The sequence below is a fragment of the Pristis pectinata genome, chromosome 7, assembly GCF_009764475.1.
Source record: "Pristis pectinata isolate sPriPec2 chromosome 7, sPriPec2.1.pri, whole genome shotgun sequence".
In the NCBI taxonomy this organism is placed as follows: domain Eukaryota; kingdom Metazoa; phylum Chordata; class Chondrichthyes; order Rhinopristiformes; family Pristidae; genus Pristis; species Pristis pectinata.
In genome coordinates this window covers 87,219,846-87,364,024 of record NC_067411.1, presented here as the reverse complement: position 1 = coordinate 87,364,024, position 144,179 = coordinate 87,219,846, and the positions used below count along the sequence as shown (strand labels likewise).

The 144,179-nt window shown below is 39.8% G+C and overlaps 1 protein-coding gene across 1 annotated transcript; it reads left to right on the top strand.

Moving 5' to 3' along the window:
- The first annotated feature begins 35,581 nt into the window (after positions 1–35,581).
- Positions 35,582–139,929, top strand: apc (APC regulator of WNT signaling pathway). Its single transcript, XM_052019227.1, is given in 18 exon segments — positions 35,582–35,630; positions 52,895–53,053; positions 81,429–81,519; positions 96,872–97,073; positions 101,785–101,893; positions 107,227–107,340; positions 109,479–109,562; positions 115,205–115,312; positions 119,926–120,048; positions 124,196–124,574; positions 125,612–125,707; positions 128,312–128,451; positions 128,877–128,954; positions 130,005–130,121; positions 131,694–131,908; positions 132,370–137,266; positions 137,269–137,889; positions 137,892–139,929. Coding segments are annotated over 17 exon segments (8,643 nt in total). The 5' UTR covers positions 35,582–35,630; positions 52,895–52,912; the 3' UTR covers positions 139,020–139,929.
- The last annotated feature ends 4,250 nt before the right edge of the window (positions 139,930–144,179 follow it).

Here is a 144,179-nt window from a genome sequence, read left to right as displayed (position 1 = left end):
ATTTCAGGTAATTTGTTTTCCCTGTTTGCATCAGAACTGGCCAGTTCTGTTGTAAGGTTATTCACATGTAATAGTAACTTGATTTCTCTCCCTCCACTGATGCTTTCTACCTGACGTGCTAGCCATTTCCGATATTGTCCTTTTGATTTTAGTTCTCTGCAATAGCTCTGACCTGCATTTCACAGCTTTTATATGCCCCTTTATTTTTGTTTCTCTGACTATCCTCATTAAATCATTGATCAGATGGCTTTGAAAACAGCATATCATCATAGCAATTCTGGCCTTGCCTGATCACAGATCTATCCTTTGTCCTATCCACCCCTTCCCCATTCTCTCTGCAATTGAAAAAGAACTTGTTCTCTTAATTTGCTGGTCTTGTTGAAGGGTCTTTGACCTGAGACATTAACTCTTTCACTTTCCATAGAGCTGGCTAACCCCACCAGTGCTTCAGCACTTCTTGTTTATTCCAGCAGCTGCAGTTCTCTTCTGCTTTTCAATTCCTCCAGCAGCTCAGTTTCTTTTCCTCAAGAGTGTTTGCATGGAAATTATTCATTAGGTTCTCACTCCATTGCTTTGAGAGCAGATGTGTGAATTGTTGACCTGGTGCCATTATTTATATTGTAGGAATCTGTATCTATATTTGACAACATATATGCACAGTTAGTTGCACTCCCATTATTTATATTGTATGAATCTGTATCTATATTTGACAACATATATGCACAGTTAGTTGCACTCCTACCGCACCAGCTTTGTCAGCCTCCTCAGCTGTTGCAGTGACGCCCACTCTACGCCAGGACGTCCGCATCCCGGCGGCGGGGCACTACCACGCATGCGTAGTGTGCGCCCCCTGCCCGTGACTGGGAGAAACAGTTTGAAGCAACATGGCGCAGGAGGGCAGGGAATGAGAGCAACAGAGAAGAAAGGGAAGGCGGGAGAGACAGAGAGGCGGCGGGGGATGGTCTGTCGCATGGAGAACGGACGCTCACCGCTTGAGGAACTTCTGAGAGGCAGTCGGTGCGATAGCAGGAGGTATGTCGGGGTGTGAAAGCGGGGCCGGGCCTTGCACGGTGGGGTTCCCGGTGAGGGCAGCTGCTCGGTGGGCATTGTGGAGCGGCAGCGGGGAGGGAGCGGGCTGGCAGCGGGGTTGGGGGGGAGAGTGGCCGGGGGTGGGGGTGGCTCTTCCACAAACTGCCGACTCTGTGAACATTTCCCCGAAAACAATGGGCTGTGTGATCCCGAGGTTCGGTCTCAATCAAGTCGAGGATTACTTTAGCGTGGATTTATTTTCAAGTGGCCATTTAAATCGAATTCAGTGATTGCGTTAAACTTATTTTTTGAAAAATGCAATCTCTCACCCCCCCCCCCTTCGACGAGCGTGCCGTGAATTTTAAAATCGCAGAGAAAATGGGCAAGAGGTCGTAGGATTATGTGATGCGGTTCTTTTTGAGTTTAGGAAACTGATGTCACTTGGTGAGGGTGAGTAAGATTACACATCGGGTTCACAGGTAATAAAGTTAATACTTCCCGATCCTTTTGTTGAAAGGTCAGGTGAAATGTATTTTGAAATTCAGTTGAATTTGGCACCCATGATAACGTCGTTAATGATTCCCTATTGTCAGGTATTATTTTCAAATCCACTGTCAACTTAAAAACTTTATCCCTCCGACTAACTATCGACCTATCGCAAATCCCTTATTCGAGCACTTGAATGTGATGTAGCATTCAAATTCATACTTGTCTTTTGAGGAGCTCCTCAGTTGAATTCTGACAACGTTTTCCTTCCCGTCACAGAACCAAAGTGGCACTTTTTTCCATCACTAATAACTTTCTGTACAAAAATAATCTATCTAATTGGTCTGTGGTTGGAAATCTCATCTCATTAGATTATTACTTACCCAGTTATTTACAATCAGAGAATTATCTGCAGTGAAGAAATTTGTTTCCCTGCATCTGCACTGATCTCTTCCAACATATGCCCGTGATGGTGCCTTGTTTCTTATTTATCTTGTGCCCCTTGACAGCAACGTCAGGAAACAACACTTTTTACATGTACACTGATCAACTTGCACCACCTCACAACAGCACTGGCTAAGCAGAGAATTCCCCCAACAAAACACTGGGAAGGCTGCTGCTCTTTCTGTAAAGGTTTGAATGCATTTTGTATCTGACTGCTTAGCTTATATCAGCTGAATTTCATGAACCTAGTGCAGCCCTATTCAATTGGAGAAATAAGTTTAGGTAAGATTTTTGGATTTTTTTGGGTCACTGTAGTTATGATTTTAATTAATTAGTTTCATGTGTTTTTACATAAACTTTGCCAAATGTTTAGTTTTGTTAATTTTTTTCAAGTGTTTCCATGTATCTCTGATCATCATCAGATAGTGATAAGGCCTGATAACATGAGCTGACAGAAAGCCATCAGGACAGTCTATGAACATGGCCTTAGTTACCCCTTGCCATGGCCAAGTACTGCCTACAGCCCACTGTGCTTTACAGATTCTTTTCAGCCCGATATCAGGAGTAGGGAAGTTACTGGAGGGAATTCTGAGGGACAGGATCTACCAGCATTTGGATAGACAAAGTCTGATTAGGAGGATTCAGCATGGCTTTGTACATGGAAAGTTGTGCTTGATGAACCTTTTTTCTGAAGAGGTAACCAAAAGGGTGGATAAGGGTAGTGTAGTGGATGTTGTCTATTTAGTCTTTAGCAAGGCCTTCGACAAGGTCCTACATGGCAGGCTGGTCTGGAGGAAGCTTGGGTCTGATGGAATCCAGGGACAGCTAGTTCAATGGATTCAAAATTGGCTTGGAAGTGGAAGCAGAGGGTGGTGGTTGAAGGTTGTTTCTCAGAAAGGAGGCTGGTGACTAGTAGTGTGCTGGAGGGGTCAGAGTTGGGATCCTTGTTATTCATTTATATAAGAGATTTGGATGCAGATGCACAAGGCTTGATCAGTAACTCGGCAGATTACACAAAATGAGGTGTTGTTGATAGTGAAGAAGGTTATCTTAGATTACAGGGGGATCTTGGTCAGTTAGGGAAGTGAGTCAAGGAGTGGCAAATGGATTTCAATATAGCTAAGTGTGAGGTTATGCATTTTGGAAAGTCAAACCAGTGTAGGACTTCTACTATGAATGGCAGGGCACCAGGGAGTGTAATGGAACAGAAGGACCTAGGAGTACAAGTGCATAGAACTGCACAGGAGCAGGCCCTTTGGCCCACGTTGTGCCGAACTAATTAAGCTAATGACCCCTAACTAAACTAGAATCAGAATCAGATTTATTGTCACTGACACACGTCGTGAAATTTGTTGTTTTGCGGCAGCAGTACAGTGCACGAAATAAAAACAAAAAAAAATGATGTAAGTTACAAAAATAAATAAATAGTACAAAAGAGCAATAATGAGGTAGTGTTCAAGGGTTCATGGACCGTTCAGAAATCTGATGGTGGAGGGGAAGAAGCTGTTCCTGAAATATTGAATGTGGGTCTTCAGGCTCCTGTATCACCACCTCGATTGTAGTAACATGAAGAGGGCATGTCCCGGCTGGTGAGGGTCCTTAATGATGGATGCTGCCTTCTTGAGGCACTGCCTCTTGAAGATATCCTCGATGGTGGGGAGGGTTGTGCCCACGATAGAGTTGGCTGAGTCTACAATCCTCTGCAGCCTCTTTCAATCCTGCACATTGGAGCTTCCATACCAGGTGGTGATACAACCAGTCAGAATGCTCTCCACTGTACATCTATAGAAATTTGCAAGAGTCTTTGGTGACATACCAAATCTCTTCAAACTCCAAATAAAGTATAGCCGCTGGTGTGCAGCCTTCGTGATTGCATCAACGTGTTAGGCCCAAGATAGATCCTTTGAAGCTGCTCACCCTTTCGGCTGACTCCTCAATGAGGACTGGTGTGTGTTTTCCCGACTTCCCCTTCCAGAAGTCCACAATCAATTCCTTGGTTTTGCTGATGTTGAGGGCAGGGTTGTTGTTGTGAAACTACTCAATCAGCTGATCTGTCTCACTCCTGTACGTCTCCTTGTCGCCATCTGAGATTTTGCCAACAGTGGTGTCGTCAGCAAATTTATAGATAGTGTTTGAGCTGTGCCTAGCCATACAGTCATGAGTGTAGAAAAGGTAGAGCAGTGGGCTAAGCATGCATCCTTGAGGTGCGCGGGTGTTGATTGTCAGAGAGGAGGAGATGTTACTACTGATCTATACTGACTGGTCTCCTGATAAGGAAGTCGTGAATTCAGTTGCAGAGGGAGTTACAGAGGCCCAAATTTTGAAGCTTGTTGATTAGCACTGAGGGGATGATAGTGTTGAACGCCGAACTGTACTCAATAAACAGCAGCCTGATGTATGTTTTGCTGTTGTCTAGGTGCTCTAAAGCCAAGTGGAGAACCAGTGGGATTGCGTCTGCTGTACACCTGTTGTGGCGGTAGGCAAATTGCTGCAGGTCCAGGTCCTTGCTCAGACAGGAGTTAATTCCAGCCATGACCAACCTCTCAAAGACTTCATCACAGTAGATATGAGTGTTACCGGGTGATAGTCGTTGAAGCAGCTCACACTGCTCTTGCAGTTGTTAAAGATGTTGGTGAGGCTGCACTTGGGGTTCTGTGTACAGTTTTGATCTCCCTGTTATTGGAAAGACGTGGTTAAATTGGAAAGAGTGCAGAAAAGACTTATGAGAATGTTGCCAGGAGAAAAGGGCCTGAATTACAGGGAGAGGTTGGCTAGGTTAGGTCTTTATGCCTTAGGATGTAGGAGAATGAGGGGCGATCTTATAGAAGTATTTAAAAAATTATGGGAGGCATAGATAAGGTGGAAGGTAACAGTCTTTTCCCGAGGGTAGGGGAGTCCAAAACTAGGGGGCATAGGTTCAGGGTGAGAGGAAAAAGATTTAAAAGGGACCTGAGGGGCAACTTTTTCATGCAGAGGGTGGTGAGTATATGGAATGAGCTGACAGAGGAAGTGGTTGAGGTAGGTACAATAATATCATCTAAGAAGCACTTGGATAGGTACATGAAGGGGCAGGGCTTAGAGGGATATGGGCTGATCGCAGGAAATTGGGAATAGGTGGGTGGGCACCATGGTTGGGCTGAAGGGCCTGTATCTGTGCGTATTGCTCCATGAATCTATAAGCCATATTGGTGACACCAGCATTGTCGGAGCCCAAAGAATTCAAAGATTTTGTGCGGCTGTGGAGGACTGTCCTGAGAGGGGCTGGGAGCAGTGTGATCTGGCCCAGTGTTTTCGTCACCATTTCAAGCTCCATTTTATCGTCATCAGCAGTTTTGAAGCCTTGTATTGTACTTGACCGTGTGACCTTTGAACGCATTTGTAGGATCATGAAAGCAACCATTTTCCTCCCAGGACATTGCTCAACCTCACCTTGCCAGTTCAGATGGAGGATTTCAACCCAAAATGTCGACAGTCCATTTCCCTCCACAAATGTTGCCTCACTGAGTTCCTCCAGCTTTTTGTTTGTTGCTCCAGATTCCAGCATCTGCAGTCTCTTATGTCTTAGTTCTTTTGTGACTGAAATTCTCATGTATGGGTGTATTACATTTAGACTTGACTATTTGGGCACACTCCCGATGGCCCTCGTGTAAACTTGAGGCCCTCCAAATGTTCTACTGGTGTCCTAACTTGCACAAACTAATTGTATTTTCCTTTTTATTGTTTTTCTATTGTTGGATTTCGTGCCACCTAACATTTCTAACAAAAACAATTGGCTATTCCTGTAAAATTACATATTTAGTAATGATTCATAGTTTTGCACAATTGTGCATTTACCCTTCACACCTTAGGTCCCAGCTAAGCAACATATTTTTTTTTAAATGTCTACCATCATTTTTGAATCCCTCCGTGGCCTGTTTCCTTTCAATAACCCTGCCAAATATCTGCACTCCTCCATTTCTAGTTTCTTGATCATTCCCAAATTTAACTATTAGTGGCTGCCTTAAGCTACCAAGACCCAATCTGTGAGATACACTTCAAAATCTTGAATATGCTTTTGTTCATCTCTTCTAGTATCTGATTTTTGTGATGGTGTCAAATTTTATTTGGTAATGATCCTGTGACGGATCTGGGGGTGTTTGGGTAACGATATTGTGTAGAGATTCTGTTATTGTCTGTGGTGCTAAAATTTAACAGACTTAAACCAATTATCCTTAACAGGGGTATTGCAAAATGCATGTTTATGTACAGTCATTCATGTTTATGAGGTCTCACTCTTATGAAATTACTGCTGAACATATTTTATAAGAGTAGCTGCTTTATTATGGGATCATATATGGACAACGAGATAACAGGAACAAGAAAATATTTGCCATGAGAAACAGTTTGGTGAATTTGTAAATACTGATTCAACAACTGATGTTTAAATTTTACTTCTTGTGTGCAAAGAATAGAATTACACATAATGCTGCAATTCAGTGAAAGCTTAAAGTTATCCATGGAACTTTAAGTTGGATTTGCAAAACCTCCTCTTTCGTCAGTAAGCTGTGCTTGAATCTAGGTCAAATGGTCTTATGAAACTAAAATTGAATATTTTTGAGTGAAAAGTTTACATCTTTGTGATGCCTTAATGAGTGTAAACTGATTTGAGTTTTGACAAATCCCCCAAGAACTCATTTGTAGTTTGTACTTTTCATTGTCAATTACTGGTTTGCCTTTTTTAAATTTGTGGGCCTGATCCTTTGGGAGGCTTATTCTTAGCTTTTTTGCTGAATTGGTGAATGAATTCTAAATATGATCTCAGCTATTGAGATTTGAATTAGGAGTACATTTTTAACCTTTTAAATGTGTCCAAAGCATCAACAGAATGCAAAGAAAAAGAACTGGATGTACCCAAGAGATTCTGCAGATGCTGGAATCTGGAGCAATACACACAAAATGCTGGAGGAACTCAGCAGGTCAAGCAGCATCTATGGAGGGAAATAAACAGTCAACATTTGGGGTCAAGACCCTTCATCAGGACTGTATGAAGGGTACTTTTCAGTCCTGATGAAGGGTCTTGACCCAAAATGTTGTCTGTTTATTTCCCTCCATACATGCTGCCTGACCTGCTACTTCCTCCAGCATTTTGTGTGTGTTGAACTGAATGTACAGTTTTGATTTACAAGCCATGTTCACAAATTGTTAAGGATTAGCAAGCCAATTCAGCCCATCCTGATTTAACCATTCAAGAGGATTCTTGTTTCCAAATTTTAGTGTCTAATTGTTTCCTAAGTTCCAGGACTTCCAATTTATTTTTTTGCATCAAAACTTAGTCCATATGTTGGTGTCTACAAGAGGGATTTTATGATTGAAGTCCCAAATCTGCTGTGTTTTCTTGACCAACAGTGAGTTGAATTGAATGCATTTTTTAAAACTTTTTTAATTCTCCTAATTATCTTGTATGCTTGATCTTCCTTAAGAATGGAAGGCCAAACTTTCTTGCTGTCATTCATAACCTTTGAGATAAGTGGTCTGTCTTATGGTTTTCTTTACTACTTCTAGCCAGTGACTTGCTTCCTTACGTCTCAGTAACCAGAGCTTAAATAGTTAAAATGTGGTTTGAGCAAAGTATTGTATAATTTGATAGCAATTCCTAGGACTAAATAGGAGCAGTGGCAGGCCATCTGGGCTTTCTAAATTAATCTGCTGCATTAAGATCATGTCTGATCTATAAGTTCATGTCCACATTCTTGCTGAATTTGTATATTCCCTTTGAATTCAAAAATCTATTGGTTTCCGTTTTAAATATGCTTGACTCAGCATTCAGGGATAGAGAATTCCAAAGATTCACAGTGCTCTGAGTGAAGACATTTAAGTTGGTAGAACCTGGTTGTTCCCAAATTCAAATTTCTTGTTGGTATCCTGTCAGTCCCTTTTGGAATTGTGCTTCATGACAGATCAAACTAAAGAGATACAAGAAACTATAGATGCTGGAATCTCAAGCAATAAACAAGATGCTGGAGGAATTCTGCAGGTCAGGCAGCATCTGTGGAGGAAAATGGACAGATTTGTAGCAGCAGCACAATACATTACAGGCATGACAAGCATAAGTTAACAGATTCAAATGAAGATAAATTATAAATACACAAAAATAAACTAAAATAACATAATGCCGTAGTGAAAGTTAAGAGGAAAAAGTATAGTCCAAGGTAGTGTTAGGGTTTTTCAGGTTGGTTCAAGAACCTGATGGCAGCAGGGAAGAAGCTTCTGTATCTCCTGCCTGATGGCAGCATCAAGAAGAGGGAATAGCCCGGATGGTGGGGGTCCTTAATGATGGATGTCGCCTTCCTGAGACATCGCCACTTGATGGTGAGAAGACCTGTACACCATTCTCTGTAGCCCCTTGTGTTCCTGTGCATTGGAGTTTCCATACCAGGTGATGCGATCAGTCTTACTGCTTTCCACCATACATTTGTAGAAGCTTGTCAAAGTCTTCAGTGACATGCCAAATCTTCTCAAACTTCCAGAAAGTAGAAACTCCTGAGTGCCCCCTTCATTGTTGCATCTATGTACTGGGCCCAGGATAAATAGTCTGAGATGTTAACATCCAGGAACTTGAAGCTGCTCACCCTTTCCACTGCCAACCCTTCAATGAGGACTGGTGCCTGTTCACCTGACTTCCCCTTCCTAAAGTCCTCACTCAGTTTCTTGGTTTTGATGACATTGAGCACAAGGTTGTTGTTATGACACCATTCAACCAGCTGACCTATCTCACTCCTGTACACCACCTCGTCACTGTCCATGATTTTGCCAACAACAGTGGTATCATCAGTGAATTTGTCGATGGCTTTGGAGCTATGCTTAGCCACACAGTTGCAAATATAGAGGGAGTATAGCAAGGGACTAAGCATGCAGCCCTGAGGTGCTCCTGTGTTGATGGTCAGTGAGGAGGATGCTTTCCAGCAATCAATCCAGTCTGCCTATGCAGCACTGTCTTCTATGGGCAAGGAAGCCAGACATCCAGGTGGTGTCCCCTGAAATTCCTGTACATTTGCAGCAAAGCTTTCTTGCACTTGTACTTCAATCTCCAGCACTAAAAGATAACATTATTTGCTCTTAGTTAAAAATATAAAGTTGTAGACGATGTCAGAACTTGTGGAGAGAGGGTCAGAATTAAGATTTCAGTTTGCTACTCTTTCATGAGAATCAGGAAAAGTTGGAGAAAGACGCATTTTTAAGACGCAGAGAAAATGGAGAGAAAGGGAAGAAAGAATGGGAGGGTCCGTGTTAAAACAAGATTGCAGGAAAGATATAATAACTAAAGGGGTGATGGTGTAAAATAAGTGAGGATTGTGTTGGGTAACAAAAGTTCTGTCCAGATATGAAAATGAGGGTAGCAGGATTTTTGACTTGAATATGCTGCAGTCATTCAGTAAGTCTGTGGACAAGGAAGTGGATAACATTTTGGGTTGATGTATTTTTTATTGGAACTGGAAAAGTGAGAAAAGAAGCAACTTGTAAGATGCAGAGAAGGGAAGAGTGAAGAGTGCTCAGTATGCTATTTCACAGGTGCATTTCAAATTGCATCCAGTTTCTGAAAGAACCATCATTAGACTGCATTGTTTAGGACGAATGACTTTCTTATAAAATGTTTATGTTGCTCTATTCTAACTTCATATGACAGGAAAAAAAACTCAGTATTTAGAGCTGTGGATGATAGGAGAAGAGGTAAATCTTGGATGTTGCATTCTTTGTCATGAAATGAAGTTTCAGGTGTTGATGGTGATGGAAGAGTTAACTCTTATGTCCTGGAGGAAGCAAACTTTTTGAAATGAAGGAAGGGGTGGGAAAGATGTGCATGGTGGCAACATCATGCCTGAGATGTTAGCAGTGGAAGAATATAATCTTTCAGATAGCTGTGAAGAGTGGGAACTCTATCATAGTTTTAAGGAGGAGGAAAGGGAGCAGGAGCAAAAGTGAGGGAAATAGAAAAAATGTGCCATTTGCTTTTGTAGTCACTTGTTTTACCTGCATGTTAAATTTTTCATTTTGTATCAAGGACATGTAAACCCACACAGCTTCTCACAACAGCAACAGCTTTTTACAATCGAGTAACCAACATTTTGGAGCTGCCGGGCAGACAGAGGCGGCACCAAGCGAATACCCAGGCTGACTCTTAAATAACATGCGAATTTGATTAATCCAAACCTATCAAATTTGATGTGCCTGATTACTGAGCTTTTCCTGTATTTGGAAAGCATTTTGACTTTTTCGTCGTAATGTATAACCTTCCCTATATAATTCAATAATCTGTTGGCATTGTACATTGCTGGTTTGAGTTGATTGGATATTCTGAAACTCTGGGATCACTTTTCCTCTATCCCTAGATATTTTAGCACCTTTGGAGAGTGCACTTGTCACTTATTTCTTGCAATCTGCAAAACTTGAATTTCCTACAAATGTTAAATTAAGTGTCATCTGATCTTTTTTTGGGGGGAGTGGTGGCTCTTTATTGCTCAGTCCTTTCTAGTTTAGTTCAGACTGATGCTGATGAATATTTCAAAACTGGATGTGTTAATTAGGTCTTTGAACCCTGATTACTGGGATAAATTGGATGCAATTATGGTGCCAGAACTCATCTCAAGGACAAGCATTTGGTATGTTTATGTCCATCTTGGCAACCACTGAATTTAATGCCTAGATTATTTATTCTTCAGCCAATTTCCAGGTACCCTGAAGCATTAAGATTTTCATTCAAAAGTTTAGGTATATCACATCATTGTGTTTTCCACAGTATAGTGGTTTATTATTTCCTGAAAAATTAGATTGGTCAAAAAAGATCTTCATCTCCTTGGTCATCCAAGTTGATTGTTTTTGAGCCCTTTTTAGTTCACTTAAGGCCTTTTCATTTTACTTAGATCAAGGTAATTGGCTTTATTTTAGATTATTTGCATGGATAGAGCATATTGCTCTTAAATTTTCCAGCTATTGACCTTATTTTCATGTCCTCACCATTATAAAGGTTGAAGCCGACCTTTTGTAACCTCAGTCATAATTGACTCTGAACTGAGCTTCTGACTCCATATCTTCCCCATCAACAAGATCACCAACTTCCATTTCCACAATGTTGTCCATTTACTAGGTATTTTCTAAATGCTTCTTAAATGTTGCTATCGTGTCTACCTCTGTCACCCTCCCTGGCAGCTCATTCTAGGCACCTACAACTCTTTTTTTTAGAAAAAGCCTTAAATCTCCTTTAAACTTTCCCTCTCTCACCTTAAACCTATACTCTCTACTATCCTGGGGAAAAAGACTGACCATCCTGACTATCTACCCTATCTATGCCTCTCATAATTTTACCACCTTCTATCAGGTTGCCCCTCAACCTCCCATGCTTCAGAGAAAACAACCCAACTTTGTCCAACCTCTCCATATAGCTTACACACTCCAATTCAGGCAACATCCTTATGAACCTCTTCTGCACCCTCCACATTGTTTCCTATAACGTGGTGAACAGAACTGCACACAGTACTCCAAATGTCGCCTTACCAAAGTTTTATACAGTTGTAACATGACTTCACAACTTTTATACTCAATGCCCTGATCAATGAAGGCATGCGTGCCGTAGACTTCCTTTACTACCTATCCAGTTGTGTTGCCACTTTCAGGGAACTGTGGTCCTGCATCCTAAGATTCCTCTGTACTTCAGAGCTCCGAAGGGTCCTGCCACTTTGCTCTTGCATTTGACCTCCCAAAATACAGCACTTCACACTTGTCCAGATTAAACTCCATATGCCACTTTCTTTGCCCAAATTTCAATCTGAACTATGTCCTACCCTATCCTTTGACAACCTTCCTCACATCCACAACTCCACCAATTTTCTTGTCATCTGCAAACTTACCAATCAGGTCACCTACATTTTCATCCAAATTCTTAATATATATTACAAAATCAGAGGTCCAAGCACTGATCCTTGTGGAACAGCACTGGTCACAGACCTCCAGTCAGAAAAGCACCCCTCTGCCACTGTCCTCTGCCTTCTTTGACCAAGCCGATTTTGGATCCAATTTACCAAGTCACTGTGAATCCCATGTGATTTTAATTTTCTGACCATTGTCACGAACCAGCAACAAAAGAAACACACTGAGCATGATTCAGTGTTTAAAAACTATTTTATTAATTACTACTTATGATAATACGTAAAATAAAAATGTTAGTATGTTAGAATTCGAAATTGTTAAACCTTGAACGTTAACCCCAAAACTAAACTCTTCGTGTGTGTGTGTGTGTGTGTGTGTGTGTGTGTGTGTGTGTGGCAAAGTCCAAAACTCCCAGTTCCGGAATGGTTCTTAAAGTTCAGTTCCGCAAGCCATAAGGTGAAACATGAGCAAGGGCTTCTTCAACAACCACCGTTGTCTGAAGATAAGACGTAGACGTAGAGAAACAGAGAGAGAGTACATACGAAATCCAAATGTTCCACGATGGAACCCAAACGACACTTCAGTGTTTACTCGGTAGTGACTTCCTCACCCCGAAAAGCATCTGAATCGTGGTCGTCCACACAAATACCTGTTTCCTTCTACAGGTCAGCAACAAAGTGAACTCCACCGGATTACTTCCAACTTCCATACATGGATTTCAGTGGCAAACACAGTTATTGTTTCTCATCCATCGATAGAGAAAACAAGCAGGCTGTTGTCTCTCTCCCTTCTCTCTCTCTCTCTCTTCTTCTTCTTCTACTACTTCTTCTTCAACGTCATTACGTCCTTTATCTTCTATTGACGTAAGCACGCCCCACACACACATACACACACACACACACACTCTATCTTAAAGGGACTTTCACTGAGTCCGTAACACCATGAAGACCTTGTTAAATGATTTACTGTGGTCTATGTTTCTCGTCCATGTCTGGTGGTTGGATTCACTAATGTGCAATGAAAATTTGTCTGTTCTCTTTCCATATCCAAACCACCCCCTCCAACCTTGTCCCACCTTGGAGATACTTCAACCACTGGGAAGTCTTTCCATCCACACTGCCCTATCCTTCATATTTAAATAGTTTTCCAATGAAACCAGTCTCAATTTTTGTCTTCATACACATATTTCACCACTGCAGATAGTAGCCCATGACAAATCTTAAGCCAATTTTACTTTGCTAACTTTCTGTTTGGAACACTAAAGAAGTGCCTTGTCCACTGTGATGTGAACATCATTTTAAGTGTTGAAACATCTTAAAAACTAGAATTGCAGATCCACTCTGGGTAGAGTGAGAACAGGAGCAAAAAGGTGGATAGTGGTCTTCATCATTGATTGTAACCTATTCCATGATGCCATTTGTTGAAATCCATTTGAAGTCACAGCAGTGAAATATTGTAATAATTCCTGAATGCAGCTGACCATCCATTTCTGTTTAATTAGGTTGTGCCACATTCATGTTCAAGTATATTTTTGTTTAAAAATGTTTGATATTTTTGTCAAATGAACTCAGTACCTCTAGTCTCAACATTCACTAATTGACAGGGAGTCTCCTCCACTTATAACAAAAACCTTTGAACAGAAAAGCAATAGTTTATTTGTGATTAAATCTAAATGAATGCATGAAATTGCTTCCTGCAAACTAGATATTTGACAATTTACAAAATGAATAAAAACAACTGAAAATTACTCAAAGCTTAAATGAACATTCCTTCCAATCCTAATGTTTCATCAAATTAACCCAATGTAATGCTTGTTGATTAGTACCTACTGTCCCCTCTCAGCTGATGAGTTGATGTTCCTCTGCATTGAACGATACTCTTTAACCATGAAGCAACAATTCACCTGCACTTTTTCCAAATTAATGTGCTACATTCAGGGCTCATGATGTGGTCTTCTCTATAAGCACAGATTGCACTAGACTTGTGTTCAATTTGCAAGGATAACCAAAGTTGACTATCACCTCTAATTCTCTGACACACTCCCATCTCTCTGTTTCTGACCTCCCTGAGTTGCTCCAATGATATGGGACTTAATGGTGGATGAAACAATATTGGGTATTTTTTCCACTTCATAGATGTGGCTGTATCTTTGTTTCAATTTGTGTTTCAAATTGTTTCTATATTATTTTATCTCAAGACTTTTGCTTAAGTAACAGTTACCTTGACAACTTTGGTCTGCACCCTTTTAAAGACATTCCCTCTGTTCTCTCCAGCTTCCCCTTGCTCCAATTTAACAGACTTGTCTTCTCACTTTTCTGGCTCCGATGAAGGGTTCTTCACCCAAAGTGCCATGAACATTTCTTTCCTCACTGATGTTGCTTGATTTTTGTTCTTGCGTACTTCCAGCATTGTGTTTTTGTGTAAAAAAAAAACCTAGAGTTCTGTTTCTGCTTAAATATTTTCAGGAAGGACAAGGTAGCTTCAGAGGTAGCATAGGTGAGCAGAAAAGTTCCAGCAGTGAGGGATTACAGTTAAGTAAATAGATTGGAGAAGCTAAAATTGGCCTCAGGGTAGAGAAGGTCAAGGGAGATTTAACACATTCATTTAAATGATGTAGTAAGTAAAAAAACTGTTGCCAATGGCTCAGCATAAATTAAGGTAATTGGAGAAAGAATGACAGTAAATAAGCTTTTTTTCTTGTGAAGCACAGTGAGTATTTGGGATTTGGAATCCATTGCCTGATAGTGTATTGGTACAAATTTCATGACTTTAAAAGGACAAATTCAGGGATCTTCACAAACAGCAAAGGAAGTGACTAACTGGGTTCCACTTCGAGAGCTAACACAGACTGGATGGGCCAATTGGCCGCCACCTGTGGTCTGTGATAAACCTTTCAATAATTCCTTCACTTTTTACTCTTCCCACTTTTTCTTCATCCATTTATGTATAACTGAAGTCTTCAGTTATCACAGTTGTGTTTGCATCTTTTCTCATTGACTTGTTTCACCTTTTATATCCTATTTATTATTCGGTGATCATTAGTAAACACCCATCAGTTTAGCAGATTCTAAGAAATGCCATGTTTTACGTCCCATTAATCTTCCATAATTCAGCCAGTTTCTTAGTTTGCTAATCTAGGCCTTCATCTTTGTCTGATGGTTGACAACGAATAAGTTGATATTTGGAGGATTTTCTTTTGTTAGCCCCTTATTCCCCACACTGATCCCTTTATTTCTCACGTACTGTCCCAGCATTGTCCCTTTTTTCTACTGCTTTTCTCACCAAAGGCACAAGTTATTTCACAGTCAAAGATTTTCTCTGTTCCTCTGCATTCTTCCTTCAAAATATCTGGTCCAGCATGAAAGAAATTAAACACATCAAGGAAACAAACTGACTACTAGTTGTGGCAGTAACTGGCATAACAAAGGAAAATGTGACAAAATAGGAAAAATTAAAAAAAAATTCAAAAGTCTATGGATCAATCCTAACTTGAAAGATACATTGAGTTTAATCTGCGAAAGTATGAGGTGCTGCACTTTTGGAGATCCAACATAAAGGGAGAGTACACTGTTACTGGCAGGATTCTTAACAGCATTGATGAACAGGGGAACCTTGGGGTCCAGGTACATGGCTGCTTAAATGTAGCTGCATCGGTTGATAGGGTGGTAAGGAAGGTGTATGGCATGCATGCCTTCATTAGTTGAGGCGTTGAATTCAAGAGCTTGGAAGTTTTATTACAACTTTATAAAGGTCCAGTTAGGCCACATTAAGAGCGTTATGTTCAGTTCTGGTCACCTCATTATAGGAAGGATGTAGAGACTTTGGAGAAGGTGCAGAGGAAGTTTACCAGGATGCTGCCTGGTTTGGAGTATATGTGCTATGAGGAGAGGTTGGACAAGCTGGGGCTGTTTTCTCTAGACCAATGGAGGCTGAGGGGAGATTTGATAGAAGTTTATAAAGTTATGCAAGGTATAGATAGAGTAGACAGCCAGTATATTTTTCCCAGGATTGACATGTCTGGTACTAGAGGGCATGTATTTAAGATGAGGGGGAAAGTACAAAGGAGATGTGTGTGGCAGGTTTTTTTTTACACAGAGTTGTGGGGACCTGGAATGAGCTGCCAGGGCTGGTGGTTGAGGCAGGTAGCATAGGAGCGTTTAAGAGACTCTTAGATAGACACATGAATATGCAGAGAAGGGAGGGATATGGTCAGGGGGAAGAGTGATGAGATCAACTAGGAGTCATTAGTTTAATTAGTTCAGCACAATGTTGTGGCACGAAGGGCCTGTGCTGTACTGTTTTATGTTCTACACATTGATGACAAAATTTAAAGATTAACATTTTCTTGTTATGACCCTTAACTGCATAGCTGGAGCTTGCATTTTCAAATCCTCCTGCCCCAGACTATGACCCTGCACACAATCAATGTCTAGAAATTTGTAGGGTAAAAAAAACACCAACCTAAAGCATTATAAAGGTCCAAGAACATTCTTGCCATTGTGAAGACCAATCATGAAGCGAGACAAATAAACAGGCAATGTCCAAAGAGCAAGGGAAAGGTTTGGCTTTGAAAGAGCAACACAGTGTGGATGGGCCACATGGTTGTTTCCTGTGGTGTACTGGTGTTTGATGTATATTACAGCAATTCCTCTTCTTGTTACCGTGTTTCTTCTTCCTGATCCATGCTGTTTTTCTTTTTATCAAAATATACTTGATTTATAAAAAATAGAATAATAGTGGTGATGCTATTTCTTCATTCACTGTATGAAGCAGTTTGGTAAATTGGTTTTTATTTGTCACATGTACTGAGGTGCAGTGAAAAACTTGTCTTGCATACCATCCATACAGTTCATTACACAGTGCATTGAGGTAGTACAAGGTAAATCAATAAGCGAATGTAGAATAAAGTGTTACAGTTACAGAGAAACTGCAGTGCAGGGAGACAATAAGGTCCAAGGCCATAATGAGGTAGGTTGTGAGGTCAAGAGTCTGTCTTATCGTACTAGGGAACCATTCAATAGCCTTATAACAGGAGGATAGAAGCTGTCCTTGAGCCTGCTGGTACAGGCTTTTGTATCTTCTGCCTTATGGGAGGGGGGGAAAGAGAGAATGTCTTGGGGGGGGGCGGCGGGGGCGGTGTTTTTGATTATGCTGGTTGCTTTATCAAGGCAGTGAGAAGTATAGATATAGTCCATGGAAGGGAGGCTGGTGTCCATGATGTGCTGGACTGTGTCCACAACTCTCTGCAGTTTCTTGCGGTCCCGGGCAGAGCAGTTGCCGTACCAAGCTGTGATACATCCAGATAGGATGCTTTCTGTGGTGCATCGATAAAAGTTGGTGAGAGTCAAAGGGGACAAACCGAATTTCTTTAGCCTCCTGAGGAAGTAGAGGTGCTGGTGAGCTTTCTTGGCTGTGGCATCTATGTGATTTGACCAGGACAGGCTGTTGGTGATGTTCACTCCCAGGAACTTGAAGCTCTCAACCTCAACACCATTGATGTAGACAGGTGCATGTACACAGCCCCCTTTCCTGAAGTCAATGACCAGCTCTTCTGTTTTGTTGACATTGAGGGAAAGGTTGTTGTCATGACACCATTCCACTAAGCTCTATCTCCTTCCTGTACTCCGACCCGACTCATCGCTGTTTGAGATACGGCCTATCAATGGTGGTATCATCTGCAAACTTGGAGTTGGATCAGAATCTGGCCACACAGTCGTGGGTGTATAGGGAGTAGAGTAGAGGGCTGAGGACGCAGCCTTGTGGGGCACCAGTGTTGAGAATAATACCCATTCAGTTTATTCAAGGCCCCTCAAGTTTTTACACCTCTATTTTTAAATCTTCCTCCAGAGTCAATATTCCAAAAAAAGTAATCCCTTACAAGCCAATGTTAACTAAACCTATCGATCCCTCTTGATATACTCACAAATCTCATCACCCTCTCCAATACAAAATGTTAACCACTTTCCTGTAGTGTGATCAGAAATGTATACAGTTCTCTAGCTGTGCTTTAACTGATGCTTTGTGCAGTGCCATTACAGCCTTTCTCATTGATTTGATGGACCAAATGGTCACGTATGTCTTGAGGGGGAAAGAAATGAGAAAGTTTGTGCTTCAGGCACTAAAGGAAAGTGTTTCACATTTCTTCTTAACCACCTTGTGTACAGTGGCATGCAAAAGTTTGGGCACCCCTGGTCAAAATTTCTGTTACTGTGAATAGTTAAGTGAGTAGAAGATGAACTGATCTCCAAAAGTCATAGAGTTAAAGATGAAACATTCTTTTCAACATTTTAAGCAAGATTAGTATTATTTTTGTTTTGTACAATTTTAGAGTGAAAATAGGAAAGGAGCACCATGCAAAAGTTTGGGCACTCCAAGAGATTTGAGCTCTCAGACAACTTTTACCAAGGTCTCAGACCTTCATTAGCTTGTTAGGGCTATGGCTTGTTCACAGTCATCGTTAGGAAAGGCCAGGTGATGCAAATTTCAAAGCTATATAAATACCCTGACTCCTTAAACCTTGTCCCAACAATCAGCAGCATGGGCTCCTCTAAGCAGCAGCCTAGCACTCTGAAAATTAAAATAAATGATGCCCACAAAGCAGGAGAAGGTTATAAGAAGATAGCAAAGCGTTTTCAGGTAGCCCTTTCCTCAGTTCGTAATGTAATTAAGAAATGGCAGTTAACGGGAGCGGTGGAGGTCAAGTTGAGGTCTGGAAGACCAAGAAAACTTTCCGAGAGAACTGCTCATAGGATTGCTAGAAAGGCAAATCAAAACCCCCGTTTGACTGCAAAAGACCTTCAGGAAGATTTAGCAGACTCTGGAGTGGTGGTGTACTGTTCTACTGTGCAGCGACACCTGCACAAGTATGACCTTCATGGAAGAGTCATCAGAAGAAAACCTTTCCTGCGTCCTCACCACAAAATTCAGCATCGGAAGTTTGCAAAAGAACATCTAAACAAGCCTGATGCATTTTGGAAATGGATGATGAAGTTAAAATAGAACTTTTTGGCCGCAATGAGCAGAGGTATGTTTGGAGAAAAAAGGGTGCAGGATTTCATGAAAAGAACACCTCTCCGACTGTTAAGCATGGGGGTGGATCGATCACGCTTTGGGCTTGTGTTGCAGCCAGTGGCACGGGGAACATTTCACTGGTAGAGGGAAGAATGAATTCCATTAAATACCAGCAAATTCTGGAAGCAAACATCACACCGTCTGTTTAAAAAAAAGCTGAAGATGAAAAGAGGATGGCTTCTACAACAGGATAACGATCCTAACCACGCCTCAAAATCCACAATGGACTACCTCAAGAGGCACAAGCTGAAGGTTTTGCCATGGCCGTCACAGCCCCCTGACCTAAACATCATCAAAAATCTGTGGATAGAACTCAAAAGAGCAGTGCATGCAAGATGGCCCAAGAATCTCACAGAACTAGAAGCCTTTTGCAAGGAAGAATAGGCGAAAATCCCCCAAACAAGAATTGAAAGACTCTTAGCTGGCTACAGAAAGTGTTTACAAGCTGTGATACTTGCCAAAGGGGGTGTTACTAAGTACTGACCATGCAGGGTGCCCAAACTTTTGCTTTGGGCCCTTTTCCTTTTATGTTATTTTGAAACTGTAAAAGATGCAAATAAAAAAAGTAATCTTAAAATATTAAAGAAATGTGTCGTCTTTAACTTTATGCCTTTTGGAAATCAGGTCATCTTTTACTTGCTTAGCTATTCACAGTAACAGAAATTTTGACCAGGGGTGCCCAAACTTTTGCATGCCACTGTACCTGTCCTGCTGCAATCTGGAATCTTTAGACAGCTTCCTCTGTATTTCACAATATTCTACCATTTAACGTGTATGTTCATTCTTTGTTGCTATTCGCAAGTGTATTTCCTTGCACTTCTCTGGAATGAAATTGACCAGCTTTCTGCATTACTAACCAGACCATGAAGCTTCATGAAGTTTGCAGTTTGTTTTTCATTAGCAAATGTATGAACAAATTTTTCAGCGGATGCTGACTTCATATTTATTTCCTCAAACATGCATTCTAAATCTTTGGAATATCTTAACCTTGCTGATTTGTCTCTAATTTACTTGCACCTTTCTAAATGATTTAAACTGTCAGAATTCTTCCAATAAGGATGATTGGTGACCATGTTAGCAATCTCCTCATGATCTGGCGGTGTACTTGTAGCTGAAGCGGCTGGAAAATGATGCTCACACCCTCCACTTTATTGCCTTAAAGGAGTGCTTCAAGATGAAGCCTCTTACTCTCTTGAACTATGAAGTATATTTCTCTGCTGCTTTTGGATCTTGTGGTGATGTCCAACTTACCCTCTTTCTTCCTTCCTCCTCCCATTTCCCCCCCCCCATTTATTTTTTGTTACACAATTGATTCTGCACACTTCCCGGAACTTCAGTCCCAGAGGAAATATCTCCAATGGTGCATCCTCCTATATAGTATCCTAAAAATAGTTTCTGGATTTCACATCGCTGCTGAATCTATCTTTGCCAGTCCTTTGAATGAAAGCATTTGTTTCTTTCTCTTCCAGATCTTTTGCCAATAAATTTAAATCTATGAACTCTGCTCCTGCTCAGCAAAGGGACCAGCCTTTTTCAATCTGTATCAAACCATCTTGACAAACTCTTGGGTTACCTTTCCTCTTGTTATGTGGCATTTTGTCAAATTTTGCTTGAGAAATCTACTGCAAAGTACCTTTTGGGATGTTTCCCTACATTAAAAATAATATATAAATATCTCCATTAATGCTGCATTTAACTCTGTCTGCCATGATCCTATACATTTCGTCATCCTGAAGGATTCCAAGTAATCTCATTGCTAAATTTTGAATCATCAGCAAACTTCATAATGCTCCTCTCTATGCCTGAGATGAGATCACTTATTTAAAAAGTAAAAAGTATGATGGACCCAAAACTGACTGGGGAATGCAACTGAAAACCACTTCCTCGTCGGAAAAATATCCATCCAAATTACCTTAATTGAGACAATTTCAGATCCTTAGCACTACTTTCCCTTTAATTCTGTAGACTTCCATTTTTTCTTTAACAAGCCTCCTTTATTGTTCTTGTCAAATGCTTTCCTAATTGCATACATACCACATTACTGTGCCATCAAATATCCTTTTCACGTCACTGCTTTATCCACAAATTGCCTTTTCATGCAAGGTCCTTTCTTAAATCACTGCAATTAAGTCTTATCTAATCGAACACATTTACCTTCACCATTTTTGGTTTCTTTCCATAATTGTAGTAAACAAATTTTATGTTGTGGTCTCTTTTGGTTTTCTACTGTAATACCCACCACTTTTTTTCATAACTAAATAAAACGATACTCCCTTCCTTGGAATGGAGATATTTCTTGACAAAATTATTTGCAAACAGAAATTCTTCTCTGAACTTTAATACTTCCCCCAGTTTTTATTAGGATAACTTATTAGGAATTTATGTTTATATGGCACATCAGCTTTTTTTTTGTTGCACATCTTTGAAATTTGGTTTCCAAGATCTGCATGAAACTTGCTCATAATTCTCTTCAGAGAAGGACTATTTAAATGTCCCATTCATGTTATTTCCATTGTTTCTTAAGCCAAATAAATGCTTTTCTGTAGCTTTTCTTGCTTACCTTCTCTTTAGAATTGTAGTATCATCCTTCAGTGCCGCTGTGTCCCTTTTACTTTTCTATTGTTACTGAAAACTTGTCAGACAGCAGTATTAAGAACCCATTCCTGATCCTGCTTGAGGCATGCATTTGATGGTCATAATCATAGGTAGCAACTTGTGACTGCAGAACAGTAATCTTATTATTTGAATTGCAGACAATTTGTTATTTCTGCTCATTGTCAAGTAGGGACCTGTACTCTTTTTGGCTCTTTCTATTGTCTTTATCTCTGTATCAGATCTCATTGCTACTCCTTTCTGATTTCCCTCTTCTTGCCAAATTAGTTTGTTGCCCTCATTGTAAAGAATGGTGTTAAATAGATCATCCTTTATTTATTGCAGTGTTAAGCAGTATCATAGTAGTTTAAGACAGTTTTTGGTTATGGATTCTAATTTTAGCTTGCTCTGCTTCAGTACTTCGGTATTAGCATTCACTACTACCTTTCTCACCTAACATGTCAATTTTTCAGATTATTTCTATTTCCTTCCATTTTTACATGGGTGATGAAATTCGTCAGCATTTCCTCCTGGTGCTGTATTTTTCTTTTCAAAACTTATTTTTATCACTATTTGCTTGTGAGCTGTAATGTCCTTTTATCAATTGTTGCAGGAACATTTTTGGCTGTGTTTGAGGGTAAAGTGCCACTAAGCTTTAATCCAAGAGTTGCCCAAATCAATAGCAGAAAATTTCACAGTATGAAAAGCTCGGTTTTTGGTAGTCTTCTAACGTGTCTTGAGATTCAGACAGAACAACTTTGTTAACAGAGGCCTGCATATTTGTTTCCTCTAATTTTTCTTTGTTTTAATTTTTTTAATAACCTAGAATATAGCCTTTTTATTCAAAGAATCAGCTGATCAAATGCGCCAGGTTCAGTCTTTTTTTATTGCTACAACTTATCCACTAAGAAAAGGGAAACTGGTTATGTTTGTTAAATTTTAAAATTAAACTTGGCAAACTTGCAATTCTCGTGTCCTGTCCTCCCCTTTTAATGTCAATTAAGTTCAACAGTATTGTTCAGAATATTTTGTGAATTTGGTCTAACTGTGCTGTGCTTTACCTTATTCACTCCTAATCTGTAGTTAAACTGTCATCATTTGGTTTTCATGTTTTTTTTATTTCATGGATCGCTTTCTGCCCGGGTTAGGAAGTTGTGGGCATGTTATGTTGGCGCTGGAACCGTGGCGACACATGCGGGCTGCCCCAGAACACTCTATGCAAAAGATGCATTTCACTGTGTGTTTCAATGTACACGTGACTAATAAAGATATCTTAAAAAAAATCTAATCCTGACTTTATACTTCACTGTTCAGTTTTATCCTTGCCCATTTTACCAATATTCCTAGCTTTGATACTGCCTTCCGGATTGGGCTTCGTTTATCAAGGCTCTCATTGTGGTTCCTTTCAAATGAAGGGGTACGTACCCTTTGCACCACCTCGGATCTTCCAAAGAATTCTCCAAAGTTGCAACAAAAGTGTAAGATATCCTCAAGTTTGCATATTCAAACTGAACTCAATGATGAGTCCAATGTAAGAGTGCTGTCCAGCAGCAAATCTCTGACAACTTTTTCTTTTGTTAGAAGTGGATGCCTTTGCATTCTCCCAAATTGAGCTAAATTTCTGATAACCATGACTGTTAAATTAATCCATCAGTATCTTGGTTACTTAAGGCTATCAGCTGTGGGGGAAAAAAAAATTACAGCTTGCTATTCCTTTACTCGGGTTGTTGAAAAGTATGTTACAAATGGAGGCCAGTACTAATTCCTAGGAAGTACTGCCAACCAGGATATAGAAGAACATAGTGTAGCGGTTAGCGCAACGCTATTACAGTGCCAGTGATCAGGGTTTGATTCCCGTTGCTGTCTGTAAGGAGTTTGTACGTTCTCCCTGTGTCTGCGTGGGTTTCCTCCAGGTGCTCCAGTTTCGTCCCACATTCTAAAGACGTACGGGTAGGTTAACATGAGTTTAAAATGGGCGGCGTGGACTCGTTGGGCTGGCAGGGCCTGTTGCTGTGCTGTATAAATAGTTTTAAAAATCAGGAATTGAGTCTGCTGCACCATTCAGTGAGACCATTGTTTTCACTTTGGCCTCAACTTCCCTTTCCTGTCTATTGCTCATAACCTTTGATTTCCTTAAATTCTAAAAATCTATTTATTCTGATTCTTAGCTCTCAAATTTCAACTGCTTCAAGCTTGCCTTTAACTCCACATCCTTTAATCTTTGCTGATTATCAGTCAGCACTTACTTACATTGGAAAAGGATTGGCAACTTGAAATGTATATTTCATTGTTTGTAGTTTTCTTTAGATTTGTGTGTGTTCATATTTGCAAAGGAAGTTGCTTTTCAAATGAGGCAGTTGTAAAGTTAATTTTTTTTCACTTTCTCAGATTTATTGGACATGTTCCTGTTCTTGGTGAATTAAGTCTTGGGTAAAAGAAGGAACTACATCTGTTTGTTGCATCTTTAGTGACCATTTTTCTGTAAGTGCATTATTCAGATTTTCATTAATCAGTTTTTTTTAAATACATGTGCAGTATTTTGAGAGATCTTTTGTTGTAATGTTAAACTTGATGACTGATGTTTAACAAGGTAATATGCTTGTTTGGTGAGATACAAGTTACTTCTGACAAGCTCACTGTTTTTGTTCAAGCATTTTAATCTATAAGCACAATAAAAATCTAAAGGCAAGGAAATTAAGATGATTTGGGTGGAATACCAGAATTTGTTTAAAAAAATTTCTTGGATTCTTAGTAATAACAAAAATGATGAACGTGGATGTTTAGCTTTGGCATGTTGCTGCCAATAATTGAACTGAAAATCCAAAATAAACTTGGTTTATGCCAGAAGTTTTGTTAGCTTTTCCTGTTGTATAGAATCAGTAAGTACAATACTGATTGGGTTTACATGTGTTTTGTTTTAAAATATCAGCTCATAGATAATATTGTTTTATAATAATACTTCTTTTGTTAGAGGATGCAAATTATTATCTAAAGTTTTGAATGGAATTCACCCCCATAAGAAATTTATCTTTTACTCAGACACTCAATTTTGAAAACTGTTTGTAGGTATGGTTTTAATATACACCGCAGGAAATAATTGGTCCCAGTATTTAGTGTTGCAGACCTACTCTGGAAATTTCTCCTGGGATGTATTGCAAAGCATTTTCTCCCCCCTGACTGATGTAATTGGAACTGTTCTGAGGTCCTAGTAAATTCAAATTTGTTAAAGTTTGCTGATAAATTCAGGGAGGGAAAATGAGGTAAATTTACAGCATTAAATTTCTTCCTTGAAATTTTGTCTTGATGTGCTGAAATAAAGTTTTGTAGTTTAAGTTATTGCTTCACTGTAATAAAATTTCCAAATTAAATGAAGTCTTTCCACCTTGTGACTTTTCAATAAACCATATGATTTTAAAGTTATCTCTTTAGGTTTATTCCCAAAATAAGTATGTTACAGTTGGACAGATGCCAGTAAAATTAGAATGCAGAATGGTGTTAAGCAGCTAGTAATGTTGGTTAATTAAGTGCAAAATTATATTTGATATTAGTAAATGTGATGTATTATGCATTTGCTGCTGACATTGAGATGGTGTAATATGATTAAACTCAAGCACAGAAACTGGAAAGAACTTTGGAATAATAGATCTGCCACTTTTGTGTCCGGATAAAGAGGCAATGCATTTGGAGGGAAAAAAAAGTTAGTTGAATACCCTGAACTGAGAGACTACAGTTCTGAATGTCTACAGTTGAGTAGCAAATTTACAAAGGCATTTAAAAGGTTTTGTAATTAAAAGTTGTGTGAACCAGCACATTTTAATGGAAGGGATGAGGAGCCAAGTAGTCGAGAAAATAGGAATCTAAAGGATTGGATGGTTAGGGATTTGTGTTGCTCATTAAACATATCAACACGTGTTAACAAGGACATTAAATTTCCTTGTATTCTTTGTATATTTTTTAATAGAAACAAAAGCATGAGGTTATATTAAACTTCTATGAAGCCATGTATCTATGCAATATCCTATTCTCTACATTATTGAAAGAATGTAGAGACACAGAAAATGATGTAAAAATATTTACAGATACATAAATGATGTTCTAATTGAGGAATAAAAGCAGACTGGCTCTCCTGTAGAAAAAAAAAACTGAGGGGTCATCTACCAGAGCCTTTTTAGGTTGAAAAGATATGAAAGTGTAGATATCATGAGATCTTTCACTTGTGAGTCATTAAAACTAGAATTATTATTATAAGGTAGTTACTTAAAAACTCAGGAAAAACTTGCTGAGAATGTGGTAGCTGTCACAAGGATCAATTCAGGAGAACAGCATACAAGTGGATACTGGGTAACTCTATAATGGAGAAAGCAAATGAAGAACAAGATGATAAGATTATTTATCTGGAAATGAACCTGGCCGAGTGATCGGAGTTTCACTGATCATTAAGTTTTCTGATAGTTATGGATAAGGATCAGATTGGACCTTGGGAGTGGGGGAGGATAGTGCTAAATTGGGGGAAGGCTAATTACAACTGTATTAGGCAGGACTTGATGAGAGTAGATTGGGAGAGGTTGTTATTGGGTGAGACCACATCTGATGTGGGGAGTCATTTAAATGCTAACTGGTCAGAATTAAGGACCAACCTCATCCTGTGAGGAAGTAAGGCAAGGGTGGCAAGATTTGGGAACCTTGGATGATGAGAGATGTAAATTTAGTCAAAAAATTGAAGCGTATGTAAGGTTTAGGAAGCTGAAATCAGACAGGATATTTGAGGAATATAAAGGAAGCAGGAAAGAATGCAAACAGGAAATCAGGAGGGCTATAAAAGGCTGTGAAGTGTCCTTGGTGAGTAGGATTAAGCAGAATGCCAAGGCATTTTATACATACATTAAAAACAAGAGGGTAGTTAGGACCACTGAAGGACAAAGAAATTTATGCCTGGAGCCAGGGAAAGTGGGTAAGATACTAAACGAGTATCTCACATTAGTATTCACCAAGTAGAAGGACATAAAGCATAGTGAGATCAGGAAAGGGTATGTTCATATTCCAGGGCATCTTTATCAAGAAGGAAGACCTCTTCCTCGTCTCCCTCCCTCCTCTCCTTCTCCCTTGTCTCCTTCCCTCCCCCACCCCCACTTTTGTCTCATTTCTCAGCCCACCACTCGTTTCTGTTCCACCTACCGGTTCCATCCACCAATGACCCACATACACTTCACCCACCAGCTCTCCTCCCCTCTCCCACGTGGTCCTTGTTTCATCTGCCTTTCAACTCTCCCTTAATGGTTCCCATAATCACCTTCTTTATTTATCAGATTCCAGCACTGGTAGCCTTTGTGTTCCTGTTTATCATCCTCCCCACACCCCTCCTGGCTCTATCTTCCTCTTTCTTTTCATCTGCCTCCATCTATCGTGGCTCCCAACACCACCCATTCCCCCCAACCCACCTGGCTCAATTTGCCTATCATCCTTCAAATCCCCCCCCCCCCCCCCCCCCCACTCAGTCTTCCAATCACATCTTGCCTCTGTTCCACCACTCCTCCTTTCCTCTTTATACTGGCTATCTCCCCTCTCCACTCTCAGTCCTGATGCAGTTTTGACCTGAAACAATTAATTTCCCCCCCCCCCCCCACACATGCTGCTCGACTGCCAAGTTCCTTCAGCAGATTGTTTGTTTGTTTGTTGCTCTACCATTGCCCTCTGTCTCCTCGTTCCATGCCAATTTTGAATCCCATTTGCCAACTCGCTCTGGATCCCATGTATTAGACGAGCCTCCCATTTGGAACCATGTCAAAGGCCTTAGTGAGGTAAGTCCATGTATACTGCATCTTTTGCATTGCCCTTATCAAAATGTTTTGTTACCTCAACAAATTCAATTAGATTGGTCAAACAATATCTGCCCCTGGCCATGCTGACCGTCTCTGATCAGTCCCTGCCTTTCCAAGTTTTCATTAATACTGTCCAATAATTTCCCTATCGGAGTCAGGTTTATTATCACTGACATATGTTGTGAAATCTGTTGTTTTGCAGCAGCAGTACAGAGCAAGGTCATAAGGGCATAAAAAATTACTATAAGTTACAAAAATAAATAGTGCAAGAGAGGAATAATGAGTCAGTGTTCATGGACTGTTCAGAAATCTGCTGGCGGAGGTGAAGAAGCTGTTCCTGAAACGTTGAGTGTGGGTTTTCAAGCTCCTGTACCTTCTCCCCAATGGTGGTAGTGTGAAGAGGGCATGTCCTGGGTGGTGAGGGTCCTTAATGGTGGATGCTGTCTTCTTGAGGCGCCACCTCTTGAAGATGTCCTCGATGGCAGGGAGGGTTGTTCCTGTGATGGAGCAGGCTGAGTCAACAACCCTCTGCAGCCTCTTCCGATCCTACACATTGGAACCTCCATACCAGGCAGTGATGCAGTCAGTCAGAATGCTCTCCACTGTACATTGTAGAAATTTGCAAGAGTCTTTGGTGACATACCAAATCTTCTCAAACTCCAAATGAAGTAGAGCCACTGGCTTGCCTTCTTCGTGATTGCATCAGTGTGTTGGGCCCAAGGTAGATCCTCTGAGATGTTGATACCCAGGAACTTGAAGCTGCTCACCCCTTCCACTGCTGACCTCTCAATGAAGACTTGTGTGTGTTCTCCTGACTTCCCTTCCTAAAGTCCACAATCAATTTCTTGGTTGGTCTTGCTGACACTGAGTGCGAGGTTGTTGTTGTTGCGACACCACTCAACCAGCCAATCTCTCTCACTCCTGTACGCTGCCTCATTGCAATCTGAGATTCTGCCAACAACAGTAGTATCATCGGTGAATTTATAGATGGCTTTTGAACTGTGCCTAGCCACACAGTCATAAGTATAGTGAGAGTAGAGCAGTGGGCTAAGCATGCATCGTTGAAGTGTTCCTGTGTTGATTGTCAGCGAGAAGGAGATCTTACTACCGGTCTGCACTGACTGTGGTTTCCTGATAAGGAAGTTGAGGATCCAGTTGCAGGGGGAGGTACAGAGGCCCAGGTTTTGAAGCTACTACTAATGTTGGGCTCATGGGTCTGTAATTGCCAGACTTTTTCCTGGTGCCCTTCAAAAGGGGCACCAGGTTTGCCATCCTCTGATCATCTGATATCTCACATGTCCAGCCTCCTAGCAGCTGGAATAAATGTCATCCAGCCTTGGGGATTGATCCACCTTTAAGTCTGCTGAGGCATTGAGTAACTCCTTTTCATTTATGGTAACTTGCAGTAGAATTTTGCCTTCCCTTTTGCTGACTTCTCCAACTATAAAGTGCATTACATTTGTGAATCCCAATGAATTTAGGACTGCCTGATTCTTCCTCCTGATTCTACACTAATCAGTGAAGTCTAATGGGGCCTACTCTTTCCCTAGTTATTCTTTTGTCCTTAACATATTTATAAAAAAAACCTTTTGGATTTACCTTAATTTTGTCTGTGATATTTCGTGACCCCTCTTATTTGCCTTATTTTCTTTTTAAATGCCACCCTAGACTTGTAATATTCTTGATGGGCCTCTCTATACCTGCTATATGCTTCCTTTTCTCTATTTATTCAACATTTTGATATCTCTCGACATCCAGGGTTCCCTCTACTCGTTGCCTTTAGCTTTCTCTCACTATTTTTTTTCTTTGAATGCTTCCCAGTATGATTTATAATCATTGGAATTACCTGCAAATAGATGCTCCCAGTCTATTATTTTCATGAAATTGGCCTTCACCCCATTTAGGACCTTTATTCCTGGTCTGGTACTATCTTTTTCCATAACCACTTTGAAACTCATGGAGATATGTTTACCATCTCCAAAATGCTTCCTATTGACACTCCCTCCACCTGACTGGCTGCATTCCCCAAGAGAAGGTCCATTTACATACTATGTCAAAAAGCTCTCCTGGCCATACCTCAAAAATTTTGCCCCCTCTGCAATCCCAGCTAATATTTTGGAAATTGAAGTCCCCCTGGTACTAGAACCCTATTTTTGTTTTGTTATTTCCCTACATATCTGTTCATGTCTCCTGTTGACTGTTAAGTGGTCTGTAAATACATCCCCAGCAAAGTGATGATGCCCTTTTTGTTCCTAATCTCCACCCATACGGGCTAATTTCAGGAGCCTTCTAGAATATTCTCCCTCCATACTGAAGTAAGGCATTCTCTGCCAAAAATGTATAAGATTTGTTTCGCATATTGATGATCATCATCTGATTCAGAGAAAATAACAATGGGGAGAGTTTGAGAGGCTTTTAATCTGTTGAGCCAGAGTTTAGCTGAATCCTCAGTAAAGCAATAAGGTAGTTGCTTAGTTCATCAGGAACATGGAACCTGAAAATTAGATAAATTCTTTAAACTGTGACCATAAGAAGTTGGAACAAGAGTCGGCCATTGTTCTGCAGCTAGCTGTGCAGGAGATGGAGTTGTGTTATTTCTGATGGTGATGTGCCTCTCTTTGATGAATGTAGAACACTTCTGACAATCTCTTGCACTCTTTTCCCCCACATTAGAATAATTACATTTAGGTGATTAAATGTGCTTTCCTTATGAAAAGTTAGTTGGGTTCAATAAACAGCAAGGTGATAAAATTGATTAATTTTAAATCTGAATGCTCAATAATGGCATCAATAATAATGTTTAATATCTGTTTAAGAAAACAGCTTCTGAAAGTGGATGATTTATAATTATTGGACTTACTGACAAATAGGTGTTCGGCATTTTTATTGTCACTGGAGATGACTAATTACATTTTCTTAAGCCTATGAAGAAAAAAATGTATTTCCTATACTACCAGCTATTGTCAAATTAATGAAGTGTTGTTTAAGCAGTTGCAAAATGGAGACAATGTAATTGTTCACTCATTAATTCCTGTGGAATATACCTTGTGTTTTTCTTTCCAAAGCTTGTACTTGCATGATAATGTGGGAATTTTGTTACTGAGTGCGACTTCTAAAAATTTGGTTATTGGAAGCATTCCAGAAAGTGTTTCCCAGCAGTTTCTGTTAAATGCACTGCAGGATAATACTTAGAAGAATTCAAGTGTTTCAAATGAAGCAATTTTAAAGAAATCCAGTTTGAGAAAGCTTCCTTACTTTCATAAAAATATTTTTAATCTGAGTGCTTTCGTATGCAACTTTTTAAAAAAAATCCAAACTGAGCAAAAAAAACTTCAATTTTGAACTGTGAATTTCTACCCAGTAAATTGAAACTTTGACATTGAGCTCCCAAAGCCCATTAAATATCCTTAAGTTTTAAGAAGGATTTAGTGGACTCTGTCATAGCAAAACCTAAAAGTGCAGTTTATCTGAAAAGGTCTTATATCAATTTTGTGAAGGTTTTGTGAATGCTTTCAAGGTTAGTATTAAAATTGTAAAAGATAAAATTAACTTCTTTAGATATCAATTTCTAGCAATTTTTTGTGAATATTTTCTGTGTCTGGTATCCCATTTTCTGCTACTGAATGACGAAGCAATACAGTATTCTGACATTGGCAACCCCCGCTTTTGTATCCTATGAAAAAGCCATTGTGCTCCTAAAGTCCTGAGCTAATTTTTCTTCCACAGTACTTACTTGGGTTAATTGCTGTTCCTGCTTGTTCAGAGTTAGCTTTTAAATTTTTTTTCAGTCATCAATTTAATTAAGTGCTTTGTTTGTATGTTCTCCCCGTGTCTGCGTGGGTTTCCTCCGGGTGCTTCGGTTTCCTCCCACATTCCAAAGACGTACAGGTTAGGAAGTTGTGGGCATTCTATGTTGGTGCCGGAAGTGTGGCGACACTTGCGGGCTGCCCCCAGAACACTCTGTGCAAAAGGATGCATTTCACTGTGTGTTTCAATGTACATGTGACTAATAAAGATATCTGGCCTTATAACTGTAGTACCAGTATGCAGGACAATGCCTTTCCAATTGTGGTTATGTTGGACATGTTGCTAGTTATTGCTGGGAATTAGATTTATGGTAAATATAATTTGGAGAAGGTTTTTTGAGGAGTTGATATTAACAACTGAGCCCCTGGGGTCTGATAGATTGTGGGGAGGGGGGGGGGGGGGGGGAGGGAGTGTATTTGCACTTTGTGATGGAGATGCTCCATATTAGTACAATAAGATCAACCTGACTCGTCGGATTTCAATTAAGGTAAAATCATGACCATTAAATGTGATAAATTTACTTTACTAAACATCATGCAGTACTTGCAACACTTTTAAGATGGGTGGATGTACATGGCTGGATTGAAGTGATAATGTTCAGTGGTCCACTGCACAATACAGTATTTCTGCACAATTACTTTTATTTATCTAGCATGCTTAATTTTAGTACCAGACCATTTGAGATATTAGGTATGATAAACAAGAATTTGGTCAGAGAAGTTTTCAGGGGCATTTTAAAGGAATAGCTAGAGAAATGGGAAGGCTTAGCAAAGGAATTCAGAGTTGCAGTGCTAAGTTCGGGAATGATCAAGAGGTCAGAATTTGAGGTGTGCAAATATCATGGAGGGTTATAGGAACTAGAGTGGAACTAGAAATTGCGACTGCAATTTCCATCTTTGCTTCCCTCATTAACCTAGGGTATATTTGGGTGATTTTTTGTTTACTTTTGAAAGCTACAAGTCTTTTAAGTACTTAATTTTACTTAATCCTATTTAGCTTTTCTACTGAAATCTTTTTTACATCAGTTGCATCTTCTTTCAGGAAGGTTGATGGAAACCATGACTTTCCACTTTCGTAAGATTATTTTGCAGTCCCTCATTGTTCCTCCTGTAAAGTTAATGCATTTTTCCTGATATGTGCTCCTTTATCTCCCAAAAAATGGGAAAAAAAACCTTGCAGATTTTGTAAATCTCAAATTTAAATAGAAAAATCCCTGCAATTAGCAACACAACACAGACAAAGAAGCAAATACTTCTGGCTGTCACATTTACTCGATTGGTCTCACCCTATCAGAGGTATTCACTTTATTCTGCTCCTCCCTCACCTCTGCAGCTCAAACGAACATATTTTCCCTTTACTTGTTCTGACAAAAGGTTTTCAGACCTTAAACATTAATTCTGTTTCTCTTTCCACAGATACTGCGTGACCTGCTGAGTGTTTCTAGCATTTCTCCTGTATATCTTTCTGGCATAGTAATCCTACAATAGCATCATTGATGAATACTGCTATCCACAAGTAATTTTCCCATCCCTATCTTTCCTTAATACATTGTAACCATTAATATTAAGTGTACGTTTCTCCCCTTCTTTAATCCAAGCCTCTATCAATCCCACTATATCATCATGTCATATAGCTACTTGTGCTCACTAGTTACCAGTCATGCCATGCTTTTATCTTTATGTCCATGCACTCCAAGTCCATCTTGGATTGTCTTATATTTGTTTCTCTGTTTTGAACTGAGCTTTGTTTTTGTTTCTTCAGCGAGAGTAAAAATGCTGCATTGATGGGAGGGAAGAAAATTATAGTTTCTTATTACTGATTACTTTCTTATTGAAATCACATACTGGAAATAATCTTGCTTGTCTTGAATAATTTGAGTTCCCTACCAGTGTGCATGATTGAGAACTAGGAGTATGTTGGTCAGCTGTCCACGTTGAAAATATCTGGACTGAGATCGCTAGATTTTTGGACACAAGGGATACAGGAAATTATTTGGGAGGCTATAGGCATAATTTCTTAAAGGTAGAATAGGCCTGAGGGGCATGCTTGTCTTCTGTCTGATTCAGTTCTGCTTTAATGTTTGTTTTGTGGAGAAAATTAGGAAACTGAAGTAATAGTACAGAGCAGCCTCAAATTTTTGTCTTCTCTGCACTCATCACCACCACCCTCCTCCGCACAATTTTCCTTCTTTTAATGGAAACTGAATTGTATCTGTTCCAAATATGAACAACTTCATGGTGAGCATTACAGTAAATCAAACCTGCATTAAAGTCTTGACCCAAGAGATTGACTGAACCTATGCCTCCACAGATGCTGCATGACATGCTGATTTCCTCGAGCAGTTTGGTTTTTGATCCATTAAAAATGAGTTGAAATAAATGTGATGAATGTAAAATTTGTAGGTGAATTATCAAGCAATGCAATATAGCCTTGTGTTAAGTTAACCCTATAAACTATCGTAGCCGTGGTTGTGGAAGCCATCTGTTTGACTTGGGTTGGCATCGTTATGCATGTAACTTTCTGCCAAGGTTAAAATTATAGAAGTCACTTGAACAAGCTAACTGTGGTAAATGGTACTTGAACTGAAGTGGATTTTATTCCATCAAATTTAAGCTTTTGCACTTTTTTCTAAGCTGTATTTGCTTTGAAAATTTAAGTTATAAAAATTATTCTATCATACCTCTGTTCAGTGAAAAGTAATATCCTAGCCAGTGTTCATCAGAGAAACAATGTTACTGAAATTTATCTAGCTATTGTTGCCCCTTTTGTACAACTTTGGTGTTATTAATTTAACTACTATGTTTTGCATCTTTTTATATTACAATAGTAACTGGCCCAGTTTTTTTTAAACATTAATGTGGTGAAAATTGTTAAAGTTCCTTCCATTTTTTTTGCTCCTAGTTCAGCCTCTGTTCTGAGACTGAGAATGCATTCAGCATAATTACATTGGCTGTAATGTGGCTTTAGAAACTGATTTTCTAGGCAATATGAAACCCAGACTCAGAAGATTGATTTGAAATGACAACTTGCATTTGTGTTGTGCCTTTAATGTTGCCTGACATGGTCAGTTTCAGTTATATGGTGAGACTGTATAGGCTGAGTTTGTTGTTTTTTGGGTGGTGAAGATTGAGGGCAAAGGGGAGGGAGGGAGGAACTGATTGAATTATACAGAATTATGAGGAGCATAGAGCAGAAAATGAGAAACTTTAGCCTTTCAGAGATATCTGTAACCAGAGGCCATAGGTTTAAGACAAGGGGTAGGACATTTAGAGGGGATTTGAGGAAGAATGTATTTTGCTCAGACGATGGTTGAAATCTGGAATGCATTGCCTGAGGGGTGATGGAGCAGGTACTCTCACAACATTTAAGTATTTAGATGAGCACTTGAAGCACAAGGAAAACTGCAGGCAGAGTGTTGGAAAATGGGATTAGTATAGACAGGTACTTGATGGCTGGCGCAGACACAATGGGCTGAAGGTAATAAATGATCCCAAGGCATTTGATAGGAGTGTAATCAGATATAATTTGACACCGATCCATGTAAACAGGTAGAAGGATGAGTGACGGATGTAGGTTTTAAATGTCATTTTATGACAGTGGGGGCTACTGGAGAGAAAGTCCACATATGTTAGGGATATATAGCCTTAAATGGTGTATTGTTTATTTATGACAATTGAAGAATTAAATTCACATTTTTACAATATTTTTATTATTATTGAAAATATTTGAACGTGTGGATATGCATAAGTTGCTTCTTTGTACTGCCTTTTAACAGAGATTATGGGAATCCAATTTATCTTGTGCATTTGTGGAGAATTTTCCTTCAGGACATTTAGCTCTGAAGCATTTCAATGCATTAACTCAAGGGTTTTCTCATTCGGACTTAATGCTTTTGTCGAGGTACTGATTTGCTCTTGACTTGATTTATCAGAATTGTTCAGATTGTTTCTAATCTGCTTCCTGCTGTGAAATTCTGGATGTCCTGAGAGGGTTGCTTTTTAAGCTAATATACCTTCTGAAACCTCGTTGTAAACCCAAGTTTTTATTTTGTTATATTAGACATTGAACCACATGGAATACTATCTTAGTGGCCTGGTTTGTGTGTGTTATCATGGTGAGAGAAGGCTGCTTATAGCTGATTTAAACTATGCTCACTGTGATTTTTGTTTTGTAAATTGCTGCCATTTCCGAGCCTTGGTGACAGCTGGTGTGACCTTCTAGCTGACTGGACCTATTGGCCTTGTGCCAGTCATCTGCTACAGCATGCAACCTCTACCACTCACACAGACAGGAATTTAATTGACTATGGGAAGCAGCTGTGTAATCTTCTGGATGAAGGCCACCAAATATCCTCCAGAACTAAAGGAGGTTGTCTGCAAAATGATTGGATGACTAAGTGAACATGTGACTGGAATGGCTGTATTGTGATTTAACACGGGAAAGGGTGGAAAAAATGGAGGTATATGCTGCTTCAGAAATGGGGTAGGTGAAAATTATTTAAAAATAAAATAGAATTATTGTGTTTCGTTGTCAGTCGGTTATGTAACTGTATGGTGTACTGGTACTTACTGTTGAATGGATTTGTTGTGGCACTAGGTCAGAAAAGGCTTTATTTTGTGCGTATCAGCTTTTCCTGCTCTGAAAGGGAGGGTTTGGAATGAAGGAGGCATTGTAGTCTAACAGGATTGATGTTGGTGCTTAAGCAGAAGACAGTGACTGAGGAAACTAGAATGGAATCGAAAAAATTGTAAGGACAGAGAATAAATGAAATCTTGGTGTATATTTTAGGTACAAAGGGATAAACAAATTGCTTAATTTTAGAATAAGCATGAGAGTATGATGCGGTTTTTTTCATGTTGGATCTTGATGCTGCAATTGGTTAAATTGCAAATGCCTATTCTTTCATGTTTGGTATTTCTGTTTATAATTGATTTTTTTAATATTTTATATATTATTGTGTTTTTAGTATGTCATAGCTGCTGAGTGGTGCTTTTTTTTTATTGACTGCATCCTGTGCTCTGAAAGCTGCGTAAGAGCTAAATTGCTGCATTGCTGACTTAAAAATATCTGGGAACCTCTGGTTCAGTGTATTATAATGGAAAAAGTCTTTCGTGCCATGTTATTTGAAATGAAATGAAGCTTTGCCAGTAAACTAAATGGCATCATGAAGTTAATTTTAGGGAAGAAAAAAGCAAATGTTGTAATTTCTTTTGTATCAGAAGCACAATAGCTCAGCTGACATCTGCGATTTCAACTGCATGCTCAGAGAAATCTTGTTAAATTATTTATGAACTGTCATTTAAAACAAATGGGATTTTCCTCACTGCATGTTAGCAACAACACAGAACACTATAATCTGGTTGCCGTGTGCACACATGCATGAATGCCATAAACCTTTTTCCCCCCAGACATTTTAGGATTGCAATTATATTTTAAAATGGAGAATGTTTATGTGCACCTACAAAGGAATGTAAAGATATTATATGGCTTGTTTCAGTACATAATTTTAAAATTTTGCTACAGTTTTTGCTGAAGCCTTTTTAAGTCAAGGTTAAATTTTGCATATTTATAACCTTTTGAGAGTACATAATTTCATTCAATTTTTGTTCAAGAAATCAACCAAAATGATTCTGCAGTTACTCAGTATGTTTGCTATTCATAAAAATCCCAGTTTACTTTGTTTGGATTTGTGACATGGAAATGCAAATAATGACCAGCATTATTTTTAGGAAAAGGTCTGCAGCAGACATTAACGAGTTGCAGATTATGCCTGAATGTATGAATTTGTTAAGTCAATGAAGATGTTATTGACTACAGCCCTAAACTATTTGGAGATATGTCTCCTTCATAATCTTGCAGTAATATTCACCATGGAGAGAGTGCAGAAAAGATTTACGAGGATGTTGCTGGGACTCGAGGGCCTGACTTAAAGGGAGAGGTTGGGCAGGCTGGGACTTCATTCCTTGGAGCATAGGAAATTGTGGGGTGACCTTATAGAGGTGTATGCAATCATGAGGAGCATACATTGGGTGAACACACAAGGTCATTTTTTCAGGGAAGGGGAACTGTAAACTAGAGGGCACAGGTTTAAGGTGAGAGATGAAAGATTCTTCACGCGGAGGGTGGTCCATCTATGGAATGAGCAGCCAGAGAAAGTGACTGAGGCAGGTACAATAACAACATTTAAAAGACACTTGGACAGGTACATGGATAGGAAAGGCTTAGCAGGATATGGGCCAAACGTGGGCAAATGGGTCTAGCTTAGATGGGCATCTTGGTTGGCATGTATAAGTTGGGCTGAAGGGCCTGTTTCCATGCTGTATTACTCTATGACTCTATGTTCCCTTAGGGCATTCTTGGGTAGAAAATAGAACAGTACAGCACAGGAACAGGCCTTTCGGCCCATGTCTGTGCTGAGCATGATGCCAAATTAAACTAATCCCTTTTGCCTGCACATGATCCATATCCCTCCATTCCCTGCATATTCATGTGCCTAGCTAAAAGCCTCTTGAACGCCACTATCATGTCTGTTTCTGCTACCATCCCTGGAAACGTGTTCCAGTCATTTACTGTGTGTAACAAAAAAAACTTCAAATCTGCTTTAAATTTCTGCCTCTCCTTAAAGCTATGTCCTCGTAATATTTGACATTTCCACCCTGGGAAAAAAACTGTCTGTTTACCCTATCTATGCCTCTCATAATTTTTGTAAACTTCTGTTAGGTCTCACCCCAGCCTCCAATGCTCCAGAAAAAAAATCCAAGTTTGTTCAACCTCTTCTTACAGTCAATACCCTCTAACCCAGGCTGCATCCTGGTAAACCTCTTCTGAACCCTCTCCAAAGCCTCCACATCATTCCTGTAATGGGGCGACCAGAACTACGTGCAATACTCAAAGCAGCCTTACCAAAGTTTTACACAACTTCAACATGACCATAGAACACTACAGCACAGAAAACAGGCCATTTAGCCCTTCTACTCTGTGCCGAAACTTTATTCTGCTAGTCCCATTGACCTGCACCCAGTCCATAACCCTCCAGACCCCTCCCATCCATGTATCTATCCAATTTATTCTTAAAATTTAAGATTGAGCCCACATTTACCATGTCAGATGGCAGCTCGTTTCACACTCCCAGCACTCTGAGTGAAGAAGTTCCCCTGAATGTTCCCCCAAACCTTTCCCCTTTCACCCTAAGGCCATGTCCTCTCGTACTTCTCTCTCCTAATCTAGGTGGAAAGACCCTACTCACATTTACTCTGTCTATACCCCTCATAATTTTGTAAACCTCTATCAAATCTCTCCTCATTCTTCTGCGCTCCAAGGAATAAAGTCCTAACCTGCTCAATCCTTCCCGGTAACTCAACTCCTGAAGACCTGGCAACATTCTAGTAAATCTTCTCTACACCCTTTCAATCTTACTGATATCCTTCCTATAGTTAGGTGACCAGAAATGCACACAGTACTCTAAATTTGGCCTCACCAATGACTTGTACAACCTCACCATAACATCCCAACTCCTATACTCAATACTTTGATTTATGAATGCCAGGATGCCAAAAGCCTTCTTTACAACCCTGTCTGCCTGTGACTCAACTTTCAGGGAATTATGTATCTGAACTCCCAGATCCCTTTGTTCTTCTGCACTCCTCAGTGCCCTACCATTTACTGTGTACGTCCTTCCTTGATTTGTCTTTCCAAAATGCAACACTTCACACCTGTCTGCATTAAATTCCATCTGCCATTTTCTGGCCCATTTTTTCAGTTGGTCCAGATCCCTCAGCAAGCTTTGAAAGCCTTCCTCACTGTCCACAACGCCTCCAATCTTAGTGTCATCAGCAAACTTGCTGATCCAATTTACCACATTATCATCTAGATCATTGATATAGACAACAAACAAACAACAATGGTCCCAGCACAGAATTTCTGACTCTTATACTCTGTATCCCTGGTGGTGAAGGCAAGCATGCCATGTGTACAGAGCGATCTTGGGGCGCCACGTCCAGACTCCCCTGAAAGTGGCCACAAAGTAGATAGGGAGGTCTGGACTTGGGGCCCCAAGATCGCTCTATACATCAATGCTGCTAAGGGTCCTGCCAATAACTGTATACTTTCCTCTTGCATTTGATTTCCCAAAATGCAATACCTCACACTTGCTCGGATTGAACTCCATCTGCCATTTCTTCACCTATAACAGTAACTAATCTATACTTGCTGTATTTTTGACAACATTCTTCACTGTCCAGAGATGATACAATTTTGAGAGATTTGCCCCATAGCAAGATACTATAAACAACAGAATGATAATTGCTAGATATTCTTCAATGGTATGTTGACCAGAGTTCCAGGGAGAATTCCTGTGCTCCTCCACCTCCCCCTCCATCTGAAAGAGCAGATGTATCCTTAATTTGTTTCACCCAAAAGACTGGGCACTTACTGGAGTTGGACTTCAAACCTATGTTTCTCTACTTGATGGAACTGGGCTTTTGGTAGTCCATGGTGTCCAAGGGAGAAGGATACTTTAGGAAAACCTTTTTGATGACTCATACTTTTTTGATTTGGAATTATGCTTTATAATGTAAATTTCTTGCCTACTAGTAAATCACATGCTTTGCTACAGTTAAGATTAGATCCCTTCAATCTTCATTATAATTTCAGTGCTGTTTATTGTCGATGGTGTTGTTATTCATGTCATTGCATATATTGTGTGATATACAAATGAGGTGGTAAAGCTATTAAAGCCATAGATTTGGCATGAGAGAAAATAGTGTTCTAACTGAATATGCTATTAGAACAATCTGCAGCCAGATGACTACATTCTTTTCTAACAATGGATCATAAGGGGATTGCTCCAAATTCATGGTTTTTGTTTTGTTTTATTTCAGTTTTTAGAATTCGCAGATTTTTTCCTTTTTGTATCTATTTTGATGTTGAATAATTTTGATGTTTAGAAGACCCGGCCAAATCATCTGATCATGAGTTACGATGGTGTCCAAATCTTTCATTTGTTAATATCAACTACAGGTAATTCTCCAAAGAAAAATCTATCAAGTGTTAATGTCTTGAATGATATTAGAGAACACTATTAGAAGATAGTTTCTAGGTACTTAGGTGTTTCCTCCAGAAGCTTATCAGAATCATTGTTAACTTAACACATTGACATGGTTGTCCAAATAGCATGAATTGCACATGTTGACTATGGAAAGTAGTGTTGGAAACAAATCTTGAAGGACTATTGTGCAAGCCTATCAAGCATTGGTATTGTTAGCTTTTGTAAGCTTAACATGACAGGCTACATTATTGAATTTCTTGATGCCAGTCTGCATTAGGTATCATTGGACACAATGTTTTCTTGTAGTTATTGCTTTGCATGTTACCATACCAGTTAAATTTTCATCTCTTTAATTGAGAATCCTTAGAGAACAACCATTTCTGAAAGTTACATGAAGATGGTGACTTATCCTTTTAGCATCTAAAAATTAATACTTGAAAATTATTTCATTCTTTAAACCTAAACATTGATCAAATAATGTCCTGTTCTTGGAGACACTGCACATGCTGCAATCTTGAGCAAAAAAGCAAATTGCTGGAGGAACTTAGTGGGTCAGGTAGCATATGTGGAGGGAAATGGACAGCTGACATTTCAGGTTGAGTTCCTTCATCTTCGTCCATTTCATTGTACTGCAGAACAGCGACAATATAATCTAGTTGTAATGGATGCATTTCCAACTGACATTTTATTGTACCCTTTCGTTTGGTGCATGAGAATGTTTGATACGTAGAAATATTTCCTAATACTGTGTGAATACTGCAGTTTGATTTAAGCAAGATTTAGATCTTTAGTGCAATAAGTTCAGAATCTTGGAAGTTTTATGGATTTTGGGTTGATCACAAAGTGTTTTACAATGACAGAAAATTGGTAAGCTGCATTTGCATATTTAATCAGCACAATGATTTCTGATTTCTGTTTAAATTGTAATACTCGTACAGTGGTTTGAGTGATTCACTTTGAGGGGTCTCGTCATGTGTATGATTCACGGTACAGTCATTTACTAAAACACAGCTTTTTTTTTTAAGAGTGATAAACTGTTAAAAAGAGGCTTCAATTCAGAATTCCAGTAAGAGTCTAAAATGTCTATGACTAATGTCTGTAACATTGAGGTTTCATGACATTTTGGTAAAAGTACAATAAGTCACAATTTTATGATCATTAGGTTTCTATTTTCAGCTAACAATTGTTTGATTGTCAGTGTATATTGAGTTTTTTTTTACTGAATTTTGGGATTACTTAAGACTAATTTGAAATATTGCATATGGTCCACCAGATGAAGTATATTTACAAAGGTGCATAAACTCTTGTAAATTTGTAGATTACACCTGGGTACAAGGGGTAGAGGGATTTAATAATGAGGGGGATTGAGTGAATAAGTTAAACTTTGAATCTATTTTGTGCTCAAACTTATGTCTGTTAATAATATTTTATGGCTCCAGTTGAGAACCACGTGCTGTTTTATCTTGTGAGGACTTGAGTGAGCAGGATACCAGTCATCACTGATAGCCTGGAAATGGAGGTGTGTTGCTACAGACCTCTTGCACCCAGTCAGAAGGAGGTACTGTCCCAACACTTGGTTTGATTCAGCTCCAGGATTAGCCCACTGGACCAGCAACTGCTCCTCACCAGTGAAGCTAGCTGACTCCCAAAAGCCTCTACAGACTGTCCGCACAACCACCTTTTTTCCAGCTTTGATGGCCTTTGATTCCTAACCTGGGCCCTCGCAATCCAATCTCTCTGCATGTTTGCCCCTCACTGCCATTGCTGCCTCCCTTCTTCCAATCCAACTACACGTTGGAGGGAGAGTGCTATATTTTAATTTAGGTAGGGTCTTCCACATTAAATATTACTCAGATCAGCATTAAATTTTCAAATAAAATAACTGGGCATGTGTTACATGAACAATTTGAATCAAAATGGGGTGAAGAAGCAAAGACATCTCCATGTACAAATACATAAACTATTGAATACAAGTTAATACAATGCTTATTTCTGAAGTGATAGACTTGAAAGATATAAGCTTTCGCTAAGCCTGTGAACTTTGTCTTAAATATACCCAGCAACTGGGTATTCACAGCCATCTGGGTTAGTGAATTCCCCTTGGTGAGGATACTTTTTTCTGACCTGAATGGTCAACATCTTATTTTGGGACTATTACTGCAGGTTGCAGACATACCAGCCAGGGAAACATCAACTCTGTATCTATGCTGTCAAACACCATAAGAATGTCTCTATCAATGAGATTAGCTCTCACTCCTTAACCTCCAGAAGTATTAACCTAGTTTGCTTTATCTTTCCTCATTTGTCAAACTTGCCTATCCCAGGGATCAGTTTGGTGAACCTTTGCTGTACTCTCTGTCGCCAGAATGCAGTGTTCCATATGTGATCTCATCAGGTCTCCATATGATTGTAGATGTGCATTTCTACTTTTGTACTCAAATAATTTTGTAATAAAGATCAAATATCCTGTTGAACCTGCACATTAACTTTCAGTGAGTCTTGTACAAATACATCTTGGTGCCTCTGAACACCATGACCTATCAATCTTTTACCTTTTGAAAAAATACTCCTCTCTATATTTTTCTACCAAATTGGATGATTTTAGATTTTACATTTTTCCACATTGTATTCTACTTGCCCCATCCTTGCCAATTTATTTAGTCGAGAAAAAAAGGACTGCAGATGCTGGAATCTAGATGAAAAACACAATGATGCTGGAGAAACTCAGCAGGCCAGGCAGCATCCATGGAGAATAGCAGGCGGTCAACATTTCGGGTCAGGACCATTCTTTAGGACTGAAGATAGGAAAAGGGGAAGCCCAGTATTTAGGAGGGAAAAGCAGAGCAGTGATAGGTGGAGAAAAGAGGGGAGGCAGGGTGGGCACAAGGTGGTGATAGGTAGATGCAGGTAAGAGATAGTGATAGGGAGGTGCGGAGGAGGTAGGGAGAGGAGATCCACCAGGGGATGGGTCTCCATGACTCCCTAGTTCACTCCTCCTCCCTCCTCCCTCCACCCCAATCCTGCTCCCACCCTGGGAACTTTCCACTGCCCCCACCATAGGTGCAACATCTGCCCCTACATCACCTCCACCGAGGGACCCAAACAGTCCTTTCAGGTGAGATAGAGATTCACCTGCACCCCCCTTAATATCATCGACTGCATTCAGTGCTCCAAGTGTCGTGGCCTCCTCTACATTGGTGAGACCAAACACAGATCAGGTGACCGGTTTGCAGAACACCTATGCTTTGTCCGTAACCATGATCTGCATCTCTCCATTGCCAGTCACTTCAACTCCCCCTCCCACACTATCACAGATATGTCAGTCGTCAGCCTCCTCCACTGCTAGGAGAATTCCAAGTGCAAACTGGAGGAACAGCACCTCATTTTCAGTCTTGGAACCTTACAGCCTAATGGCATGAACGTTGAATTCTCCCACTTTAGGTAACCCTCACACCCCTTCCCCACACCGTTTTTTTTTCCTCCCTCCTTCCCCCCAGCCCCCCCCCCCCCCCCAAACCATGCTGCTTCTTTTCTTCCCTTTGCTAGCCTATCTCTCTTCCTACCACTTTCTTCTCTTCTTACCTTTGACCCATCCCCCGGTGGATCTGCTATCCCCACCTCCCCCGCACCTGCCTATCACTATCTCTTACCTGCATCTACCAATCACCACCTTGTGCCCACCCCACCTCCCCTCTTTTCTCCACCTATCACTGCTCTGCTTTTCCCTCCTATTATTCCCCTTTTCCTATCTTCAGTCCTGAAGAAGGGTCCTGACCCGAAACATTGACCGCCTGCTTTTCTCCATAGATGCTGCCTGGCCTGCTGAGTTCCTCCAGCATATAGTGTTTTCCAATTTATTTAGTCTATCTGTATTCCCTTAAAGCCTTCTTGCGGTCCATGCGGCCCCTAGCTGTATATCATCAGCAAACTTCGATATATTATACTTGATCACGATTCCAGCACCATTCTACATGGCACCCCACTGGCCCAACCCATTTATTTCTATTCTCTGTTTGCTGTGCTTTGAGTTTGTTTAATAATCTCTTGTGGCACATTTTTTTTGAAGATCTTCTGAAAGTTCAAATATACCACACTAAATGGTTCTCCTTTATTTGTTTTGCTTGCAACAACCTCAAAATTCCAAGGGTTGTGCCAAACTTGGTTTCCCTTTCATAAATCCATATTGATTTTACACAGTAGTTTTGCTGTTTACCAAGTGCATCTTACCAATTCCTCAATAATAAATTCCATCATTTCCTCTCCGATTGATATGAGGCTATCCAGTATATAGTTCCTTGTGATCCCCTTCCCCCTTTCTTAATTAGTGAGGTTATATTTCCTACCTTCCAATTTGTTGGAACAGTTCTTGAATTGATGGAAATTTGGAAGATGACAAACAGTGCATTCAATTATCTCCATAGCCGCCACCTTCAAAAGTTTAGGATGCAGGTAATCCTAAGTGAATATTGTTTTTCGGTCATCTTTTGAAACTAGTGCTACTTTCCTTGAGTTCTTCATTTACTTTAGACCAGCAGTCCAATTTCCAGGATGTATTCTGAGTCTTCTATGAAGATAGACAAAAAGTAGTTAATTTCTTTGTCACTTCCTTATTTCCTAATTTAATTTCACCTGTCACAGTCTGTAAGAGCCCCACATTAACTTTTGCCAACCATTCCCTTTTTTCTATATCTATAGAAGTTCTTGGAAACACTTTGTTTCTTGCTAGTCTAGTATAGTACTCTTCTTTCCCCTTCCTTATCAATGCCTTGTTCCTCCTTTGCTGAAAAATGAAATGCTCACAATCCTTAGGTTTATAACTTTTTTTGGCAATGTCAGAGCTTTTTACTTTGATATTTCTGGAAAGCATCAATATGCTGGGACTCTTCACTCTTGAAAAGAGAAAGTAGAAGGGTGACCCAATTGATGTCTTTTAAAATTATGAGCAACGTTTCCCATGTGGAGAAAATCAAAATTAGAGGCCAGTGTGAAAAGATGGTGATCAAGTGGGAAAGAAAGGAAAAAATGGTTGACATGGTCTTTCAGATACTTCTGTCCCTTAGAAGTTTGACTTTGCAATTTCTAAGGTGGACAGCTAGGATCCTGTAAACAAATTTATTCTGTTGTAAATTAAACCTTTTTTCTAAAACCAGTATTATTACGGATCACTTAAACTGTTTTATTTGGATATCCCAACATAACCAATAGTTGATATGTATGATCATTCATCAGGTATTGAGTCAGCCATGAACACACTTAAGTCTGACTGACTAGGTTGACTCTTCCCACTGCAGTGTCAGTATTCATATTTGCCATGCTTTATTTCCATTTTACAGTGCTGCAAGTGAATGATCAGCTCCTGACTGGCTAACTAGGCTGTACTCTCATTGGCATCGTGTTCCTTCATTGTTAATTTGTTACATTGACCAAACGGCTAGGCTTCATTTGCCATTAGTGAATTGTAAAGCATGCTTCTACTTCATTGTTTTCTGTGGTCTATATGGAACAGCTCATTTCAAGATCTTTGTCGAGGAGTTTACCTTGGGAATTTCTTTTTTTTTCTTTTTAACAATATTGGGATTGGATGAATAATTCTACAAAACTTCATCAGATAGTGATGTGAATGTAGAGCTTGCTGTCGCAGGAATTGGTTGAGTTGAATGGTGTAGCTGCTTTTAAGGGAAGGGTAGAGAGGCTTGTGAGTGAAAGGCATTGAGGAAGGAAGTATTAATATAGCATTAACATCTGCATAGACAGGGTGGTTCATGAAATGCTTCAGTGCTGTTTACTCCATGCAACTCAAATATTTCGTGCCATCAATTTATAGAGTTCATAGCATTGTGGATATATTAGCAAAGGCAACTTTGCTACTTGGGCAACTAATAGAAAATATTTTCAGGTTGGCAAGTTATAATGACTGGTTTGCTGCAGTACTGGACCCTTAACTATTTATAATCAATATTTAAGACAGATGAAGGACTGAATTTTTTTTTTGAAGCCAAATTATCTGCTGATACAGGAAAGCAAGTTATGGGGCAAACAAAGTCTGCAAAGGGTTACAGATAAGTTAAGCAAGTGGGCAAAAATTTGGCCAATAGACCATAACATGGGGAAAACCGTCTATCATTGTTTACATGAAGACTGACTACAGAATTCTGCTGTACAGAGGGATCTGGGTGTTCTTGTACATAAAGTTAGCATGTTGATGTTGCAACTAATTAGGAAAATCAATGGGTTATTATCCTTTATCAGAATCAGGTTTATTATCACTGACATATGTCGTGAAATTTGCTGTTTTGCGGTAGCAGTACAGTGCAAGACATAAAAATTACTGTAAGTTACAAAAAAAATAACTAGTGAAAAAGAGGAATAACGAGGTAGTGTTCATGGATTCATGGACAGTTCAGAAATCTGGAGGAGGGGAAGAAGCTGTTCCTGGAACATTGAGTGTGGGTCTTCAGGCTACTGTACCTCCTCCCTAATAGTAGTAATGTGAAGGGGGCATGTCCTGGATGGTGAGGGTCCTTAATGATGCATGCTGCCTTCTTGAGGCACCACCTCTTGAAGATGTCCTCGATGGTGGGGAGGGTTGTGCCCACAATAGAGCTGGCTGAATCTACAACCCTCTGCAGCCTCTTGTCAATCCTGCACATTGGAGCCTCCATACCAGGCAGTGGTATTGCAAAGGTGATGGAATGTAAAAGTGGGGATGTCTTGCTACAGCTGTAGATGGTGTTGCTAAGATCACACCTAGGTTACCGCAAGCAGTTTTGTCTCATTTCAGGAGTAGTATACCTTATTTTGGAGGCAGTTCAGAAAAAGTTCACTAGGTTAATTCCTGACAATAAGGGTTGATTTATAAGAGGTAAGGCTGGACCTATATTCATTATAGTTTAGAAAAATGAGATTAGTATTACTGAAGCATGATTGAAGGAATTTGAAAGATGGATGTTGCAAAGATTTACTTTCTTGTGGGAGAAATCTAGAACTAGGGTATAGTTTCAGAAAAATGGAATCCCTTATGGATGTGAACCTTCGGAATTCTCTATCCCAAGGGGCTATGGAGTCTGGGTTATTGAATATGTTGAAGACCAAGATAGAGTTTTGTTTTGTGGGGAAGCCAATAGTAGACAGGGTGAACAGGCAGGAAAGCAGAATTCGCCCTTGCACAAAACTCACTGGCAGGTCAGTAATCCCTGCCTTCCAATGCGCTTTTAAGACCTGAACTACGTACAGCCGTAATGTGAATTATGGAGCCATACAGCATAGAAACTAACCCTTTGGCTCACTGAATTCACACTAACCATCAAGCACCCATTTACAGTAATCCTACATGAATCCCATTGGATAAGACCACCAATATGGTCTTTGCAAAATCCTCAATTCACTAGTAGAAACACATCAACAGAAGCATCTCCAGCATTGCGGTCGCAATCACTCTCATTTGGCTACTTTGGGCAGTCTATCACTGCATGTTCAACTGCAGACATCTGAAATAGATACTGTATCTGAGCTCTGTTGTTGGAGGTAAACAGAAGAACGTTCAAATATGTGGTCAAAGCCAATTTCAAAAAAACAAGATCTCTGGCCTATGACCTGCTCAAAGTGTAGAGGAGTATTCAGGATGGTTTTGAGAAACTCAATGCCATGTGTCACAAGCACTTAAAAGCCCTGTGGAAGTAGTGGAAGGAGCACACCATCTCACAAGTTACCCATCCATCTGCGCTGTCAGCCACCAACTGCCTCATCTGTGAAGGAGTCTGCAGTTCCTGCAATGATCTTGTTAGCCATGTCAGAACTCAGAAAACTGAAGTGAAAGCAAGTTGTCCTCAATCCCGGCCACAATCTAAGATGGAGAAGGTAATGTGTACTCTCGATAGGTAGAAAATCAACTTGAAGTTTATGGATGTGAGACAGTACAAAGAAAAAGAGTTAAGTGATAATGGCTCATGGGGCTTAAAGATCAAGGCCAGAAGCTGAGAATTACAGCCTTATACAACTAATGAGGACAAAGATCTTGACCTGTCATTAGATTTTAGCAGAAACACGTGATCTGGGCATGAAAGACTGTTCATTTCATTAGGGGTACACCTAATAAGTTTCACTGCAGAGAGGTGGTGTACTGTTGCAGGAGATGGTCACATCTCACCTTGGAGCACAAGGCAATTCCAGAACCATTGCAGGTACCTACCTCCCTTGATGGCCCCATATGCCATATTAAAGCTCATGGGTTGTAATTGCCAGAAATCTGATTCCTGCTATTTACACTCCACAGACTTTAATGTTGCATTTCCATCAGATATCGTTAGGAGAGGCTGATTAGGAGGGACTTCAGTGTAAGTGTTTCTGCAATTTATTATTCCATGCACTGGCATGGTACTGTTCTGTATCTGCAAATTTAGCCTGATGGTGCTGAATCAGGCTTGCTGCCTGTGGTTCTTTCCTGTCCATCTAGCCTGGTCTGAATTCAGAAGGCTAATCTTGCTGGATATTAGCTTCCTGGTATTGGGTACCAAAGAATAGATTGACCAGGGTGTGGGTGGCATACTGCTGTGGTCCTGCCTTGGGAGTGTCCTTGGTGCTTCCCTTTGGAACTACTGTCCACAGCCAGGAAGATTCACCATATTTACCTTTTCAGTTTGTGTATGCTTTTCTATTATATGTAGCATCACAAAAGGGCTACTGTGCACACTAGATTTTAGGTGAACTTTGAGAAATGCAAATATTTAGCAAAACTCCTGGGCTTTTGAAAAGTTCATTTTTCAAGATATGGCAGCTGCCGATAAGACTGGTGTTTATTACCCTCCCAAATTGCCCTGAAGAAAATGGTGAGTCATGCTCTTGAGCCATTGGAATCCCGGTGGAGAACATAATTCTACCATGTTGTTGGGTAGGGAATTGCAGGATTTAGACCCGGTAATGCTGAAGGAACTGTCATATATTGTCAAACTGATGTGTAACTTCAGGAATCTGAAAGAGCTGGTGTCTGTAATGTGCGTTCTGCCCTCATCCTCCTCGAAGGTGGAGGTTGTAAGTTTTGGAGATCCTTTAGGAGTAGCCTAGGGAATTGATAGCAGAACATTTTGTGGACACAATGCACTAGAGATAGAGGGAATGCAAGTTTAAGATGGGGATTGGGCACCAATTAAAGGGATTGCTATATCTGGGATGGTAGCAGGTTTAAGTGCTGTTGAAGCTGTATTCCTCCAGGCGTACCGTGTGTATTCAGTCACACTTCTGCCACGTGTTTTGTAGATGGCAGAAGGCCTTACAAATAATAGGTGGTGAGTCATTGGTCACAGGATAACAGGATAGCCAACCTCTCGCTGCTCCTGTAGCACATTATTCATGTGGCTGGTCCACTGAGTTTCATGTCAATGGTAACCCCTCTCTTTTCCTCACCACCCACACTCCCCCCCCCCCCCCCCCCCCCCCCACAACCCCAGCTTATCCCCAGGATGTTGATAAAGGTGGACTTAGCAATTGTAATGTATTAAATGCTCAGATGCTCAGGGTAGTTGTTTTGACACTGAGCAGGTGGTCATTTCCTCGTGCTGGTGTGGCACAAATTTAACTTGCTATCTATCAGTGTAAAGTGATCCGTTATAAGAACTTGGTAGATCAAGTAGCATCTGTTAAGGCAAAGGGATGGGTTGGCATTTTGGGTCGAGACCTTGGAGTTTATCTCCAGAAGAACTGTGAAATTGTCACTCAGACCAATACTGCGATGACATACGCATCTGCAGAAAGTAAATTGATGAGAACAAGGTTAAGGTGGTTTACCTCTCTTGTTGGTTTGCTCACCATCCACTGCAGACTCAGTGGCAGCTCTTTTGCTCTGGACACGGTGGTAGTGATGGACCATGAAGCTGCTTACACACAGTGCAGACTGTACCCTTGCTACACTCAGTGTTTGTTCCAGGTTTCATTCAGTATAGCAGAAGACTATTCGTAGCAATCGAGGGGAGATTTCCTTGTCTATGTTTGACATGATTCCTTGAGATTTCCTGGGGTCAGGAGTTAATGTTTGGAATTCCGAATGCAACCCTCCTTTCTGTGTACCGTTCAAGAAGGAGGGTTGCATCTGGAAGTTCCAAACAGGGCAAGTGAGGATGGTGTTAAGCAAATTCATCCCCAGCACACACCTGGTCAGACTGCTGTGTCCTTCAGGACTAGGGGATTGTGTTGAATAAGTATGGGCACATGGAGTGTAACGTGTCATTCTTTGATCTTGATCATGTCAGATACTTTCATTTTCTGTGGGGTAGCTCTTCCCCATTTAGTCACAGATTTAATGTTCATGAGGAAAGTTAACAGGGCTAGGAGCAACTTTGCTTGTTTGTTGCTATGAATGCCACATAGTTTTTATTCTTCTGTTTAACATAGTGGTTTTGATATAACAAAATGGCTTGTGGCCATGTCAAAGACAATCATGTTTTGTACTCTCGAGCCATATTGCTAAAGGATGGTGACTTTCCTTCCCTGAAGGACCTCACGAGCCAGATGTTTTTTTTGGCAATTATTCAGGTGGTTTCATGATCACTATTACAGAGACTAGCTTTTTTTTTGCTGAATACCTGAGGGGAAATGTTAAAGTTGCTTACTCAGTGAAGTTTAATAGCAGTCATCTGCTTAACACATCTGTGAACTTCCTATTCTGCTGTGTGTTCTGTATGCTGCTGGAAGATGTTGAAGACAAAATTTCAGAACTGACAGCACCAATCTTTAGGAGAGATCATCATAAATTATGTAGCATAGTATAGCTGCTGTTGCCTGATTGAATCAACATCTTTACAATGCATTGGCCCTCAGTCAAGTTGAGATAAATTTTTATATGATTGTTAAGGAAATGGAGTTAGTCATTCTGTTTCCAATTCTTTCGTGCAGTGGTCCTTTGCTATTTTCTAGTAATGCGAAAAGCTTTTCTATTGGAAAACTAGATAAAGTAATGAAGAACCAGAAAGCTACCTGTGCTGTTGAGCAGAAACAAAGTAATGAATGAAGTCACCTTGGCGGAGGGAAGGGTGGAAATAGCAACAGAGGCTGGAATGTGAGGTGCTCTTTCTCTAGTTTGCTTTTGGGGCGAGGTCAAATGTGAACCAGAGGAACAGCATCTCGTATTCCACCTGGATAGTCTGCAACCTGACAGATCGATCATTGAATTCTCCAGTTTCAGGTAACCTGGTCCCCCCTTTGTCTCTTTCTGTCCCCTCCTGGTCTATTCAGTTCCTCCTACACACACCCAACCACCTCATCACAGTCCCCTATCCCTCCTCCACCTAATCCATCTACCCATCACTCACACTGGTGTTGCTGTTGCCAGCACTGTAATTTTCCATCTCACTTCCATCCTGACCATCTGTCTGTGGTCTCCTGTACTATTACAATAAGGCCCAATGTAAGCCTGAGGTTAGTATCTCATCCAACGTCTGTGTCAGAACTGACCATTTCTGCTAAGAGTCATTCACCTGTGATATTAAATGTTTTGCTTTTCCTTGGTAAAGGCTGATATGCTTGGCCTGTCCAACTGCAGTTCACAACATTTTATACTTCATCCGCCTTATCATTCTCCAACTAGTGCCATTAACCCATTGACCACTGCTTATTCCAATACTCCCTTCTTTGAGCCAGGTTTCTGTCCTTGCCATAATATGAAAATCCTGCAGGAGGACTTATTTTCACTTTTATTACATTATGTACATGCACTCTGAACTCCTCTTGAATGCTTCATATTTGCACACTTCTGGATCACTCTATTTCTAAACTATAAAGCTATAGAATTCTGTTTGTCCTCATACAACTTGATTTTTTGGGCAAATATTTTAATGGTGTGCCCATCCTCTTGCTGAGTTAGTTTAAACCTTTCCCGAACATTGGTTTACTTCCCTTGAAGGCATTGGTTCCAGCTCTGTTGAAGTGCAGTCCATTCATCTTGCACTGGCCCCTCTGGCTTAAGAGCTCATCCAAGTCCACCAAGAACCTGAGGTACACTCTCTGACTGCATTTCTGTAGCCTTTTGTTAACCTGTTTCTTAAACTGATCCATACATTAGGAATATCTGGAGCACTCTGTACCATCTTTGAGGCTCTGCTTTATAACTTTCCCCTCGGCTTCACAAATTTTGAATGTTGAATCTCAGTTTTCTTCCTATGTTGTTGGTTACCCTGTGATTTACAACTTCTGTTTATTCCCCTCCACCAGTATTCTACATATCTTCTGGAGGAAATTAAATCAACAGGGCAAAATCTCTCATGAGATTGTGCATGTTCTGTGGTAAGGATGGGGAATGATGGCCAAAAGTGACCTTGTTCATTCTTTGGTTTGCTCTCAGAGGCAGCATACAATACGCATGAAGAGACCAAATTAAGATCTAGAAGTATTGGGCAGCATTGTTATCATTGTAAATAAACACATTCTAATCTTGTCTAAGTGCCATTATATTGGATGTGATTTAAATATTTAGGTAAAAATCCCCATATGTTTGCAAGGAGGATTTTGCAGGTTCAGCTTGACAGGGTGTGTCTTTGTTGTGTTGAAGTTCTTAAAAACAAAGGTACAATTTATAGTTTTGAGAAGATTGCAAATGGATTACAACTGTAAAAGTTGAAATGTGCAGTTTGTAAAGAGGCACAATGCAGATTCATTGATAGTTTTAAGAAGCCATGTTCTAATGCTGGAATCTACTGTTTTTTTTTCCAAACAGGTCACCATTTCATTCAGGATGGCTGCATCATCAGCTTCATATGATCAGCTCCTGAAGCAAGTTGAGGCACTTAAAATGGAGAATTCAAATTTGCGACAGGAATTAGAAGACAACTCAAACCATTTGACGCAACTAGAGACGGAGGCATCCAACATGAAGGTACATTTCAAGTTTTGTACAAGACTGGATATCACTTTGCATCTTGCTCAGATGTTTTTTTTGGTGTTTGGCATTTGGTCCTAAAACTTGTTGGACAAAACATTGTGCAGTTTAATGTCATTGGTTTCCCTTGTATGCAGGTTAGTAGTTATTAAGAGCTGCCTTCATTGCAGCAAATTTAGATTCTGCTTAATTTCTGATGTACAAAATATTGTAATGTTGATAAAGTTCATGTTGCAAGATGAACCAGAGTTGAAAGTAGACACAAGGTAAGTGAGAAGTTAGCATGAAATTATCTTGTCAAAAAAAAATCAGTGACTCACCTGGATAATATGTAACTCCTGATAACAACATGGCTGACTCATAATTTTTTGAAATGGCCTATCCAGTCACCAAGTTTTATAAAATCACTGTGTATAAAAATACAAAATATAAGACAAAAATGATAAGGATGAAACCTAATGGACCATTAAACATCCTTCTAAGCAAGGATTTGAACATATTAAAGGCACACCCAACTCAGTTGAACCAACAGACTCTTCCTTAAATACATCTTGGAATTCTTGCTGAGGTTGTGATTTCCACCTACCACCCTCCTTCAGCTGATGCATCGGTACTCTTCCATGCTGAGCATCATTACTTAATCAATGAGAGTAATGAGGGCAGTGTATTTACTCTGGGTCCAGGACTGCAGTATCCATCACAGAGTGGCTTGGTGGCAACACTTCTGACTGAGCTGTCGAAGTCAAGATGGAAATAGCTGTTGATATTGATTTTATGGTGGAAGATGAGATGACCAACACAAAGGACGAATCAATTCAATATCTTAATTCTGAGGATGCATTTGTCCTTTATGTTGTTAATGAAAGTGAACATAATCCTTGAATCACTGCTCTGTCTTCAAATTGAATTCAGTCCTCACCATGCTGGATGAGATGGAATTCAGAAAAGATCTAACAGCTCAAAACTACATATCCACAAGATATAGTGGGACCTCAGAGGCAGCAACATATTCCACTGCTGTCCACAATCTCATAGCTGGTCCTATTCCTCACAGTATCTTTATCATCAAGCCATAGGACCAATCTGGCTCAGGTAGGAGTGCAGAATAGCATGTCAAGAGCAATGCCAGGTGCGGTACCTGGCATACCTGAAAATGAGATGTCAATAGGAAGCTATCCCACAGAACCACATCCATAGTAAGTAAAGCTGAGCAATCACAGCCAATGGGTCATGTCAAAGCTCTCTCAAGTGGTGACAAACAGGTCACGGAACGGAGGCTCAAAAAAATCCTCTTCCTCATCCTCTGAGTGAAAACCATCTTATAATAGCAAATGACGGTGAAAAGTCATATTTTCTTCATGGTAGGTAAATGGGTATCAGTGGATGGAGTATATTTGGATTTTTAAAGAAATTTCGTAAGGTATCATGTCAAAAGATAGGGCTCACAGAATAAGTGATAATATAGATAAAGGAGGGAAAACAGCTAGTACAAATGAAATAAAAACAGAAAATGTTGGAAACACTCAGCGGGTCAGGTAGCATCCATGGAAAGAGAAACAGAGTTAATGATTCAAGTCGACAACCCTTCAGAACTGGGAAAGTGGGGAAAATAACAAGTTAGTTTGCTAATATGCAAACTAACTTGTTTTCTTTCCCGATTCTGATGAAGCCTTTTCAGCCTGAAACACAAACTGTTTCTTTTTCACAGTTGCTGCCTAATCTGCTGAGTGTTTCCAGTACTTAATTTAATCTGCAGATATTTTAAATATACAGTTGTTGTTATTTTCAAGTTATACCATACTAGGGTTGTGCCACAGTGATCAGTGGCAAGAAAAGAGCCCAAGAAAGATTGGCTTATTTTTACATGAGTTTAGACAAATGAGAGGTAATTAAATTGAGAGAGATCATTCTGAGAGCATTAAGGGGTAGATGTTCATTGGTTACTTCCTATAGCTGGAGAATGGCTAGAAAGGAGGGGGGGTGGGGGGGAGGTGGGTGGCTTTGCTGATCATGGACAGTGTCACAGCTGTAGAAAGGGAGGATGTCCTGGAGGGATCGTCTACCGAGTCAGTGTGAGTGGAAGTCAGAAACAGGAACAGCAATCACTCTATTGGGAGCATTCTACAGGACCACCACCCTCCCCACCCTCTTTTCCCCCCCCCCCCCCCCCCCCCCCCAATAGCAGCAGAGACACCAAGAAGCAGATTGGGAGGCCGATTTTCGAGAGCTGCAAAAATAACAGGATTGTTGTCGTGGGTGATTTCAACTTCCCTAATGTTGATTGGCACCTCCTTAGTGTAAAGGGGATAGATGGGGCAGAGTTTGTTAGGTGTGTCTGGGAAGGATTCCTGACACAGTATGTGGACAGGCCGACTAGAGGAATTACCATTCTGGACCTGGTACTAGGCAATGAGCCTGATGAGGTTTCAGATCTCTCAGTGGCAGAGCATTTTGGAGATAGTGACCATAACTCCTTGACCTTTATCATTGCCTTGGAGAGGGATAGGAGCAGACGATATGGGAAAGTATTTAATTGGGGGAGGAGGAATTATGATGCTATTAGGCAGGAACTTGGGAGCATAAATTGGGAACAGATGTCCTTGGAGAAGTGCATAGCGGAAATGTGGAGGTTGTTTAGGGAATACTTGCATGGGGTTCTGGATAGGTTTGTCCCATTTGAGGCAGGGTAAGGATGGTAGAGTGAAGGAACAGTGGTTGACCAGAGATGTAGAATATCTTGTCAAGAAGAAGAAAGAAGCTTGCCTAAGGTTTACAAAGCATTGATCAGACAGGGCTCTGGAGAGTTACGAGGTAGCCAGGAGGGAGCTTAAGAATGGGCTTGGGGGAGCTAGAAGGGGGCATGAGAAGGCCTTGGCGAGTAGGATTAAGGAAAACCCCAAGGTGTTCTATACATACTGTATGTGAAGAGTAGGAGGATGACTAGAGTTGAGGGTAGGACCGATCAGGGATAAAAGAGGAAACGTGCTGGGAGTCGGAAGAGGTAGGGGAGATCCTTAATGAATACTTTGCTTCAGTATTCACCAGTGAGAGAGACCTTGATGTTTGTGAGGGTGGCGTACAACAGGCTGATACACTAGGGCATGTTGACGTGAGGAAAGAGGATGTGCTGGAACTTATGAAAAACATTAGGATAGATAAGTCACCGGGCTGGATGGGATATATCCAAGGTTATTACAAGAAGTGAGGGAAGAGATTGCTGTGCCTTTGGCGATGTTCTTTGCATCCTCACTGGCCACCGGAGCAGTGCCAGATGATTGGAGGGTGGCAAATGTTGTTCTTTTGTTTAAGAAAGAGAGTAGGGATAACCCTGGAAATTACAGACCAGTGAGTCTTAGGTTCAGTGGTGGGCAAATTACTGGAGAAGATTCTTATAGACCGGATTTATGGGCATTTGGAGAAGCTTAGGCTGATGAGGGACAGTCAGCATGGCTTTGTGAGGGGCAGGTCGTGCCTCACGAGCCTGATTGAATTCTTTGAGGATGTGACAAAGCACATTGATGAAGGTAGAGCAGTGGATGTGGTGTACATGGATTTTATTAAGGCGTTTGATAAGGTTCCACATGGAATGCTCATTCAGAATGTCAGGAGGCATGGGATCCAGGGAAGCTTGGCTGTGTGGATTAAGAATTGGCTTGCCCATAGAAGACAGAGGGTGATGGTAGATGCAGTATATTCTGCCTGGAGGTCGGTGACCAGTGGTGTTCCACAGGGATCTGTTCTGGGACCCCATTGTGATTTTTATAAATGACTTGGATGAGGATGTGGAAGGGTGGGTTAGTAAGTTTGCAGATGACACAAAGGTTGGTGATGTTGTGGATAATGCAGGAGGTTGCTGCAGACCACAGCAGGGCATTGATAGGATGCAGAGCTGGGCTGAGAAGTGGCAGATGGAGTTCAACCTGGAAAAGTGTGAAGTGATACACTTTGGAAGATCAAGTTTGAAGGCAGAATACAAGGTTAATGGCAGGACTCTTAGCAGTGTGGAGGAACAGAGGGATCTTGGGGTCCACTTCCGTCAATCCCTCAAGGTTGCCGCGCAGGTTGATAGGGTTGTTAAGAAGGCGCATGGTGTGTTGGCCTTCATTAGTCAGGGTATTGAGTTCAGGAGCCGTGAGGTAATGCTGCAGCTCTATAGAACTCTGGTTAGACCACACTTGGAATATTGTGTTCAGTTCTGGTCGCCTCATTACAGGAAGGATGTGGAAGCTTCAGAGAGGGTGCAGAGGAAATTTACTAGGATACTGCCTGGATTGGAGAGCATGTCTTATGAGGATAGGTTGAATGAGCTAGGACTCTTCTCTTTGGAGAGAAGGATGATGAGAGGTGACTTGATAGAGGTGTACAAGATGATAAGAGGCATAGGTCGAGTAGACAGTCAGAGACTTTTTCCCAGGTGAAAATGGCTAACAAGAGGGGCATTTTAAGGTGATTGGAGGAAGGTGTAAGGGGGATGTCAGAGGTATAGAATTTTGGGATCCGAGCCTCAGGATAAAATGTTGGAGGTTAGAAGAAATTTTTTTATGAAGAATCTTGGAAATCCTTTACCTAATTGTAGATGGCTTGTCATTGAATATATTTAAGGCTGATATCAATAATGGTTGTAGTAATCAACTATCTCAGTTCTAAGATTTCACAGGAATTCCATGGTGCAGTGCCCTAAGTACAAACGTCAATAACAACATCATCATCATCATCTGCTTCATCATGAACATTTTCCTCTTTGTAAGAGCTGGAAGAGGGACAATGGCTGATGCTTGCACGATGTTGAATTTCATTCTTATATTTTTGAATAACAGCAGCCTTTTTCCACAAGCAGCAAGACCCAGAATAGTGTGGACCCAGCAAGAGAAAAAGTAGTCATCTTCCATTGGCTTTCAGTAGCATTGCCTTCTGTGAGTTTGCCACCATCAATATCTTGAGCATCACCACTAATAAGAAATCTAACTGGACCAGCCATGTGACTGTTGTGGCTGCAGGAGCAGATCATAGGATAGGTATCCTGCAACAAGAGGAGTATCCCCTGACTCCCTAGACTTTACACTACATGCAAGGCATAATTCATGAATAAAATTCTGGTTCAGTGATATCTAAGACACAGTAGCTCGATAAATTTGCCCTCGGATCCATTGTACATTGTGAGTGCAGTATGTAAGATTTATAAAATGCACTGAAACAATTTAAGGCTCCTTCGACTGAACCTCCCAAATCCACCAGTTCTACGATCTAGTAGCACAAGAACATTAGTTACATGCCACCACTTGTGAATTCCCACCTGAGTTACACATTATCCTCCTTTGTGCCTGGGTCAGCATTTTGGAACACCCAATCCAGTGCCACTGTGATGTAATTTAGAGATAAGATATCTTTATTAGTCACATATACATCGAAACACACAGTGAAATGTATCTCTTGTGTAGTGTTCTGGAGGCAGCCTGCAAATGTCACCATGCTTCCAGTGCCAACATAGCATGCCTACAACTTCCTCACCCATAGGTCTTTGGAATGTGGGAGGAAACAGGAGCATCCAGAGGAAACCCATGCAGACACAGGGAGAATGTACAAACTCCGTACAGACAGTGGCTGGAATTGAACCCAAGCTGTTGGCGCTGCAGTAGTGTTGCACTAACTGTTACACTACCGTGCCTGCGTCAAGACTGCAGCAGTTCGAGCGCAAATTGGCATCACCTTCTCAGAGGCAATTAGACATGATATTAAATGTGGGTCTTTCCAGTGATGGCAACATCTTATGAATGAAAATGACAGTTCCCAAAATGTGTTGCATTTGGATAACACTTCCATTATGATGGAGGTGGCCACCATTCACCTGATAGCTCCTAACAGATCAATTCTCTCTCCTTTCCTCTTTAGCCTTTCAACTTTTTCTCTCTCACATGCCAATTTCCTTTTCAGTGATCTGTGTATTTCAGGATGATCTCTATTGTGGTTCACATTTCCTGTGGTAGTAGCCTCTGTGTGTCTTTTTTTAAGCATGCAAAGCTGATGCTTGAACTATACATCCTTAACAAGCCGGAAATCTGGAGCTCAGTGGCATGGTGAGTCCAAGGTATCTGGAGATCCCATCTTAAGAAACCCTCATCTATCCTCACAGGGTTTGTAATCTCAGCATCATTATCCAGCTGATCAGGACTAATTGAGGACTTCAGAATTGTATTGCACTTAATCTGGAACCCTGCCGCAGGCCTGTTCACCATGAATGATCCTATGTGAAATGGAATCCAGGCAACATAGTCTTGAGGGTAATTTGAACACAAGCCTCCCAATTGCAACAAGGTCTTGATCTTTGAAGAAGTATTCCTTCACCTAATCCTTCTAAATATTAAGGGATTCTAGCCTTCATGACCCAACATTTCAATCATTTATTGTGCAGAGTGCATCTGAGCATCATTTTGGATTGTATTTTTAACTTGAGCATGCATAACCTGTTGTAGTTTAATCACATTTACAGTGGTGATCAGGGTACATTTTATTCCTATGTAATACAAGCAATTCTGCATTACAGCTGTTCGGGTTGCAGAAATTTGCCCTAACAGAATTCACAAATCACTACCCAAAAGTTTGAGATATGGAATAAAACTTGCTTTCATGGAATTTGTTGGGGGGGAGAAACTAAATAAATCAACACATTTTTCTTTGCACGCTCAGTTGATGTGGCTTCATGTTACAGAAATGTCTAAAGCAGCCCATTTTCTAGGAATGCAACCCCTCTCTAATGCAGGGGTCACCTGTACATTTTGTGTTTCTATAGAGCTCCCTCTGGTGTCTCTTTTCAAAACTGAAGGATCTTAGACAAAAATAAATTGGTGAATTGGTTTATAATTATTGTCACGTAGCGAGATACAGTGAAAAACTTGTACTCATAACTTGTACTCAGAAAATGCTGAAAGCACTCAGCAGCTTAGGCAGCATCTGTGAAAGAGAAACAGATTTGTTTCAGGTTGGAGACCTGTTTTCAGAACTGGAAAAGAGAAAAAAATTAAGTTTCAGAGAAGATGAGGGAAGGAAGGATCTCAAATTTTCCTTGGATCCTTCCTCAAGCAATAAGATCTGCTTCCTTCCCCCTTGGTTGTAGGCATGCATTCCTTGGTTAATTATCACCTTAAATCATCTTCCCTTGTTTTAAATTTTGCACTTTAAATTTATAGTAATTCAGCTTACTTCAAACCTCTGCCATGGTTGTCTTGTGGTTGGTTCTGACACTTGCTACAAGGAGATAGCTCTGTACCTTAGATTTTGTATGAATGCACTTACTACCTAACTTAAACATAAGAGGCCAAGTGCTCAAGGAATGAATGTGCAACCTCCACAAAGATGGCACCTGAGGTCAGGATTGAACCCAGGTCCCTGGTGCTCAGCATCTGCGCACCACTCTACCCCATGCAGCTTTACTCTCAGCAAATAAACATTTAACGTGACACACCTTCTGATAAACCCAAGATCATTGGTTGCCTCCCTTTGTGAGGTCCTGGAGGCCAGTTCCCCAGCTGTTTCGGAGCTCCTTGTGCAGTAAAGAATGATTGCACAGAATGAGGCTGTTCTCCTTCTGTCAGTGCCAGTTATCTACCAGAGCAATTCTCCATTTCCATCCACCATTTCTCTGTAGCTTTGATTTCTTTTTGACCATATGTTTATCTAATACCCTCATTAAGATGCAATGAAACCTATCTACGCCACACCTGCATTCCAGATTTCAACCACAGTCTGCATTTAAAGTTTTTCCTCATACCACTCTTAATTCTTTTTATTCCTTATGACCTCTGGTTCTCATACCTTCTACCAAAAAGGAACAGTTTCCCAGATCCCTCATCATTTTATATACTTCTATAAAATTTCTCTCATCCTTTTTTGTTCTCTATCCTTTTAACTGTCCACTCTCATCCCAGGAACCATTCTTGTTCATCTTTTCTGGACCCACTCATGCTTTGGGGTGTCAGAAGTGAGCTACTTGCCATAGGATACGCAGCCTCTGACCCATGCTTTTAACCACAGTACTTTATAACTTGTTAGTAGTCATAGAGACATTTAGCATGGAAACTGGCCTTTTGGCCCACCTAGTCTGTGCTGACCATCAACTGTCCATTTACAATAATTCCACATTAATCTCCTTTTATTCTCCCACTTTCTTATCCACTCCCCCAGATTCTACCACTCAACTATGCATTGGAGGCAATTTACAGGGGCCAATTAATCTACCTCCTGCATGCTTTTGGGATGTAGGAGGAAGTTGTAGCACCTAAAGGAAACACGCGCTTCAAATGGAGAATATTCAAACTCCACATGAATAGCACCCAAGATCAGGATTGAACCCCATTCCCTGGTGCTGAGAGGGAGTAGTTACATCAACTGCACCATGTTGCCACCCCATAGTAGTGATCCATTTGAATTTGTGACAATGGTGAATTCCAGAATGTGTACTGTGGTGCACTTGGTGATGGTATGTTAAGAGTAGCTGGTTAGTCTCAATTTGGAGATGATCGTTGCCTCAGTATTTGCCACCTATCCTGTTTAAACTTGCTGAATTCATTAGCGTATTTGAGGTTAGTCTAATCTGGCCTAAAAGAGCTGGGAAATATGCATGTCTGTGCTGCTTTGTTGGACTTTGAGGTACAGGCGTGCAACACTGGTCCAGGTTCAGTGTTCAGCAGATCTTGTATTTTAGTGGATGTCCAAAGAAAATATTTTTAGAGCAAGGTTACACAGTCTGCTTTGTTGGAATATAAAAGATACACTTTGCTTAAGTTTGTAAAGTTACATTCAACACAGTAGCAACTGCAAGAAGCATTAGGAGTTTTGTGCTGCTCTGTTTTGCAATTATATCAGTGGCCCACAAAGAAATTGCATGACTACCTGATTATTGATCTTGGGTAAAATCATGTACGTTTGTATTTGTATATGGTGAATGGGGGAGTGAGCTCTCTCCAGTTGAGAGACAGGGTGGGGGGAGGTGTACTAATCAGCCACGTTTGTCCAGAGCTGCATCAAATGTTACTTGTATTTTCCTTATGTCGTCACACAGTTCAAATTATTGACAGGCCAGAATTTTTTTTTTCCAATTTGAATTAAAAAGTGATTGAATGTGTATGAAGTGATTAATTAGAATATCATCGCTTCCCTCTCTGCAACAATGCCAGCTCTGCCCTTGTACCTTCTGCAGTTGGAACAATAAACAAGGCATTTAACTGCTCAGAATTGATATTCTAATGCGCTAGTGTTTTTGAGCTCTTTTTAAACCTTGTGCTAGGTTATATTGGCTCACATAATATAGAGCAAGATTTGGGACTCCTTCCTAAAAGTGATGTCTATTGGTCTGTGTTTTAGTATGTAGATAAGTTTTCAGTAGCAAACAATGAGGCCGGTTGAGTAATTTCTTTCCGTTATCGTCCTCACTCCATATTAGAAGGCTCGTTGATATGAATATTTTGCCAAAAATCCACAATGATGATATAGCTAATCATGCTGGTGCCCAAGTCCTTTAACTGCTTTTTTGCTCTGCATGTAATTGGTTACTTCAAAATGAAAAAGTCCCATTTTAAATTGATTCTGCTTTTGCTGAAATTAATTTTAAAACAATTTTGGAAGAAGTGAACATGAAATTTGTTCAATAGCAGTTGTTAAAATAAGTTATCTGTCTACAGTATTTATGATTTTTGTAAAATTAGTTTTTGGTATTGACTGTTGTATGGTTAATTCTAACGTGTTCTTTGTGAACTAATAGGAGATGACTAAGTATGAATCAGTCATGAGGCAGCTAGTTGGTGAAATGACTTCTGGTTGATATGTAATTTGCAGAATTTCCTTTCCCAATTATAAATTGGCTCTCCTAGGAAAATGGCTGATTACTTTCATCGCTGCACATTACATCTTCTGTTTTCTCAGAAATAAATGGAGCACATTAGATTTTCTGAAGGTAACTTTTATATTGATATTGCAAATGAATAATAGTCTTTCCATTTTGGCTAGGATAAGTATTTTAAATCAGAATCTATTATGTGATGTAGACAATATTAAATTATGCCTCTCAAAGATCCTAGTGATGAGTGTTATTGCAGAACTTCAATATTTAAAAATGAAGAAATTTATTATACAAATATCAATCAAGCATGTAATTGTACTCTTTATTTGTATTAAACGGAAGATAAAACTGTGCAGATTTCCTATCTTCCAATAGCTTGGCTTCAACTTAATAGAGAAATGAATGGGGTGGGGGTCCCTATTTCAATTTTTCTCTTGATACTTTTAATTACCTCACAGAAACATTTCTCTACCATATATTTTCATTCTTTTACCTTCCCACAGTTGATTTTAAGTGTTTTTTTTTGTGAAGCAGCTTCAGATGGATTACATTAAAGGTTCTAAGTAAATTAATGTTATAATTTTTTTCCTTAAGTTTCATTCAGCCACTTGAATTTCCATTTTTTTTCTTGTAAGTATTCTCTCCCTCTGATTTCTCTCTGCTCATTCTCCTCCTATCTGGATTTTGCTAATAGAAAAAGAATCTGTTGGTTGCAAGCGTTAAGAAGTGACCTTAATTTTAAAAGATAAGTTAATTGGCTTATCCTTTTATTGATAGGCTTTGCAGCTGAAATAGATGGTGGAGGTGCATTATCAGGAAATAGGTGACAGCCCCATCTAAGTTGTTTGTAAACACCTTTACTAAAAGTCAGAAATGAGTGCCACCCAGTGTAGAAAAACTTGCACCCAATGCTGTCAGACTGATGCTTTGTGCCTCCCCTCAATACTGATGAATATTGGAACCCCTCAGTAATGCAAACCTTTTTTTTTCCCCCAGAGGGTTGCTAAAATCTGGAAAACACAGTCTAAGCAGGTGGTAGAGGCACTCTTCTCACAGCATTTGAACTATTTGGATAATAATTTGTAGTACCATGATATATAAGGCTACAGACCATGTCGTGGTAAATGAGATTAGTATAGATAGGGATGTGATGGCCATCACTGATGTGAGAGGTCGATGGGCCTGTTTCCATGCTGTGTATCTTGGTGACTCAATGACTCAGAAGTATTAAACCTCAATCAATTCCAATAAAAAAGATAAATTTTGGGAATGTTTTAGGAACTGCTAAGATATAAATGCTTATTGCTCATAGTGAGATCTAAATAGAAGGGCCAGCATTAATGAGGTGGGCTGAAGGGCATGTTTCCTTGCAATATGATTGTGACTCTCTGCCTGTAACAATTGTATATTAAATTAATTGGTGTTTTATTGAAAGCTCATTAAGTGCCTGAAAATCATAGTGGACTTGGTGTTGTAGGTATCATGCATGGTATTATGACATGCAATAGTTGCTATTACTTTTATCACTGTTATTGCTACCCTGTGATTGTGAAGTATGCCCTGAAACCTTGCTATTTGGCCCTAACCCAAAGGCACCTAACTTCGAGTTGGTTCAGGTTGAGAGTATATTCTAATGAAACATTCAGATTTGGGTCAGTTCTGGCTGTACTGTGCCAGTTTGGTTTAGTATTATTTATGGGTTAGGATGACTTGCTTCATGTAAACTGCATTGTGAATACCATGGTTAAGATTATTATATTTATGGGGAGAATCGGGTCTGGAAAAATTTGTAAGTGTGCAAATGGGGTTCACTTTGTGGTAGGGTGGGGTTAGGGTTGGCATTTAATTTTATAAGGAAGACCTCTTCCCCACAAATCTATCAAAATGTTTCCTACATTTTTTCATTTTTCTAACCTCTCTGATATATCTGGTGTTTTAAAAATTGCATGTCACAGATATATCTGTTTGTTGTGTTTTTTTGTGCCATATGTACATTTTTCACTTGAAGGCTACTGTCAGCAGCTTGGGCTTGAATTTGACGTTTTTGTTGAATTTTGATTGAGTCATTGTAAATTGCATAATATGTCTGTTTTTCCAGAAGTCATCAATGAAAGACAGTTCTTTAGATTTTTGTGATTTCAACTCAGATGCTTGAATTTTGAAGGACAAGATTCATTTGGAAAACAAATAATAAAAAAAAAGCAGATGCTATAAATCTGAAATAAAACCAGAAAATGCTAGAAATATTTTTTGGTCAGACAGCATCTATGGAGCAGGAGACAAAGTTGATTTTCCCAGTTCTGACTGAGGGTCATTTACTTGAAATGTTAACATTGTTTCTCTTTTGACAGATATTGCCTCACTTGTATATTTACAGCATTTTCTGTTTCTAATTCATTTTGAAAGCTTGAGATATATTTTGTACACATTGTTATTTAATTAAACTTGAAAATTTCTATACTAGGCAGCAGTATCTTAATGCTAATTCATTTTCTAGTTAATTATCTCAAGTTTTGTTGTTTTTGAAAAACTGATATTAATTAAAGCTTTGCAGTATCAGAAAAAATGGCTGTGGGTAAGATTACAAAGCAGAGGAGTTACAGGATAGAACAAAAATCAATGCTGGAAGAACTTGGCAGGATTGAGCAACATCTGTGGAGGCACTAGTTGTAAGTAGATATTTTGGGTTGAGATCCTGCATCAGGACTGAGAGGGAACGGGAAAGATCACCAACATATAGCAGTGGGGGGTGGGGGGGAGGGGAGGTGGAACGGAGGCTGGTAGGTGATTGGTGGAGTCGGGTGGGGACAATGGGTAGATGGAACCAGGTGGGAGAGATGAGCAAAGGGGGAAGAAAACTACTTTCCTTTTCTGGATCTCTTTCTCCAACTTGCCATTAGCATCTACTATAAACTTGCCAATTTGCACAGTTACTTCAACTATACCATTTCCTACCTGCCTCCTGTAAGGATGCCATACCTTTTTCTCAATTTCTCCATCTCAGCTGCATCTCTTTTTCAAGATGAGGCCTTTTGCTCTAAAGCTTCTGAAATATCCTCCTTCCAGAAGTTTGGCTTCCCCTCAGCCATAGTTGATAGAGCCCTCACACATTTCCTCCACTTCCTGCCTGTCTGTTCTAATCTCCCTGCCCTCTCTCCTCCCCGCCCCCTTCTCCAGGCAGAGCAGCAGTGGAGACACATGAGACTGTAGAAGCTGGAGCAAAAACAGCAATAGAATTCCCACCAGTTTCCGCATCCAATAAATCAATCTCCGCGATTTCTGTCAGCTCCAGTGTGATCCCACCACCAGTCACATCTTCTCTCTTTTCCCCTCCCCCCATCTACTTTTTGCAGGGACTGTTCTCTTTGAAACTCCCTTGGCTGCTGAGCCCTCCTCACCCAATCCTCCCTATCTCCTGGCACTTTCCCTTGAAACCAAAGGAGATGTAACACCTGTCCCTTCACCTGCTCACTAGCCACCATCCAGGGGCCTAAATCGCCCCTCCGGGAGAGGCAGAGGTTCACCTGTACCTCTTCCATCCTGGTGCACTGCATTTGGTGTTTGTGATGTGGCTTCTCCGTATTGGTGAAACCAAGCCTAGACCATTTTCCAGAGCACCTGCACTCTGTCAGCAACTGCCATCTCGAGCTTCTGGTTGCACATTATTTTAACTCTCCTTCCCAAGCCCACATCAACCTGTCTGTCCTTGGACCTCTCCATTGCTACAGAAAAGACAAGCTTAAGTTGGAAGAACACCATCTCGTATTTCACTTGGATAGCTCACAACACAATGGTATGAACATTGAATTTTCCAATTTCAGGCAACTCGCACTCCTGGTGCTCTACACACATACACACATTTCCATCTGCCCATCGTCCCCTCTTCATCTGGCTCCATCTATCACCTACCAGTTTCCATCTTCTCCCCTGCCCCTGGATCCATCTACCACTCATCTCCTCTCCATCTGGTCCCACCTATCACCTACCAGTCTCTGTCCCACTCCCCTTCGCATTGCTATATACAGGCAATCTTTCCTGTTCTTTCTCTGACCTGATGCTAGGTCTCAATTTGAAACGTCTTTTGCCTTCACAGATGCTGAGTTCTTGCAGCATTCTGTTTTTTGCTCGAGGTTCCAGCATCTGCGGTCTATTTTGTCTCGAGTGACTCGATAGGTTGGGTTTGTTTTTCTTGGAGTAGAGGAGGCTAAGTGGGCCTGCATGAGATGTACAAAATAATGAGGGGCATGGATAGGGTAAATGGTCAGAAACTTCCCATGAAGGTATATAAAGCCAGAGGGCATAGGTTTATGGTAAAGGATAGACCATTAAGGGGAATCAGAGGAAAGAATTGTTTCTCCCAGAGGGTGGTTGGAACCTGGAATCCATTGCCTGAAAGAGTAGTGAAGGCAAGTATACTCGCAACACTTATGATGCATCAAGATGTGCACCAGAATTGCCAAAGCATAAAAGCCTTGGGACTAAATACTGCAAAATGGTATTGGAATAGATGGCTACTCCATGGTTGGCAAGGACATTTCGTCATGGCCATTGGACTTCAGACAGTCTTGCAACTAAATCCAGATTTGTGCTGTACACATGTGAGAGTGGTGTTCTTTGATAGCAAGAGTAATATACAACCAGATATGACGAGAGTCCTCACAGAATTCAAGAAGATTAGGGAATGTGAAGGGAGGGAGTCAAAAGAAAACACTCAATGGTTAGAGCAGTACCTAATGCAAAAAGATACAGTTGAGGAGGACTATATCACTGTCTACCGTTGAGAGTGATACAGTCCTCGAAGTCACAAATGTGCTGCATGATAATGAGTGGTAAATTATCCCTTATCTACACGAACTAACTGTGTGGGGGTTATCCACTTTAAAAAGTCAGAGGAAGTAAAATTGCTGGAAATGCTCAGTGGGTTAGACAGCATCTGTGGAGGGAGAGAGAGAAACAGAATTAACCTTTCAGGTTGATGACCTTTCAGCATCACTGAAGTTGGAAATCAAATGTTTTGAGTTGTGATGAAGGAGGAGGGATGAAGAGACAGGGAATATCTGTGACAGGTTAAAGACTATCACAATGAGATTGAACAGTTCATGTGCTGGTGGTCAAGGTTTGCCAAATGCAGCTAATCTGTTTGGAGGGGACATAAATATAAGGAGATACAAGTGGAAAAAGGGGAACAAATCAATGCTGGAATCATGAGGGACAAAACACTGCAGATGCTGAAATCTGAAATTAAATGTTGGAAATACTCACTGGGTGGGGAAACATTGTGGAGAGAGAAAAATAGTTAACAATACATGCTGATAACTGTTCTGAACTGGCCAGTTCTGATGTGAACTGGCAAAGCTGTTTATCCAAAATTGTTGAATTTATTGTTGAGTCCTAAGAGCTATGAAACATGCCTCCTATTTCTTATCTACATATAGCATCTTGGTGAAGTAATCTGAAAACACTTCTAGCTACTTGGAGAAAGAAACAGATCATGTCAGCCTATAACAGGAACTGGATTACTTGGAGACTTTGACTGAAATGAGGAAGACAGTATTTGTACTTTTGACTGTCCAAAGTAAAGTGCAAGCCCTGTCATCAAAGTTTGCTTTCAGTGCCACCAGTGTCTGAGATCTCCACAGTGAGAATCTTTGAGGGGTGGAGAGTGTAAGTGCAGTGAGATGTGGCTTTGCTGTTGACTAGAGTCAGCTAGAATCAGAACTGTACCAGCGTAATGAAGAGCATGGCCGCAAGTACACTGAACAGCATGGCCTCAATATGGAATGTAATGCTATAGAAGTTGTTATGATTCAGCATTTGTTTGCACCCAAAAAGGAGAAAGATTGTGTATTCTACCCAAACTTCAGATTAGTGAATAACCTTTGCATTTCTGAATTGCTTCTCTATGGTTCAGTACTTGCATAGAAGCACAAAAATTTCAAACCTGTTTTTGGATGCCATTTTGAGTTTTCCATGTTTATTTACTGTGTTATTTTGCAGTTAATGGATGAATGTTCTATCCAATGTTCTACTTAGTTTTGCCTGTGGAGAATTCTCCTTCGATAGGATAATGTAGTGCACCCATGCCTATGAGATTGAAAGCTGTTGGTGTCTTGTTAAAAATATGTATGCTGCATCAACAATTTTTCAGTTAGTAATGAGTATTCAGGCCATTCAGCTCATCCAGTTCATGTCTGCCTTCATGCAAGCAGATGGATCTAATCTCATTTGCATGTTCCCAATAACCATCTTTCCATCAACTTCAGTTGTTTCTGTCTCAACCACTAACAAGTTAATTCCACAGCCTCAGCTCTATAATTAGTTCAGCTTCATTTTAGTTACTTATTGCTGCCCTCTAAATCTCTTAATATAATCAAGTTTGCAAGACCCATCTTCTTGATATTCAGTTGCTAGAAATTGTTAGTGTCTCATTGCCCTGTCCTTAGAAAGTGTAACTAGCTACAATAAAACAATATTCTAGTCTATAAAAGTAAAAGTGAACAGCAGATGCTGGTAAAGGATTTTGGATCTGAAAAGTTGTTTCCTTTTCCACAGTGCTGCCTGACTTGCTGAGTGTTTACAGCATTTTCTGTTTTATTTCAATAGTACATACTGCTATTACTTTAGGTATTGTATTTCATAGTCTAAAACAGTAAAAACTTGAAATAGCACGTCTTGCAATATTTGTAGATTATTCAATTTTTATGCCTTGCCTTTCTTGGAGTATAATGGGAAAAAATGTAAAGTTACTTAAATGAAATGGCTTAATTGTGATGTTTTTATGGATTTGTTTTAAGTGCATCTTAGAAACTTTGGATTAAGTTGAGTCATTGTAGAAAGTTATGAAGACCTACTTTATTCAATGCACAATAGTTTGACATTATACTATGCGATTCTACATTGCATGATGTCAGCTGTTGTTCTCTTGGTTAAAGCAGTGAAGCAGAAGGAAGCTTGCTGAAAGGATTTCTCAGCTGTCTTTGGTAATTCACTAGCAGTAACACACCACCAGATAAAAACATGGCGATGTATACAAATGGCTTTTTTTTCATTATCCTTTGTTTCTAGACTGGGATCTGCATCATACTGGAAATTGAGTTTCATTTAGCTGTTCATGGATAAATGACTTGAATAGATTTCATTTTCTGCTTAATTTTTTATCCGCATTGTTTTGTGTGTACACATGCTAATGTGCTACCTGTAATTTACCAAGTGGGAGTAATAGGCTATTATTGTTATTTTCCTTAAATTCTTCATGTCTGAACAATTCTCATGCTTGCCACATGTTGGGAGATTCTGTGGTGATTATGCATGTGGTAAACAGAATTGAAATAAGTTATGTACTGAGTATTTGTTGGCAAGAAAATTTCACAAAAATTTGTTTGAAGCTTACAGCAAATTCTTATTCATACTGTTAGATATTACCTGTGATAAGATAGCTATTTTCAAATCTGCTTCATATTGCAAGGTATGACATGCGAAATACTGTTGCGTATTATTCATTGCAGGTCCGTTATTGTGCAATAAGCAGCATTTAAAATCTAATTAAAATTGTTATGTTGAATAACTGCCAGACATTTTATTTTCATTGTGATGCAAAAGCTCAATTTATTAAAATCAATTACAGTAATTTTCCTCTGTGAAATCAGATTTGTTTACAGTACTGATATTTAAAATTGTGCTACTTGCACACTTCAAAATATATTTTTGCCATAATCCCCTTCTGTGAGCCACGTTAGGGCATTTTCATTTGTTAAAGATTCTATGCTGGTGCCAGTTATGTTTAATTTTTGATGTTCATTTAACTTTATTTTGTCCATATTTGTGCTGTAATTCTTAATACTTCACTTACTTTGAATCCATTAACAGAATTTCAGCTTAACTTGGTTGGTAGCACCCTTGCCTCCTGAATCCCAAGATCATTGGGTCAAATCCCACTGCAGGAACGTGAACACACAATCTTGATTCTCAACTGAGGACTGTATTCCCTTGCAAGTGGATGTACATGGCACCATTCTAAACAAAAAGCTGCAGAGTTTTTTTTGTGTCCTGGTTAACATTTGTCCCCACTCTGGAAAATCAAGTCTATCTGTATTTACATCATTGCTGCTTGTGTTGTATACACATTGGCTGGCACACTTGCCTTTGGTTCAAGAGTAGCTGTACTTCAGTGGCTTTGAATTCCTTTTTGAGGATGTCTTAAAGATCTGAAAGCTAGAATTTTCGCGTAGCGGTTAGTGTAATGCTTTACAGCGCCAGCGACCCGGGTTCAATTCCGGCCGCTGTCTGTAAGGAGTTTGTACGTTCTCCCTATGTCTGCATGGGTTTCCTCTGGGTGCTCCAGTTTCCTCCCGCATTCCAAAGGCGTACGGGTTAGGAAGTTGTGGGCATGCTGTGTTGGCGTCGGAAGCATGGTGATACTTGCGGGCTGCCCCCAGAACACTCTATGCAAAAGATGCATTTCATTGTGTTTCGATGTACATGTGACTAATAAATCTTAAATCTTAAGATCTGCTTTAGAGTAGCACCATAAACTTAGATTTTACAGCTGAGTGTAATGGGCTGGAATGTGCTGGACTTCACTTGCCTGCCTGCAGTCCTTGCCTGCCCATTTCAAACGCATGTGGCCAACTTTGCTGGTTTTCCCCGTCAAGGCAAGGTTAAGGTGCCTACTTAACCTCGGGTAGTTAAGTGCAGAAGCCCACCGTTGGGTCATATCTGAAAAACCTTGAGTGAAAGTAAAACTTCTGTCAAAGTTGTCAAGGATATTAACAATCTCTTATATTGTCTCTTACATTGGGAGACATTAAAAACATTAAAATTGAAATAATTGATTAAAATACTAATTTTTCCAACCTAAATTTAATTAAGAGGACAAGTCATAGAAATAATTATAATTATTAAAGTGAAGTAAAGTAATTAACAATTGCCTTCCTTCTCTGGGGAATCCCAGTGAGACTTTGCTCTTTCTTTGGACTCCATATGACAGCAGTTTGGCCTAACTTTATTTTCAGCATTTAATTTCAAGAATGTGGGTAATTAAACAGAAGCTGCTTAATGTCACTAACATTTAATATGTATGAAATGATTTCAGTATTGTTGCTTCAGCTGGTGTACACAACTATATTGTGCTGACCATGTAAACTAATTGACATCAGAAAAAGAGTTTGTAGTTGAGTAAAATGAGCCAAATAATGCTATACCCTGTTCACACGTCTACAGTCCAAATGTGTTCGGAGTGTTCCCGTCAGAATTAATGTTTGTCTTATGAGACACAGATCATGCAAAATAATTTTAAGTACTTCACAAAGCAGAGGCCTGCAAAGACACCAATCAAGGCCAACATGCAGCCAGAGAAACATACATTTTATAGGGATGAAACAGGGATAAGATGGCAAAATGTTTTTGGAGAGGGCTCTGAAGAGTGGAACCCAAGAAGTTGGGCACAACAGGCTATTTGGTTAAACTAAACTGCAATCGCATTCATTGCCTTTTGCCCAATTTAATATCGTCGTGAATATGTGTTCTTCCCCTTTGAAATTGCAACACATCTTGGTGTAGTGGAGATCCCAATTTTGTGGTCCAACTAAGAATTATATTAAAGGATTATTTTGGCTCATTATTACCTCATGGTTTTATGTTTTGTACTTCCTATGATAAAATTAAGAATCCTGTTGGCTTTTATTACCCATTTTCAGTTGCTGCTGCCATCTTGGACCTTTTTTTGTTCTAAGTGTATCAGTCTCCTCAACTAATAATATCATGGAAACAATTAACTCTTAATCTTTAGATTTCCTTATTTTAATCTTGGCTAGCTGGCTATCACAGGTGGGGGTGGGGGGGAGGGGAGAGGTACTTTTCGAAGGGATTGTATTCAATATGCAGGCACTAAATAACTGTTGGATATTTTCCTGATCTATTTACCTATTGTTATAGCTATCCTTTAAAAATATTTGTTGCTATGAACATCTCCTTCTCTCTTGATTTATTTGGGCGAATGTGGTACCTTAGTTAAACACTCTAATTATACATTTATTTGATCATCTATATGGGGGGAAAAAAGCTAAAAATCATGTTAGAGAATCCAAAAATAAAAAGACATTCAAATAGCATCTTTGGTACATACCACTTGCAGTAAAACCTATGAATAAGGTTTTTGGAAAACAATTACTAACAGTTTTCAGTCACTAACCATTTGTTCTCCAATCCTCTGTTAATCCTTTGGCCCCACTCTAGGACTCCAAACCACCACCCCAAAGGTGACTCTTAAATTTCCTTTTGCATACCTATAGCCTCACTTATGTGCAAATAGAAATAATTGCAGATGTTTTCAGCCGGTTGCTCTGTAATCAACATTTGCTCTTTGTTAGCCTGCATTCTCGATCTGTCTTTCTGATTTCATATCCTGGCATGAAACTTTAATAAAATTCCTTGCTTCCTATAGGATTAGACTCTACATAACACTAATCTTTTTCAACCCATTTACTGAGCTGAGAAATAAAATAGTTCAATTGAATTCAAGCAAAACTAGCATGACAGAAAAAGTGCAGCCAGCCTGTCGTAAACTTCAGTTGGCTTTTTCCCAGCTCAACCCTTGCGTACTTTAGAATTTCAGGTCTGTCTGGGAAGAAATTGTGGTGGGTTGTTTATTGAAATTTCAATGATATGTAGCTAAAAATATTAGCACAGTTGGCGAAAATTTATTTTACTACAAAGCTTATTTATATTCCTTAAATAGACAAAGTTTTCAGGCACTTTACAAGGGCTCAATGTAAAAACATGTTCAAGCAGGAAAATATGTTTCATTTGTGTTTCCACATCAGGAAATGGTTTTAAAATAAGAGGAGGTTATGCCAATTCGCTGTGGTAGTCTGACATTTCGCTGTTAGAGCAAGGGAATACAAAGCAGTTCTGCACCACCTTTAATATTATCATATCTTTCCAGTAGTGGGATAAGAACTGTGTACAGCATTTTAACTGTGCGTTAATGGTATTTTATTGATTCCAGCATAAACTCCCTGTTCTTGTGTTCTGTGGCTTGGCTAATAAAGGAGAATGTTGCAAGTGCTGCCTTAATCATCATCATTCTGCATTGGGATCTCTAGTCATGCACTTGGAGGAGCAGAGTCATCTTGGAACACATTTAACAGAGTTCCAGGTGAAAGGCTGCTTAACAAAATCGAGACCGTGAAATAAGAGGGTCAGAATCAGCGTGAATAAGAGGTTGGATCAAGGACAAAGCAGAGAACCTTTGTAAATGGTTATTTGTCATTTGAGGTTTATAGGCAGTGGTGTTCCCATTATAACGGCTTGGACTTGCAGATGGCACCAAACTTGAAAGTGTGGTAAGCAGAGAAGAGGATATTAATCAACAACAAGGGGAGTTAGTTGGGAGTTTGGGCAAGAAGGAGGCAGGTCAAATTTAATAGAGAACTGTGAAATGATGTATTTTGTCAGAAAGATAACATTGATTAAATAGCATGGTTCTAAATGGTGTGCAGGAAGAAAGGGAGCTGTGCGCCTTCATGCATAAATCTTTGAATATGACAAGATGTTGAAAAAATAGTTGGCAAAGCAGATGAAATCCTATCCTTTAAATAGAGGTATAGAGTACAAAAGATGAAAGGTATATTTCTTAGAAATGTACAATTTAGGAGCAAGTGTAGACCACTCAGTTCTTCAAGCCTATTTAAGAGGATCATAGCTGATCTGATTGTAATCTCAGCTCAGCATTTCTGTTTACCTACAGAAACCTTTCTAAAGTCTCTTCAGTTGGGTGATAAAGCAGCTCCAAAGACTTGTGACCTTCTGAGAGAAAAAAATTCACCTCACCTCAGTCTCAAATGAACCATCCCTAATTTAAGCATTGTGTCCTGGTTCTAGATTTTCTCTCATCCTTCCGGACTTAGCATTGATTTCAACAATTTCAGATAATCACCCATTCCAACCTTCCAACCTTGTCCAACCATTTCCACTATTTGATAACAATACTGATCAGAGACAGCAGGATCTGAGAGGGGTAAAGGATGCCCCAAATCAAGGCTTCACCAGTGTACAATTATAGCAAGGAAAATCAATGCTACAAAATGTAAATATTAAGATGCTTTTAAAAAGAATTGAAAAACCACACATGGTTGGGGGGGGGGGGGGCGGGGTGAGGAGAGCAAAATGACTGCAGATCCTCACAGAATTCAATATGTCAAATTATGATGAGACTCGTCTTAAACTTACTGGAAAGTAAGTTTTACACTGGCAATTCCCATTATAAATGTGGACATAGGAATTCATGGGTTTTTTTTGGGAAATTTGGTGGAGAAATTTGACCAAAGCATAGCTCTCCCTGCAGATGAAACATTTAATTTAGGAAGATAAATAGACATTCAATATAAGCAAATCTATTTTTCATGAATGTGATAGTAAATGGCTTAAGTCTGTATGTCCTCCTAACTGATGTCGTAAAGATCTGTTTTTTGTTAGGGAGCAAATTACTCAAAATTGACCAAATCAAGGAAAATCAGTAAATTACAAATTCACATTGCACCAAAGCAGAGTTTTTTGCAAGTTTCTTTCATGTTGATTCAAAAAACATCATGCTGGAAGCTGGTCTCGTGCACAAAATTAGGTGTGCCAGTATGAATCAATGACCAGATATTTCCAGCTTGTTGCACCCATTCACTGTTTTGAGGAAGACCACAGTATAGACACTCTGAGAAATTAAAAGGTACTTAATTTACTTTAACTGATGGCTGTACAAATAAACCAGTAAGTAGTACTGTATAGCTTAAATCATTTTCAGTTAAAAGCTGGTCACTTACATGTGCGGGATTTTGTGATTAAACTCATTTTCAGATGCATTCATAAACTTAATTACCACTTAAATATACAAAGCATATATTTTAATGCAGGAAAAAATAATTCTTAAAAGCTGTCAAAATGCATTGGTTCATGGAAGATTTAGCATTTGATGAGTTGAGCAGAAAAGCAGAAATGAACAAAAAATTAGTTATGATAATTGGTGCAATTTGAAGTGTTTATGCTGAGATTACTAATACATACAATGCTGAAACTAAACCAAAGTGCTCCCATAACAAGATAGTGAAACAATTGTGTATGAAATTAAATTTCTATTGAATTTTCACTAGATAGATTATATCCAAATGTTACTGAAGATGGTCCACACTAAACAACACAACTGCACTATGCTATTCCTAGATCTAAAATGTAATATACTCAAAAGTTTATCTGACTCTGCAATTAGCAGATGAGCTCTGTTTTATGCTCATTTAACAATGTAATTATCATTGCTCAAACTCTGAAATGAAAACTCATGGGAACCCCTGCTCAAATCATTATTTCCAAGAAAATAACTGAAATCCTGCACCTGTCTCACCTTTTTATCTCAAAGATATCTGCTTTAAACTTGTCCTTTTTGCCAGCTAATTCAGGCTTTTTGCACTTGATCTCTAGTTTCTTCAGTTTATAAAGTACTATTTAATTCTAGGTGGATAATGTTGAAGCATTCTATCACCATGGTTTCAGTTGTTTAGTTTTCTTTGTGATGTCAGAATATTGTGTCTATGATTTCAGCAATCGTTTTGCTTTATATTTCTATTGAAGCTGAAAATCTACTGCAAATGTATATCTGCATTAAAATAAGTTTACATCAAACATAATATAATTTCAAACCCAAGCAGGTAAGAAAAATAATAGTGTACAGATAACTTCTTTGGTAGGAAATGCATTTGTGTCTCTTTTTTTCTTTTGTCCTTCTTTCTCCACTGCCAGTAAAGATGCTTTTTTTTGTATATTTAGGCCATACTCAGTCATATGAATGTTAATGATTGAGTTCCATTTGTGTTCTTGCCTTCAAAAGGACAACTTGCACTCAGTTCTGCCCCTTCCTTTGATTACCTGACCAGTTCAGGTTCAATTAGATTCATTAGGAGGTTGTGAATAGAAACCTGTAGTCTTACCTCCTTTTGAAGCATTAGATTGTTTGTATAATTGTTTAGTTATGAGTCATTCAATACAGAAACTGTTCTTTCAGCCCACCAAGCACCCGTTTACACTAATTCCATTTTCATATTCTCTCCTCATTCCTGTCAATCACACCATCCCCCTCCTGATTCTACCACTCAGTCACACACACTGGTGGAAAATTAACTTATCAATCTCCCCATCTTTGGGATGTGGGAAGAAATTGGAGCTCCCAGAGGAAATCCATGTAGTCACAGGGAGAAGGTGCAAACTCCACACAAATACCACCTGAGGTCAGGATTGACCCTGGGTTGCCTGAGCTGTGAGGCAGCTGCCACTATACAGCCTGAACTTATTAATATGTTTGATACTTCATGAAAATATATATAATTGAACAACACAGTGGCATTTAGGAAGGGCACATATAAATTGTTGTGAAGGTCCTTTTTACTACTTGTTGCTTATATACGTTAACTGTTGGCACTTTTTTTGTTTATTACCAAAAATCAACAGTTGGTCTTACCACACTGTTAGAATGGTGTTAGATAACAAAATCAGATGGTTCCTATCTTTTTTTGAACAGGGTAACTACAATTTGAAGAGGAGCTGCCTTCAGACCTCTATCCTGACAGTACTTCTTTTCAGAAGCCCTTAGATAAAGTCGCACCTAAGGCAACAGTGTGCAAAATTAAAGCATGAGGGATAGTGGAGATACACTGACATGGGTTGAAAGTTGGTTGACAGCAAGGGATCCAAGAGTAGAAATAACTGGGTCTTGTAGTGGCAGACAGTGACTAGTGAGGTATCATTGAGCCCAAGTACTGATCCCTGTCTATTAATGATATATATGAATGGGTTGGATGTGAGAACACAATGTAATATTTCTTAGTGCGCTGATGACACAAAACGTGTTGGGATTGAGAGTTATGAGGAAGGTGCAAAGAAATTTCATGGCAATTAGTGGGTGAAAATATGGTAGATGCAATATAACCTGGATCAATGTGAAGTTTTCCACTTTGGGAGGAAAACAAAGGCATAGCGTTATGGTGAGAAACTGGGAAATGCTCATGTGCAGTGATTTGGATGTCCTAATACACCAATCACTGAAAGCAAAGAAACACGTGCAGCAAACAGTTAAGGAGGCAAATGATATGTTAGCCTGCATTGCAAGTGGTTTTGAGTATGGAAGCAAGGATGTCTCTCAATTATATAGGGTCTTGTTGAGACAACACCTTGAATATTGTGTGCAATTTTGGTCTACTTCCAAAGAGAGAATATATTTACATAGAGGGAATGCAACAAAGGTATGCCAGAGTGATTCTTAGGGTGACAGGCTGGCATAAGAGACAGTGGGTCAAGGAGGCCAGCATTCAGTAGAGTTTTAAGGAATGAGAGGAGTTCTCCTGAAATGCAGAAAAAAATCTGACGTGGCTAGACAGGCTGGATGTTTCCCCTTGGATGGGGTTGCAGAACTAGGGGCCACAGTCTCCAGATACAGCTAAGTTTTTTGGGATTGAGATGAGAAATGTCTTCAGTCAGAGAAAGGTAAATCTATAGACTTCCTTACCACGGAACATAATGGAGGCCAAGTCACTGAATATATCAAAGGAGGAAATGAATAGATGTCTGGACACAGAGAAAATATTAAGTGATATGAGGAGAGGATGGGAATGTGATATTGAGATGGAAGATTAGCTGTGGTCATTATTGAATGGTAGCCTTTTCATGTCATTCTGTTTCTGTAAATTTTCTTGCCCATTCAAATAATATTTCTGATGTTGCATATTTGCCACAGTTATGGTTCATCTTTTATGATGACTTGGTGAATGACAATGGTTATCCAATTGAAGTTCATGGTCCAGTGGAACATCTGTTGGGAGTGAATCTTGTAGGTGGGAAGTTATGACACATAACACAATACTGAGGGGAAAAAAAAGCAGAGGAGTTATCTTCAATATTCTTGCCAAAATTTGATCCTCAAATTGGCATCATATTACTGTATGTAGGTGCTTGTTCTGCACACATTAGCTGCAAAGGCTTTTGGGGCATCCTGAAATACTGAAAGAAGCAAAGTTTACAGTGAATGCTTCAAATTGTTTCAGTATTAAGGCTTGACAAAGAAGTTGTGGAGAAATTTCCTAATATCCTGCAAATCAGACTTCTTTGCAGAGGTGCTGCTTTTGACGTCACTTTCTGACAACACTTGTTATATTGGTATTTTAGAAATAATCGTGCTATTGTCCATCCCTTATATACTGTGTATTAATTAGCTCCTTTGTTGCTGAAAATTGCTATTGGAAAAGAGCATCTCCTTTGGTTTAGCAAGAAAGAAACTGTCCAGAGTATTGCAAATAGTTAAAATATGAATTTAACATAAGTATCCATAAGTAAATTCTTGTTATCTGGTGTGATATAGAGCTTGTTTTTGATTTGGCATAAGAAGAATATAAGAAATGAAAACGGGTAGTCTATGTAGACCCTCACATCTACTCTCATCTATTAAGATCGTGGATAATCTTTCACCTCTGTATTGAATGAAATTGGTTTATTATTGTCACATGTACCGAGGTACAGCGAAAAGCCTGTCTTGCATACTGTCCATACAGATCGTTTCATTACAACAGTGCATTTAGTTAGTACAAGGTAAAACAATAACAGAATGCAGAATAAAGTGTTACAGCTACAGAGAAAGTGCAGTGCAGGCAGACAATAAGGTGCAAGGCCATAATGAGGAAGATTGTGAGGTCAAGAGTCCATTTATTGTACTAGGGGACTGTTCAAAAGTCTTAACAGTGGGATGGAAGCTGTCCTTGAGCCTGGTGGTACGTGCTTTCAAGTTTTTGTATCTTCTGCCTAATGGGAGGGGGGAGAAGAGAGAATGTTGGGGGTGGATGGCGTCTTTGATTATGTTGGCTGCTTTCCCGAGGCAGCGAAAAGTATAGACAGCATCCATGGAGGGGAGGCTGTTTCCGTGATGTGCTGAATTGTGTCCACAACTCTATGCAGTTTGTTGTGGTCACAGGCAGAGCAGTTGCCATACCAAGCTGTAGTCCATCTGGACAGGATGCTTTCTATGATGCATTGATAAAAATTGGTGAGTGTCAAATGGGACATGCCAAATTTATTTTGCCTCCTGAGGAATTAGAGGTGCAAGTGAGCTTTCTTGCCTGTGGTGTCTATGTGGTTGGACCAGGACAGGCTATTGGTGATGTTCACTCCTAGGAACTTGAAGCTCTCAACCTCAGCACCGTTGATGTAGACCGGTGCATGTGCACTACCTTCTTCCTGAATTCAATGACCAGCTCTTTTGTTTTGGTGACATTGAGAGAAAGGTTGTTGTCATTGCACCAGGTCTCTAGGATCTCTATCTCCTTCCTGTACTCCGACTCATCGTTATTTGAGATATGGCCCACTGCTCTCTTGTATGAACTTCATATCTTATAATTTCCTTAATATCCAAAAAGAGTTCCAACTTCTACCACTCTTTGCAAGTAGATGTGTTTTCTAGTTTCAACTTTGCTCTAATCTTTATACTATGACATTGGTTCTGGACTTCCTTAACAATGGAACTCATTTCTCTACTCTTGTCATTTCTCCTTAATGTCTTGAAAATTTTCATCACATCACACTGAACTTCCAGATTATGGGGAATGTAACACTCATTTAAATGATCTCATTTCATTTTGGACTAGAGGTGCCAATCCATTAGGTCCATGCTGTGCTCATTCCAGACAAATACGTTTCTCGGAGATGTGGTACATCTGTTCACAGTACTCTGGTTGTCTAAGCAGGGCTTTGCACCCATTTATATTCTTGTTCTCTCGATACAAAAATCAGTAATCCATCAACCTGTTTGGTTATTTCCAGCTGTAATTCAATATTGTACTTATGTAAGACAGAGACACAAAAGATTGCAGATGTTAGAATCTGGAACAACAAACAATCAGCTGGAGGATCTCGGTGGATTAGCAGCATCTGTGTGTTTTGGGGGGGGGGGGGGGGAGGCGGGGAAGGAATTGTTAACATTTCGACCCGAAACATCAACAATTCCTTTCCCCCCACAGATGCTGCTTGACCTGCTGAGTCCCTCCAACAGATTGTTGCTTGTATTTCTGTAAGTTGGGTATGTCTTTTGCCGAATATCTATTAGGAACATTTTCCCTTTACCTCACATAAGCATTTTCAGGAAATAAAACAAAATTCAGAACATACTGCAGCATTTTACTAAGAAATTGGAAGTATTGGTACAGTATTAGTATGGCCAGCTAAAGTCTTAACCGAATTTATAGACAAATTAGCAGCAGCCAAAGCAGGGAAGATCAGCTTCAAGTACTGATTTGTTGTAAATATGTGAATTGTTCAAGATTTAACATTGGTTTCCTCTGAAACTAGAAACATGGCCAGGCCAGGCCAGAAATGAGTTCTGTTGCAGCTCCCCTTGGTGGTGTTTGTTCTATGCAGCTGGAGGCTCCAATGTATGGCTGCTGAGCAGTGTGCAGCCTATCTTGTACGTTGGGTTTTGCTATGTTTATAGCCATTCTGATTGTGCTTCACTTCGTGCTGCAGGAGGTCCTGAAGCAACTACAGGGTAGCATTGAAGACGAGGCTCTGGCTCTGGCTTCTGCTGGACAGATTGATCTACTAGAACGACTAAAAGGTAAGTCTCGTAGCACATACACTCACATTTCACTGCAGTTTTAGTTTCATAGTCATTGAAACATATGGCTTTGGTATTATAAAGGAAGCATTTCAGGGTGGTATTTTTGAAATTCATTTTGAAATGGTCTGAGCAATTCATCAGTTTACTCATCTGGCTTTTGTCTGGAATCTTCAGTTCTGTTTGGATATCTACAGTTTTTGAGGTGCCTAATATAAAATCTTCTCATATTTTGCAGTTTCAGTTTGAGTATAGCAAATACTTTAATGAATATAGAAATATCTCAAGCTTGGTTTGGAGTAATTTGTTTATGTTAATAATGGGGAAAGGAGAGAATTTGAGTTTTAAATGGCTGGAATGCACTTCAAGTTTTTGCAGTTTTCAGAGATGTCATTTAATTATTACTTTTTGTTGCTTGACTACTATCTATCTGCACCATGTCCTGCAGAACCAGAATGCACCAAATAAGAAAGTTTGCGACGCAGATGTTGCTATAAGGCAAATTTTCAATGGCTTCTGTATTGCATCTCCTTTGCAAATTGGCTCTTGTAAAATTTATCTGTCAAGCAAGTGGACCCGCTGTTACTTAGCAGCTTCTTCAATCAATTGCATTATTTTTTTTATTGTCTTGGTATGGGGAAAAATCTGGCAGTTCAGTTGACAACAGTATTTATCAAATTTTAGCCTCCCATCCTTGTTCTTCCTTTGCTTGACCCTTTTGCTGCTATCTGCCCTAACACCACTGCTGTGTAAAGTTTTGAAGATCTCGCCAACATTGTCCCCAAATACATTTTCTCAATGCTTTGTGGTATTGCGACAGCCTCATCCTTGTATCAGAGTGACAGTGGAAATCCTTCAAGAGGTCAGGCTGTTTATCACAAAGCATCTTGCAGCTGTCTTGTACAATTAGCCACATTGTTATTATACCAGATCTAGTTCACTCCTGATCTATGATGTTGAAAGTGGGGCTATCAGGGATGGATGGTACTGTCATTGAAAAGGAAGATAAATATGAGAACTTTTCTCATATCACAGATTGTAGTTACCTGAGTTTTACATGGTTCCGATGTCACTTTCCACATCAACCCAACTTGGATGTTGGAGCCTACTTATGCTGCTTCATTGTTGGGGAATTGTGAATGGTTGCCAAGCAGCTTTACCCTTTACAACAGAGGTGGTCATTAACGAAGCAATGGAAAAAGATTGCTTGGATGAGAAAGACTTCCTTGACAATATCTAGTAACTATCCTAAGGTGCAATAACAGTTTTCTGATGACCATAGCTATTTTCCTTTCTATTAATTATGATTCCAACCATTGGAGGACTTTAGCTTTACTTCACCTTCTCTGTCCACTCCTCTGAGAGTGTTCTCGTCTGGTATCAGTGGAGGCTGGTGTGGAGTGGAAAGAAGTCTCTGCTTAACATGTGACAGGAATGAGAGAAAATTTCTTGAAATAGAAACATACGCACAGCATATTTGATTATATTAAGATATTCCTATGTAGTAACTACACAAGATAAATTGGGACCTACGTAATAATTGTGGAGGTGGTGGGGGGGTGAAGGCATCTAAAAATATAACTGGATATTTATTTTGACTGATAACTCCATGTCATGGCTGGTAAATTCTTTTCCGGAGAAACCTTTAAAATAAATCTTCAATTTTGATCAGAACCCAAAACAGACCTAAAATGTGGGGCTTGCAGTCCAGTCATACCAGAAGAACTGGGTTTGGTTGTAACAGCATATTCATCTTTCATTAGCATTTCCATTTCCTGAGCAGAAGGACAAGTTAATTGTGCTTGGAGGAGGTGGAGTAGATACTTGAACAAATGTAAGTCCATGCCATTGAAAGGGAAAAGTTCTTGGCATTTAACAGGAACTATAGTTTTGGAAGTGGGAAAGGAAGATTTTAAGTGTAATGTTGGTGATGTGGCAGACTATTTGCATTTGATAGGCTCCCACAACTATCAATGTGATAATGACTAGATCATCTATTTTTACTTTTGATGTTGATTAAGGGATAAATATTGGTTAACTCCCCTACTCTTTGAAATATTGTCATGGGATCTTTTATACAAGTTGTGCATATCTTTTTTGTGTGGAAGACCTGGTTAACAATCAAGTCACTTCTGAGAAACATCAACACAAACACGGAAGCCCCTGACTTGCTAACAGGCCTTCAACGCTGTCATTCAGACAGTACACTGATGTTGGAATCCTCGTGTAGTCCAGGGGCAGAACATCAACTTCTTGCAGTTTTCCGGCAATAATATAGTCAACTCTGAGTGTTAAACCTGTACCAGGTGGGGGGAAAAAAGATGCATATGTGAGAGTTATTTCAGATAATCTACATTTCTTTGAATTAATTATAAACTTAATGTAATTGATTAAATATATTTTAAGCATTTTCTAGTGGGTTAAAGTATTTCAATTTAAAGTAGTTTTAAAATTGAGTCATTTTACTTGTAAGATTTGTTTTTCATCATTTTTGAATATTTTGGAATATTTGTTTGACAATTTTGACAACTGGTAAGTTTAGGGATATATCTTAGCCAGCTAGCAAAGTGCTTCTTGGGGCAGAGCCTACAATTCCTTGTAGGAAAGCCCTTTGCATGGATACTTGCTGATTAGGAGTGAGCTTCAGGATCTTGCTGCAGGTAAATGCAGGCAGGGTCTAGCATGTGTTTGACTTGCTGCTCACAGAAGCAGGTCACTTATTGAGGAAGGCTATTCAGAATCCTCTTGAGGCTTATTTGTTGTGCACCACACTTTTACATCCACCGTAAAGGGCAGTTGGAACCTTGATTTGACTTTCATCTGGAAAAAGACAACATCCTTGACAGTAAGTGCTCCCTCAGTAGTACTACTGAAAAGTTTCACTTGAGCTTTTATGCTCAAGTCCCTAATGTGGAACTTAAACCAACAATCTTCTGTCTCGGGGAGTACTACCATCTGAGCCATGGCTGATGCTCTTAAAGTCAGCAGGTGTGGAAAAGCTGACATGACATTAGCTCCAGCAAATTATTAAAATGTAGCTCCTGCTGCTCAGAATGCTTTCATTAGAGAAAACCTTTTCCACATAAACACAAGCAATTCTATGATTTTTGAAAGTATCTTTAAATTCTTCTGTGAGATTCTTTTGAAAACTTCCTTTACAAATTTTCACCTGGATGAAAATTCAAGATGGCATCTCAGACTAATTACACAGAATTTTAGAGGCAACCTGATTGGTTCATGCTGCTAACAAGTTAAAGCTTGGTAATTCCTACAACTTGCCAGTTTGACATTGTGGCTTTTGTGAAGAATTTTTTGCTCCATTCCCTGCTGTTCATTCATTCCTCAATGGTAGTACCAAAAAAAATCAAAGTTTATTAACCAAGGCAGAAGATCAGGTGGCATGGACTAGATGGGCCGAAGGGCCTGTTTCTGTGCTGTAGTACTCTATGACTCTATAACCTGAAGGCCTGATTAGCTGAAATGGAAGCTCTTCACTAAATTTGATCCTTAAACCTTGAAGTGTTACATTTTCCAGTGAGATGACCGGTGTCAAGAAGGATGTCTACAAGATGCAGGATTTTTAAATCTGCGCTTGATTTTTACAATCTGCTTTCCCTCTGATTTTAATGGCTTTACCCTGAGTGTGGTCTCAGCTGAGCCAGCCTGCCACAGGTTGGATGCCAAGATTCAGATAAGTAATTTGGCAGTGTCATGTCACAAATCAAGTGATATTTTGTATTATTGGCTTTGGTACAATTTGCTGCATAGGATCCTATGATGTCAGTCTTGGCTTAGTAATAACTCTTCAGTGTGACATGAAGGAGATTGCTGCATTGTCTTGGACATAAAGTATTCCATTGCACATTTCAAAGTTTTCCTGTTGACCTGGACAACATCAGCTAAAGCAGATTATAACTGCCAATTTGGAATTTGACTGATATGCTTGCCAATATCATTTAACTGTTGCACTTCAAAAATACTTAATTAGCTAACATAGGCCTTTGTGAAGGGTTACAAATGGTTATATTATAAATGGAAATAAATTCTTCAGTATTGTGTAACTTTAATTCTGCAATAGCTTTGGCTTCCTTCAAGAAGCCAGATCTTGTGAACCTGAGAAAAAAATAAATGTACTAGAGAATAAATGTACTAGTGAATTCAGAATCTTTGAAGTGAGATTCTTGTCCAGATTTTCATAAGAAATTACAGTAGTTCTGCTTGTAAAATATTGAATAGATTTTTTCCTGCACTTCTGTTATACTTTTATGCATGCATTCATTGCCTGTCCCTAAATACTTCCAAGAAGGTAGTGGAAAGTCACATTATTAAACCATTGTACATTCTTTTGTGAAGCTGCTTCTGCATTGGTGTTGTTTAGTGTTCCAGGATTCTGTATCCAATGACAGTAGAGGAAAGGAACAATGGTATATTTCGTGGTCAGGATAGGAATACATTTGTAAGTGATGGTTCTCGGTGCACTTGCTTGCTTTGTCCTAATTGATTATTGGAGGTTATAGACTTCAGAGATGCAGTGAAAGATGTTACAGTTAGTTACTGCATTACATCTTGTGGGTGGTGTACACAGCAGTCAGTAGTGAAAGAAGAGGATGTTTTAAAGTGGTGGATGGAGTGCCGATTTTGTACTAGGTAGTGTTGAACTTGAATGTTGCTGGAAGTGCACATATCCAGGCAAGTAGAAAGAATTCATTCATGCTGGCTTTGGGGAGTTAGAATGCAGGATACCCAGCCTCTGGTTCTTTTTGCTACTGTATTTGTGTAGCTGGTTACATTAAACTTTGACTTGGTGAATACCAGGTTTTAATACAGTTTTTGATTATGATAACTCCACTGAATATGGGGGAGGGGGATTGTGATTAATGCCTCTCCAATTATAGCTGGCATCTGTATTGCATTTACTTTACACATTTCAGCCGAACCTGAGTGTTGTGCAATTCCAGTGAATTCAGAATCTTTGAAGTGAGATTCTTGTCCAGATTTTCATAAGAAATTACAATACTTCTGCTTGTAATTGGGGGGCAGGGTCCCATATTTCCCTACAGTTTAGAATGTTATGCCACCTCACAGAGCCATCCCATGTACCCACTCATTTCTCTGTAACCTTTTCTCCTAACATTCCCATTAATTCTACCACCCACACTATATTTGGCAATTTATAGTGGCCAGTTAACCTCCCAACCAGCATACCTTTGGGTTGCAGGAAGAAACCCTCACAGTCGCAGGTATATGTAAATATGACGCCTTCGTCAACGTTGTGGGTCAAGATTGAACCAGAGTTACTGGAACTGTTAGCAGCTCTACTGTGCCGCCTTGTGTTGTGCGACAGGGCCATGTTCGTATTGGAATCTTTGTTTCGCAGATATTTAATCTAAGGTCCATTCTTTCATATATTAGAATGAGTTAAAGAGGACTTGGAGCTTGGCCTCTGAATGTGTGCATACACATGCATTGTCTGCATGCTGCAGCTTGTTAATGCAGATTGGAGTACCTTGGTTCTGGACTGGAGGTGACATAGGTTCAGCAGTTTCTCAGTTCTCTGGTGAGAAACCTGTGGAGGTCAAAATCCCCAGCATTGAGGCTCTAATTAGCTGGGCTGTAATGGGCATGCCAAATGCCTGATTCCTAAAATAAACATTCCACAGTGACCTTCATCAAAGAAACATTATGTGAAGGGCAGTGGAAACGCTAAATGAGTGTTCTTAAAGGCTCCTTATAAAAAGTTACATTTTCACCAACTCATGGCTACCTTTGGCATGTGATTGGTCAAATTGGAGAAGGAATATCCAAGATGGTACTGAGTAACTGAAATCTTTTTGTTAAGAGCTTTAGGAAGTAAAGCAAAAAAAAGGGCAGAAAGAGCTCACCTACTCCCGTTCTACTCATCTACCAGTCAAGTGTCTCTTGCCTCACCTGTGGCAGAATTGATGGATCCCACATTGGCCTCATCGACTACCACAGAATTCAGAGGTGGAGTGGAAGCAAGTCATCCTTGATTATGAGGAACTGCTGAAGAAGAAAAGTTTTTTCCTGCAAATTCCTTAGTTGACTTGGTATCAGATTCCAGGCCCGCAGAAATTGTAAATGTTTCTGTAAAAGGCATTGTTGGTGACTGGTGCTTTCTCTTTCTGGCTTTGAAGGAAATATGTTTCTCTTTGAAATGGGTTTTCAGATGATAAAGGCTTTGGTGTCATTGAAATCTATTTATTCAATCCAGTATACAAAATACAAGGCTCTGACTGATAATGGCGTTCTGTATATTGTTGCAACTGGTATGGTATTGGAAGTTGTGAGCTACCACATTATCTCACTGATATTGATTAAAATGTCATTAAATTTCTTGCACAAATGATTCACTGACTTAACATGTTTTCATAGACATTTTGAAGAACGTAACTGCATGGAGAATTCATTTGTGGAAACTTGACATTAGTAAAGACATCATTTGGTTGAAATACAAAGTATTGGTATTGGTTTATTGTTGTCATTTGTACCGAGGTACAGTGAAAAACTTGTCTTACAAACCGATCTTACAGGTCAATTCATTACACAGTGCAGTTACATTAAGTTAGTACAGAGTGCATTGATGTAGTACAGGTTTAAGAAAAAAAACAATAACAGTACAGAGTAAAGTGTCACAGCTACAGAGAAAGTACAGTGCAATAAGGTGCGAGGTCACAACAAGCTAGATCGTGAGGTCATGAGGTCATAGGTCATAATCCATCTCATTGTATAAGGGAACTGTTCAATAGTCTTATCACTGTGGGGTAGAAGCTGTCCTTAAGTCTGGTGGTACGTGCCCTCAGGCTCCTGTATCTTCTACCTGATGGAAGAGGAGAGAAGAGAGAATGTCCCGGGTGGGTGGGGTCTTTGATAATGCTAGCTGCTACACCAAGACAATGAGAGGTAAAGACAGAGTCCAAGGAGGGGAGACTGGTGTCTGTAATGCGCTGGGCTGTGTCCACAACTCTCTGCAGCTTCTTGCGGCCTTGGGCAGAGCAGTTGCCATACCAAACTGTGACACATCCTGATAGGATGCTTTCTATGGTGCATCGGTAAAAGTTGGTGAGAGTCAAAGGGGACAAACCAAATTTCTTTAGCCTCCTGAGGAAGTAGAGGCGCTGGTGAGCTTTCTTGGCTGTGGCATCCACGTGGTTTATCCAGGACAGGTTGTTGGTGATGTTCACTCCCAGGAACTTGAAGCTGTCAACCCTCTCGACCTCAGCACCATTGATGTAGACAGGTGCATGTACACCGCCCCCTTTCCTGAAGTCAATGACCAGCTCTTTAGTTTTGTTGACATTGAGGGAAAGGTCGTTGTCCTGACACCATTCCACTAAGCTCTCTATCTCCTTCCTGTACTCTGACTCATCACTGTTTGAGATATGGCCTACAATGGTGGTATCATCTGCAAACTTGTAGATGGAGTTAGAGCAGAATCTAGCCACACAGTCATGAGTGTATAGGGAGTAGAGTAGAGGGCTGAGGATGCAGCTTTGAGGTGCACCAGTGTTGAGAATAATCGTGCCGGAAGAATTGCTGCTAATCCTCACTGATTGTGGTCTGTTTGTTAGAAAGTCAAGGATCCACTTCACTGTTTATCACCATGCAAGCACATACATTCAATCAAGTTTATTCATGTTACAATGTTATGTAAGTGTTCTTTCAACACTTTCATAATCAAAGACCCCACCCATCTGGGTCATTCTCTCTTCTCCCCTCTCCCATCAGGCAGAAGATAGAGGAGCCTGAGGGCACATACCACCAGGCTCAAGGACAGCTTTTATCCCACTGTGATAAACCTATTGAATGGTTCCCTTATACAATGAGATGGACCTCACAATCTACCTTGTTATGACCTTGCACTTTATTGTCTACCTGCAATGCACTTCCCTGTAGCTGTGACACTTTACTCTATATTCTGTTATCATTTTTACCCTGTACTACCTCAAAGCACTGTGTAATGAATTGATCTGTGTGAATGGTATGCAAGGCAAGTTTTTCACTGTACCTTGGTACAAGTGACAATAATATACCAATACTTTATGCTTCATCTATCCAATCTGATTTTTAGTATTAAATTAGCTTCTCTAATGGCCAACATTGGAAGTAACTTCCATAGCTCTATAAATGTCATTGTACACATTTTTTTTCTCCTCTGTTCTAACTATCTTGCATTTAGTTTGTGACACAATGCTCTCATTCTTGGCTTCTCATTTACTGGAAACTGTCTGTCTACCCTGTTCAATCCTTTCATAAATTTAAGTGACCATGTTATGATTTTTGTTTCACATCTTTGTGTTATAATTTGTTTTCTTTCTTTAAAAATACTGTTTTTGTGGACCTTGCATTTTACTGATGAGCAGCACTTTTGTGAATCTGTCTTTTGCTCTCTCTGGTCTTGTGCTCCTTCTATGCCTCTATGTACTTCCCAAAAGAGCCCAATTCCGAGCATACTAACTCCGTTAAATCAACGATACCTATGGCATTGTGTACAAAAGAATTGTTTTCAAAATTCATTTTCTTTGCTATCTTTGAATCTAGCAGAGAAACTCTGGCAGATTCTGGTGAAGCAGTCAAATTGGTGAGAGGCTGTAGGATGGTGGGTCAGGCAGTGAGGAGTGATGTTAGTGGTAAGAAGTAGGGGTCAGAGCTTCAATTGATGAGTGTCAGGACCTTGAGGATCAGCTTGGAAAACAGGGAGAGTTGCCATTAGTTTAAGGGAGTGATTAAGAGATCAAGACAGGCTGCTTGCTGGGCAAGGGTACATAATTGGGTACGCATGAAGTTCCAGGCATCAAACCCTATGACAACAGACCACGTAGTGTATTTCCCTATAACTTGCACAGAAGTAGATCTCTCATGTACTTTGGCTTACACCATACACAGCCCATGCATGTGGGGAAAAAAAATTTTGAGTGTCATACAAATATCCATTGAATATTGTTTGGCGCCACTACATGTATGGGTGGCCTCCATGCACAGGCACATCATATATATGGACAGAAAATCATCTAAGTGCAGTAAAATACAGATAATCCACGATCCGATGATTTGGAAATCCCTGATGGTTCAGGATTTAGCTCACCTGGTGGTGATTGCCGTGGTTCCTTATCACTCACTGGGGCCTCAATCTCCACATTCCCCACTCACCAGAGCCTCAGTCCCCAAGCTCCCTTTAAACTTGGTTCACTGGAAAATTTATTATAATGCTGTGTAACATCTTTTCTAAAAAAAAGTGAATTAAAAGTGTGTTGGGATATTAATAGAAAAAACATCTACTAGTCTGGAAAACCTGTTAGTCTAGCACCACCAAAGTCCCCAGTAAACAGGATTATTGGAGTTTTTCTGTAACCCACAGACTCAGGAATTGCATTTGATTTTTGGCTTAAATTCGGTTGTAAAGCACACACAAGCATTATATATTACAATAGAATTTCTAGCTCTGTATCCTCTTCTGCAAGGAACTTGTATTTGACTTTTCTTTTTGAGATCTTCGAGGATGTGACTAGTAGAATTGACATAGAAGAACCAGTGGATGTAGTATATTTAGATTTTTGAAAGGCTTTTGATAGCGTTCCACACAGGAAGTTCGTTAGCAAGGATGTTAATTTTTTCATACAAGATATCTATATTAGTCATGTGCACCGAAACACACAGTGAAATGCATCTTTTGCATAGAGTGTTCTGGGGGCAGCCCACAAGTGTCGCCATGCTTCTGGTGCCAACATAGCATGCCCACAACTTCCTAACCTGTACATCTTTGGAATGTGGGAGGAAACCCGAGCACCCGGAGGAAACTCACACAGACATAGGAAGAATGTACAAACTCCTTGCAGACAGCGGCAGGAATTGAACCCTGGCCACTGGCATTGTAATAGCATTACGCTAACCGCTACACTACTGTGCCTGCCCCCACAGAGTCAGGAAGTGCAATTGATTTTTGGCTTAAATTCAGTTGTAATGATCTGGATAAAGGACCATGTGTACTGTAGCCAATTTTTTTTGCTGATATAAAGATTGATGGGCAAGCAAATCGTGAGGAAAACACAAGGAAAACATGGAAAAGGGCAGAGTGGGCAAGAAGTTGGCCAATGGAGTAAAATGTGAGGTTATCTACTCTGGAAGGAAGAATAAACAATAAACCTATTATTTAAATGGAGTGTGACCTCAAAATACAGTGGTACAAAAGTTTCTGGGGACCTGACTACATGAAACAAAAGGTATTGGGAAGGCTAGTGGAATGTTGACAAGTAGAGAAGTTTTGATGCAACTTTACGGGGTGATGGTGAATCTACACCTGGAGTGCCCTGTATAGTTTTTGTCTCCATATTTAAGGAAGTTTGTGCTTGCAATGGAGCAATTGCAGCAAAATTCCTGGGGTAAAGAAAGTTGAGCAGGTTGGACCTATCACCAATGGAGTTTTGAAAAAAGATCATATTGAATCGTAAGATTCTGGAAGAGATTGTCAGGGTGGATGTTGAGAGATTGCTTCCCCTGTTACGTACCAGCAACAATAGAAACAACGAGACATGTATCAGTGTTAGAAACTATTTTATTAATAACTACTTGTAATAATAAGAAAAGTAGAAACATTAGATATCAAACATAATCCCCAAAACTAAACTCAGTGTGTGTGTGTGGCAAATTCCCAAACCCCAAGTCTAGGAACACCCCTAATGAGGGTATCTAGAACTACTGCACAGTTTCAGAATAAAAAGTAATCCATTTCAAATTGAATTTTTTTGCTCAGAGGATTGTGAACCTTTGGAATTCTCTACGCGAAAAAGCTTTGGAGGCAGAGTCATTTAATAAATTCAAAGCAGTAATTGAAAGATATTTATACCATGGAATATGGGGGTGAGTGTGTGGAGGCCAGGATTGCATCGGCCTTGAACGGTGGAGCTGTCTCGAGGGGGCATTTGGCCTATTCCTGCTCCCGTTTCTTTTGTTTTATTCTCATGTTTATGTTTTGCCAAACACATGGAATTGGGGAAGTTAAACTGGTGTGGATTGAGAATTGGTTTGCAGGCAAGAAACAAAAGGTGGGAATAAATGGGTCTTTCTCAGGTTGGCGGGCTGTGATCAGGGATTACTACAGGGATTGGTATTTGGCCTGGACCTGTTCACAAATTATATTAATGTTTTAGCTTCGGGCACCAAACATATTATTTCCAAGTTTGCTGATGATACAAACTAGATGGAACCATAGAACAATACGGCACAATACAGGCCAGGCCTTTCAGCCCACCACGTTGTGCCGACCTTTAAACCACGCCTAAGACGATCTAACCCCTTCCTCCCACATATCCCCCTATTTTAAATTCCTCATATGTTTATCTAACAATCTCTTGAACTTGACCAACGTACCTGCCTCCACCACTACCCCAGGCAGCGCATTCCATGCATCAACCACTCTCTGGGTGAAAAACCTCCCTCTGATATCTCCCTTGAACTTCCCACCCATTACTTTAAAGCCATGCCCTCTTGTATTGAGCATTGGTGCCCTGGGAAAGAGGCGCTGGCTGTCCACTCTATCTATTCCTCTTACTATCTTGTATACCTCTATCATGTCTCCCCTCATCCTCATCCTCATCCTCCTCCTCCTCCAAAGAGTAAAGCCCTAGCTCCCTTAGTCTTTCCTCATAATCCATACTCTCCAAACCAGGCAGCATCCTGGTAAATCTCCTCTGCACCCTTTCCAACGCTTCCACATCCTTCCTATAATGAGGTGACCAGAACTGGACATAGTATTCCAAGTGTGGTCTAACCAGAGTTTTGTAGAGCTGCATCATATGGAGTTGTGTGTATGGAGGTGGATAGGAAGAGGCTTGCCGGGGATACAAACAAACCAAGTGAGTGCATGAGAACATGACAGATGGAATATATAATGTGGAAAATATAAATTCATCCACTCTGGTGCAGAATATTTTATTAAATGTGACAGACTGGGTAATATTGATGTTCAAAGAGACCTGAGTGTCCTTGTACACATCACTGAAAGCCAACATTCAGGTGCAGCAAGCAATGAGTAAAGTAAGTGGTATGTTAACTTTTATTGCAAGAGGATACAAGTACAAAAATCAAGATGTCTTACTGCAACAGAGCCTTGGTGACACTGTATCTAGAATTTGGGTCTTCCTGACTAGAAAAAGGAATATTTGCTATAGAAAGAGTTCTTCTGCTCTAATGCCAACTTTTTGCACCTAGCTGCAATTAATAATAAATTCTGTTTGCCCTTTTTAACTCCATTTCCCCTATTCAATGGTTTATGCCTTTGGAGAGAGCTTAAACTTGCCTGACGGGGGCAAGGGGACCTTGCCATAATTTAAGAAAGAAAAGCAACAAAATAGTGGAAGTTGAGGGTTTAGTAAGCAAATTGGGAAGGCAGAGGAAATAAAGACTGTTGTCATTTTGGTAGGGATTAATTGTTTATACTATATTCCCTAGCTTCCTTCCATTAACATTGATGAATTGAGGGAATAGATGTAGAGTGTAGGTAGTCTATTTTTCCGAAGTGTATGGGAGGACAGAGATCATTGCTGCCTGGTGGACCATGAGCTTTCTATGGGGTTTGCAGTATAATCTTTGAGCATACTTTGCTTCAGAGAGCTGCAGGCTGCGGCAGATTTCATCATCAATACCTGCTTTTGCTGAGTAGTGTGTTCTCTGTAATATGGGAAGTGATCCATGTTTCCCAGAGTCTTGTCATGGGGCTCTAATTTCAGGGGGTGCTGTTATACAGTGGGAGGAAGTTTGGAGGGAATCAATTTTGTGGATGTTTAATGTAATGCCCCTTCTCTTGTTTGCCTCATTGAATGAGTCGACAATAATTTGGAGTTCCACCTCTGAATGTTTATATAGTCAGGTGTTGCATCGTGATTGCTGCTCCCTTTATTTTCCTTTGAATGGTCACGCAGTAAAAATGATGTCCATTGTGCCTTAAGTAAACAGAATCTAGCTCTTCACTGGGAGACCATAGATATTGGAGCAGAATTAGGCCATTTGGCCCATTGATTCTGCTCGACCATTCAATATTGACAGATTTTTTTAACTCCATTCTCCCCCCTCCTCCTGTAGCCCTTAACCCCCTCACCAGTCAAGAACCTATAAATCTCTTCCTTAAATACACCCGAATGACTTGGCCTCCACACCACCTTTGTGGCAATGAATTCCACAGATTCACCACCCTCTGGCTGAATTTTTCCTCATCTCAGTTTTAATGAGATGTCCCTTTATTCTGAGGTTCTGCCCTCAGATCTGAGACTTCCCTACTGATGGAAACATCCTCTCATCCACTTTATCTAGGCCTTTCAATACCTGGAGGAGGTGGTCGTGGAGGACATTTGTGATGACTTTCCAAGACTCAAACAGGAGGGAGACCTGATGTTTACAGATTAGGATTCCTTGAAGATGATCACAATTACATTGTCTCTGAGATCTCCTGATGTGTGCTTCTCTTCTAGATTTGGAGATGATGCTGGGAATTTGTGATTGAATTTCCTCTTTGCCAAATGTTAGAATTTCAACAGGGATACAGTTTGCTTTAGAGACCTTTCTTTCTTTGCAGTTGACACATGGCGTTTTTACCTTTATCCAGGTGTGGTGGTAAGACTGGATGGGATAATGTACTGTAGGGTGGAGTTGAGGACAATCGCATTAAGGGATGAGTCTTGATGGAGTAGTTTTTGAATTATGCCTTCATGCAGACAATGAATGTCTTTCTATATTTGGATAAACTCTTGTCTGAACTTGCCTCTCAGTGAGGTGTGCACTTGGGTGCTGGGCCGTGGATGTTCCTGACAGCATACAAATTGCTTGTCCTGCTCATCAGCAAGCTACTGGATTTTCTGCACTCCTTGCATCATTTGTTCTTTAAGTCACAGGTTTTGTTGGACCTTGTCCTTCAAGTATCTGTAGAGCAGCATTTTCTTCCCCTTGAAGTGTGCTTGTTTTTCAGATCCAAAAATGTGTTGCTTTTGTGCTTAATTATCTCCAAGATCTCTTGGTTGTTCTTATCAAACTTGTCCTAATGTTCTCCAACAGACAAGTCAAGAGTCTCTTCACGGGTGCTAATAGTATTTTGGACAGTCCAGACACTATGGATGCTCTGCAGTCCCTGTTGGTTAGGAGTTTTCAGGTGTTATTTGAGAGCTGCCTTTGCATGTCCTTGAGACTTTCATGCATCAGTGCTGGATTGAGTGGCTGTTTATTTAGATGTGTCCAGCGATTTGGTCAAGCCTGAGATGTAAGCCACTTATGGAATACCCAGCTTCTGATCTGCTCCACTTCCCATGGTTGGCCCAGTTGCATCTAGAGACTTGAACAGTTTTCACTTTGGTATTTGGATTAATTTCTTTGTGTTGTTTTACTTTCAAACTACTTGGCAGATTTGTAAGTTTTGAAGAAAGCTTACTTAACTGTCACGGTGTTGGTGGTGGGGAACTTGGTGGAAAAACCATTGAATATCTTGAGGAAGCAGGTAGTCTGACTTGTTACAGATGGTCATTACCTTGTAATATTCATGATACATATTTACTTATCAGTGCAACCCTCAACATTGTCTAAATCTTGTTGCATGTGGACATTGACTACTTTATCATTTGAGGATTTACAAATGGACTAAATATAATCAGCAAATAATTCCATTTCTGGCATAGTGAACAAATGCTCATTGACAAAAGATGAAGATAGGCCTGTGATGCTGTATAAGAGCTGAAATTATTATCTTCAGTTATAACTCCTTTGTGCTGGATATCATTTCACCTACTATAGAATTTTTCATCTTTTATTGATGTTGATTACCTCTCACGTTCAGCATGGAATTGACCCAGTACAGAAAGAAGGGATTCAGCCCATCAAACCTGTGGCAATTTAATCTGCACATTATGTTTCCTTCAAGTACTAAATTTTTGAAGACAACAATTGAATTTGTTTCCACTGTTCTACCAGACAATGAATTCCAAATCAGTAGAATTGCTATTAAGGGAAACACATTCTCACCTCACAATTGGAATTGTGGTTTTATGTCCATATCTGGGCCAAGGTTGTAATATGAGCTGATGCTAAATGCCCTTTGTGATACCCAAACTAATTATAAAGTGTCTTAATGGTTTTTGCTGAACAAATGCTGTCTGGTGGTACTATTGATAATGGTGTACATTGTTATCTAAAGATTACCTGAATGGTTTCTTCTAAGTATTTGGATTAATTTTTATCACCTGCTATGTTATTTTAAGAATGTTTGTGTGGTAATACAGTTTTTAGAGAAATGTTTCTTAATTCATTACATATTTTTTACAAAATGACTGATAATGTAAAAACTTTTATTTTTCAGAACTAAACTTGGAGTGTGTAAATTCACCTGCAATAAAATTAAGGCCAAAGATGTCACTGCATTCATATGGAAGCCGGGAAGGATCAGGGTCCGGTCGGTCAGGAGAGTGTAGCCCAGTTCCAGTGGGTTCAATTCCAAGAAGAGGATTGATCAATGGAAGCAGAGAAAGTACTGGCTACTTGGAAGAGTTAGAAAAAGAGAGGTACATTTGATTTATGTCATTGCTAGTATTTTGTGGTATAATTAGTTTCTTTAATCCATGGAACAAACAGCAATTCCTGAAATAATTCTGAGTCAGTCATGTCATTAACTTGCACTTTGTGCTGTTAACCTGCATACTAACAGGGCTCAAAAATGTATGTAGATTTATTAATTATCTGTAATGTAACAATGCATATTTCCTATCTGACACATTTTACTATTTTCACACTCTTCATTTTAAATATTTGTCAAAATTTAGTATGAAATTACTATGTTACCTTAATGAACTACTGCTACACTTTTCAATTAATTGATATCTTAATCATTCTAACTCGAGTAACCTTTTTTTTGTTTTGTTGTCCTATGATTTTTTTCATTTATGTGTGAGCAAGTGAGGTCATTCATGCTCTTTCTCACTAGGTGAGTTACTGTGCTCACTCTCTTTTCCATTTATACTCTTTCAAAACCTCCACTACATTGCCTTTTGCCTTTTCTCTACCTTCTCCAGTTGTTTGTGAGCTTGAGTCAATATGATCTGTTGTCAATCAGACAGTCAATTGTTGAAGGATCAACAGTGTGGTATATCTAGAACACTACTTCTCTCTAACCGCACATAGAGATACCTGACCTCTGCTCAGTGTGACAACAGAGTTCAGGAATTCTATGTCATGGAAAATTATAAGAGTTAACCTGGCGGACAATGCCCATCTATATCTGTAATGTTCCAGCATCCTAGAGGTTTATTCTTTGAATATAGTGACGACTATTTTTAATCTATGTTCTACATAACTCAGAGCAGCAGTTGAAATTATCCACAGACATTTTGCCAAAATCTCTTGCACAGCTAATGGAGAAGAGGAACATGCAGAAATGCACATCCTTTCCATTGCTTTAAAGCCTGAGATTGTCAACACATTTGTAGATCCTTTTCAGTGCTGTAGGGTAGGGATATGGTTATATGCAGAATCTTGAAGAGTATTGGTTACAATTTAGAAATGGATCCAATTGATGCTTTTCATTTTCAAAATGCTTATGGCATGGTCTTCAATGATGTCTCGAAGAAAGTGATTAGCTACAATGGATTTAAGGCTTCTTTAAATTCTTTTATGTAATAGAGAGGCTATTTAACGGTTTACCTTTGAAAGTTGCACCTTTTGAAGGGAGAATTCTAAGGGAATAACTTGCCACTTTTCCTCTTCTATATGAGCACTGTATATCATGTGGTTACTTGCAGCTATTTTCATGACCAGTTTTGATAAATAATGACAGATCTTTATGATTAATACTTCCATATTGTGAATATTTTCCTCTCTAGTTCACATTGCCATAGGCTTTAACAACTTCTGTTTCAAACACAGCATCGCTGCTTTGCTGAGTTGATTTTGGACGGTGCCAAACAAGCAGATTTTCCGGACAGTTGGGTGTTATTCCAGTTAGAACCACAGCATATTTTTAATTAGTTTTTTCAGATGTTATGCAGTATTTTAATAAATTCTGTAGTGATCTGTTAGGGATGGGAGGAGGGGTGTGTGTAGAAGAGCCACAGGGGTTTCCTGTATTACCTGCCTTCTATTGTGTGTGGTAGTCATTCATTCTCTTCCTGCTTGTTCACTCTTTACATACAGTTTGACTACAGGACTAAAGGTGCTATCTACATCCATCCTTTTAAGGAGACCAATACAGTACATAATACTCCAGACGTTATATGGATCTCACGGATGCCCTATACAGTATAACTGAAGCATAACCTCCCTGCTTTTGTATTCAGTTCTCCTAGTATTAAACAATAATCTTTCATCTTTCCTAATTACTTGCAGTAACTGTACACCAGCTTTTCCTAAATCATGTACTAGGACACTCGTATCCCTCTACATCTCAGAGCTCTGCAATCTCTCAAGATTTAGATAATGCACGTTTTTTATTTTTTCTTGCCAAAATGGACGCTTTTACATTTTTCACTTTATACTCCATTTGCCAGATCTCTGCCCATCTATCCATTTCCCTTTATAGCCTCCTATGTCCTCTTCACACCTTGCTTTCCACCTGTAAAAAGTTAAGGTCCCAGCACTGAGCCCTGTGGCACACCACTTGTTGCATCTTGCCAGTGTTTTTAAAAAAAAACAATAAAATCTGCTCTCCATGTCTGGTTAGCCAGTCAATCTTCCATTCATGCCAGTATGTTACCTCCTAAACTGTAAGCTTTTATTTTCCACGATAGTTTTTGGTGTGGCATCTGAACATTGCTTTTGGGAAATTTGAACATCGCACGTTACTTTTTCAAAGAACTCCAAAAATTTCTCAAACATGATTTCCTTTTCACAAAAAAAAACATGGGCTAATTGGCCTGTAGTTTCCTGCCGCCTGTCTCCCCTTTTTTGTATGTTACATTTCCTATTTTCCAACTTAATGGGACCTTACTTGAAACTGGAGAATCTTGGAAAATTACAACCAGTGTGTCAGCCATCTCCCTAGCCACTTAAAGATTCTATGATGATATTCATTGGGACCCTGACACTTGTTCTCAGCAACCTAGGTTGACTCCCATCTGGATCAGGTGACTTGGCCGCTTACATTGCAGTAGCCTTTTCATAGCTCGTCTTTAGTTTAGGCCATCCAAACTCTCAACTATGTATTATTTTGCCGAGATTCCAGCAGTGTCTTCCTGAGCAAAGGCTGATGTAAAGTGATCATTTAATAACTCAGCCATGTCCTCTGCAACCATGAGAAGATTTCCTTTTTGCTCTCTTGTGAGTTTCACCTCTCCTGTGACAACCTTTTTCCTATTTAGATGCCCAGAGAATATTTTTGAATTTCCTTTTGTGTTTGCTGTTGGTCTTGTGCTTTCTCTCTTTGTTTACATCTGAGTGTCTTGCAATCAGCCTGGTCCTCCTTTAACAATCTGACTTCCTACTCTAGTTTACATCCCTCCACCCCCTCCCCCAATCTTTCTGGTCATCCAGGAATTCTGGCTTTAATTTCCCTACCCTTCACCCTCATGGGAGCATTTCTGAACTGTGGCTGAAGTACACACAAGAAACTTAAGATGCTGGAATCTGGAACAACAAATGATCTGCTGGAGGAACTCAGTGGGTCAGGCAGCATCTGTGAGAGGAAAAGAATTCTCGATGTTTCAGGTCAAGCCCTTCAAGACAGAGTGGAGAGGCAAGATGGCCAGTCGAAAGGAGTGGTGAGAAAGGAGTCCAAAGTTCCTGTTATCCCATTAAGGTAGCCCTTTGTGTTTCTGTTTATCTCCCTCCAGCAGCTGTCTCCAACCTTCACACTCCCCTCTCCCCCCACCTTCCTCCATCTGCCTCTCAATATTTATTTTCTCTTTGTCTGCCTCCATCTCTCATTCACCTGCCTCTGTCTCCCAACTCCAACCCCATTTCCCCTCCCCCCTCCCCACTTGGCACAACCTACCTGTCATCTTGCATCCCTCCTCAGTCCACTCATCACTTCAGACTCCTTTCTTACCACTGGCTATCTCGCCTCTCCATTCTCAGTCCTGATGCAGGGTTCTGACCCTAAATGTCGACAGTTCCTTTCCTCCCACAAAAGCTGCTCGGCCCACTGAGTTCCTCCAGCAGATTGTTGCTGTGGCTGAAACATCTCCACTTGAAATGCCTCCCATTTGTTCATTTTAAACTTTGCCTGCCGAGTTTTGATTCCATTTTACCCGGGCCAGATCTGTACTCATCACATTAAAATTGGCTTTTCTCCAATTGATTATTTTTATCTTCGGCTGGTGTATATTCTCAGCTATTCTAAACATTATGTAATTATGATCACTATTTCTTAGATGTTTCCCACTTACACTTGCAGCACTTGGCCTGGTTAAGTTCCCAGAAACACATGTTTGGGCTAGAAACGCACTGATAAGAAAAATCTTCTGACCCCATTTCAGAAACGCTTCCTCTTCCTTGCCTTTGTTATTGTTACCCCTGTCTATATTTGGATATCCAAAGTGCCACATTATTATTCTAAGCCTTTTGCACTCCTAATTTTCCTGTAAATTTGCTCTATGATATTCTTCCCAGTATTTTGCATCCTTTAGAATAGTCCCAGTAGTGTTAATGCACCTCTGTTGTTTCTTTGAATAGAGATTTGGGAATATTGTGGTGGTGGATTGAAACAGGCATTGGAACTGAATATCATCATTAACATGTGGAACCACCCCACACAGGAGCACCATGGGTAGAAATCAAAATTGGACTATGGGGCCACATTTAAATTGGACCACTGAGCTGCTTATCTCTGCTGTGCATCCCCAGACAGTTTGTTGGCAAAGCTGGCATTCATTTGAGCTGTTGAAGTAGCCCTCATAAATGTGTTTGTGTCAGAGTCTGAGGGGGACAACATTGGTGGCAGTGGAGGCGAATCAATTGGCAGAAGGCTGAGCCTAAGTTAGCAGTGCTGTAGGGTCCCATCTGTTAAACTCTGACCTGAAGTTGTTTGTTCAATTGCAGTTAAGACTGTGTGTCCTTGAAAGGAGTAAGTTCACCTTGATCTGAGAATAATACATTGGACAGTATATGACATAAAGCTGCTGTCTTTAGAGAGCAGCATGACATCTAAATTAACATTAAAATTCCCTGTGGCATATTGCCAGAGAAAATAAAGGCAATATGATCTTTCATCAGATAGATATTCCTGATACTTGTTTTAAATGCCATAAGTGTGTTGTAACAGTAGAGTTTCTCTTTATTTTATAGGTCTTTGTTACTTGCTGAAATTGAAAAGGAAGAGAAGGAAAAGGACTGGTATTATGCACAGCTTCAAAATCTTACAAAGAGGATTGATAATCTCCCCCTTACAGAAAATGTAAGTTCAAATCCAATTTTAATTTTTCTATGAAATAGGCACATGTAATGTTGTAAAAGTTCTAGGCTAAATGTGTTCTTGTAATGTTTTGAACCTTTTTATTTGTCACATTGTGAATGAGGTCATTACAGTAAGAAAAAAAAGTATATTTTAAAAATGCTTCATTGAAGCTGCTAAGAATTAAAAAAAATATCGGATACCATCAGTGATGAATGAAAAAGATACCAGTATCCCATGAACCCTTGATCAGAGAATAGATTTTGAGCTTTGAAGAGATGATGAATCAATATAGGGAAAGCCTAAGAAAATGTATCTTTAATCTGAGATTGAAATAGCTGAAGATGACATGAAAGGTGAGAAGTCTGTAAAAGATGGTGGGGAACAGAATAGTAATACACAACTACAGAATCCAGGAGAGAATTGCAAAGATGGAAAAGGGTGAAGCCATTGTGTTTCTTGTAGATGGGGCAAAGAATTTGAAATTAGTGCAGTGAGGTATAAGGAGTTGAATAATATTTCTAAGGTCAGACATAATGCAAGAATAGGTATCATTTGGAATAGAATGGTGTGTAATGGAATTTGGATTAATATCTTGGAAAACCTGCAAATTGACTGTTAGAATACTTGAGTCATAAGTCAGAAAAACTGTGGTAAGGATTTGACCTGTCGTGGTAACATGTGTAAGAATTGATAGATGATGCACATGTGTATATAGGTAGTCCTGTTAATGGATAGGATGTAGGGTTTTACTCTCAGCCTAGCGTCAAACGAAGCACTAATGTTGTGCACAAGCAGCCAAAGAGAGAATAGGGTTCATCATTTCTGTCGAGAACAAATTGGACTTGAAATAAATTCTTCCTCATCCAATGCTTAAATTTTAGACAGAATTCAATGGAACAGTAGAAGTTAAGGAATCAAGATTGTCATAAGGAGGTAAAGCTAAACGTTACATACACAAGTGAAAGTTGACATTGTGGCTATGAATTATGTTGGAAAAATTATGGAGACCGGGATATAGACGTGGAGACTTCTGGTAATGGAACAAGGAGAGGAAAAACATCATTAGAAGAGGTCATAAGATTCTGGAGCAGGAAGATGTCATTTGTCCCCCTTGAATCTGCTCTGCCATTAGATCATGGCTAATCCAGTCTTGGCCTCAACAGCCACTCTCTTCCCTTCCTCCTTGACTCTGTTGTAGTTAAAATGCTTGTCAATCTCCATGTTGTATGTATTCAATGACTCAGCTTCCACAGCTCTCTGATGTAGGTTATTCCAAAGATTCAAGACCCTCAGGAGAAATTCCTCTATTTCAGTATTAAAGTGATGACTCATATTCTGAAACGATGCATATTTCCAGGCAGAACATCTTCTCAGCATCCATCTTGTCAATCTTCCTCGCGTCATCTTGCCATATTAAGATGTGTCATAGAATCAAACTAAGGCAATGCCATAGAGGTGGACCACACAGGAAGAGAATGGAGTGGTTGACTATATCAAATACAAGTACATGATTGACAAGTGAAAGCACACCATAGTTCTGGTTGCAAAGGATGTTACTTGACTAGGGCTGCAATATTCCAGTGGTTTAAGGAGGGAAGAGAGAGAAATATGTATCTAAGTAGAAATGATATATCCAAGGGTTCAGAGTAAGGGTTAGCAAGATCTGCGGAATACAGCGGAAGTGAGGATATGAATTTTACATGATGGAACCGAGGAGCTAAGATGATACGAGTTGGGGTGAGGATATGATTGGGCGGGGAGGGAAAATAGGGATGAAGCAACGAGCTTATATTCTTAATTAGTTACAGAAAGAATTGTTATAGCTCTTCACTAATAGAAACTAAGATGGGGAGCGCAAAGGTTGGGGAGATTATTTTTCCATGGAGCCTGGCATTGTTTTGGTCTCCACAGTTGAAACTGGGATACCAGAATAATTTACAATAGGGAAGCCAGGTAAACCAGAACTAAAAACTTCTGTGAGGTGCAAATCTGTATGTGGCCTTTGGGTTATGAATTCTAACCTTCGTCAGTAAACTGTGAAACTGAATGTGTCTGGTAATTTGAGGACTAGTAATTTGCCTTGAATGAAATTAAGCATAAATGTATTAATATGTATCAGAATTAATAGCTCAAAAGTTCATGGTGTTGGTATTTCCCCATGTAACTGTAAGAAAATTTGGAACCGCCATGTAAGCATGTGCATAGACAAAAGTCTTGAACTTCCTGATGGATCCTCACTGCTGTCATTCCAATTGCACTCTGCTGGACTTTCATGGAGGTCTGAGTGAAGCACCAACTTCCTTCAGTTTCCCAGCTGAGAAAATTCTGATGGTGTAAAGTTCTGAAATTTGTCTAAGTAGTAAGTAGCAATTTCTTAATTAGAACATGTACTGTTTGGGTACACGATAATGTCTACATCAACAAGCACTTTAAGCCCTGCAATTGAGTGGAACACATTATCCAGATTAGCTGTTTAGTAAGAGTGCTGCATTTTCTAAGTTGTTCATTTTTCAATGAGACTTTAAAACCTTGTTGACCCCATGTGGGACTTCAGGGTCATCACTAAGAATGGCTTGGTAATACCATCACGAACTTAGATAACAGAGTCCTGAGTTGTCAGAGCAACCCAATATGAGGGATAAACCTTAAAAAATAAACAAAGCTGGTGCCCCAGGACGACAACAACTACCTCTTATATCCTAAGGGCCCCACCATGAAAGATCATCAATCCAAAACACAATCTCTGACTCCTTCCCACAGGCACTGCCTGACTCACTGAATACCCTCAGCATTCATTACTCTCATTAGAAATGATCAGTCTTGGTGGTACAGCAAGGAATGCTGGAAGAGCTCGGTGGGTTTGGTGGCATCCGTGGGGAAAGGGGAAAGGTGAAAGGTTTATATTTTGGAGTAATGAAAGGGGCAGGGTTTATACCTTGGATCAATGACTGGGAATTGTTGACCAGGGTAATGGCTATGTTTCTATCTCCAGGGATCCTGCCTGGATTTCTGAGTTTTTCTGGCATTTTCTGCTTTTGTTTCAGATTTCTAGTATCTACAGTATTTTTGCTTTTCCAATATTAACCAGTTCTGCCTTAATCTGTTTTACCCTCTCTGCAGATGCTGCCTGACCTGCTGGACTGTCCCAGCATTTTCCTTTATTTCAGATTTCCAGTAACAGCTGTGTTCTGTTCCTCACAGTTTAAAAATGCTTTTTGTTTTTCTCTCCACAGGTCTCCCTCTACTTAAGCCTCCTCCAGACAGATCAACTGCCAATAACAAGCTGTCCTCTCCCCCTCTGTCAATAATAACCTGTGCCATCCATATTCTTCACTCTATCACAGATATTCCCCTTCTTAGCAAATTAAAGCATGCTTTTTTTTAAATATCCCAGTTCTGACAAAAGTCACATACCTAAAATATTAATTCTATTTTTCTCTCCACAAATGCTGACTGACCTGAGTGTTTCCCGTATCCTGTTTCATTTCAGACTTGTAGCATCTCCAGTTTTTTGTTCTTGGATGACACTTACAGAACTATGTGATCATGCTACTGCAGTTCTTCCACATCTAGTCATGAATGATACTTTTTATAGCTAACAGTTGAGAGGCATTTAGACAGGCATATGAACATGCAGGGAATGGAGGGATATGTATCATGTCCAGGTAGGTTTAGTTTAATTTGGCATCATGGTCAGCACAGACATCGTGGGCTGAAGGGCCTGTTCCTGTGCTGTACTGTTCTATGTTCCAGAAGGATTCCCATCTCAAGATGGTGGGTCCAAGTATGTGAGTGTTTAAGACTGATGCATTCACAGTCTCATTCAGCAAGAAGTGCAGAATGGATGATCCATCATGGCTTCCTCCTGAAGTCTTCACCATTGCGGAAGCCAATCTCAGCCAATTCAATTCACTCCAGGGGATATCAATAAACAGATTAGAGCATGGGATACAGCAAAAACAGTGAGACTAAACAACATCCCAGCTGCAGTACTGAAGACCTCTGCTCCAGAACTAGCTGCACCTCAAACCAATCTGCTTTAGTACAATGACGACTGTGGCATCTACTCAGTAAGATTAACAAAGTGTTGGACAAATCCATTTCTGGCTAATTGCTTGCTACTGATATCCAGTTCCGGTTTTGCCAGGATTCTGCTCCAGACGTCATTACAGCTTTAGTCTAAAAGTGTCCTAAGAGCTGAATTCCAGAGGTGAAGTGGGAGTGACCACCCCTGACATTGAGCAATGATGAACTGTGCCATCAGAGAGTCCTGGTAAAACTGAAGTCAATGGACATACCAGTGGTTGGAGCCATACCAGTGGTTGGAGGGGGAATGTTTTCCATGCACAGGGTGGTTGGATTCAGGAATATGCTGCCTAAAGAGGTGGTGGAGGCAATTCACAACATTGAAGAAGCACCTAGACAAGTACTTGAATCACAGAGGCATAGAAGGTTACGGACCTACTGTGGAAATTAATTTGAATAGGTACAGTGAGTAGCATGAATGTGATGGGCCAAAGGGCCCGTTTCTCTGCTGTACAACTCTGTGACATACCTCCAAGAAAAAGGAAAGTGGTTGTGCTGTTGGAGGTTAATCATCCCAGCCCAGAGGATCACTCCAAGGATTCCTCAGGACTATATCCTGGGCTCAATTATCAGTGATCTTTCTTCCGTTATAAGTTCAGAAGTGGGGATGCTTGATGATTGCACAGTTCAATTTCATTTTCAACTTGTCAGCAAATAAAGCAACCTATGCCTGCATATTAGCAGAACTAGACAAGATTTAGGAATGGTCTGTTAAGTAGCAAGCAAAATTCACGCTTCAAAAGTACCAGCTAATGACAATCTCCAACAAGGTAGAATCTAACCACCACCCAATGATCTTCCATGGCTTTTCCGTCATCAAGTCCCCCACTATAATTATCCTGGGGTTCACCACTGACCAGAAAATTCACCTGCACCAGCACATAAATACCGTGGCTCAAAGGCTGGGTATCCTGTTGGCAGTCACCTCTTGATACCTTAAAAAAAAAGCTTTTACAGAAACATCAATTCTGGTTTATCTCAAGCTTTAAAATTTCCAGTTTTCTAATTGCTTGATTTTTGTATTACCTTTTCATTGTTTAAATGTAAGATTCATTGTTGTTTGAATAATGTTCCTTTTCAGTGAACCAATGATAAAAAAATTAAAATCATTACTATATCATCTTTTTGCTTTCCCAAAGCTGTGATCAAACTTTCTTACTGCGAATGTATAATGGTTGTCAATGTGTTTTGGTGCCATTATCTCAATATATTATGGAAATTATATTGAATTGGCCAACTTTGGACAGTTTTCTCTGCAGACGGACATGACTAGAAGGCAATTAGAGTATGAAGCACGGCAAATTCGATCTGCAATGGAGGAACAACTGGGAACATGTCAGGATATGGAGAAGCGAGCTCAGGTAGTATCAAAATTGTGCAATTAAGATGTATTTGAATGATTAACTTTGACATAAAACATAGCATATAAGGGGGCATTTGCCCATCCAGTGAATGCAATCTCTTTGCAAAGCAATCCAGTTAGTTTCATTCCCCCACTATAACTCTATGATCCTTCAAGTTCATTTTGCTTAAGTGCCTTTTCAATTTCCTTTTGAAATAATTGTTCATCTGTTTCCACCACTCTCATAGACACAGAATTCCAATTCATTAACACTTGCGGCATAAAAAAGTTCTTCCTCACATCCCTCCAATAGCTCTGGACCAAAACTTAAATCTATGTGTGATGCTGTCTGACCTGCTGAGAATTCCAAACATTCTTCTTTATTCCATATCTTTAGCAAATAGTGCATTCTGTATCTCACATTTCCAGTATGTATATTTTTGTTTGGTTTTCTACCACAAGCTAAAGAAATTATGAGAAAAACTGTGCTCAAAAATCTATAAATTTCTCATTAAGAGGGAGATGAATCCTTATTTTCTGGATCATTTAGCTATTCGAGGTTTATTTTACACTGGAATTTGAAGGCAGATTTTTGGATTAAGATATGAGCAGTGGTCAGCCTACTCTGCCATTTATTAAAATTCAGGCTGATCTAATTAATCTCAGCCTCATCTCCATTTTTTTGCCTGTTGGAATCGTAGGATTGTACAGCACAGAGATAGGACCCTTCTGCTCACCTTGCTTATGCTGACCATGATCCCTATCTACACCAATTCCATTTGATTGCATTAGGCCCATACACTTTCTGCCCTTTCTTATCTAAGCACCTGTCCAAATGCCTTTTAAGCATTGTAATTGTATCTGCCTCTACCACCACCTCTGGCAGCTCGTTCCAGATAACCACCACCCTCTGTGGAAAAACTTACCCCTCAGATCTCCTGTAAATTTCTTCCTACTCACCATGAACCTGTGCCCTCTAGTTCTCGACTCCCCTACCCTGGTACAAAGATTCTGACGATCTATCCTATCTATGCCCCTCATAAATTTTATAGACCTCTAGAAGGTCACCCCTCGATCTCCTTTCCAGTGAGAATAAACTTAGCCTATCCAATCTCTCCTTTATAACTACAACCTTCCATTCTGGACAACATCCTTGTGAATCTCTTCTGCATTCTCTTTATTACTACCACATCTTTTCTGTAGTGTGGTGTCCAGAACTGTACACAATACTCCAAATGCAGACTGCAACCTGACATTCAAACTTTTTGCTTCAGCACATGAAGGCAAGCATGCCAAATGCCTTTTTCACTATGCTGTCCACCTGTGTCATCACCTCATTGAGCTGTGTATCAAGGCTCCCAAGGTCGCTTCCATTTATTATATTTGTCCTTCCAGAATTTGACTTATCAAAGTGCATTGCCTCACACTTGTCTGGATTAAATTCTGTCTGCCACCACTCCACCAAACCTTCCAGCTGACCAATGTCCCACTCTGTTCCTAGACGACCTTTTGCTATCTATGACTCCTCCAATTTTCGTGTCATCTGCAAACTTACCAGTCAGACCACCTTCATTCTCATTCAAGTCATTTGTACATATTGCAAACAATAAAGGTCCAAGCATCGATCCTTGCAGTATACCACTTGTTACAGACTTAAGTCAGAAAAACTTCATCCACCAATACCCATTGCCTCCTATCGCCAAACCAATTTTGGATCCAGTGTGCCAACACACCTTGGATGCCATGTGCTTTAACTTTCTTCACCAGCCTACCATACATGACTTTGTTGATTTTCCAGTGGTTGAAAAATTCGTCTCAGCCTTGAATGAATTCAATGATTCAACTTCCCCAGGTTAATGGGGAAGAGAATTCCAAAAATTCATGACAAGGACAAGAAATTTTTTCTCATCACTTTGGAAAGAAAGGAGTTGGTTTTGGTTTCAATCTTCAAAATATGATTGCAAAATCTCATTTAAAGTTTAACTTTGTTGCATTTTTTCCTGTTTTGTAAAGAGTAAAAGATCAAATCTATTAACATAGTAAAACTTTCCATCCAAAGGAACATAAGTATCCAAAAATGCAAAAATTGCCATGATATAGCTTCAACAGCCTAGAAGAGAAAGTTCCCTTTTCTAACTTCAGTTCATCTTAATGCAGATGAGAGTTGTACGGATTCAGCAAATAGAGAAGGAAATGCTTCGTTTGCGCCAGCACTTACACTCCCAAGCAGCAGAAACTGAGGTCAGTATGTCCTTATTTGATTTGGAAGTTGTGAATTTATTCTAACCGGATTGTTGGTTTATGATTATCTAGACTTGAAGTAAGGCAGGTTTCATTCTATGGTATTGGTATTGGTTTATTATTGTCACTTGTATCGAGATACAGTGAAAAGCTTGTCTTACAAGCAGATCGTACAGGTCAATTCATTACACAGTGCAGTTACATTGAGTAAGTACAGAGTGCATTGAGGTAGTACAGGTAAAAACAATAACAGTACAGAGTAAAGTGTCACAGCTACAGAGAAAGTGCAGTGCAATGAGGTGCAAGGTCACAACAAGGTAGATCGTGAGGTCATAGTCCATCTCATTGTATAAGGAAACTGTTCAATAATCTTATCACAGTGGGGTAGAAGCTGTCCTTAGACTGGTGGTACATGCCTTCAGGCTCCTGAATCTTCTACCCGATGGAAGAGGAGAGAAGAGAGAATGAATAACCTAATCAGGAAAGTCCCATCTTCTAACACTGGGTTGTGTAATCACCCATTTTTAGCCAGGATATTCAAATGGAAGTATAAGGAATTCTCAAAGAAAATTTATGTATTACTCCACTTTTTTTTGGAACTATCAATGTTTGAGGGAAATGAAGTCATAGAATCTAGAGTCAAATGGCACAGAAAAAGACCTTTTGGCCAGATGTGTCCATGCTGACTGTCAAGTACCTATCTATACTAATCCCATTCACCAGAAATTGGTCTGCAGTCTTCTATGTATAGGTAATACAAGTGCTTTTCCAGACACTATGGAAAATATTGAGAGTCCCTGCCACCACAACCTACCCAGGCAGTGTTTTCAAGATTGCAACCACTCTGGGTGGGGGGGAAAAGAAATCTTGTATCTCGGTATCCACCCTGCCTATGCCACTCATAAATTTGTATACCTCTATCAGATACCCAACATGAGTTGTGTTCTTCAGAGGTAATTTATTCACCTTTATCTTTGGGGGGAAAAATAGGATGATATCTGCATTAGGCAATAGTTTCCCACGATTTACCATTTCATTTTTAGGCAACTGAGCATTTATTGCCATCCCTAATTTCCCTTAAAGTGATGGTAGGCCTCCAACTAGAATCATTGTAGTTCTTTTGGTGAAATATCTGTTGCTGCTATTGGGAAAGAGCGCTAGGGTTTAGATTCAGTGACAAGGAACAAGGATACATTTCCAAGCCAGGAAGATGCGTGACTTGGATAAAAATAAGCATGTGGTGGTGTTCCCATGCATTTGAAGCCTTTGCTCTTGATGTTAGTGGTCTCAAATTTGGGATGTACTGTTAAAGGAGCTTAGGTGAGCGTTTCTGTAGATAGTACATTCTGCAGCCACTGTGGCTGGTTGTGGAGGAATTGAATGCTTAGGATGGTGGCAGAGCTACCAGGCAAGCAGAACGCAGTTAGTGCATCATGGAAAACCAGCAACAGGAAGTGTCGATGGAGGTGAGGCTAGTTTGCCTGATACACTAAGCTCTTTTCTCAACTCTCTGCAATTTATTGCAGTCTTGGACAGAGCAGTTGCCATACCAAACTGTGATGCATCCAGATAGGATGCCTTCTATGGTGCATGTGTAAAAATTGGTAAGAGTTATCGGGGTCATGCAGAATTTTCTTAGCCTTCTGAGGAAGTAGAGGCGTTGCTGTGCTTTCTTGGCTGTAGTGTTAATGTGGCTGGACCAGGACAAATTGTTGGTGATATTTACACCTAGGAACTTGAAGTTCTCAACCATCTCCACCTCAGCACCATTGATGGAGAAGGGAGTATGTACTCCACCCCACTTCCTGAAGTCGATGACCAGCTCCTTCATTTTGCTGACATTGAGGGAGCGGTTATTGTCTTGACACCATGCCACTAGGCCCTCTACCACCTCCTGTATTCTGTCTCACTGTTGTTTAAGATCCAGCTCACAATGTAGGTGTCATCTGCAAACTTGTGGATGGAGTTAGACAGAATTTGGCCATACAAATGTGAGTGTATAGGGAATATAGGAAGGGGCTGAGAATGCAGCCTTGCCATGCCACCTCTTCTGTCCTTATGATGGAAGGATGCTCATTGATGAAGCAACTGAAGATTGTTGGGCCCAGGAACAATTACAACCATCAGTTGGAGTGTTATCCCCTACGTGCCCATTGACTTTTACCAGAGCTCCTTGATGCCACATTGACTACCACTGGCATTTAGGCAACACTTGACAATGTCATCTCAACTCTCAAATTCATCCCTTTGATTCATGTTTGGACTAAAGCTGTGATGAGGCCTGAAGCAGGATGGTCCTGGTGTAACCCAAAATGGGAATCAGTAAGCATATTACTCATGAGTTTGATACCTTGTTGATGACACCTTCCATCGCTTTGCTGATGGTTCAGAGTAGACTCTGTGGCAATTAGCCAAGTTGGATCTGGACAATTTGTCACACAGCCAAATGCAGCACAGATCTTAAGTAGTGCAAGCAGAATGTTGTAGGATCCAGTGGTCTTTGATGTCATTTATTGATATTGCTTGGTGAACTGATTCAGCTAAAGACTGTTTTCTGTGATGTTAGGGAGGTTGGGACAAAACCAAGGTAGACCACCTATTTTATACTTATGGCTGAATATAATTGTAAATGGTTTGGCCTTCCTTTTAACATTTACGTACCGGTTCCTGTCATCAAGGATGGGGATGCTCTTCAATTGGCCTCCTTCCATTAGCTGTGTAATTGTCCACCATATTCATGACTCAACATTGTACTATGCAGAGCTCCAAACTGATCTGTCGGTTGAGAGGTTGCCTAGCTGTGTCTATTGATCCATTGGCTTAATAGTCATGGTAGAGTGAGGAATATGTCAGGCAATAAGGTTACAAATTGTTGTAGTGTAGGTTTCTGTTGCTGATGATGGCCCATGAATGGCCAGTTTTGCAATGCCAGATCTTTTCTGATGTCCCATTTAATACAATAGTTGGCCCATTTAATGTGATGAATGGAGTCCTCAATGTGAAGAGATGGGATTTTGTCTCTGCAAGGACTATGTGGTGGTCGTTTCTATAAATGCTGTCATCGACAGATGCATCTGCCATAGCTAGATTGGTTAGGCAACGGTCAAGCGGGTACAAGCTGTGCCTGGGTTAAGAACACCCAGCTTATAGACACCCTTGCATATGAACAACCTCCTGTAATATTATTAAATTCAAAAATCCGATGTACATGCATCCATTCCTACAAATGGCGGAACTAGTTTCCTCTTTCTCCACTTTTAGTAATTATTCTTATCAGTCTGGTGTGTCTTTGACTTCATTCTTTATAGTACCGTGCAGTTATGATTACCATATTGAATGATTTTTGTGTGTTTTCCAACATATGGAAAAACTTGACTTAAGGATGACTGTAAAAATGGAACTTGTTCATTAAACAATATGCTGGAGGAACTCAGTGGTTCATGCAGCATCTGTGGGAGGAAAGAAATTGTCAACGTTTCGGGTCAAAACCCTGTATCAGAATCTGAAACATCGAAAATTTCTTTTCTCCCACAGATGCTGCATGAACTGCTGAGCTCCTCCAGCACATTGTTTGTTGCTCCAGATTCCAGCATCTGCATTGCAGTGTGTCTTGAATCTATTCATTACCTGGGGGTGTCCCTCGTGTCCATTCATTTACTTTCTGCTGCAGATCTGGTCTGACAGCTGTGTTCTTCAGGACTCTGCCAGCTTCGTCACCAGTGATCTGTCATTCTGGTAGCCCAGGACACATCCAGGGAATGTGATAGAGGTGTCTGTGGCACTGTGTTAGGAATGATTCTCTGGGTACACCGATGCCATGCTGATGGCTGACTAGGCTGTGGGTCAGCTCTCCCAATTTTGACACCAATATGTAGTTGTTTGCGAGGAGAACTGGGTTGGGAACAATGTGTATCAATTCAATGCGTAGGTTGATGCTGGAGGGTCCATCTGATTCTATTCTTCCTCTCTCGCAACATAGTGATAATAGTGCAACCCAGTGGCTTGTTGGAACATTTCAAAGAATATTTCAGTGGTCAGCTATCTTAGGGATGGAGTCAGATATAGGCCAAACCAGGAAAGGATGGCAAATTTCTGCCATGAGGGACATTAGTGAACCACGCGGGTATTTACAGCAGTCCTGTAGTTTTGTGGCCATCACTACAAATGACTAGTTTTTAAATTCCAGATTATTAACAGAATTTGAGCTCCCACCATAGTAGCTGTGGGTGGTTCACAGTGCCTGACAATTATCCAGTTCTGAGTTGCCAGTTTTCTTCTGTGTCTATCTTACAATGGCAGTTGTGGAATTTAAACTCTGGTGTCTGGATTGTTTGTCCAGATCTCTGGGTTACTGGTATGGTAATTGATCAGCTGCTCGACTGCCATATTGCAACATTTTTGAGTTTAACTGAATCGTGCATGCAGATGTTTGTCAAATGTGTAGTTTTCTTTATTCTCTTTACCATCTTGTTTCAGCCAGGTCCTCCAAAAATTTACTCATTCTGTCCTTCGCCTAATTGCAGCCATTCCCTTTTTGTTCTCATTGCCCCATCCCTCTATCCCTCCTTTCTTTAAACATGATAATGGTCTACTTTTATATTTCTTGCAGGTGTATAACTTGTTTATAGAAATACATCAAATTTGGTTATATTTTGGAAGTTGCATTTCCAGCATGCTCTGTCCAACTGTAAAATAACAGGAAACACTGGGGGTTTTATAGCAGTTACATGAGCAGTTTTATGGACTTAGTCATCCACCTATTACATGTTCAAATTTAATTCACCTCATAATTTAAATGCACGTCTTTCCAATACATCTTTCAGAAATGTAGGATGTACCAAGAACCACTAAATTACTTGGATTTGCTATTGTGATTTTTGAACTCCTCTTGAGGCTTTGATTTCATGTCAAATCCAATAAGTGACTTCTCTGATACTGGAGCACTTACTCAGCACCGAAGCTTCTGTCCTAGATTATGTGCTGTTGTCTCTGAACTAGGACTCTGGCAAGAATGCTACTGTTAAGCTGTGGCAGACTGAATAATCAGTGAATGCTTTTATTTCTGAGATGGATTTTTTTTTCTTTTTAGCTTGTAGCATCTTTTTTAAATCTGAGACATTAATGCTCCTGTTAGATGCCTTCCCCCATTTTAAAAAAAAGTGTATTTTCAATGAAAGTCTGTTCTGAAATGCGTATACTAGATGGGGGGAAAATGCTTATGTCTGCCGGGGCTTTTTTTTAAAGTATTTTTATGTCAGCTATTTAATGTGTAGGAGCTTATTGGCCATAAAATTTTCAATGTCTGTCATGTGATCAAATGCTCCCAGAGCTGGTTCGTGCATTTTCATCCACCCCCACAGGATTTTTTCCCTGTCATTTTAACAGCACAGTCAGAAAAGGTCTGTGGGTTTCTGAGCACATCCTTTGTGTCTGTATTGTGATACACTGCAAGGTCTCAGTGGACGTGCTGTTCTCTGATCATGTCATGCCACTGAGGGGGATGGTGCTTGCTGCTGTTCAATAAAACCAAAGAGTAAGGAGTAGAGCTATAGTTCCATTTCAGAGATGCAACATGGAAGCGTAGCAGACACAAAAAAAAACCTCTCTCCTCGATGTTCTAAATTTCAATGTACTTTAAACAGAAATCATCACAAACTAAACAAGAACAAGCAGTGTCACATGATGCAGATGGACCGAGCGATTGTCTGGAAACAACAGAAGCCAGCGTGAGCACGACAGGGAGTGGGCAGGTGAGGACATTTTCAATCTTGCACAGAATAAGAAAAATCAATGACAAATTTTTTTCAATAAAATGAAATGTTGGAATCTTTCATTTAACTAGTATTGCACACTTTTGTGTCTCTTAACATGGCCTTGACAATTTGCTGTAACCCTCCATTCATTAAATAGGTTGATCAAATAAATTTTACACTTTACTACCAAATGGAATTTCAGGGAAGATTACATTTTTGTATAAATATAGAATGTTCAGCATTGGAACTATTGATGTTGATGCAGTTCTCATATGATTAATTGTTACACAGAAATACTACTCAGGATAAAGGATGAAGTGTATGCTGTTATTTCTAATTTTAAAATTAACAGCACAACCACTGTTTAACCTTTGCTGCTTTCCTGGATTCTAAAAGTACCTCCTTGTTTAATCAAATATTAATCCAAGAAACTCTTAACATTTTATAAAATGAAAATGCAAAGTCAAGACCCAATTTGGATTATGAAATGAACTAAAATTCTTTGAAATAACATTGTATCACATTTACATTTGCATTCCAGCTAAAACAAAATGTAGATGAATAAGAAAACTTGTGCCTTGTTAACTGGATACTGTGTAACTTCATCAACAGCTGTCACAATTCGTGCTTAAGGTTCTGTTAGTGAAATGCTTCCTTATCAGAAATGAACAGTCTCAACTGAGGTGATATGTGTGGGTGTGTTTATTTCCCTATTGGACAATGTAAACATTTCATTCTGCACCATCTCTCCAAAATAGAGGTCTTTCATAGTTTTCACCTTAATACAAGCAATGTTACATAAGCAGCATCAAAGCAATGTTTAAAGAAACTTCCATTGTTGGTTTGAAACGTATGCTGCAGTGAATGGCATATTGCCTAGGCCTCCATGTATCAGTTTTCTAGAACATTGCACCAGTGGGGAAACACGACTGCACCACTGGGCTGCAAGAGAAATTTTCACTGCAGCCATTTCCTGGCCTTAGGCCAGTTTTTGTATCATTGTTGCCACTGCCCCTTTTATTCCATTGTCTTCAATTTTGGTGATAAGCTTGTTAAGTACTATGTGATCAAAGGCCTATTGGAAGTCCATATGCACAACATCTACTGCATCACAATTGGCAATCACCTCTGTACCTCTTCAAAAAAAAATGAGCTAAATAAATACAATTTGTCATTTGGCTTTTCTTCTTTAATTTTGTCCCTGATTCCAATTACTATCAGCTTTGTTACCAGTAGGATTACACAGACTGGCGTGAAGTTGCTGGGTGCATTGGGCCAGATTGTACTTGTCGCCTGCCATGGTTTCCACAGGAACTGCCAATTAACTGGCTGTTTAGTTGATCTCTGACTTCAGAGCCTGCATGTTACTTTGCAAAAGGTAGAGATCAGATCAGTCATGATCTTACTAAGTTATGGACTCGAGAGGCCATCTGATCACCTGAACTTTGGGCTCCTCAGCTTCTCATAGTTCACGGCTGACATATGTAGCATGATCCTGAGTAAAGAGATAACATCTGAATTGTTCTTTAAATCTCTCTGGTTAGAAACAGTTAAAAGATTTCTTGTGGCAAAAAGCTGCTATAAAGCCCTCAGTGTGTTCAGGGGTTGGAACTCAAGGTATACTATCTGAGACCTAGTCACAGCTACCTCTGCTTTGCAATAAAATTCTTGGTACGTAAGGTTGGCTCAGCTGGAGCTCCATCTCGGGATAATGTTGGTGCAGGCAGGTGGCCACCACAGACGATGAGTTTGGACAGCAGATGGGTCCACTTCTAGATTCTGCCATGAAAGGAAAAATCCTCTCGACATCAACCCTGTCAAACCCTCTCAGAATCTTATTTTCAATTAATTCACCTCTCATTCTTCTGAACTCCAATAATAGGCCCATTCTGCTCAATTGTTTCACATAAGTCAATCCCTCCGTCCCACATATTGACTTGCTGAACTGTCCCTGAAGTGCCACAATTCAAGTAGATTCTTTCTAAATTAAGAAAACCAAAAGTAAATCAGATCTTCAAGTATGTTCTCACCAATGCAATGTACAAATGAGCAAGATTTGAAGCTTTTGTTTCATACTTGTAACGTTAAGCCAACATTCAATTTGCATTCTCGATGGCTTCCTGTACCTGCATGTATCGGTCAGCCGAATCCTTCTGTATAGCACATTCTGTTGTCAGTCTCCACTTAAACAATATTTCATTCCTCTGTTCTTCCTAAACAGTTCCATATTTCCCCACTTTTTAATTCCATCTGCCAATTTTTGCCCACTTAAGCTTTATCCTTTTGCAGATTATTTGTGTTCTCTTCACAGTTTCCTCTAGTTTGTGTTTGTCCTCACCCTGGCAGTGGAGGAGGCTGAAGACAGACAGATCGATGTGGGAATGGGAAGGGCAACTGGGAGCTCCAGAAAGCCATGGCAGACAGCGCAGGTCTTAGCAAAGCAGTCGCCTAATCTGTGTTTAGTCTTACTGATGTAGAGGAGGCCATATCGAGAGCACCGAATGCAATAAAGCTGGAGGAGATGCATGCGAATATCTGCCTTGCCTGGAAGGGCTGTTTAGGGCCTGGATACTGGTGAGGGAGTAAGTATAGGGACGGGTGTTTGACCTCCTATGGTTTCAGGGCAAGGATGAGCGAACCAGAGAGTCATGCAGAGAGTGGTCCCTGCAGAAAGAGGTGGGGAGGGGAAGATGTGGCTGGTGGTGGGACCACATTGTAGCTGGTGGAATTGTTGAAGAATGATGTGCTGGATGCATAGGCTGGTAGGACCAAGGGAACTCTATCCCTGTTCTATCTGGGGGTGGGGAGTGGGAGAGGCGAGATGGGGTTAAGAACAGGAAATGGAGGAGATGCAGATGTGCTTTGTCAACCACAGTGGTGGGGGAAGCCCTGTTTTCTGAAAAAGGAGGACATCTCAGATGTCCTGCAGTGGAAGGCTTCATCTTGAGAACAGATGCAGTGGAGATGAGAAAAAGTAATGGTGTCCTTACAAGAGACAGAGTGGGAGGAGGTATAAGCTAGATAGCTGTGGGAGTCAGTGGATTTGTAGTAAATTCCAGTGGATAGTCTGCCCCCTGAGATGGGGAGACAGATCAAGAAAGGGAAGAGAGCTGTTGGAAATGGTGCAGGTGAAAATGAGGATAGTGTGGAACCTATGATGCACCCTTGTGGCAGGTGGTCCTCTACTTTAAGTACTGTCAGCCTACCTAGTACTTTCATATGATCAATTTTTAGCTTCAGCTGTCTTTTTTAGTCTGACACTGGCAGCGTCATCCTTGAAAAAGACAAGTGCAAGGATTTACTCATACTGCTGCCACACCCAATGATTTTAGCAGTGAGTGAAAAATCATCATGTGAATAACAATATTGTTACAGTTCTAATTTGTGTTTAAACTGCCACAGGATCTATCCCTATCCCACAGTTTGTGCAGTCATCAGTGATGATGGCAAATCAGAAGAAGTTGTTATCTGGTCTGAAATTGCATTAAGACAGGGCTTTTGCCAGCATGAGTAGCCCATGTTTATTATGGATATTCATTTGAAATATGGACACACCTTTCTGGAACCACTAACGCCAATTCATTTCCCAAAGGATTCTGATGCAAAATGCCAAGTATGGTAACTTTTTTGCACAATATTCTCCCATTGTGTGAATAGGCCAGAACAAAGCCTGCCCTCAAAATGATCTGAAACCTATGCTCCTAGACCTTGCCAGCTGTTGCTGCTAAGGACTTTGTATGCTTTTGAACAGTCTTGTTATTAAGAAACATTCCCAAACATCCCAAAAAATTAACATTCATTCAACAGTTAATAAAACTAAATAACTTAAAATACTTCTGAACAATTTAAAACAATGCAAACTTCATAATACAAAAATAGTGGAGTTGCAAATTCTGTTACTTAAACTAAATGCATATTACCTTGCATCCATTCCTCACTTTTCAGATGAAAGGACCAGCTGTTCCTGCTCTATGCCTAATCAGGTGCAGAAACTGCAGGCAGATTCCATGTGTAACTGTTGGGAATTGCAGCAATTTTACACTCTGCCATTGGACTACTTGAGTCCAACTTTGAAGCATCGTTGTGAAATTGTCAGCTAACAAGTTTGGGCTTCCATCTTTACACAGGAATCCAGATCTTCATGCCGCTTATGCAGGAATGGCAACATTTCCCAGGAAGCTTCAGTTCACAGGGACAATGAATTTTTCAATGAGAATTCTACTTGGCTGTCCCAATATTTCTGGATTTTAGAGGATACATGGCAGGTCAGATTGCACCAGCATTAATCTGAATCAGCTGCCAAAATCTTGACACCCACATTCACAGATAGGGAGGCAACTACTTTGGATTTATCTTCCAGAACTGTTTCCAGGTATTCCGGATCATCAAATAACCTTTTTCAGAATTCTGCCTTCACTAGCAAGATTCATCTACACATTCACATCTTGAGGCTAGCATCGCCAGTGGTATTACTTAGTTATTTGTGCACAGAGGTGCTTTTGAGTTCACCCACACTGTAGTTGCAAAATTACTTCCAAATGTTGTAACATTTTGGAAAGACTTCTGTTTATTTAACAAACTTAGAACTTGTATTCTTATCTGCATTTTAGGGTTCAGGATCACGAGTTGAACAAGATACTAATAGTGTAATGAGCTGTAGTAACTCCTACTCAGTTCCTCGAAGACTGACAAATCACCTGGGTACCAAGGTAACCGAAGATTCCAGACTCCAGGTCGCTACACTGCATTTTTTCTAATACGTCAATTATAACAATGCTTTGGCTGCTTTACTAGTATGTTTTGCTATTTTCATTAACAAATGCATGTGGTTCTCCTTACTGTGTCCTTTTAAAGATATTTACAAAATGGTGGTTTCTGATCTGATAATTGGCATCTGATATTACAGCTGCATGTCACATAACGAGTAAAAAAAAATAAAAGATCATAGTAAGGATGATATTTGAATCAAGCTTAGTGTAATAAAAAATCATAGAATTAAAATTATTGGTTCCAGGAATAGAATCACCAGTTCAGTATTTGTTGATACTCAAATAACTTGTATAAACAAATGGAGCAACAGTTACCTGATTTCTAACAACTGAAATTATGGCATTAATCTGAATGATATTAACCCAATTTTTTAATCATTTTGCTTCTAATTCCATCTGTAGAAATAGCATTGCTTGCTTGGCCATAATTAGTTTGCTGGCAATTAATTATTTGAATTATTCCTTAGATTTGAATTCTATAAGTACTTTAAAATAGTTACAAACTATTCAGTGATAGCTTTGGCTAAGTGGTAGAGTGATACCAGTCACTAGGACAAAACTGAACTGTAAACACTTAGATATATGTAGTTAAGTCCTTAATTTACGGGACTTGATTTACGGGAATGATATTTTGAAGATGATGCTCACCTGTTGCAAATGATTTCCATATTGATATGTGATAGAACTCAAGATAGGGGTAGGAATGGGGAACTCTACCCTAGTGGAAGTGCCACCTATTCAAAATGAAGTCTCTGTATCAAATTCTCAATACTGGCTTAAAGGAGATTTAATGGTTGTGGGAGTGGAATGAAATTGGCACACCAAAAAGCTAAAATTTCCCATTTCAAAGACTCGATTTTGGGATGGGTGTTTGGGGGGGTGGGGGGTGGGTGGAAGCGGTTGAGGATGGGGGTCAAGTTTGAATTGGTGAAGAACAGGGTGGGAGTTTGCACCAGCCACCTACTCTGCATAATTTTGCACAATATTAGAGTTTTTTAAGTGGAGAATACCCCATGAATGTGACAAAAGCCTGCTTTTAGTAATTGCATACCAATTCTAACAACTAAATAAAATTTGAGTGCAGAAGATATGTTTTCCAGGCATAGCTAGTCACACCAAATTGAAAATAATACTTCTAAACATATAAAACTGTTCTGGAAATGCTGTACAAAATAAAAAGAATTCTACAATTAAATGAGATGTTAATTTGTGTTAAGTACCTGCTATACATAATAGAATAATTAATTTTAAATCTAGAATAATTAATTTTAAATCCAGCTAATCTATCAGTAATAAATGCTAAACCTCATGATTGTATTTGTACTATGTGGAAGTTACTGTTGATTTATATCAGAAATTGCAGCACAGGCAGTGTTTTGAGACTTTGATACTGTATGTGGGAACTTGAGTGTTTTCACATCTGCCTTCAGCTGCTCCAGCACTGAGTTATTGAACTGACCTAATTGGGGGATATTTCTCTTGAGTCACTTCTCAGACTAAGGAGTATAGGTGAAGGAAGGAAAATGTGTATCAGTCATTTAGCAGGGTATGGAGAATCAACAATTTTTCATTGGCATGAGTGATTTAAAAGTGAAAGGACCCATCAGCATGATTGCTTCCAAATTAAAGCTATGGAGTATTTTGATTGTCTTTCAATCAACATAGACTTGATTTTGATGGTCAAACCATGAAGGGTTTAGAGACTAGAAAAATTGTTCTGTTCAGCAGGAAGTTAAGAACCAGAACATAGGATAAAGGTGCTCTATGGAATACTTGCAAACAAGCTCAAAAATCGTGGAGCTACAGAGTAGTTAATGGGATGGATGGCAAACTGACTATAATATGGAAAACAGAGTTGAGTTGCTGGCAACAACAGTTTTGGAAAAGCAGTGAAGAGTGCAGTAGCTACAAAGGAAGAACGAGATGAAATGCAGGCAGATATTATAACTTGGCAGGAATGCAAATGAGTTTCAGTATACAGAAGTGTGACTTGTTGGCAGGAAAAATAAGCCGCTTGGAATATAAAAAGCTGAATGGAGTGGAGGAGCAAATGAACGTGAATGTACGGAAATTCAAACTACTAAAAGTGGTGTAATAAGGGCATAAAACAACAAAGACTGGGGACAAAATTAAAGACCAGAGAAGTTTTGTTAAATTTGAATTGGACTTGGATTCCGACATTTCATTGAGTACTGTGTCACAAGAGATTCTGCAGATGCTGGAATGTAGAGCAACACACAGTGCTGGTGGAACTCAGTTGGTCAGACAGCATCTATGGAGGGAAATAAACAGTTGACGTTTCAGGCCGAGACCCTTCATCAGGAGTACTGTGTACAGTGTTTGGTAATATCTGTCTGGTACCTTAAGGTGTCTGCTGTAAGTAGTCCATGTCAGAAGTATACAGGAGGGTAATGATCACTGTGGCCCAGCATACCACTAGTTTGGTGCCTGCTTGGAAGTCTTTCATTACTCTTTTCTCCTGATGATCAAAGGCGTGAACTTGAGCAGTGATCTGAATTTGCACTGAAGAAATATCACCAATGCTTACTACAAAATCCTTCAAATCCACTGGCAGGATAAGCAAACCAATTCCGGTGTCCTTTCCCAGACACTTCCTAGCATTGAGGGTGATATCAAAGTGTTGGTGAAATGGGCTGAGAAATGGCTGGTGGAATTTGATCCAGATAAATGTGAAGTGATGCATTTTGGGAGTACTAATGAGGCTAGGACATACACCACGATTGGTCAGGTCCTAGGGAGTATTGAGGAACAGAGGGACCTTGGCGTGCAAGTCCAAAGATCTTTGAAGGTGGCAGCATGGGTAGATAATGTGGTTAAGAAGGCACATGGGATACTGGTCTTCATTAGTTGTGGCATTGAATATAAGAGCAAGGAGGTTATGCTCCAACTTTATAAAACGTTGGTCAGGCCTGAGCTGGAGTACTGTGTGCAGTTCTGGTCACCACACTATAGGAAATATGTGATGGTGCTGGAGAGGGTGCAGAGGAGACTCACCAGGAAGTTGCCTGGGATGGAGTGCTTCAGTTATGAAGGGAGACTGCAGAGGCTGGGTCTGTTTTCCCTGGAGCAGAGGAGGTTAAAAAGAGACATGATTGAAGAAAATAAAATTGAGGGGTATGGATAGGGTAGACTGCTTAAGGGTAGAATCCCCTTATCGGAGGTGATTAAAACTAGAGGACAGAGATTTGGGGTAAGGGGTAAGAGATTTAGAGGGGATCAGAGGGTGGCCTATTTCATGCAGAGAGTGGTGAGCACCTGAGTGGTGAATGCACTGCCCGCGGGAGCAGTGAAGCCAGAGTTGCTGACTCTGATTAATGTCCAGATGAGCACTTGAATCGCTTAGAAGGCTATGGGCCAAATACTGGTGGATTAATACAGATGGGTGCCCACAGGCTGGCATTGACGTGGCTGGCCAAATGGCCTGTTTCCATGCTATGTAACTCTGAGGACCAGCTGCATGTAAAAGGAATATGAGAGGGAAAGAAAAAAAAGGGAACACTGTATGGGTTAAGTGAATTAGGTTGGAAGGAAGCTTATCTGTATTTATGCCAACATGGACCAGTTGGGATCAAGTTGCTCATATCTGATTTAAATGAAATGTTGGCCTTGGGCCTTGTTAGCTGTTATGACAAGCATTTTACTGGACAAATCCAGAGCTATAAAACCTGCAATTCCTGCCCTGCCCCACCCCACCCCACCAATCTGGAGTCAAATCTGAGTTAACAAAGCTTTTGCAGTTTACGTCATTTATTAAATGAACCACATATAGATAGAGGCGAAAATTCACTTATTTGATTCCCATTTGCAGGTTTGGACCTTCTGATATTGGTATTAGAATAAAAATTAAAATGGTTAGGTGCAAATAAAAGGGGTAGATATTCAAACAGTTGAAATGATGTATTAATATTTCTTCATCCGCTTAGTGATCTGGTGGTAAGTTGAGAGAAATGATTAGAAAGCTTGAAGTAGGAAAAATTGTATCTTGATGTATTGTTTCCTAATGAATATTTTTGTAATTTGGCTTTATATCAATAATTCTTGACCCTGTAATGTGAATGGAATTAACCTTTCTGGTTCACTTGGGCTATAGGTGGAAATGGTATACTCGCTGCTGTCAATGCTTGGCACACACGACAAGGATGATATGTCTCGAACTTTGCTAGCAATGTCTAGTTCTCAGGATAGCTGTATAGCTATGCGTCAGTCTGGTTGTCTTCCACTGCTCATACAGCTTTTGCACGGCAATGATAAAGACTCTGTGCTGCTCGGCAATTCACGTGGCAGTAAGGAGGCCCGTGCACGGGCTAGTGCTGCACTACACAATATCATCCATTCGCAGCCAGATGACAAGAGAGGAAGACGGGAGACCCGTGTTCTTCACCTGCTGGAACAGATCCGTGCCTACTGTGAGACATGTTGGGAATGGCAGGAGGCACATGAGCAAGGCGTTGATCAGGATAAAAATCCAAGTATGGCATTTTCTGAGTAGTATTATAAGTGAATAAACGTCATTGTATTTTTTATTAAAAAGATACAACCTTAACAAAATTGCATCTTTATTTTTAAAAAAACTTATTATATGTGCTAATTTTATTCATTTTTGTTTGTAAAATGAGAGGTAATTTTGTTTAGGTTGGGTTTCTCGGGCATCACAGCTTGGAGACTTTTCCAGCTTAATTGGAATCTGTCATCCTTTCCCTCCTCCAATGTCCATTGCATCTGGACTGCTTGCATTAATGCATTCAGTTTAATTATCATTACCAGTCTGCTAGACATTTAGTTGATGCTTGATGTATGTATGTGTATGTGTATATATATATATATATATATATATATATATATATATATATATATATATATATATGTGTGTGTGTGTATTGTATATGTTTACTCAAAAGCTTTCATTCATTTCACTGTACAGTTACCATTAGATAAGTGTTTTCTGAATGTTTATTTAATTTATAAGATACTTTGTAGAATGATATACTGTTACAGCACTTAAAGTGACTATATTGGTATATCATGTTTTATTACCATTCCATCTTCATAAGTATTTCAATTAATTCTGAAATTCAGCTTCCTTGAAGTTGGTTAAACAGTTAATTTACTATCAGTGGCAGTAAAAATGCTAGAAATGCAAGCCTGGTTTTTGCACATCTGAACTCAAACAACTGATTGAAGAAGATGGACAGGCAAACAAAGCAGTGGAAAGCATTGCCTGAAATGTCTAATGTATTTTTAGAAATTTGAACTATTATTGCATCGATCAGAACGTTTGCTTTAAACTGCATTAATCTTGTTCAGTGATAGCAAATGCAACTTGTCTTTTGTTCTACAAGTTACAGTACATCAGTGTTTGTTAAAGTTGATTTTAATTGACCAGTGACTTCTAGAATTTGTTCCTAACGTTTAATGATTGTATTATAATACTGAATTAATGAAAATAAAATATAGAAATTTGAATTGCATACATAAACCTCAATTCAAAGGCATTACGTTTCTATAGTGCCATCTCCAGTGGAACACCAGATCTGTCCTGCAGTGTGTGTACTGATGAAGCTTTCCTTTGATGAGGAACACAGGCATGCAATGAATGAACTCGGTAAGTTATGCTAGATTTGTTTTCTAGATCAGAGAATATACGTTCCAGACTGTTCAAGCATTGTTTGGATCAGAACAATAATGTGTTAATGGTCCTTGGCTAGAAAACTCTTGGACTCAAAAATTGTGCACCAAAGACTTGATTTCTGATTTCACTTTAGAGTATTTTTGGATGAGGGGTCAGAAGGGAAGTTACAGAAGTTACAGAATTGAGTCTTGCTCCATCAAGGTGCACTTTGTTATTGTAAGGAAATAACAGGAATGATGGTGACCTCTGCCATCTGCAGATCCAAGTTCAATAAGAAATTGTTATTGTGATACACAGTTGTAGATTAACTTGTTTTGTTGTTTGTAGTATCTTCCAAAAAGTGATGTTCAATTTTTATGTCAATTATTTGATTTTCTTTTAAAATCCATGATGACATTATTGAAGCTTGCCTGGGGTATTAACCTTTTCACAAGATTACACTAGATAAAACCATCTAAAATTACTGATTTTCTTTGCCCAGAGCTAAAAGAAGTAATTGGTAAGCTTTGAAGTGTGTAATGTGAGAACAGTTTGCACCCAAATGCACAACTGACCCAGTGACCACTCAAGATTTGATCACCTTGATTCCTAGTCCCCCAACATATGCAGGCATCCAAGTAGAATGACTCCGGATGTGCATACAACCAATAAAACCATCTATTAAGAGGAAAATCATTTTCAAATTAAAATACAAATCTAGAGAGAAAGATATGGCTAGCAGACCCACAGATTTTTTATGGGTTTTGCACAAGAAACTGTTAATAGAAAATAAAAACAGCTCTACAATCCTCGAGGGTATCTGAGACCCATTTGAACAGTGGGTCTGCTTAATCAGATTGAAGAATTCTCCTAAGGCATGCAATCCAAACAAGGTATTTGAATGCAGTAATCTTCAATAAATGAACAAGTACATGAGTGCCATTTGCATTAAATAAATTGCGTTGCCACACCTGATGCTGTTATTGCCAGAGATGCACACGTGATTGGGGGGCTATTTTCATTTTGGAGCAGAAGAACCCACACCAAAATAGTTGCTGGGAGAGGCCACCAGATATGTATACTGATAACAATTAATGTTACATGCAAAATTCTATGGATTATGCAAAGTTACTAATTAACCAACCCCCACCAACCCACCCACTATTCCACTGACTTATTACTGATGCTCCTGCTCCACCCACAGTCATGTCTAACACCTTCCCCAATCAAAAGAGAACAAACTGCTGGAGGAATTCAGTGGGTCAGGCAGCTTCTGAAGAGGGAAATGGACAATTGACATTTTGGGTCATCGCCCTTCATCTGGACTGAGATATAGGTGGAAATTGTATACTCGCTGCTGTAGGACTTCATAGTGTGAATTTCATGATGTCCACCAACATCCCAATGTATGTTCATGCACTTTACTGTCTGGCACCTCTATTCGTGCTGTGATCCTCCCTCCAACTCAGTTCCTTTAGTGTGAGGGGAGACCGAGGATGAAGTGCCTACTTTACTATGGTCAAACCCTTGGGCCTCAAGCATAGTAAAATATTGGAGCCTCTTCACCCAGACAATTTGAGGACCCAAATTTGACATTACAGGACCCAATTACCAAATTTGAAGATGACACAAAACGTGGAGGCATGGTAAACTGTGAGGAGGATATGTAGATTTGTTGATAGAGTTGGCCAAGAAATCTGAAGTGTTACATTTTGTAGGAAAAATGAGAAGAGGCAAAATAAACCATGGAGTACAATTCTAAAAGGGGTACAAGTAAAAAGAGACCTGGGGGTATATGTGAATAGTTTGTTGCAAGTGGCAGCATGGGTTCAGAAAGTAGTTAAAAGAAACACATGGGATCTAGGGCTTTATAAATATAGAGTACAGGAGTGTGGAGGTCATGCTGAGCCATTACAAAACACTGTTTTGGCCACCGTTCTGGACATCACAAATGAAGAAAGATGTGAAAGCTTTGGAAAGGGTACCAGAGATAAGGGACTTCAGTCACATAGACTGGAGAAGCTCAGGTTGTTCTCCTTGGAACAAGGGAGCTTGCAAGAATATATGATAGATATTTTTAAAATCATGATGGGTATGGTCGGAGTAGATAGAGAAACTGTTCTCACTGATGGAAGTTCAAGAACTAGGGGACATAGAATGAAGGTGATTGGCAAAAGAACCAAAAGTGACGTGAGGAAAAGTTTTTTTTACGCAGGCGCTAAGGGTCTGGAGTGCACTACCAGAGATGGTAACAAAGGCAGATCCAATTGCAGTGTTAAAAGGCAGCTGAATATCTACCTGAAATGAAAGAAGAGGAGCGGGGGTGGGGTTGGTGAGGGGAACCAGCATTGTTCTTACAGAGCAAGTACAGATTTGACAGCCCAAGTAAGGTCCTTTTGTCATGTAACTGTTCTGTAATTTAGTCTTTGTTGAATTAAATATTATACTATGATAACCTTCACTGTGAATTGAGAATTTAAGTTCAGAAATTAATATTTGAAGTGTTTTTCAAATAAAAATTAAGTTTAAGATGCTTTTTGCTTCTGAAAAACATGTTATGAATACTTTTAAAGTTAACCTTTGTTATCTCATGTACAGGTGGTTTACAGGCAATAGCTGAATTGTTACAAGTGGATTGTGAAATGTACGGACTCACCGATGACCATTACAGTGTCACATTGCGACGATATGCTGGGATGGCACTTACAAATTTAACTTTTGGGGATGTTGCAAACAAGGTGGGCAATTTATTGCAGTTTTTGCATCCTCAACATGAAACATGACCATGACTTGTGAAAAGAGATACAAATGTGATTCCAGTGTTATTTTTCTTTGGGGGGGGGGGGGGGGGTGTTGTTTCAGAATTTCAGCACCTGCAAAATTTTGTTTTATCATTTCAAGAGAATGTGGTGTATGAAATTATTAAGTGAATGGTCACATTAAGAACAGATCTATTTAAATGAGTAGTTACTTTAAGATCATAAAATTAATGTACATCAGATTTATTTGTGTAGCACTGTATTGTTCTACAAAATAGTGCCCACTTTGCATTCAGTTCCTAATTTTAGGCCAATTTGTATATCGTGTTTAAGTAGTCTTAACAATTAACTTCATTTTTGTCATGTTACATCGATGCTTCTGCAATATTGTTTCCTTTTCATAGGCCACACTCTGTTCTATGAAAGGTTGTATGAGAGCAATGGTGGCTCAACTAAAGTCAGAAAGTGAAGATCTACAACAGGTAGTAATGGATTTTAAACCTGAGTTTCGGTGAAGTAACTAAGTCATACAATGCTTAATCTGAGGTTCACTGGGTCAGCAAAAGATCTTGAAGTATAAAGTTTCTCTGAATACACTGAGGTTATTGTATATACAATGTACAGTATTACTGTATATTCAGTATACTGAATATACTGAAAAGAATGATAGAAATAAGGACTAAATTATCTCATCAAAATGTCATCTTTAATTTGCAGAGAGTATATACAAACTCTTATTAGAGCATAGAACAGTACAGGCCCTTCGGCCCACAATGTTGTGCCGACATTTTATCCTGCTCTAAGATCTATCTAACCTTCCCTCCCACATAGCCCCCCATTTCTCTCATTCATGTGTCTATCAAAGAGTCTCTTAAATGTCCCTAATGTATCTGCCCTTACAACCTCAGCTGGCAGTGCGTTCCACCCACCCACCACCCTCTGTGTAAAAAAAAAACAACTTACCCCTTACATCTCCCTTATATTTTCCTCCAATCACCTTAAAATTATGTCCCCTTGTGTTAGCCATTGTTCCCCCAGGAAAAAGTCTCTGACTGTCCACTTGATCTATGCCTCTTATCATCTTGTACACCACCTTCTCTCCAAAGAGAAAAGCCCTAGCTCACTCAACCTATCCTCATAAGACTTCCAGATTTTTCTGCATATCCTCTTATTATCTAATCGTTACTTAAAGTTTTTACTTTCAGTTGGATATGCAGTTTTGCATCTTTTAATCCAATTTTACACTATTTGGGTGTTCATCACTGTGTATATTCAAATCTAATGCAGAAGTATGACCATTTCCTTGAAAAGGTTTTTGCCATCACTAATAATTTCCTATGACAATGTTTTTTGGGTTGTCATTTTTAAAAGGTATTGTCATGCATGGTCATGACCTTGGGCTTGGAGTTTAATGATAAGGATCAATTCTGTTTTAAGTTAGGAACGAATGGGAATAAAATATAATAGTAAATCTAGTAAATCATTATAGTACTCTACCATTAATTGTCAAATGTATATTGCTTCTCTTTCAGGTAATCGCAAGTGTATTGCGAAATTTATCATGGCGAGCAGATGTAAACAGTAAGAAGATCTTGCGTGAAGTTGGTAGTGTGAGTGCTTTGATGGAATGTGCACTGGACGTGAAAAAGGTAGGAAAATAATTCTTTTCACAAAGTTAAAATTTAAGTGTGTTTCCTCCTAGAATGTTCACAAAAAAGTGACTTCCAGATATTTGGGAATCTCTTGTTATCTTTCTTGATTAAATTTCAAGTTCTCTTTGCCATGGCTATGATGCAACAACTACTTACCTTTCATAAAAAAAAATAATTGTTTATGTGACCATTCTGCTCTTCCTTTGAGGAAAGAATTGTATACAAATAGAAATGCTTCAGCCATTATTTTCCTGCTGCTAGATAAGTTTACAGAAACTCGATTAACTTTAGAATAAGATTTACTTGGAAGAAAATTTATAACTAGGTTATTAAAGCATTAAATACTTTACATAATTGACTATTGAATATAATGTGACAGAGCAATTGGACTGGTATTTAAGCAGGAAAAATCTAAAAGTATGCTGAGAAACTTAAAAAGTCCCAATTAGAGTATAAGCACTCAAGTTGACTTCTGTGTTCTGTATTTCTGAGGGTTAACTCAAAAGCAATGACTTGCAATAAATCCACTGTAAAAATACCAGTAAAGATAACTCCAGAATCAAATGCCTCTATAATATAAAGTGTTGCTGAGTAGGACTGTATGTCAAAGAACTGAAAGAAAGATTAAAAACAAGGCATGCTGAAATTTGGTGTTCTAGCTTAAATGTCTGATACTCCAATCATAACTCTAGTTGAGCAGAGGTTCAATCTTGGATCTCGATACCGTGCTATCATGTATGACATTATTCAGTAGTTCTTTTCTTGTTGGTTTCTGCTTTATGAATTAAGAGTCAGTTTTCTGCGAATGCCATTTCCATGTTCATCTAATAAGCAAAAATATAATTTTTGATTAGAATATGTGGAATTGATTACCAGTTGCCTCTTGCACTTTCAAGATTAGTTTTTTAAGAGATATTTCTGAAGTGCAAGCTACTATGTAGTCACAGTGTGGAATGGACATAAGCTGTAAATATATGTTGGTCGGATGTGGGTTCAAAGCAGTAGTGCAACTCTGAGACTCAGTTGGATTGTGTGGGAAGTGGAGTGAATGGTCAACATTTCCCCAAGGGAATTGAAAACTTGTGCTCATCAAACCTACCGATTGCTGAGCGACACAGAACCGGCAGAACTTGTTTACAAGGTACAAAAGAGTTAAAAAGTTGGGAATAAATCTTTGTTAAATTCTATAAAATGTATATATTCTCACTCCTGGATTGTGTGAAAATTCAAAATGAATTCTCCACAAAAGGAATATCAGAGCTGTAACATTCCAATCATTGTCAAAAGATAGATCCCAAAGTACAGTATTAATATTTTTGCCTGAAAGACAATTATGATAGTCTACAAATGTACCTAACAAATATTTGGTAATCTTTCTAGGTATACATTGGCAGGGACAATAATAAAAATGATTATAGAAATTAAAATGTTGTCGCATTCAAATTTACTGTATATCAGAAAGTTGCACCATGTAAAATCTGATATACATAGTAGGCAAAGGTTCAGAAATGTCCTTTAAGTATGAATTAAATAAGTATAAGTTTAATACTAATTTTTCTCATTTTAAAGGAATCAACTCTAAAGAGTGTTCTTAGTGCCCTTTGGAATTTATCTGCACACTGCACTGAGAATAAGGCTGACATCTGTACTGTGTGTGGAGCACTTGCCTTTTTAGTCAGCACTTTAACTTACAGAAGCCAAACCAATACACTTGCCATTATTGAAAGTGGAGGTGGCATCCTACGGAACGTTTCCAGTTTGATTGCTACAAATGAAGATCACAGGTGCATGTCATTTTTGATTTGTGAAAAATAATGTTCGCCAGTCCTGATTCCAAATTCTCACGTTTCACTAACTCCCCTCCTTCGTGTCCTCTATGAATTCATCATTGAGTCCCATTTCTTAATTTCCCAGGGCTATTCCAACTATTTCTGACCACTCAACTTTCCTTCTGGTCTTTGTATTAGTAACGTTGTTTATGAATACCCCTCCTCAAATCCATTGTCATCAACTCTTTCCCCACCTCACTTTGCCTTTATCCCAGGCCATGTCACCCTTTCATCTTCTCTTCTCATTCCGAACAACGCCCCCCCACCCCTCCTAACCACTGTTGCTTTTCCACCCCTTATCAATTTGCAATGCATGCTAGATAGATCCATTATCCATGCTACTGTTTATTAAAATTAGTATTTGTTATTTTTTGGTTTAGAGATGTGTGCCTAAATAAATCTTATTTTCTACCCAGGCAAATCCTTAGAGAAAACAATTGCTTACAGACATTGCTGCAACACTTAAAATCTCACAGTCTGACTATAGTTAGCAATGCATGTGGAACCCTTTGGAATCTGTCTGCTCGAAATGCCAAGGATCAAGAGTCTTTGTGGGACATGGGAGCAGTTAGCATGCTCAAAAATCTAATTCATTCTAAACATAAAATGATTGCAATGGGAAGTGCTGCAGCTTTGAGGAACCTGATGTCCAACAGACCTGCCAAATACAAAGATGCCAACATTATGTCTCCGGGATCAAGTCTACCATCTCTGCATGTTCGAAAACAAAAAGCTCTGGAAGCAGAGTTGGATGCTCAACAATTATCAGAGACTTTTGATAATATTGATAACTTGAGTCCCAAAGCATCTCATCGCAACAGACAAAGACACAAACAGGGCAGATACAGTGAGTATGTTTTAGACTCTGGTAGACATGATGATGGGGTATGCAGGTCAGAGAGTTTCAACACTGGAAACATGACTGTCCTGTCACCATACATGAATTCTTCAATGCTACCTAATTCATCAAGAGAGAGCAGGGGTACTGTTGATAGCTCCAGACCAGAAAAGGACAGAAACATAGAAAGAGATCGAAGAGGACCAGATACTGCTTCCTTTCCTCCTTCTGAAAATGCACCAGATCCTTCCAAAAGAATAGGAAGGCAGGTGCCTGCCACCGCAGCTCAAATAGCCATGGTCATGGAAGAGGTATCAAGTATGCATTTATCATCGGAGGACAGGAATTCACCATCTGCTTCTGATTTGCACTGTGTGCCAGAGGACAGGACTGGAATGAGACGAGGATCATCATCTCATCCCCATTCTAACATTTTTAACTATAGTAAACCTGAAAACTCCAACAGAACCACCTCCATGCCTTATGGGAAAACAGAGTACAGGAGGTCATCAAATGATAGTCTGAATAGTGTTAGCAGTAGTGATGGTTATGGTAAAAGAGGGCAAATGAAACCTTCGATAGAATCCTACTCAGAGGATGACGAAAGCAAATTCTGCAACTATGAAAAATATCCAGCTGATCTCGCTAATAAAATTCACAATGCCAATCATTTGGAAGATAATGATGCGGAATTGGACACACCAATTAACTACAGCCTCAAATACTCAGATGAACAGTTAAATTCTGGCCGACAGAGCCCATCACAAAATGAACAGTGGGCACGCCAGAAGCATATTGTGGAAGAAGAGATGAAAAGAAATGAACATAAGCAGTCTAGAACTCAACCCTCTGGATACTCTATTTTTTGTGAAAATACCTGCAGTGGAGAGGAAACACATATTAAATTCCAACCTCGATTTAGTCAATCAGATTGCTCTTATAGTACCAGGGCACATAACAATTCTGACCAAATTAGAGTAGATTCTGAACACAGAATGAACCAGAAAATTAATCCATCTCTTTGCCAAGTAGATGATTATGAAGATGACAAACCAACCAACTACAGTGAGCGTTACTCTGAAGAAGAACAGCCTGAGGAAGAAGAGGACAGGCCCACAAATTATAGTATTAAGTTTACAGTGGAGGAACACCATGTTGAACAGCCAATTGATTATAGTTTGAAGTATGCTACAGAAGTGCCTCCCTCTTCACAGAATCAGCCTTTTATATATTCAAAAGGTCCTTCAGTTCAAAACACAACAAAAGATCATGCATCATCAAGTTGTGGAAACGCACCAAGTTCCAAAATCAACACTACTAGCCAACAGAGGCGACTTCATCCCAGCCCTGCACAAACAAGAACAACTGCTGCTCCTACTGTTCAAAAGACAGCCACTTGCAAGGCTCCTTCAATTAACCAAGAAACTATGCAGACTTATTGTGTGGAGGATACTCCTATTTGTTTTTCAAGGTGTAGTTCACTTTCATCTTTGTCATCAGAGGATGAAATGGAAGGTCGTGGCCAAGCCAAACATGTAGCAGATGATGGCACCACTTTGCAGATCATTGACCTCAAGGAAAATCATGGACAATTATCTGTTGAAACAACAATAGGTGAAGCTTCCTCTACTTCACATCATACCCGAATGAAGCAGAATAGGTTGCAGGCCACTAATGTGTCTCAGCCTGATATTGGTCGGCAAAAAACTGTTGAGTTCTCTTCCGGTGCAAAATCGCCATCCAAAAGTGGAGCTCAGACTCCAAAAAGTCCACCAGAACACTATGTACAGGAAACTCCTTTGGTATTTAGTAGATGCAGTTCAGTCAGTTCATTGGGAAGCTTTGAAAGTCAGTCAATTGCCAGTTCCATTCAGAGTGAACCTTGCAGTGAAATGGTTAGTGGAGTTATAAGCCCAAGTGATCTTCCAGACAGTCCAGGACAGACAATGCCTCCTAGTAGAAGTAAGACTCCTCCACCTCAACCAGCTCAGCTAAAGAGAGAAGCACACAAAATCAAGGATCAGACTAATGTTAAGAGCAGAGAGGTTGGTCAACGGCAAGAGGCTGTGAATGAAGCAGTCCAAAGAGTCCAGATTCCTCAGGATGGTGATTGTCTGATGCATTTTGCCACAGAAAACACTCCAGATGGATTTTCATGTGCATCAAGTTTAAGCGCTCTTAGCCTTGATGAGCCATTTATTCAGAAGGACCTTGAGCTTACAGTAATGCCGCCTGTTTATGAAGATGATCACAAGAATGAAGAGACTGTTAAGGAAGAAGATGTAACTGAGAAAAATAAATGTAAGGCAGAGAAAGCTGCAGAACCTGAGAAAGACATACTGGACGATGATGATGATGATATTGATATCCTAGAAGAATGCATAAATTCTGCCATGCCGACTAAATCTTCAAGTAAAGCTAAGAAAACTGCTGCTGGTACTACATCACGGATACCACCACCTGTAGCAAGAAAACCAAGTCAATTGCCTGTGTACAAATTGCTTTCTAATCAAAATAGAGTTCATTCTCAAAAGCATGTCAGTTTTAACCATGACATATTTAGAGAAGATATGCCACGAGTCTACTGTGTTGAGGGGACTCCAATAAACTTTTCAACAGCAACGTCTCTAAGTGACCTCACCATTGAGTCACCTCCAAATGAATTGGTAAATTCAGAAACTATTCAGCCTGCATCCGAATCTGCAGTGATGGAAAAGAGAGATACTATTCCTACTGAAGGCAGGAATATGGATGATGCAGAGACATCAAAAAATCTCAATAGTGCTCAGCCAGGGCAAGATGACAAAATGGAGGAAGGTGATATTTTGGCTGAATGTATAAACTCCGCTATGCCGAAAGGAAAGAGCCATAAACCCTACAGAATTAAAAAAATGATGAACCAGATTCAACATGCGTCAACTTCTTTGAACAATGTAAATCAACAAGAGGTAGAAAAACAAAACCCAACATCTCCAATGAAGCCGTTGTCTCAGAACCATGAATACAAGGTGCGTTCATTACAACGTCCATCCATCTCTGATCCTCAAAGTAGCTTCAATGCTGAAGGCACCAGCACAGAACACAGGAAAGACTTGGAGAAAGGTGGCAAAAAGCAAGCTACTAAAAACATTGCTGGGGACTTTCAAGATAAGCCACCTAGTAATGATAACCGTGCTCGTGGAGGTTTTGTATTTGACTCTCCACATCATTATACTCCAATTGAAGGAACTCCGTATTGTTTTTCCCGAAATGATTCCCTCAGTTCACTTGACTTTGATGATGATGATACTGATCTCTCAAAGGAAAAGGCAGAATTAAAAAAAGAAAAGGGCAAAAAAGACAATGTCTCCAAAGATGTAAAAAATTGTAACAGCAAACAAATCCCCATTGGTCAGCAACCTACTGATAGAGTTCAACCAGGTCAAAAATCTGTGTCAGGGAGAGGGCAGTCAAAATCTGCTTTACAGAGGCAGGCTGTTTTCTCCCAAACACCAAAAGACAACAATGGCCGAGAAACAGTGACAGATGAGAAAATGCAAAATTTTGCCATTGAAGATACTCCTGTCTGCTTTTCTCGTAATTCATCATTAAGTTCTCTCAGTGATATTGACCAAGAGAATAATAATAAAAAAGCATCACAGCATAGTGAACAGGGAGAACACACAAACAGCCAAGTTGCAGTGAACAGACCTCCAGCATCTGGCTATGCTCCTAAATCATTTCACGTTGAAGACACACCAAAAAAGACACAAAAAATAGCTACACCCTTATCTCTTAGCATAGATTCTGAAGATGACCTTCTCCAAGAGTGCATCAGTTCAGCTATGCCAAAAAAGAAAAAACTCCTTTCAAAAGGCAAAAGTAACTGGGAAAATACAGGAAGTGATACTTCTGCAGCATCTGTAGAGGAAACACATGAGTCGATGAATTTAGGAGACCAAGTGCAAAGCCCTATTTCAGAGCAAGCTTTCTCTCCAGATTCTGAAAGCTTTGATTGGAAAGCCATTCAAGAGGGTGCTAATTCTATAGTCAGTAGCTTGCACCAGGCTGCTGCCTGCCTGTCAAGGCAGGGTTCTTCTGATTCTGACTCCATTCTCTCACTTAAATCTGGCATTTCCTTAGGGTCACCCTTTCACCTTACACCTGACCAGGAAGAAAAACCATTTACTTCTAATAAGGGCCCTAAAATAGTGAAACCTGGTGAGAAAATCACCAGTGACAATAAAAAGAGCGAAGAAGAAAATGTTAAAGCAATTCGAGGAGGGAAAAGAGTCTATAAAAGTTTAATAACTGGAAAGGCCCGTTCTAATGTTGAGACTCCTACCAATCAGTCAAAACATTCCCAACAGGCAAATATGCCAATGATCTCACGTGGAAGGACCATGATTCACATACCTGGTGTAAGGAACAGTTCACCTAGCACTAGCCCTATTCCGAAGATGCCACCTAAAAACATAACCTCTAAAAGTCCAAATACACTGGGCAGAATTCAAATCATTCATCAAGAGGCATTAAAACTCCATTAAAATTAGAGTCAAGTCCAATAAGCAAGCACACAGGCGCTCAGGGAGCATCAAGCAGTAAAGGATCTTCTAGATCAGGATCTAGAGATTCTACTCCTTCTAGACCTTCTCAGCAATCATTATCTAGACCCATGCAATCTCCTGGTAGAAATTCCATATCTCCAGGGAGAAATGGGATCAGCCCCTCTAACAAAATGTCACAACTTCCAAGAACATCCTCTCCAAGTACTGCTACAGCTAAACCTTCGGGATCAGGAAAAATGTCTTACACATCTCCAGGCAGACCATTAAGTCAGCAGGCCACATCAAAGCAAACAGGCCTAGGAAAGGGCACACCTTCTATAACAAGAAGTGAGTCTAATTCTAAAGGTCTAAGCCAGAGTGCCAGCAACACTGTACCAGGTAAAAGAGTAGAATTGTCAAGAATGTCTTCAACAAAATCCAGTGGCAGTGAATCAGACAGATCTGAAAGGCCTACATTAATGCGTCAATCAACATTTATAAAAGAAGCCCCAAGCCCAACTTTGAGGAGAAAGTTAGAGGAATCTACTTCCTTTGAATCTTTATCACCCACCTTCTAGGGCCTACATCACCAACTAGATCACAAACTCAGACTCCAGTTTTAAGTCCATCCCAGCATTTGGATGTAATGCCTAATCATTTACCAAACCAAACCAGTAGTTGGAGAAAAGTGCCTCCAAACCAGAATCTCTCTGCAGAACAACTGGAAGGGCGACCTATGCGGAAACATGACATAGCTCGATCTCATTCTGAAAGTCCTTCAAGGCTTCCAGTGAATAGATCAGGTACTTGGAAGCGTGAACATAGCAAACATTCCTCATCTCTTCCTCGAGTTAGCACATGGCGTAGAACAGGGAGTTCTTCATCAATTCTGTCAGCTTCTTCAGAATCAAGTGAAAAGGCCAAAAGTGAAGATGAAAAACCACATCAGGGGAGTTTTTCACATGGTAACAAACAAGGCAAGGAAAACCCAGTTCCTTTGAGGGGAACTTGGAGGAAGATTAAAGATAATGAAATTCCACAAATAAATAGCCATGTTCAGAATCCTTCAGCTGCACATAGCATTGAAAGCAAAAATTTAGTTTACCAGATGGCTCCCCCTGTATCAAAAACTGAGGATGTCTGGGTGAGAATTGAGGACTGCCCAATAAACAATCCTCGCCCTGGAAGATCTCCAACAGGAAATACACCACCAGTTATTGATGATTTGCCTGAAAAAGTGTTTCCAAATGATGAAGAAGGTTCAGGTGACGCACAGAACAAACCAGCTTCAGAACACAGAACTCCTCCTCATGGCTTAAGAATGGAAAAATGTTTAAATTCATTTACTCAGTTGGATAGTCCAGAAAAAAAGGCAGCAGAAGCAAAATCTGCTATGAACAGTTCTGCTACCTCACCAGAAACTGAGACGACAATTGTCACCGAGCGTACACCCTTTAGTTCAAACAGCTCAAGCAAGCACAACTCACCAAGTGGTACCGTTGCTGCAAGAGTAACTCCTTTCAACTATATACCCAGCCCGCGAAAGAGTAGCACAGATAACAGCACTACACGGCCATCACAAATTCCAACACCTGTAAACAACAACAAGAGAAAGGAGAGCTCCAAACCCGAAGCTACTGACTCTAGTGGAAATCAAAGCCCTAAACGTCATTCTGGATCCTATTTAGTAACTTCTGTTTGAAATAACTGTGGTTGTATAAAATTGGTTTATTATGTATGATTTTTTTGGCACAACTATCAGATATTTGAAGTTAACTGTTTGTTTTACAAGAATTATTGATCAATTAAGATGCTTTTTGTAAATATCTACTTTTTTTCTTCGCAGAGGGACTTTGTAAGGAAGCCATATTTGTTAGAACTATTATTGCTGGTGAAAATTTGACAGGTGCATTTGGTTGGGAAGTTTGAGATTATTCCTACAGCTGGTAAAGACAACAATGTACAGTCGGTTTTACTTGTATTATGTATTAAGAGTTCCTGCCATGATCCCTTTATGTATTGCTTGGCTTATGTAACTTAAAAAAAATACTTGGAGATAGTCTAGATAAGTCCATTAAAATATATCAATCATGTTCAAATAACAGCAAAAAAAAGGTCAGGGAGTTTTAAAAATTAGATATTTAATTACATGCAAAAAAAAAGTGAATGAAATGAGTATTAATATTCCATGTTAGTAATTGTGAAGTATCCTAATCCTCTAGGTAATCATGCAGCTGTGAAATTCACAGCCTTATGATTTCTGGTACAACAGCCTTCCCCAGCCTGCTCTTGTGCATGATCGGATCGGATGGTATGTTGTCTGAAGCAATGACTCAATTTTGTGATCACATGATGTGCATAGATAGCTACAGTGTATTAATGTACACTGCTGTGTGTGTGCTGCAAAAAGAGATTGTCTGTATCCTGCAGCTTTGGACTGGAGTATTTTTTTTTTCCTGACCTAGATTTTACCAGAAAAGTAGATAGAGCCATTGCTATGCTGTAACTTGTTGTATATTGTTATTTGAGGTCAGATGGCTACTCTTTTATGAATGAGACAAAATGTTTCAGAAGAACTAAATGAACATTTCAAAATAAATTATTACTGTATGTATTAACTTTTGTGTCATTTGAATTCTTGTGGATATACTCTTCCAGCAAAGAAATTCCTCATCTGTAATTTTACTTTGACCCACCAACAGACTGGAGAGGTACAGGTGTGACTTACCACATAATTGCTTAATATATGCCTGCAGATCATGTCAGAAAATAAGAAAGCAAAGACTGTTATCTTTCACTCGTCTGTTTCATTCTTATTTATCCAGTCATAGCCAGAGAATCAATGAGACTTCTTCCTGCACCATTTCCCCCTCCCCCAGAGATCCATGGCCTCTTTCCAAGTTGCCCAGTTATCAACACCCAGAAAAAACCCCACTGTTTTCCATGTGTACATCAGTGACACCCAAGTCGGTTTCACCACCACCACTCGTGAAACCTCTACTTTTTCACTCAGCATCCAGGGAAAGAAAAGGACTTAATGTTTCTGGTCAAAGATCCTTTATCAGAACTGGGAAAGTGACAAAACTGCCATCACACTCCCACTCTGACCTATCTGTCTGTGGTGTGCACTGTACCAATGTAAGCTGGAGAAACACCTCATCCTCCATTTAGGCACATTGCAGGTTTTGGGATTCTTCATTTAATTCATCAAGTTCAGGTAATTCGCTTTTCCTGTTTGGATCAGAACTGGCTGCAAGGTTATCCATTTTTAATGCTATCTTCTTGTCTCTCTCCCAACACTGATCTGCTGGATGTCGCCAGCATTCTCCTCTTGGTTTCAGCAACAAATCCAACCTACATTTCACAGCTTTAATGTGTCCTTGTATTTCTCTTTCTCTAATTGCCCTCATTAACCTATTAACCAGACAGCTTCATAAATATTGGGATCATCTGAGCAAACAAGGCCTTGCCCTTGCCCTCTTTGTTTTATCCATCCTTTCCCCATTCTTGTTTTCTCAGTTTCCCAATTCTACTGAAATGTCTTCGGCCTGAACCATTTTTTTATATAAGATATCTTTATTAGTCACATGTACATTGAAACGCACAGTGAAATGCATCTTTTGCGTAGAGTGTGCTGGGGTCAGCCCGCAAGTGTTGCCATGCTTCTGGTGCCAACATAGCATGCCCACACTTCCTAACCTGTACATCTTTGGAATGTGGGAGGAAACCGGAGCACCCAGAGGAAACCCACACAGACACGGGGAGAATGTACAAACTCCTTACGGACAGTGGCCAGATTTGAACCTGGGTCGCTGGTGCTGAAAAGCGTTACGCTAACCCTACACTACCGTGTTTCTCTTTCCACAGATGCTGCCTGACCTGCTGAGTATTTCTAGCATTTTCTGATTTTTAGATTTCCAGCATCTGGAGTTTTTTAATTTTTCAGCTCAATCTTTCCCCTAGGCAAATGTCTGAAACTGAACCAGTTGTTTACTTCCTTCATGAGTTTCACACCCCACAACTGTGCTTTCACTGAGACCCGGATACCCATCTGTATTGAGCCCAACTTCCAGCACTCGTCTTCTATGCCTAGGTAATCAAAGTGCTCATCAAGACATGTCTTAAATTCTGTCAGCGACTCTGCTGCCATAACTCTCCAGCAGTGCATTCCAGGTACATGCCACTGTCTGGGTGAAGAAAAGGTCCCCCTCAGATCCCCTTTAAATCTCTTGCCACTTACCCCAAATCTATGTCCTCTACTTTTATTCACCTCTGATAAGGGGGAAATGTTTCCTGCACTCTATCTATACCTCTCATAATGTTATATACCTCAATCATGTCCCCTCTTACAGATGGTGGGCTGCATAGCCTATATCCATGTTGTATCACTCTAAGATGACTACATCTAATGTTTTCGTCACCCTTGTGCTTACTTTGGTATTGGTTTATTATTGTCACTTGTACCGAGGTACAGTGAAAAGCTTGTCTTACAAACCGATCGTACAGGTCAATTCATTACACACTGCAGTTACACTGAGTCAGTACAGAGTGCATTGATGTAGTACAGGTAAAAACAACAACAGTAGAGTGTAAAGTGTCACAGCTACAGAGAAAGTACAGTGCAATACAGTGCAAGGTCACAACAAGGTAGATCGTGAGGTCATAGTCCATCTCATTGTATAAGGGAATTGTTCAATAGTCTTATCACTGTGGGGTAGAAGCTGTCTTTAAGTCTGGTGGTACATGCCTTCAGGTTCCTGTATCTTCTATCTGATGGAAGAGGAGAGAAGAGAGAATGTCCTGGGTGGGTGGGGTCTTTGATTATGCTGGCTGCTTCACCAAGACAACGAGAGGTAAAGACAGAGTCCAAAGAGGGGAGGCTGGTGTCTGTGATGCACTGGGCTGTGTCCACAACTCTGCAGTTTCTTGCGGTCCTGGGCAGAGCAATTGCCTTACCAAGCCTTGATACATCCAGATAGGATGCTTTCTATGGTGCATCTGTAAAAGTTGGTGAGAGTCAAAGGGGACAAACCAAATTTCTTTAGCCTCCTGAGGAAGTAGAGGTGCTGGTGAGCTTTCTTGGCCGTGGCTTCTACGTGATTTGACCAGGACAGGATGTTCACTCCCAGGAACTTGAAGCTCTCAACCCTCTCAACCTCGGCACCATTGATGTAGACAGGTGCATGTACACCGCCCCCTTTTCTGAAGTCAATGACCAGCTCTTTTGTTGACATTGAAGGAAAGGTTGTTGTCATGACACCATTCCACTAAGCTTGCTATCTCCTTCCTGTACTTCGACCTAAGCAATGCAAAAATTTTAAATGCATCTTTTGTTTTTAAATTGGCTTCATGATCTTGGTCTCCTTTTGATATTGCCACTATTTTGTGCAAAAACTGTTGAGCAGCTTAACGTGAGGGTTCTCTGGGCAGTCATGTTATTGTTGTTGTCATCCAACCACTAGAGGGAGTTGAACATTAAAATAACAGTCTCAAAATTACTTTCGGGATGTCACGTTTTGCACTTGCTACAAAACTACAGTATATATTTCCAAATTTACAAAGTGGTTTCCTTCTAAGTGCTACCAGTCAGCTTGTGCTGGAACCTCACCTGTAGATTGTAACATCACCTTTGCTTATATCAGTGGGATGTGAGGAAACTTGTGCTTCTGGCAACCCCCTTTTTGATTCTTTGATGTTTGACATATCTGGCATCGTATGTGGTATTGATGACGCTGCTTCACAAAACTATCTACCACAAATACACCCGATCCATCTCAATTAATGATGCGTTCAGATAACCAGCTCCCCCATAACATCCAGTACAAGTACAGGATCGTCTTCAAAGGGGAATGAAGGAACCAAGGCCCTGGTGTATTTTAAAAGGAGTGCGGGAATCAGCACTTGGTGAGCCAGACACTCAACAATCGGATAGAGGATTATCAGAGTTTTACATTGCACTGCTGATTTACCACCTTAATCTATTTTTCCTGTCCATGCTCTGTTCTCATTCCATTGTAATTACCTTTATTTATATTTGGGACACTAGTTTCAGATCCAAGTTCTCACCCCGAAATGGAATTTGAAAATTCTACTTCACTCTGATTGCTTTTTCCTCTGGAATCCTTTACTATGTGATCATTATACAATATCAGCTCTAAAGTAGCCTGCTTGCTGGTTGGTTTCTCAATAAAATGCCATAAAAACCATCCCATTATGCACTCTATGAACTCTCTCCTTCAAGGCTACTCTTGCAATTTGATTTGCTAAATTCATGTGATAACTAAAATCATCCATGATTACAAACTAAGTTATTTCTTGATTTATATTCTGTCCTGCAGTATAGCTATTGTTAGGAAGCCTCTACGCAGTAACTTCTTACCCTACTTCTCATGTCCACTCAGACTGATTTTGAACTTCTGAGCCATGATTACTCCCCACCACTATAGTAAACTCATCTGTTATTAACGAAGCTACCCATCTTTTCCTTTCTGCCTATCTTTCCCTGAAATGTCAAATATCTTGGTCACCTAGCAGCCACATCCCTGTAAATTTTTATCAAATCAGACCCATTTATTTGTTTGGACAGTCAACTCATTTATCTTGTTATGAATGCTGTGTGCATTCAGATAGTCTAATTTTATCTTATCAGTTTTCTGTACTCTGACTCTATTTGCTGCTGCGGTCTTATGCTTCTGCAGCTTCCCAATACACAGTGTTTATCGTTACCCATGTCACTGCCCCATTGTCTTTTCCCTTTCTCTTTGCCTCATTAAATACCCCTTAACCTGAATTGCTGTGAATAGGCCGATGCAGATTAGGATGGTGGGTTTTCTTTCGAAAGGACATTAGTGAACAGATGGAT